Below are 121,896 nucleotides of genomic sequence, written 5' to 3' on the forward strand. Positions count from 1 at the left end.
ACCCATAAAAACAAAAGCAAAAAACACGGGAAACGCGCCTTAAAATGCAACGCGCAGAGTCTGAAACCAAGAAAAAACAACCCAAAAAAAAGGTTTTGCGAAGTCTCAATGATGCAAATTGCCCAACTGCCTCGTCACTTCTTAATGAACCTGTACAGCTGAAAAGGAAGGAAAGAAAGCCCAATAGCAGGGCTGCAGAAAATGTCCCCAAACAAATATGCTTTGCTTACCAAGGATACCTCTGAATTACTTGTGGTCTGACTTTGCACAATAGTTGTGTATAAGCTTTTCTTATTTAGAATGGTTTAGCAGATAGGGAAAAAATGACCATAAGGGCACCAGCTGCATGCATAGTCTACGCACAAAAAGTCACTGCTTTCTTACTTTTATTTGTTTTCTCTACTACTATTCTCGAGTATTTAAGTGCCTTAATAGCACTGCTAACATCCTACTGCAAAACACAATTGGGCAAGTTGTGGCATAACGAAAATGACAGTTTCACTCATAATGCGAAACAATGACCCATGCTACTACCCATATGTGGGGAGTAGCTCGTGAAAATGACAGTTTCACTCATAATGTGAAACAATGACCCATGCTACTACCCACATGCGGGGAGTAGCTGGTGAAATATGCGCAGGAAGCTTGCTTCATGCGGTGTTTGTTGAAGTGAACATTCGCCAATGCAAGTCAGTAATCTCCTTTAAATAAGTAAAATAAGTACGAGTCGTATTTATTTGTGGCAGTTGTGCCTCCCAGTATTGAAGTGGAAAGACTCGGCTTTTCTTCCTCCTCTTTCATGTCCGGACTTGTCCACTGGTCTCCACCAAACAACCCTTTAGCTTCTTACTTCTGAATTCGTTTTGATTTTCTCAAATCTATATTTGGGCTACCCATTGCTAGGTCTCGCGCTGTGCTTGCGGGAAACAAGGCACCAGCAGCCCGATCCAGTAAATTAGAAGCCAAGCACTAGAAGAAGATTAATGAAGCAGATGCACCCGATCACTGTCATTACATGTAAGAAGACAATTTAACATAGGACTACCTTCACAAGTGGGAAGGTGAAATTGAAGGCATGGACGCCAGCTCTATATACAGTACGCAAAAATTGAGCAGGTGTTAGCCAATCATGGCACCTGTTGGCTAGATCGCACTCTCCAGGATCAGTATTCCGCACGACTGTACCTTCAGCAGAGTGGCTGAAATGTAGAATTGTGGAATTCCAATCTTTTGATTGTATGTTTGAATACTCGCAGCACAATGGGAACTTTATTTGCAATATTCCAGCAAGAAATTTGGGGATTCCAGTGATAACACCAGTAGACATCAGAACAAGCAGGGGAGTTAGCCCATAGCAGCTGTTGCTGTAAAAAAGAAGACTAGCATAAGCACAAGAATTCAGGTGAGCACACTATGTGCCTTTGTTCTGGTAGAGGTTCACTACTTTGGTGCTACACAGGCACGTACCCAAGGGGGGGCCCGCCCCCCCCCAAGAAAATTAAGAGGCATACGCCCCCCCCCCCTATACGCCCAAGGCACCACTACTCACACACATTCCTAAAGCGTCGACAAATTAATCTACTCGTCGGTCAAGATTTTTCTGCCTTTTAAAGCGAAAATAGTGTATGACTAACTTCCGTAGTTTTTTTTCGGCGTCCGTTTACAGAAAAAAATCATCAAGTGGGCTGATCCTGGTGACATTGCAAAAAGGGTCTAAGATCAATGGCACATACCTCTGTGGTCTCGGGAACCTATAAAGCGTCCTTCGGAATCTTCGGGATGGTCCCACATATGAGGAGTGCTTAACGCCTGCTTTACCTCCACCGCGGGTCGGCCCGGCATTGCACTACCTTCGGGATGGACCCACGTGAGGGGAGCGCTTAACGCTTGCTTCACCCCCGCCGCGGGTGGGCCCGGTACTGGAATATTTTCGGGATCGGCCTACGTATAAGCATTTATTAATGCCTGCTTCCCCTCCATCGCGGGTCGGCCCGGCATTGCGCTACTTTCGGGATTAGCCCACGTATGGGGGCTGCTTAACACCTGCTTCACCTTCGCTGCGGGTGGGCCCGATATTGCACTATCTTCAGGCTAACCCGCAGCGGATGTGAAGCACTTTGCTTTTCGATTGAGAGCTTCGACTGTCGTCAGCTTTCGCTGCCATTCCATCTTCACGGAGTGGAATAGTTGTCAATTTTTTTCGCTCCTTTTTGATGGCGATAGTTATCGGCATCTCCTGGGGTGTGGAGGCCAGTTTTGTCATCGATTCGGTGCCCGCGTGATTAACTCAAGATGAATTGAGTTGTCGCCGTCTATTCACCTGAGATACATTAGTGGTGCACGTCGAGGCATCTGTCCTTTATGCCTCTCTCACTTTCGGTCACCATCTATTGCAGCAGGCAGGGCGTAGTTTATTCTTTTAATTATAATATTTTATGATAGTTATAATGCCCAACACAATTTTATGTCGCCATCTATTCAACGATCACGCGCATCCCTGTTGCTTCGTTAGTTCAACCTTCTTTGTTTAGACTGATACAGCGCCAGGAAAGGGATTCGGTTCATAGTCGGATTGTCTGTATGCTCGTGGAACGAGTTGTGGCCGGAGAAAACACCAGTTGCGTTTAACTTTTCCTTTTGCTTCATAAGTTTTTCGAGTGACAGCTCGCCACGACGCTGGCAGATCCTCGGAACCATATATCCGCGATACAGGTTAGATAAGGTGGAAAATAAAATATTGCGAAACAGCGTCGATTATCAGACCCTGCAATACCCCTTAAACCCATAAGCAATATGACTGTCACCCATTACCTCGTGTGTTTTTTCCTTATTGTACAGCACTTTTCGCGCTGAATTGGCAACTGGGAACAAGAGTCGCAAGGAGATGAGAAATTAAGCGATCTACTAAGCGAGAAAGCCAAGGCAACAACCTAACAGGGAGGAAAAGCGAAAGTTGTTCGTGAAAATATTTGTTGATCAACATATTTTTATTTAAAAAGGAAGTAGAGAAAATACCGCCGGAACTGGAGAATAATTCCGTGTGTCTTGAATGACGCTTCTACAGTTATCACTCGAGCCGCCTGACGCAGCCACTTCCCTGCTGTGCTAATTGGGGGGGGGGGGGGGGGGGCGTGTTCTAACCTTCCGCAGTGGGCGCAGTACGTCTAGAACCGCAGCGTCCTGCGTTCTACGCGGTTGTACGGAACTGGTGACCACGCATCGTTACGCAACTTCCCAAATAACAACACGAGTTGGTTTTGCTACTTGGTAGAGCAGTAAACGAGGGATGCAAAAGAACTGTGACTGTTGTGCAAATATACATTGCTCTAAAATTCTTCCAGAGCTAATTCAATAAACGTTACTAGAAATCTTTATTTTGCACTTTCGCTTGTTAACTTGTTCTTGGCAAGGTTCTTCCTGTGTATCTTTCAAACGCGAGTTCATTTGACGTGGTTCTTTGTTTGCCAAGTAAAGAATAGGTGTATCTCACATGCGTACCTGTGAAATACACGTCATTTGAATTCTCTTTTGCGGCTTTATTCGTCTTTATGGCAAATGGTGGGCATTATTCACATATTTATTAGTAAAAGTACCCTCCACCTCATTTGCATAGAAAAGTTACCTTAGGTTGCTTCTCCCCACCGAAAAAAAATCCTGCGTACGTGCCTGGTGCTGCAGTTAATTATCTCGATTAAATTCAAGGAGCAAGAATTTAGCCCAGAAAAAATATTACGCTTAACAGCTGTACCTAGTTGTGCCACTTTGCCTATGCAGCTTTACATAACCCTGTCCATGCACACTTACCTAAAGCACATGAGTGGCATCCTGAAAAAAAAAAGAGCTTTTGATATTGCTTTGGAGAAAATTCACCTGTTTCGGCCTAACAGTATATATACATACTGCTCATACCTGCATTCAGTATACTTTATCACCAACTGTAAGCCACCTTCTTAACTCATCAACGAATCACTCCTGCAATCAAGTGTGCTGGTCCGGGTTTTACCTGCATTTTCACCTGTGCAGTTGGTAAAAGTCTTTGGCTGTTTACTGTAACTTCATATTTCAAACATTTGGTTCCATAAGCGGCTTTGCCAACACTGGCAACCCTAATGCCTGGGTAGGCTTCACGAAAGACCACCAGTACCCCCTCGTTGCAGACTGTGCTCAACATCCTTCTTGGTTCGACTGACTAAGAACCCATATATCTTTCTTTCGAAGCGGCTGGTGTTGGCGATGCTTTGATGCAGAAAAAGGTTATTGTCGCACATGTCAACCTTAGGCCAGAAAACAATCTGGCACAGGTGGAAATAGCCTTGTCTTTCCCAGATGCTACTCCAGCCTCGCGAAGCACATTCCTTCAGTCGATTTGCACACGGTAAATGTGAGTGAGACTGATCAAATGTTGGCTATGGTGTCGGGTTTGTTGCCTGGTTTCATTAGTGGCATCATGACCAAGTGTTTCCGCTCTATGGGGAATTCCATTATTCCAGATTTCATTGATTACAAGCAGTAGTTCTCACTTCCTCGTTTCGGCGAGATTCCTCAACATCTGCAAAATGACTCCCATCTTTGCCACGTGCGCTTGAAGTGTTGACATGCTCGAGAGCAACAACAGGTTCTGCCATCATAAAGAGGTTCTCCATTTCTTCTTTTGTAAGTGGCAATTAAGGTGTGTACAACTCTGGTGACGGTCAGTCACTGTGAGGTGGTCGGGGAAAGCATCTGCAGCTTGTTCCTCAAATTTCTCAGATGTGCACTGAATGTCGAGCAGCGTGTTTTCAATAGTATAACAGTACTTCATACATCCTGTTATAGCCGAGAATGTGTCACAGCTTACTGAGACCTATACGTTCGAACGACGTGCAATGGTCCATCCACTAGTCTCCGGTAAGTTTCTTAGCATGACATCATGCCTGCTCACTCTTTTGCAGAACATTGATCAGGGTTTGTTGCGTGCAGCCACAATTTAAGTAGCAGTATGCAGCTTGGCTTGCTCACCCTAAAGTTGCCGCAGCTGCTTGTCAGGGCAGGATATGTGCCCCAGTAAGCTCTAGTTCGCATGTCGCTCTTTGCAGTGTAAAGCATTCGTGTTGCTAGCGATTCTTCTACGCATTCACATTCTGCAGACTCAAACGCATTACGGAAATGGCCCAAGCCTGAAACCCTGATTTTGTGAATATGGCACATTTTCACCCTACATCAAGTGTTATATCGGATAATGGTCGCTGCTTCTTGGGGAAGAGTCATACTGACACTTTGGATGAAGGCCCCAGTTGTCCATGCTAGGTATGTGTACTGCCCTTCTGGTTTTAATGGAGGGTGTGGCAGTTCGGACAGATGGTGTCTGCTTTGCCAAGGTGGCATCCTCTTGGCCGTACGTCTTTGCATCCCCAATGTGGGTGATGTACATTCAGCTCACCTAGACTGAGTATTCTTTGCTCAGGCAAGCAAATTTGAAGATGTCAAAGTCAAGTGGAAGTCGCCTCGGCTGCGGTGCCTGGTTTTGGGACAGAGGTAGACCAATGCTAAAACGGCTTGCTTTCACTGCCTTAGCCTGCAGCACACCACCACAACTTTCTGATCAGACATATGTTTATTCAAGCTGTTCTTTCCCTGCCCTCATTTGATAATAGGCAATTTTAGGAGCTGCTAATCTAGCTGACTTCAGAAGACTCCCGGTTTTTTAGCTACTTCCAGTAGCTTATTGCTTGGTTAATTTTTTTTTGTTCGGCATGACATGCTTAGTGCTTAAATAAATGAACTGTTTAAAGAATTCTTGGAGTAATATTAGGACAGGCAACTCTAACTGAGTGATCACTGCTTTTGTCGCAAAATGTTTCCGTGAGCTAGGCAGATGCTGTCACGACAGCGTAGTGTTTAGATTGTATGAGTATAGAAGAAACAAAATTGGAGTTGTGAAGTTCAGAGCCCTACTTTATACTGCTGACATTAGAGAGACTTAGATTAGTGGACGCAAGCAGCATGCGTAAACAAGAACTCTGTTTGACTAATTCTGGGACCCATGTGGTTTGCATAACCAAGCGGCACACGAGTCACTTGCATCCTCTTATCCAATACTATTATTTTCATTGTAAAGCAACCAATATCGCAGTAAGTCTGATCAATCTGCATCACTATGCTAGAAATTTTTAAGCACTTAAGGCTTGTCAGTTGAGTGTTTAAAGCACTTCACCACATCCTTGGCCACTAGACTTGTGCTTTCCAGTATTACTTGCTAGTCAACTCTTGAAGTGTTTACATTGTTTTTCTGTGCTGTAAGATTAGTTTGACAGTCATCATAAAATTGTTAAAGTGTATGTCTGGGCTGTTGTATTGGCCATGTCATTCTAAAACTGTTAGGTCTGACACTGTCAAAGCAGTTGGCAACTTTAATTAGCTTGACCTCACTCCATATATGTATTGCGGTGGGACCATTCAGCTTGTGAAAATAAAAATACCGGCAAATAGAGAGTTCGAGAGCACCTGAAATTATACTAAAGCGGGCGGAGCAGTATATTCAGGGTAACGGGGACATCAAAGCTGGAACTAGGGCTGCCATACATCCCGTCACCGCAATACACTGTTTGCTTCATCGCATTACACAAATGTGTTGCGGTGAAGTTATTGCAAACGCATATACACTTTCATCCGTCCCAACTTTGCACAGAACCCTGTATGCCAGTGCTAAATTTAAGAGCGCGAAAAACGGGCAGATACGCAGCTGAACATCACAGGGCACAGTATTAAGCTCCACCTCACCGTGTTTATCGCGCCCTTAGTACGAATTATATTAAACATCTACTCCGCATTTTAGTTCCTGGAATTATGGCAGACCATGTGATGTCATTAAAGCTCCGTTAAGTTCACAGCACTACGCGATAATTGTTGTAAAAGCCACAATAAAAGTAAATCCCATGAAGTCACGGATGTCGCGCTAGCGCTGAACACGATTAAAAATATGCGCTGCCCTATTTCGAGGACGCGTGAACAGTTGTGAGCAAACACCTCCCTAAGCATTATATTACGTAATGTAAGTCGTGGCGAAGAGCACACAATACCTCCGCCCATGACGCCCGTCAAGTAAAGGTGCATGTGCGATTTGATGACGCTGCTGCACAGCGCCGGTTCGCAAAGTGCATTGCCGAGGCGCTACGCCACTTGAATATTTCGATCGTCAGCACCACTGAATTCTTCAGAGGGAGAGAGAAAGCACTTTATTTGCACCCGTCAGAGAGTATGGGTGATCGTGGTGAGACGCAGCTCCCCCTTTCACCGTCTGCCTCCCCCTTAGACGTCGGCCGGAATTGGCTTCCGGCGGCGGCCTGGGCTTGACCGATGACTTGTTTTCGGACTTGTTCTTCCTGGCTACGAAGGGAGGATTCCCATGACTCTTTGTTCCCATGTAGACCGTTTAGCGCTGGGAAAGCCCAGAGCAGGTGATTTAGGTTCGCTATGCCTTCGGAGTTTTTGAATTTGGGACAGTGCACTTGAGGATGCCATTTATGTAGGATATACGGGTTTGGGAAGGTACCGGTCTGCAGTTTTCACCAGATTACTTCTTCCTTCTTTGTGAGAGATCTATAGGGGGGAGGAAGAGTTCTCCTGCCCATTCTAAGTGTTCTAGGATTTCTATGTATGTGGTTAAATCTCGCTTTTTGGACAGGGAGTAGTCTGCCTGCACTGGGGCCCCGTGTGAGTCCTCGGGCGACCTCGTTGGCAATCTCGTTCCCTAAGAGTCCACTATGGGCGGGCGCCCATATTATTCTAATTAGGTCGTTGGGTACGTTCTCCTTGCCTGCCTGCAGAATTTTGCCGGCCTCTTTGGACACCTTGCCGGTGTCATAGGCTTTGACTGCAGTTTTACAATCGGTGATAATTATTCTGGTTGATGGGTTTGTGATTGCCAGGGCGATCGCCGCCATCTCTGCCTCCTCTGGTGAAGAGTGTCTCACGCTAGAGCTCGAGATTACCTCGCCTTTGTCGCTCACTACTACTGCAGCGTAGTGCCCTTCTGGGTACTCTGCCGCATCGGTGTACACTACCCCTTGTTTTTGGAGGAGGGAGCTTTGGAGTCTATGGACTCTGCTTCTTCTGCGTTCCTCGTTGTGTATGAGGTGCATGTTTCTTGGGATGGTGGGTGGCATCCCCAAAGAAATTACCTGTTGGTAATTTCTTTGGGGATGCCGGTTATCCCCTCTCGCGATTCTGGGCTCTGGTAGCCCATTTTCCTAAGGATGGATCTGCCCGTTTTGCTGCCAGTTAGTCTGACATATTGTGCCGTGAGTTTCGCCTCGCACATTTCCTCTAGGGTGTTTGACACTTCTAGGTTTAGAACCGTCTCGGTTGATGTACACGGTGGTAAACCTAGGGCTGTTTTGACACCTTTCATGATGAGGATGTCTACCTTGTCTCTCTCTGCTTTAGTTGTCTTTAAGTACGGGATAGCGTAGGTGATTCCGCTAATGATGAAACAATGGACAAGCCTAAGTAGGTTCGCCTCCTTCAACCCCGTATTTTTGTTTGCTATCCCCCTGAGAAGCCTGCGAGTTTGGTTGGTCGTGGCTTCTAGTCTGTTTATTGTTTCGGTGTTTCTCCCATCTTCTTGTTCTCGCATACCCAGTATCCTGATCTTGTCCACCCTTGGGACCGGGGTATTGTTGACCAGGAGCTGGATATTGACCTGCTGATTGCTCATGATTAGCATCTCCGATTTTTCCGGCGAGCATTTTAGCCCTATGGGTCTCAGATAGCTTTCCATTTCCCAGATTGCCCTTTGTATGGTGTCTTCTATTTGGCCATCGCTCTCTCCTCTGTCGAGCCAAAGGGTGAGGTCACCGACGTAGAGAGTGTGGCAGAGGCCCTCTAGCTTTCCGATTCTTTCTGGCAGCCCGATCATTGCAATGTTAAAAAGGGTAAGGGATAGCACCGATCCCTGCGGTGTTCCCTTGTTGCCTAGCTTAATGTTTTCTCTTATTGTGCCCCCAATTTCTATGTTCACCATTCGGTCCGTGAGGAAGCTTTTGATATAGTTGTATAGCTTGCTTCCTACATTTAGGTGATTGAGGTGTGACAGGATCGCTTGGTGTTTGACATTGTCAAACGTTTTGCTGACGTCCAGTCCCACTATGACTCTCGAGTCACCAGTCTTCCTTTCCAATACTTGTTCCTTTAGCTGTAGCATGACGTCGTTTATGGATAGTTGTTGCCTGAATCCAACCATGCTGTCTGGGCAGAGTTCCTTACTTTCCAAGTATTCGTTGAGCCTGTTCTGTATAACGTGCTCCATGAGCTTGCCTACACAGGAGGTTAACAATATTGGCCTAAGGTTCTCTAGTTCGAATTCTTTGCCTGGTTTGGGGATGAGGACTAGATTTGCTTTCTTCCACTCCCCGGGTAACTCACCCCGTTCCCAACACTTTTGAATGAATGCCGTTTGTTGTTGGAGGGAGTTGTCATCGATGTTTCTAAGCATCTTGTTGTTGACCCCATCTGGGCCAGCCGCAGTTTTTCCTCTGAGCTTGTTTAAGGCAGCTTGGGCCGCTCTTATGGTGATTGCTTGGTCTAGATCCTCGTTGTTTTCGCCGCTATAGTCGGGGAAAGTTTCGTTGTTGGTTTCCCCTATGTACCTCTCTTTTATCTGGTTGATCGCATCCTCCTCCGACCCCTGGAAATTGTGTGTTAGTCTTTGCATTCTTCTCCTGGTCTCATCTTTGGTGTTGTCTGGGTCCAGGAGGTGTCTCAATAGTTTCCATGTGGTGACGGAGCTTAATTGCTCGTCTAATCTATCGCAGATGTCGTTCCAGTGTTGTCTGTTTAGTGTTTGGGCATGGCTCTCAATTTCCTTGTTGAGAGCTGTTATTCTCCTTCTCAGGTTACGGTTACCCCTTTTTTTGGGCGAGCTCCGTTTCTGCCACTTTTTTCTTTTGCCACAGTTGTCTCATGTGGCTATCAACCCAGTCTTGCTCCTCATCTAATTCTATTTCTTCCTCAGCCTCTTTGCACGCCTACATGATGCTATTGGTCCATTCAGCTATGTCGGTGATCCCGCGACCCCCTCGGTTGTCGCGGAAGGACTTCCAGCTCAGCCCAGCTCAGCTAACTAGCCACCCCAACGGGAACTAGAATGGACCAACTGGCAGAAAAGCAAAAGCAAATACTTCTGCGGTTGAATCATGGCCAGACTCAACACGTACTAGGCGAACACAATATGGCATTGTAACTGTGGGGGCTTCACAAAAAAAAGAAACGTTCTCTAAGCCTACCTTGCGAGACGCGATGGTCCCGACATCATCGCGCTGCAAGAGTGTGGAAAAAACGCTAAACTGAGCGCATACAAAACGTACTCAGGCCGGTCGCCAAACACTGAGAGCTAGCTACCTTGGTGAAGGGAAATATCACCGTCATGCAGCATGAGGTAGGATGCACGCAGATTGACTACGTGTTAACGGAGAGTATACCGCAGAGGAGGAAAGAACGCATCCTGCTAGTCCTGAACGTCTACAGCTCTCCCAAACTAAGGAAAGGCTGTGGCTTCAGGGAGCTCTTTGCCAATGCGCAAGCACTGGCACAAGGTCAGTAGCGTCTCGTAATAGTAGGGGATTTTAATGCGCCACACCAAACATGGGGATACAACCACTCCCAGATAAAGGGAGGGAATTATTGGACGCCACGATACAGTGCAATTTAATGCTCCTCAACGATCCACTCGCACCGACCAGGCAGGGGAACAGCGTGTCATACGACAGCACCCCCGACCTGGCCATGATCGGAGCGGACGTTGAGGCTAAATGGCACAACACGAGAGAGAATCTAGGCAGTGATCACAGAGTCATAAAGATTGGTGTCCAAAACGGGAAACGGGGTCAAAATCAAAAGTGAGAAGAAAACAGCCAAATCCATCGATTGAATTCTTCAGAAATACGGGTCTCAGACCACCAGAGTACACCGAGACCAAAAGTCGACATGCCGCACCACTACTACTGCACGACTTTTCGCCAACAAATACTGAACCCACTGTGGAGGCACCACACGGATCATGAGACCAGCGGTTGGCGTGAGCAGTCCGGAGATTCAACGCGCCACATGGCGCCACGGCATCACTTGATGCCACCATCGCACCTTCTCAAAAGTCCCTAAACGATCCTGTCCCTAGGCACCTAGGATCAGGTCACCTGAGGGATTTTTATACGACATTTAGACGCACGCTCGTAGGAGTGATTGGCCATGTATACGTGGATTTGTCTATTTTTTTGTACTTGTGGCTTCAGACGTTATCATGAAGCTATTGATAAGGTTTTGTCTTCCTAGCTTCCGAGCACTCTACAGACAGCAAGGTAGTTGGTATCTGCACGAGACGTTCGTTTGAGGTATCGCCAGTCGTTTGTGCGCAGGCGTGAGTAAGAGCGGGCACGAGAGAGAAAATCTGGGGGCTTTTGCTCCTTGGGAGAGTTCTTAGCGCGTGTTGTAGGCGTTTGTCCCTAGGCGTGCTGGCATTGGGGCGGGTTCTAGTTTGTATACGCTCGGACGCTGGCTGCCGGCGCGATAAAGTAGGTGAAGCAGCGGACACCGACGCTCGATTTGGCGATCGCTGGGCCTCTACTACGGCCCCTGCTGCTCCCCTGGAAAAATCAGTGATGTTGTTTTGAAGGTACAGCACCGTAAGAAGCAAGAAAGGTTTAATCCGGCATGACTGACTCAGCAACAGCGCCGCAGGTGCGAGAAAGTCTGTCCGACGTACCTTCAGAGGCATAGTTCTGACTGGTGTTGCAGAAGTCGCGGCCGGGGTGTGGTAGTGCTGAACATATAGCGTGACAAGTTGGCGGCTCGACGTAATTATATTTATTCAATCGTATTTTTATGCGAAGCATACTAGCCGCACAACCACGCTCTTCCTTGCTGCGCCGCGCGCGGCCGCGTAGCTACCATATGACGTCATAACAGCTGCAAAGGCGGAGGCTCAACTCGTGCGCTCGCTTGCGGCCGCGTAGCTACATAGCCGGGTCTCAGCTCGTGCGCTCGCCTGCATGAGTTGTTTCTTCGTCTAGCCGAACCAAATATAGCCAAGCAACAGCAGTTCACCAGGCTAAACAGTGGTTCAACAACTAAAATAAATTGGCTAGTATGCTTCGCATCCTGGGCTTAACCTTAGCTAAGCCACAGCCATTTTTTTACTAATTATAACAACGTGTTATTTCGCATTATTTGCTGCGCCTCCAGGACACCAAAGCAGCAACGGGGGCTAGAACCATGGGCACGGACGCCCCATTTGGTGATCGCTGTGTGTGAAGGGGCAAGGTTCTGACTCGTGTTGTATGGCCACTTTCTTTCGTCGCGACGATGGATTGGATTTTTTTACAAGCACTCCTCCAGGAGAGATATGTAACCGGCAGACGGCGGCCTCCGTAGAGCACTTGAGCTTATAGTAAAGCACACGACGCAGGATCTCCAGGGCACCCAATAAGTGACGGGGGGATCAACGCTGGAAGCAGGGCGGCCCGCGGGTTGGGGCACGCGCAGGCCTCGGCTAGCCCCAACCCACGGACCAGTCATAACAATAATAGCGCAATTATAAGGTTACAGTTTTAAAGTAAATGTTATTTGTATTTTGGTGTGATCAATGGAGAGAAGCATTTAGCTTTCTGTCAAGTTAAATATTTAATTTGAAGTTTTACGAATATCTCGACCAAATTTTACCCACATATATAGCTCCTGACATGCATCTCTCAAGTGGTGAGTGTTCGTTATGTAAAAAAAAAAAAAAGGTGAGTGTTGGGTATGTCAATGAATTAAGAGAATTGCCGTAGTGTATCCATGCATGAGTGCGCTTTTCGAATGGAGTTTCAAGTATATTAAGGTCAAGGCCCATCTAGGCTTTCCTTTTTTTTCCTTTCCTTAGGTTTTCATGTTGGTCCCATGACTAATTCTGAGACCAATTGGGTCCAATTGTACCTGTTGGCTTTTTCCAATGGGTGTCCCAAAACACAATTGGAAATATCCAATTGGTTTGAAATGGAAATTTCCAGCTGGTTTGAGCAATTTTTTTTTTTTTACTGGGCTGTTATCGAGCGGTGTGTCCATGTTTACCTGTGTGCGCGTGACACCGTGCTAGTTAGTTTAGTTCAAACACGTTGACGGGCAAGTTGGTTTAAATCCATGATAGAATGTGTAAGCGCGACTGAACTAGGACGCGTAGAAAGAAGCAGGCACGTCTGTTTCTTTCTACGTCCTAAATGAGTCACGCTTACATATCTATCATTGTTAATTTAGTTAGCAAGCGAATGTTTACTAGTCGATACGGCCGATTAAACTACTGTCGTTACTTCGTACAGCTATCTACTAATTTGCGATCGCAACGGGTGCTTCACCTTTCCGTCGAAACTGCAATTTTTTTTTTTTTTCTACTATGGGTCAGTGTCGCAGGTAGGCGGGAAGACGTTTAGATGCAGCTATACATATATAAATAGATACATAGCCCCAGGAAAGTGCGTGAACTACCCAAAGAATGCTAACGCATTAAAAATATATATTTTCCTGTTCCATAAAAACAGTTATCATCATGATCATTAAACTTGCAAGTAGAGCAATGAGTACGCGATGGTAAGCGATCCAAGTCGAGCCAAGTTTTGTATCTTTTCGCGTCGCGGCGCGGTTTGTGTTGCACGAAGTATTAATCACAAATTTTGAAAGTCTCTGAGCGACTTCTATTCCTAAGGTTTTGGCAAGGAACGTCCTTGCCTACAGAAGGTATGTGCCACATCCCATAAGACTGTTCATAAGCGAAGCCATTCCAATGGCGAAGCACAGTGTGTTTTAGAAGCTGTTGCGGATGTACTGTTTGCTGTCTGAAAATGCTCCACTTTTATAATCAGAAAGGGTGCTTACAAAGAAGGGTATAGAAAGAAAGTAGTCTGGTTATTGGTGCCCTTATTCCGTCATAAGCGAAGTCGTTGCAGTGGCGAAGCGCACTGTTTTACAATTGTCATTTGGATGGTGCGTGAACTGTGGTCGCGTTTTCGGACGCTGTTGCGGCTGCACTAATTGCTGTCTGAAACTACCGCACTTTGATCATCGGAAAGGGTGAATACGAAGGAGGAGGTAGAAAGAAAGTAGTGCGGTAATTGTTGCCCTTATTCTGTAGGCCGGAATGGGACCTGCGTGTAGCGCACTCGGCGTGCCGTTTGGTAGCAGCTTTCCAATGCGTTTTGCATTCTTTGGGAATTAACTGCGATTTCTTATGGCTGTCTAACCGTTTTCGTGGGGTGATCTTGAAGATAGCCCGCAGCTGTGATAACCGGACCGTGCTACCGATGGCACTGCACGTTGGCAAGGGGAGCGTCATCACGTGCTTCCCTCGAGACAGCTAACGTTTTTAGACGCTCTGTTCATGTAACCACAGTCCCCCCTTACCTACTGCCTCCCTGAAGGCTTGTAAGGTGAGCAAAAATAAATATGTTGTGATAGGTCGTGTTGAAGATCACTGTGACTACTAGGTTCAGGGAATATGCCCTACAGCAAGCAAACCGATATGGGTAATAAGCAGCAGTGCGTTGTTTTGGTTGCACCTGTGCGTTTTACTACTAGAGGAAATAGACACGGACGAGAGAAGATTGAACGGCAACTCAAACACATCAACCAGGGCTAAGATGATCCCTTGATCGCCATGTTCATGCTTAAATAACAATCCGACGTTCTGGTAATTCCAGTAATATTGTTTTGTCATTCCTGACATGCAGCTTTCCTTACTGAATGAAGTTCCTAACAAAGTAGTTTTGCATGTTTGGGGACGTCTACAATTCAGAAGACGGACTTCAGAGCCACATAGTATTCATCCTAGTACTCTTTACTTCGCAGCTACTATAACACATTGCTGTAAAGAGAAGTGTGGACGTTTGTACGTACGGCTTGTGACCTTGTGTGCAACTTTTCCTTAGCTTTCAAAGCATGTGATGTCAGTTCTTCACCAGCTTTCTAACCTTTTCATGCAGGCAAAATGTTGGGCGGCAACACGACCAGCACCTTCAACTTCGGCACCTCCGCCCCCGCTACATCAAGTATGTTGTCAGTTTATATTTTTTTAACACGCAGCGCACTTCTCAGAACAGCTGTTCATCTAATGAAAGCCCTGTGAGGCAGTGCAGTTTTCTGCCCAGTTTACCAAAACTGTTTACCAGGTAGCTCGAATGGTAAAGCAAAATTTGACATGAAAGCATACAGTTTAGTTAGTATTAATTGTGGACTGAGAGAGCACGCACTGTGTGTTGTCTATGTGTATTCTTTTTATTTTTTCCTCGGGCTTGTTGATCTTATTGAATTCTATCAATCACTACAAAACATCAAACCCGATCAAACAAGTGTATTGTCATGGTTTTGTAGTCTTACTCTTCATGTGGCTGTCACCCAAAGTGAAAAAATTTACATTCTGGGGTATTACGTGTCAAAACCATGATCTGATTATGAGGCACGCTGTAGAGGGGGACTCGAAATTAATTTCGACCACATGGGGTTCCTTAACGTGCACCCAATGCACTGTACACAAACGTTTTTGCATTTTATGGCACCCCCATAGAAATGTGGCTGCCATTACTGGGATTTGATCCCACAACCTCATATAGGATTTTTTCTCTGCAGAATGCGTCATTATCAAATTGTGGTTTTGGCACGTAAAACCCCACAATCTGAAAAACAAGTTTAAAAATTAACCTTTGGTGGTCATTTTCTCTTCTAGTGAACAAGCTCCTAGCATAAAAGTAATGAATATAGAGCTTCGAACGAATACTACTACATCAGTCTCTTTAGTGTCCCATTAAGAAAGCACACTAAAGTAGTTTGCTTTTTTTTTCCTACAAACCATGTATAATCCCACAACCACAACTTTAGTTACCACTTAATATCTGATTTCTGGCTGTAAGAAATATTCCTGCATGTTCATTGTCTTGTTCGTGTGAACAATAGCTTAAAAGAAACATCCTTGCTTCAAGTACTTGCCACTGAGAAGTTTACATGCTATTAAAATTGTCCGGGACCTTTGAACAAATTTGTTGGGTTCCAGGAACTGCCCAAGTGTACACTATAGTGTGCACGTAGTGCTTAAGGGTACCGACAACCACCTAGAATGTGTCAGGAGACGTTAGTGGAAATGAAAAGGACATAAACTTAAAATGGCCCAAAAAGCTGCGGAAAATATTAAGTGGCACGAACTGGTAGTTATACCTTGGCACTTGAGATGTAAATGAAGTAACTGTACGTAAGTTGGCTGTTATCAAGTGCCGCATACTTATTGTTTAAAATTGCAGTCTTTATATTATGTGTGCAGTTGCACTTTATTCTGTGCGTATTGCGAAGTAGAAAAAAAGAAAATTCACGCTAATGAGCAGCCCTGCCTTTGTGATAATGAATGGATCGGCCCTCATTACATGGCGGCACGCACGAGTGCTTTTGTATGCACACGAATTTGCTAGTGAGCACCCTGAGTTGTGTGGTCTTTCTGTGAGATACAAAATGCCATTGACTAATTGTACCGTAGATGGGTGCCAGCACTACAGTAGGCTTGTTCGATTCAGAAAAGGCGCAGGCAATGCATGTTGTGGTGCGCCAGGTGCGCCCAATCGCTGTAAGGTTCATGGGTGGGCTGCACCATGACGACACCTTGCCTTGCACCCCTTGCAGTCGAGGACATGGGTGCGGGGTGCACTGCTGTACTTAGGACACTAATGAGATCCCACTTGGAGCACACCATAAATATGGGGAGAAGGGGCAAAGGAACTTGGTTACTGGCATATCCTACTACTTAGCCTGGCTTGGCTAAAAAAAGCCTTGACTTGTACGCGGTCGAAGCAGTTGGATAGGAAAGCCCCGAAAGCACGTAACTATTATTCTAAAAGTAATTCAACACTTTAGAAAACACGAACTGCAGAAACATCAGCTTGATAAACAAAGTATTACTGCCTTATAGCTAGGGCCACATTTGTCATCTGCGTCGCACCGATGCCAGTGTGTAATCGCTATCATGCTCACCTGTCGCAGTTTCCAGCTGATGATGTCTACATTCTCACTGCAGATAGAAAACTTCTAATTAAAAAAATTTTACATGGGATTTTTCTTGTTACCGCTGTATAATTGGCACTCTGAGTGCTCAGCTTTCCATTGCACTTAAAAAAGCTGGTACCACAAAAATTGGTTGTCAGGCCCCTTAAGCACCTTTACAATAAAATTCGTACTTCGAAGGATTTTCTTGAGTTTGATGGGTGAGACTTGCTGTGGAAAGCTGCTGTGAACATCACGTGCTTTGTAAATGCTTGCAGCATTCTCCTTTGGGACAAACAAGTCGACCCCCACTTTCAACTTTGGTGGGCCACAGCCGTCGACAGGCTTGCCATCCGTCGCACCCACGGCTACTGCAGCGTCGACCACCACCACCGCCGCCACCACTGGTAAGACGGCTGCCGTGTTGGCTCGCATTTCAGCTATTCAGAGGAGTACACTGTAAATACGCTGACACATTTTGGTGCGTATATTGTCCCCAGACAAATAATTGTTACCTATTGTGCGTGCCTTTCTTTTCTTTGATGATGTGCGTCCACTCCCTGGTCACAAACGGCATGCGCATTATCAGCATGACGTAGCATTTTTAAACGGTAATTAGCAAGTGCAGAGAAGGGAAACTTAAGTAAGCATTTTGAGAGTGTAGTGGCACATATTTTTGAAGCTGTAGAAGCTCTACTGTGGGCTTCTTGCACATAAAATGATGATACCTGGCAAATGTGAAGGTTTGTAAATGAGGCATTTTAATTTGATACTAGACTTAGCCTCGAAATGCCTGGCGTCATCAGCATTATGGTGATGTCATGGCGCGGGGCAACATTTGCTGAATTTGCTTAGCATTAAGGCTAGCTATGATGATGGACCTCGTAAACATCCAAACAAGAGGGCTGCAGGTGTTTCTTCTGACCCTGCTCACGTGGGGGGGTTGCAGCGATTGAAGGGACAGGAGAAAGCCAGTGTTCCGTGATAGCATGATCCATCCACGGTCTGGGTACCAAGGCCTAAATTGATTAGCAAAAACAAGTAATAGTAGTAAATTATACAGGGTGTTTTAATGCTTGCTAAGAGTTTGGACTCTTCAAGAGTGCGAATTTGGGCTAGTTTGTTGACCATTTACGAAATTAAGAAGCAGCGCAAGCAGCCAAACTATGTGCTGTTTCTTTCCTGTACTCTTGTTGTCAGCACTGTTTGTTCAGTTTTGACTTTATATCCGCATGAAAAAGTGGGGAGCCAATCTGTTGTGTCGATACTCCTTTAACACATTCACTGCGGTGTGGGTCTCTGGTGAGTCACGACAGTTATTCTCACTGTGCGACTGTGCAGGGCTTTTCTGCAGTCCATAAGCGACATCTTTGCTAGAAGTCAATGGAGACAAAAAGCTCTTGTTGCTTCTGATCTGATGTGTTGTGGCGCCATCTCTGTGCACCTTGGGAAAGCTTCGAAGGCGCACAACCTCCCTATGAATCACTGCTGGGTCACAATGCACCAGAGGAATATGACAGGTGACCCACTGGCAGATCATGACACGCAGGAATCGAGACTTCAAAAAGTGCTGCCGCATTGAACGTGTTAAGGCACCAACTGAAACCAGCATTTGTCTTCTGTATTCTTTCACTTGCATCAATTCTTCACTGGTTGCAGTGTTAAGCACAAAGTCATTTCTGCCCTCGACAGCCATGTTCTTGACAGGGGCAGAATGCATTTACGTGCATGTATAGTGCCTTGGGTCTAGGTTAAAAGACCTCCAGCTGATTTCTATATGTCAATACGGACCCCCGTTGTTATGGCATTTGTTATAGCCAACTTCACAGCTTTGGGACAGCAATCCCATTCATTTAACTCGTGACATTGGGGTTCGACCTAAAGAGGTGCAACTATGAGCACGATTCTTGGCATGTGGTTTGGGTTGTCGCCTATTGAAAGCACGCAGTATCTGCCAACGACACTATGCCACACACACACTGTGAAACAGATAGGTGAGGATGCTTATCGCAGTATGGTTGGCGGTGATAGCTATGAATGCAACGTGCAGTGGCCTGAAATGAGATTTTCTGGTACTGGTGGCGGAAACAAAGTGGATGCCAGATTTTTTCATGTTATATGGGAGGGCTAGTGCTGCAGGGACGCTGTCGTGGTGGGCGCCTCCTGCTTTCAATCACGCCTGCTTCATGTAATTTCTTGTTCACATGGGATCTAGTGGCCAGAAAATGTATCATACGATCGCAGTTTGGCGATGTAAAGAATGCTGGGGCTGAACGATAGTGTCTTTTGGGAGTGTGGTGACCAATAAAAAAGAAGCGTAACTGTATAGGGCCATTTTTGTGTTCTTGATCGCGAATGTTGGCACCGGGAAATTGTACGAAGCAGGAGTGTATCAACGATGTTCTACTGTATTTAAGCAGATGCAGTTCTGAAGGCTATTTGGATTTTGTTTATTTCGAATTAATGTTTTTGCAGCTACAACTCAAGCCCCAACACAGACAACCGGCACTGCTGCACCATCTTCAACGTAAGTGCACTGTCTCGGGGTTCCATGACAATGTACACAACAGCCTAGGTAGTCTCTTCTCCTGGCTTTTCATTTGCTTTTTTTCTCATTTTTCTTCTTTTTTTATTTTCTTATATCTTTAATGATGCTTTGCAGCACTTGTCCTCAATGCAGCTTTTGATTATTATTATTATTATTATTATTATTATTATTATTATTATTATTATTATTATTCCTACACCCATCATCTTGCAAAGTGGCACAGCACTCATGGAACAATATGCACTATGCGTGTGCTCCCTTGAAGAAATAAAATGTTTATTGCGTGAAAAAGCAACCAGTGTGGCTCTAACGGCATCTTGTCAATAGCTTCTGTATAATTCAAGGAATGCCACAAGACCAACCTACCCATGAACGAAAGTTGCGAGATTTTGAAGTTAAATCTTGAGAGCATTTTTCGTGGTGTTCAGCTTCAGTCTCGCAACTTTTGTTCTCGGATAGCCAGAGCAGTGAGGTTGATCTTGCAGCATTCCTTGAATCATGCAGAAACCACTAATACTATGTTTAACGAAATCTGACCAACTGATACTTTGCAAATCTTTGCAGTAAATTGATTAAAGGAAGCTTGCATAAAGTTATAAAGAAGGAAGCTAAACCGAACTGGACCTCATATCAAAATATGCACATAACATTGCATATACATATTCACAAGCTTTCAGCACCGTACCTCGAAGAAAAAAGACATTTTAAAAAATATTCGATATAAGATCCCCTTAACACATTTGAGGTCTGTAAGAGTGTGGAGATGAGCTCTCATAAACACGTGTTCTCACTCCTACCCTGTGGCGTCCTTGTCATCAGCACAAACGCATTTGTCGATGTGCTGCTTTCAATTGTTGACGATTTCTCTTGTTGAGTGTAGCTTTTAACGTGTCTTCGATGCAACAATAGTTCAAAAGAACTCATCATTTTCGGCAGTCCGATGAGATTTGTTATGTTGAGATTTCACAGTAGCACTTGTACCATTTATCCTCTCTCTTGTTCCCTATTGTGCCAAATCTTTTACGGTGACCTTCTTAACAGACATGCCTGTGTTGGCTTTCACTTTCAGCAATGCACTGGTATACACACTGTCACAAAATAGATGACAGAAGATCATGAGGACCTAGAATGATAGGTGTCGCAAGCACCATCGTGTTTTCAATGAAAAGTTTCATAGTAGGCTTAGTAAGCCACCTTTTGGTTTATATACCACCTTGAAACCACTTCGATGAGCTAAGCCGGTGGAAGTAAACATTGTATGAGTTACCTGTAGGTGGGTGTGCGCTTGCGGCCACTGTTGGTTGTATTTTATTTCTGCGTTGTCTTGTGCCTGGTGTACTGTGAGCATAGGCCAGAGAAGCATTGTTATGTGAGCGAATGCCCATTTCTTCTGGAGGCATACGATGCCATCCCTCCAGCGACTTTCTTGGGTACTTGTGTGTGTTTACAAGGTTAGCCCTGGAAGTGTTAGCCGGTGCTGCACACAGCCAAGGTTTTAAGTATTCTCTTTCATCTTTTCTTTTTTTCTTTTCATCCACTTTCATGTCCCTTTGCCTGATTATTTCTACTATTCAATGAAACGTAACGAATAACTTCCCCTGTGCTTTTTCAGCTTCATTGCCTCTTGCTTCGTATAATTGTGAACATAAAAAAATTTAGCCCTTCAACTGCCCTTATTTGCCTCGTTCATTGCATAGCGAGAGCCTCGAATTAGGCAGCCTTGGTGGTGCCATGAGGTAGTGTACAAAGGTTTATTGGCCAGTTGCAGTGCTCCTAAGCTTGCCTACCATGTGACAGCTGCGGTTAAAAGGGCGTCCGCTGCCTTGGCGGTGAGTCGTGCTGGCTACCGCTGTCGGGGCTAACCACATACACGAGTGCCCCCACAATATGTGCGCAGAAAAATAGCGCAGCGATAGACTGATTGGTGATGCACCGCAAGCGTAATGTGGAGATGGAGAATGTGGGTTCAGTCCCCACCTGCCACATGATTTCTTTTCGGCCACTTCCATTACCCTTTACTTTATATTTATACATTTCATTGAAACATTACAGTCAAGTTGCCCTGCGTTTCCTCTGACTTTGTATGATCAGAACACCAGGCTGCTATATCCAGTTCTTCTGTGTTTGTGAATTTTTACCCTCTGCCACACCAAGACATTCTGCTGCTGTGGCTACATACCGGTTCAGACAGAATGGCAGGATGCTGATGCATCGAAATAAACTCGAGTGGTCAAAAATTGCGATCCTTGCACTATGGCCTCTCTTGTGGCACCATTGTCACCTTGGTATGTTAACTTAATAAATGAATGAATCAATCAATTAATTGGTTGTTCAAGCACCTGCTACACTCGTCGGACTGCGTTGGGGATGAGTATAGTCATGGCTCTGTTTTACAACATGAAAAGGGCGAAAAGGATTTGTTTGCAATATAAAGGAATATAGTCGCTCGGTTCGCAAAATCGCTTCGGAGTGGCTTGCTGAAAGGTGCTTATTTGATTTAAAAAAGAAAAAAAGGAAAGCTTGTTGGTTGCTATTTGTCTTCGGCTCATGTCAGAACTGCACAATACGAACTACACTACATAAAAGTAAAGTTTACAAAATGTATGCCAACCAATCAAAGCTTATTTTGTGCTTCAGCCAAGGAGCTTAGCAACCGTGATATTGCCTAGAGCAAGCATTAAAAGATATAACTGTAGTAATCCCAACGTGAAAAATTTTTGTGAAGCTGCGGAGCGCATGCACTCAATCACACCTGGGTCGCCTTCCAGAATGCACTACCGACTTCTGGAGGAGTCCGTCAACCAGTGGAAGGTGGAGCTGGAAGAGCTCGAGAGGAACTTCATTGACCAAGCCACGCAGGTGAGCTTTACACAAGAACTGGGAACCATTGCACACAGACTACAGCATAAAGTTGGAATTCACGGGGATTTGCATTTATCTCTTTAATATTTAAAGCTGTTTATTTTATGACAATTGCTACGTCAACATCGATGGTATCAGTTGTGCCTTTCCAGACATTGTTGGACCGCATGCCATGGTATAGCTGGCATGAAGAATACAGGGTTGAACGAACACTGCTTATACTACGGCACGTAAGCACCAAGTCAGCCAACAGCAATTGCTGTTGGACCACATGCATTGTGTGCGTATTGGTGACTAATATGGGGTGTCCTAACCTCACATGTAAAAAAACAGGACCATGGGCAACTAGGTACTGCAATGCACCTATGGATAACACGTGATATTGTATTTACTTTCACAATGATCGCACTCGCGTAATGATCACACCCCTGAATTTTGTCATCAAAATTCAAATTTTTTTTCTTTCCCGCATAATGATTGCACCTCGAACTTGCCGCAGCGATATGTCATGTGCCAGGTCTAGCTAATGATGATCGCACTTACCATCTGTCGAATGCTGTTGAATGCTACACGAACAACTCTTCAAGACATACCAAGCTACAACCAAACTTGCCTTGGCTTTATTATTTGTAGGCTTTATAATGGTTGCAGTAGACAACAACAACAAAAAAGGCGTCTTTCGATTCTTCTCGTCTGCACTTGTGGGCATGCAACAAATTGTGAGTGGCAACGATAGTAGCCACGTTTAAACTGATACGTTAGAAGTGTACCCTATGCATAAGCCAATGCTTGTAACACAGCTAAGATATTCGCCCGCCCATAGCGAAAGCGTGCCGTATTAGGATAGTAGTGAACACAAATGCCGCACTTTCCGCAGCGCACCCATCTCTGTTTCTGTCCCCTTAAAGTGGTCATGGCTACGTTATTGCTACAAACTTGCCGATAGTAACGATATTAGTCATTACTGATACAGAAGGAACCGTTTCAATGCGCGTAATATACCCACGAGAAGAAGAAAAAAATCACGTTTGGCGCGTTCGGCTTGCTCCGCCGGACACCATTTTTGTTTTGGTGTCCTGCACTTCTACAGCGGCAGCCACCTATTTGTTGACCTGTTGTCATCCCACAGCAAACGCAGGATGAAAAAAAAAAGTTTTCCTTTCGCTGGAAATTTAACCCGCGTAATGATTGCACCCCTGAATTTGCGTGAATTTTTTTTTACAAAAAGTGCGGTCATTATGTGAGTAAATACGGTACATATTACCCTTTCCAAGCTGGTGCATTGTCCATGAAAGGCACATAAGCCTAACCTGAATTCTTCTTCATTATTGTCAAAACCCAATTTTGTGTACAGTACAACACAGCTGACTTCACCATACACTTCTTCGTCTTTGTTAATCTCATCACAACCACTAAATCCTCTGCTGTCCTTGATTGTGCTTCTCTTCCCTTGGTGCCCATTCAGTTACTGCAATAGTCCAGCAGCTATCTACTCTATGCATTACGTTAACTACCCTAACTACACTATCCCCTACCCCCATTTGCTATCCTAATTTACACCGCTGTCTCTAGTATTCTGCTGTACTCAACATTCCGAGTTCTAAGTAATGGTGCGTGAATATCAAAAATTTTTAATACGAGTCGAATATCGAATAATAACATACACATGCATTTATTACCAAGCTGGGTTAATTTGTTATGTTGGAACATTGCAAATGCAATGCCCAAGTTGAAAAACTAAAACATTCAGCCGTTATACCACAACATTGTGTATTTGGCTCATGTTAACTTGGAAAATGTAGTATAATTCCCAATAGCTGTCTTCACCAGCCTGTGCCTTATTATACCGCATCACGTGTCTGTGAACTCGGAGGCATTTGACCCTGTGCCAATTAGTACCACCCATTGTACTTGCTTTCAAGGAATAAGCTCAGAATCGGGGATGGCACTGAAAAAGAAAAAATGCAGGCACGCGGTCCGCCATCCCGTGCCCCTTGCTACTGAGAGGCTGGCTTTTCTGCAAAGTTTGACGTTCAGTGGCTGAGTGTGCTGTACAAGCTGTGGGGATGCGCGACTCACGCGTGTCCCCAGATATCTTGCTTTCCCCCATCTCCTGCAATCCCGCTTCGCCGCGTGGCCTGCGTGACGCCCGCGGCGGTCGATGTGGTTGAAGCGCAGCGCGAGAGATGGCGCGAGTGTTGCGCTGCTACCGGCAGGGTTACTTGGGTGCGGGAGTGGAAGGCGCTCTCTCTTTGGGGTTTGGGAAGCAAGCGGGACGGACGTGCCGTGCTGCGCGTGCGCCGCGCAGCACGCGCAGCACGGCCCAGTGCAGACGGCCACGCGAGACCGTCTCGCGTGGCCGCCTTGGATACCGTTCGCGTGACAGTACGCGCGTACGACCAGGCGTTGGGATCCAGCATGGGGCGAACATATTCGCTCGCTATCAGGTCGCGGTAAGTCGGACGTCTAGATTTCTCGCGCGCCCATCGGCATGTTTTGTGGATAGCAACTCGGCTAGCAGGCATTGATCCATGAAAGGTGCAATAAATGCCCTTGTGATTGTTTGCACTACTGTGTTGTCGTTCCTTTGTCCCAAGAGCACGGAGGAGAACCCCACAAAGCGTAAAATTGCCCCAATACTATTCCTAGATTAGATAGAAACAAATATTAAGAACCGTGTTTGCTCCCGCACTGGCAGCAACATATTCTATTTAATTTGAATATTAGTATACAACCTAATATTCGAACATTTCCTAAATATATATTTTTAGAATTGGATACGATTATTAAAATATAATATCCGATAGTATTCAAACTTTTTGACTATTTGCACACCTCTAGTTCTAAGTTAAGTTTGAGACTTTCCTGTCTGCATCTGTTCCCATCGACTATCTGCCATCATTGATTGCAAATTTGTATTTTGCCACCTGAATGCTCTCAGACAGCTAGCCCCATTTTTGGGTTATTTGGAAAATATTTAGTTAGGTTCAGTTTTCTTTTCCCGCCGCACGCAGATTTTTAAAGCGCCTTCGAAGAAGGGGCATAGTGAGCACGCTGAGTGCTTGTAGTTTCCAAGATGGCGTCATTGTCGCATACCACTCATGCATGATGCATGGAAACGTCGCATTTCTACTGATTCTAATGCATCTGTACACGAAATTTTGGAATTTGGAAACAGCACTGACGCAAAAGACAAGTTTGGTTTGTCAGATTTCTAAACGGAGCCTCGCTTTCTTTGCTGACGTGCTTCAAAGCTCCCGTGCGCCGATGTAAAGATATCCTGCCTGCTCTGAAGATCACATTTCTTATCTGCAGGGCATTAACAACCTTCGGTTGCATTCATTTGCTGACGGCCACACGGCAAGTTGAGTATCACGCAGAAAGACAGCTGGGAGTCGACCTTGGCATCGCGCTAGGGCTAGTCGCTAGGATGAACATTTTACTTTATACCTCAAAACATTTTCACCCAGAAAGATTATATTTGCTGGAATATTGCACAGGTCCTTGCGTTAAAAATGTATATTCTAAAATTCTTTAAAAGATTTTATGTGTAAACAAAGTGATGTTCCTATATAACTTTTTCGTCTTTTTCCACAAAATGTTTAAGATATTTTTTTTCAAGTTCTTTTTAATACACATGTTGTTTGAGTATAGTAACGTAAGAAAAAGAATTTTTTACTATTCAATATGATACTGTAAGGTATCATAGTATGATCCTACTATGATAGTATGATACTATAAAGTATTAAGCATGCTCTGCGATAGGGAAAGTATTTTCTAGACTGCGTAAAAACTGCTGCTTTTCCCACAGGCAGGAAAGTGTTGACCACACAATGCGTGGTGTTCAAAACATGACAGTGATGACATTTTTCCAGCATCTACACTGTGTTAAGCACTGCCTTGAAGATTTTTTTTTCCGTTACTCAAGGGGAGGCGTCGCTGGGGGCTACGACATGAACGCCACCTATTCGCGTGGCCAGTATACTTCGTTAAATCGAAGTTCAACTGTGCGTTGTAGTGGCAGTGCAATGTTTGTTCAATATCCTCCTTGATGCATGCACCGGCACAGGTTAACGCCTGGGACCGTCTGCTGCTGTCAAGTGCTGAGCGAGTGGGCCAGCTGAGCTCGCTGGTGGAGCGTGCTCAGCTGGACCAGCAGCGGCTGGAGCACGAGCTGGACTATGTGGCTGCCCAGCAGGGGGAGCTCGAGCGGCTACTGGCGCCCCTCGAGTCTGCGCTGAAGCAGGCGCCTGCCCTCTCTGTACAGCAGCACGCCGACCTCGAACGTGAACACACGTAAGAGTTGCGACTGGTGTTGGCGAGTGTGCAAGAGAGACGCTGATGGTTCGTCTTGTAAAGCAAGAAGGCTGTTTGAAAGGGCGAAGTCTCTACACATGAAAGTAACACGTGACCCATACACATGGCCCCCATGGCTTTTTGACCCTTTGTTACCTTATGTTACTACTATGAACTTTTTCACCATTGTTCTGCACAGCATTCTGAATTAACTGTTATTTGTAATATGTCTGTATTTTGAATGCCATTGCTACTAACACTAATGCCCCTATGGCACTGTAGGTATATACAAACGAATTGCCTGAAGAGAAACATTGCACAGCTGTGCTGTTGCATGCATGAACTGCAGGGTAGTAGGGGGCTTTGGATTAGCATTTCTCTTGTAGCTGTCAAGATTACATTCAAGACGTGCTTGGTGACCAACGCTTCATCTGCCACAATGGTTTAGGCTTTAATAGAACAAAGTATGATATTGTGTGTATATGTTGTTCTTTAAATGCATGAGCATTTCTATGTCAACTCACTGAGGAAAACTGGCACTGACACATGACGCTCACAAGCCGAGTGTCTTGCCCATCGGGCTAAACACCCTTGCTTGTAGAAGGCAGATATATCTGAGCCATATGAGTGTGTTGTACTTCGTTGTCAGTCGTGCACAAGAGACAGATAAGTCAATGAGTTGATAAGGATGATCAGGAGGGATGAGTGGTTATATGGGTCCAATTGCGGTTGATAATGGTTAGAGCGATACTGGCTTATAACGGTTGGAGCCATTCTGATAATGTTAATAAGGATCGATAAGAGTTGGATCAAGTCCGATAAGGATCACATCACTTCTCAAAAGATAACGGCCGATAAGGGTCAGATCGAGTCCAATCAGCTTGATAACGATTGATAAGGGTTAAAAAGGGTTTATACTGGTCGAATCAAAAGCCAAAATAGACTATAATAAAGCATACATTTAATGAACCGTCTACTGCTTTGTCAATCGTGGTAAACAGCATACATTGTGTCTTATGTGTGGAGATGAGCAAGTGGCACAATGCTTATGCATAATTAGGCAACTCCACTGGAGTTTCTGCATTTTTCTTTTCTTTTTTCAAATTATTACATAAACATTCCTGGCTGAAACATGAGCAGTCATGCAGGAGTGTCATGCAGTCTTGTCATTGCGCTCCTGAACAGCAGTGCTGCCTCTCTTTCTTGCAAATGTGTCACAGGTACCACATGGCGGAGAACATCAACTCCCAGCTGAACTGCGTGTCCCGTGACATTAGGGACATCGTGGAGCAGTTGAACGCAGCCAATGCATTTGCTGCACAGGACAAGCCGGTCGGTACCCGTCTTGCATTCAGAATGTGACCAGATTAGTCTCATTGCGGCTTGAAGCTTCGGGGACTGTGCATTTTTGTTTGAATTATCATTTGGAATTGCCCAAGCTTGAATAATTATGTTTTAGGTCATGTTTATGCATTCTTATGCAAAATTATTTGCTCACAACAAAGTTTTATACTCCTCCAAATCCTGGAATGGGGCGCATACAAAAGCTGATGTACTAGTACATTAAGTTTTCAAAGGTTATTCTACTAGTCTCAACAGATCTGCTGTTTAGTGTCCCATTAACTTTTGTGCCTCTTCTCTTTTACAGCTGCAACAGATTTCAAAGGTTCTGAATTCTCACATGGATGCCCTTATGTGGGTCCAACACAACTCGGGTGAGCAGGATTACTCTGATTTGTGCTGCTCATGTAGCTATACATTAGAACTCCTCTAATACCTTTTCTATGGGACCGCAAAATAAAAACACAATGCCAGGAAAACTTATTGCGTAAACATGCTGTTAAAGTTGTGCAAACATGCTGTTAAAATCACGTCAACGTGCTGTTAAATATTAAAACAAGGACACTATGCATGGCTCAGCCTCCAAAGGATTTACAGTGCGAACTGTAAACCATTTGGTGGATAATGTGAACTTGACAGGGACTGCCTAGAAGTTCAAGGTATCAGATTCAGCAGGGAACGAGTGGCTTATCCAAAGGTGGCTGAAAAAGGTGTGTTGTATTCTCAAATCATCAGTTTTGGGAATACCGTATCTTTTGCAAGATTTAGCATGACTAGCAGCTAGGACGCGACGGCTTTCTTGGCACAGTGCCAAGCACGCCGTCTTAACGCAGTGCCAGGATAGCTGTCACCAGTCAATGTGTCCGGTGCTAGGTAACCAGTAGTAGTATCTTTGAAAGTTAACATTTAAGAATATGGCCCAAGTTTGCCAGCGCGTTGCTGCTCGCACATACGCTTGCCTGTGGCCTGGTCAGTTTGTATTTCTATCATTGTCATGTTGTTGCTGTCATTGTCATGCTGTCGAAAGCAGAGTCAATGCATGGACCGAATCTTCATCCTTTGGCAACATACACAAAGTCGACCAAGTTGCGGCTGATGAATAATTGCAGGTTTCTTCGAATGATCACCATCCAGCGCTTCCCTCACGTAATCACCGCCCTCATCGGTGCTGACATCTAGGGTGTAGTCGGCAACACTTGGAACTGCTTGAAGAAGTCGCCCAGGATTGTGTCGCTATTTAAAATCCAAATGAAAAACATTCAACGTGCGGAACTTGCTCAACAAAAAGCCGATGCTGCATTTCAACATGTAGCAGCTTGGCTTGGCTGTAGTTTAGGTGCATTTGGCAACTACTGGATCAACTAGGCTTTGCTTGTTTCGGTTTCAAGAGTTGCAACATGGCTGACAACGATGCCGGTGACGCATTAAACCCAAAATATTGCTTTTTTTCTTTTTTCTGGGGAACAGAGTGCTGCGAACAGCACTCTGTTCCTTTATCTGGCCTGCTTAGCTTGTTTCTTCCTATCTATGTTGCGCTGTACCAGGTTTAGAATATCAACGGAATTCCACTGTATGCCACATTTTCTAAACTGTGATGTTTCATTCATTGTGATGCGCGCTTACTTTTTGCATCGGCAGAAAGCAATAAAATGCAATTTAGTGGGAATTGTAATGCACACAGTTTGACTCCCACATGGAAATTACATTCTTTATAGAAGATGCATTCGAAGCGTGGCACAATTTTGCATGTCGGTCGCTTTCATTGGTGTTGGTCAGGCAAAGAGCTTCAGGACCTATGCATTGTCACATCGGTAACAGCTTCTAGTGAAGCCAGAAAGAAATATCCCAATGCTTGCATGTCAAATTCACCCTCAAAAGAGCCTCCTAAGCCACACATGTTTTACTTAATACTCAATAATTCAACATGGGGCTTGCCACAAACTTAGTTGCTATGACAAGCCCAGCATATTGGCGTGTAGGGGTGTGCGAATAAGTAGTAATTTTTGAGACCGAATCGAATACGAGTTGAATACTGCTAGAAGCAAATGAATTGAATGTCGAATAGTTTTCAAATAATGAACAGTCGTTATTACGATTAATATAAAACGATGTCACATTCTAGTATATTCTTAAAGTTGGCAAGTTTCTTTCATTATATACTAGTTATGTTATGAAGTGTTATTAAAAGCAGAAGTGGAGCATTAGGAGCAAACAAGTAGTTTCCTTGCATGTGCAGGACTCTACAGGTTGTACAGCAATCATACACACTCCCTGAAAAGTGCGGCTACCTAAACAACCTAGCCTGCTCTATTACAGAAATTCTCATGTTTTATGTCTACACTATGGCCGCTGGGGTGAAAATTTAGCAGACCGTTGCTTCAATTTTATGTTTAACTGGGTGCAGTTCACATTTTTAAATATTCAAAATATTATTCAAAAAACATTCGCATTTACGAATAGTGACTATTCGATTCATTATTCGAATGTTTCAGATATTTGCACACCCCTATAGGTGAGTCGTGAAATTTAGCTGTTGGTGTTACTGATGGTTACACATCAATTTGTATGTGCTGTAAACCTTGGCCGTTTTTTATACATGCTTGGAAACAACACCCTGTATGTTGCATGACATCCAAGGCACATAGCGGCACTCCTAAAGCTGTTTTGAACACCTAGGTATGACTTCACATGCTTGTTAGCAACACTTTTTTACTACGGAGTACATTTTTCCCTAGGATTAACTTTGTTTAGCCAGGAACCAACGTACAATTTAAGCAAATGCCCCAAGGTGTAGCTGTAGAATGTGAAACTCCCATGATACCGACCAACCTGTTTGCTTCACATACTAGTATACACTTGTCTGCAGCCCATGTTTAGTGAACTGCGGCCATGACATTACTGTCCTTGGCATCGGCACTGTGTCATTCAAGCTTCCTTCATGCCACAGGTGTTCTACAGCAGAAGCTGCAGGACCTGGAGCGCGCCTGTCAGCAGCAGAGAGCCGACCCGTTGCTGAAGCGCTAACACCCAAGCAGCCACAAGCCTCTTTATTTCGGTGTTAATAAATTGTTTTGGTCCTCGCTGCCAGTTGTCGTGTTTGCCTCTGCCACATCTGCTCATATGGACGATGTGAGGAATGGCGGTGTGGGGCTGCAACACTCATAGTTACCTCACATCTTTGAAAAGGGTGTTGGATCCTGCAATTTGCCACTTTAAGCATGTGCTGCAAGTCCAAAAAGTTTAGTATGCACAAATGCACAGATCAATAGGGACAGCCAAATTCAGAAGGAAGAAGATGGAACATTCACTCACTTTGCTTGGGCTACCTGAATTGCACCTGCTGAAATGAGCCCAGCTAAGCTGAATTCTTAGATATGAGAAACAATGCATGAATGTTTAGTTGGTTTTTCCATTCACCGAGAAAAAAGTATCCATCATGACAAACTGCGAATTTGGTTAAGGCAGCTGCACTGATGCCTGCTGCTCAGTTCGGCCAGAGGCCTGGCCAGGTAGCAGTTCGTGGTATTGTAGGGGGATCATTTACTACTGCAGCTGAAATTATTTTTCTTTTTAGAGCTCCTTTAATGACGTAAATCTTTAAAGTGGTGTTCGCCAGGTTCAAGTACAGCTTAGTGTCTCGCAGCCTACATTATCAGCTACCAAAAAAAAGAAACTTTGCCTGCGCTAATAAAACCGAGTTGCACATGCACACAGTGGATCAAGCCAGTGTGAAAGGTTCATTGAAGAATGGTACCTACGCCACGTACCCAGTCCCGCATTACCAGTGACCCATTCAGCATCCAAGAGGTTTGCTGAAGAGTGGCACACAGGTAGACAGTGCAGCATGTTGGTCTGAAAGTTGGTTTCAAACCCTGTTCCCTCAATACGGCAGCCTGATGCACTGCCGATGTGGCCACAGACAACCCAGTGATCCAGGTAGACTGGAAAATTGTTAGATGCATAGACAAACATACATACATAGTCGCTGCTGGAAAGTGCATGAAGTATACTTGGAATGCTAACGCATTAAAAATCTTCCACAGTGTTTTCCATGTTACCACTGTATGGCTGGACACTCTGACTGGTAAACTTTGTTGCACTAAAAAAGAACGGGTGCCGCAAAAATTATTTTTTAGTTGTGCAGTTAAAATTGTTTTTTGTCAGCTGCTGATGTAGGCTATGAGACACTAAGCTGGACTCAAACCTGGTGAATGCCACTTTCAAGATTTCCACCATTAAAGGTTGCAGGAAAACAGTCGAAGACATAGATACAGTAGAATCCCTTTAAGATGGAACTTGAATGGATCATTAATATTTGAGAACAATCATTAAAATTATGAGAAGAATAATTGGCAACATGGCCAAGTGCGTCAAACATCTTGCTTCAAAATGGTAAATGAAGTAGACTTAAAATGGGGGAAAAAATGACATAAAAAGCATTTATTTAGCTGAATGCAACAAAAAACTGTCTTCAAGTGGTACTCTTGCTTGGTTTCATTCAGTTTAATGGACATTTGGCACTTCTGTGCAAATCGGCGAGCCGCCACAAATAATGTCATCCCACCTAATGACCTTAAATATCCTTCTGTGCCTTCATGCTGCTGGAAAAAATTCACCAGGGAGTTAAGGCAGGCATCTGCCACCTCACAGGTCATCGGTGCAGGCTCCGAGCTAGCGAATGTACAAAGGAGCATGCTGAGCGCGCAGCAAAGCAACGCAACCTAGATGAAAGTTTGGATGACGTTGAGCGATGGGGCGAATGAGAAACAAGGTGAAGCATCTTGGAGGAGGAAGGTAGGCGGAGGTGCGCTGGGTTGACCTCCTCTGGAAGTTATAGGTTTTGTTTGCCATCCGGACCCACAGCATAGCCAGGCCTCCACATGTTGGGCAGCAGTGTGTGGAAGTCCCAGGTCTGAACCTCAGCTAGCTGCTTCAGGCCACACCTGTGCCTGGTCGTCTGCCTATTCCTGCTTGTGATGCCGCTGCTAATCGCCTGCAGAGGGAGTAACAATGGTTCTCACAGAGTGCGTGCAATTACTTGCAACACAGGCTTACAGTTGCAAGGCACTGTCCAAGTATGAGGCATTTGGTCACAAACAAATCTGACTGCCTCCCAGGTATCAACTAGTTTGTTGACAGCTGACTCAGATTTATGGTCTAGCTTGAACTGCCGTGTGACAAGTAGTTCATTGTGAAAGCTGCTGCTGCAGCTTATGATGTAATTGAGTTGCTAGTACAGATGTGCACAGTGTCACTGTACATTGTGAATATGTGGTACAAAAGTGAGTTGCCTAAACGCGGCAGAAGGCACATGCAATTTCTTCGCAATATCAGGTATCTGTAGCTGTGCACACAACCTCAGCAGAGCTGTGGATCTTGGCAGGGGCGAAGCCTGAAGGCATGAGCCTTTCATGACGTAGTATGGCCGACGAGAAAGTGCACTCAGGATTCCCATTAGGAAGCAACCATAAAGTATGGTATCCTTAAGTAGGTGTGTAATGCTTTACATGACACATAAGTTTCAATGGGACAAGCACGGGGTGTTTTGGGTGTTTGCTTTTCGGCAAAGCTAGTGAACAGTGTAGTACATGAACGTAAATATTGCACGGCGTTCAGATTGTGACCTGCGCGGCGCAAAACAAACATTCCATACTGCATATGATAAAAACAAACTATTGTGCGCATCGCATTGTTGTATAGTATTTGATCAACCGCTTTACGTTCACCATAGATTCCAACACTGTGTGTAGGACCTGCATGACTTCTTTGCCAGTTCGCTGGCTAATGAAAGATCTGTTTTAACTTGTGTAGCTGTGTTCTCCCTGCCCTATTACTGCCTGATAAATTCAATCGCATGGTCGTCCACAAACTGCACAGTGAGTTAAGGGTCGTGCCAAGCTCCGGATTAATTATGACCACCTGCAGTTTCTTAATGTGCACCTGAATCTAATACTGGTGTCACATTACGCGCTTTCGATTGCGATTTAATATCCAGGTCGCGACTGGCTCTTTTGCGCGAGCTGCGGGGGCGAGCCAGCTGCAGTTGATTTCGATCCGGATCGTGCTCGATCGCGATCGAAAGTGGCCGTGTGCTTTTTCTGAACCTCGCCCCCATCGAAATGCGGCTTCCACGGCCGAGAATTTCTTTGCAGCTATGTTTAGAGCTAGTTTCCGAACGCCGCGGGAAAATGGAGCAAGAAACCATCGGAGGACCTTTGAAAGTCAAGCGGTAGCTCCTCAGTAGGACGACTGCGTATGCTGCTGGGACACTGTGGTGGATTCATTCGCCGTTTACCTGTGGTTAGACCAACGCATCGGGTGTTGGCCAGCGTCCGTGCTACAAAGTGCGTTTTCTGTATTCTGCGTCGACGTGCCAACGCACCAGCAAGTCGCGTCGCTTTAGTCAGGCGAACGTTGTAATGTGGCGTGCGCAGAACGCCACTGCTGCGTCTGCTCTCGCGGCCTGAAGCAAGCTTACCACGACCGGGACAGACATAAAACCATCGCCGAGAAAGCAACTGGAGTGACCGTATATCGCAAGAATACGACCAAGCTGTGCGAAAGGCTCATCGTTTATTTTAACAATGCGGCGAAGCGTTGATGTGGACGTGACAGGACGCATATTTACAGATCGAGCTTGCAGTCAGCGGCTGAGCTCAGTCCTCGGCCTTCTCGGGAGGTGGTCCGCACGGTTGCAGCATCTTCTCCATGATGTTGAATCGCACGCGCGCCTTGGTCTCGTTCTCGACGACCGAGAAGTAGTTAAGCATGTCGAAGTGGCCCAGGTACGAGGCGTAGCTGTCTCGGTGTTGGTTCACGAGCCACTCGTAGCGGGCAGTGTCCGCGTGGCCCGTGCCGATGTACTTCGACTGCAGATGCTCCAGCTGGCTGTGGATGTTGTACCGGTCGCCCATTTTCTCTTGTCTCGGTCGGCCTCTGTGGAACTCGAGTCTGGTGCGAAGCTAGCAGGAGTCCACAACACAAACACGGGTGCACGAGAAACAGGCAACGTCAATGCTGTGCGAAGAGAAACGTCGACGACGAACACATAAGCCGCAGCGTACTTGGACCGCTAAATCTACGGGGCAGAACTCTATTAGAACTTTGTTACTGCACCAACTGCACCATAGAACACATATATAACTGCACTGCGCAACGCACGAAAAACGCCAGAACGCCGAAATCACTGAACACCTCCGAGCACCTCCGAGGTCCAAATGTGTTGATGGTGATGATGATAAAATGCCGTGACGCCACTAATGTTCAAACTAACAGAAAAAACGCAAAAAGAAAGTAATTTGTATTTATGCAGCACAAAAAAGATGTTTATTCAAACCAAACTTAACTATGATCCCTTTATTGAGCATTGCACGGTTACCAGCCACCTGCTATCATTCGAACAGCACGGCTTGGTGATCTCTAAGGCTATGTAAAAGTAACGCACATGTTCGATTTACCACAGTGATAAAGCTGTACGGTGCTTAATTAGGATAGAATGTCCTCGCATTTGTTTTCGACTGCGATCAAGCCAGAGCACAACTCAGAACTCCTTTGATCAACTTTCTGATCTTGCATGAGATGTTGTTTTCCTGCTTTCGTTTTCGTTCAGTGCCGCTGCCATCTTGGTTCACATATGGAAAGCAGCTGGGCGTTGCTTTCTGTGCTGTGTAACGGTTGCTGTGTAAGCTTTCCGTTTGTTTCCTAATAGTGGTATGCCTCTCGTCACCCACAAACGATGACTGGTTGTTGTGTGCCGCTGTGCGCCGGATCTAGCCGAAAAGGACATCGAATGTTTCGCTTCCCTCGTGACAAAGAGCGCCGGAAGATATGGGAGGTACAAATGAAACGCGCATTTTGGGAAGCGAAGGACACGAGCAAGATATGCGAGGTAAGCAACTCAGGGAAACCATCGGATATACCATTAAAGATACTTTCACTTTAGCGAGACATGCGTCAGGACAGCGTTCTTGGCACAGTGTCATGGACGCTAGCTGTCACGCAGTACGTTGGAATCGTACTGCAGTGCCAGGAGCGCGCTGTCGCGTGTAGACGACGACCAAGGAATATACATATTTATGGCAAATTCGGCAGATCGCACCGGGGCGCCCTGAAGCGTAATTTCATCCCGTCATCGATCGTCGCTCTAGCGCGCACGTACCGGTGCGATTAACCGAATTTGCCAGATAGACTTCCTAATTGACGACGACGCGTAGGCTATAGTGTCGCGATATATTACGAAAATGAAAAAAAAATCTCCGAAAGTGATCGCCCGAGAATACCGCCTCTGTGCGGATGCGTTCATGCCAACTTTTTTGTTAAAACAAACACATTGGCATGTGGTCCGACAATGGTTTCCCGCGCTCGCAGCAGCCGCGTTACCATGTGGCGCCGGAAGGCAAGAACGCTCGCGTATTGAGCGCCAAGATTGTGCGTTATGTCCGGTACGTGAATAACGTACACTTTGGTCATGAGCGTGTGTGTGAAATTTTACACTAGTACCTGCCGATCATCTCTGCACAAACAGTTAATAGACCTCAAACGAAAGCGCTCTTCTTAATATTTGTGCAGTACCACGTGCCCATTTAAATGAAGTACGTCTCAAGATTGACCTGCAATGTGGCCTGGGCACCTACCAAAAATCCCCGCATACACCCGGTTTGTGTCTGTTTAACTTCATGCAGTCTCCGCACCTCATTCCACTATATAATAGTATGACAGGTCAGGCGACTGCTCAATGGCACTTTTCAAAAGTTCCCGCAGTCGCCCGATGTGGCGCCACGGGTTTGGTTAGATTGGTTAGATTAGTGGATTAGGGTGCCTCGATGCCAGCGCCGCCGTTCAGGGTGGTGCTACGGTCGTGGTGCTATTATAGTGCTATCATAGGTGTTCTGTGGTGCTATCCTATGTGCTATCGTTTGACACGAGAGGTCATTTTGACCATCCCCACGCCGCCTCCATATATATGCCGCCTCTCTCTCGCTGCGACGCCATTTTGAATCACGGCGGGTGGTCAGAGTGGTCGCAGTTTATCGTGCTAACAGCTGAGCTTGCGTTGTTCGAGGCACTCGCTGGTGATTCAACTTGTTTGACAGTATTCGACTGCATGACTGACAAGCTTGTCAAGTCCACTGAGCCATCATGACGGGCTGTTGTGTGCTAATGTGCCCCGGGTCAACACGTAAAGGCCTGCGTTGTTTTCGCTTCCCCCGGGACCCTGAGCGAAGAAAAAAATGGGAAGCTCAACTAAAGCGGGATCGGTGGAAAGCAACTGACCACTCATATATCTGCGAGGTGAGTTGCAAAATAGTTAAGTCTTATCGATCCGTATTTTGCTATTAAAGCAAACTCGTGTACGCCGCTGACGCGCATACGTACGGCCGCGAGCGTGTTTTTCGTCTTGAACTTAGCTTTTCTACGCGAGTAGTGCCCTGATTATAGAGTCGGACGAGGGTGACTTTTATTCGCGGAATATTTAACACTAGCAAAAAATCGTAACGTCGCACACCTGTTTTATATTTTCACAGGAAGCACTGGCGTCTCTTTTGCAAAGTTCGCGTCGCTGTTGTTTAGACAGCAGAGTTACTTTTACGTTGAGCGAAAATAGACGAACCAAAAATTAAGTGATCGTTATTTGCTACTGGAGGCACACTGCTTCGTTGGAGAGTGCGGCTGTTGTGCTGGTGCCACTCGAAGCCTTGCGGTTTTTGAGATCGCAGTAGATAATTGCGGCTCTCATGTTAAAGTGCATAGAGGATTTTTTTTTTTTTATTGCTATATAATTGCATCGTGCTATTCGAAAGCGACGTAGCCGATGTTATGATCGCGGGCATATTTGCATTACGCTGTTCGTAAGCAGACCTTATCGCTGCATGTTCATTCCCGATCGTGGTTGCTATTATGTGACGGAGCTAAATGCCTAAGCAGGATGTACTCATGTAAACGTGCAGCTAACGCACATAATGGGTCAAATTTTGCCTGTGCTTTCTGGCTCGGCATCCGTCGTAGCCTGCGCGTTGTTTGGAAACGTGCGAGGTTCGCTAATAGAGCAACATTTTTTATGAACATATTCTGTTTAACACCTTAAATAATTGGTTATTTTTACAAGTATTTTTGTATCAGTACATAACTTCGTAAATAGCTGCTTTTTTACCACTGACTTGCTGGCTTATTTTGTAGTTCGCATCTTTCTTCATGCTTTGTTTTCATGTTTGTTGAAAAGGTAACAACACAGTGCATGTAGCAACTTTTTGCCCCTATGTCTTGTTCGCTTGTTTGGAGATTTGCATCTTTTTTTCATGCTTTGCTTTTATGCTTTCCTTTTAAGGTTAAACCCCATTGTACATACCCCACTTGTCTGTCCCTCTGTCTTGCTTACTTGTATTGTAGTTGGCGTTTTTTCATGGTCGACTGTCATCATGATCATCATCAGCCTAGTTACGCCCACTGCAGGACAAAGGCCTCTCCCATACTTCTCCAACTACCCCGGTCATGTACTCATTGTGGCCATGTTGTCCCTGCAAACGTCTTAATGTCATCCGCCCACCTAACTTTCTACCTCCCCCTGCTACGCTTCCCTTCCCTTGGAATCCAGTCCGTAACCCGTAATGACCATCGGCTATCTTCCCTCCTCATTACATGTCCGGCCCATGTCCATTTCTTGATTTCAACTAAGATGTCATTTACCCGCGTTTGTTCCCTCACCCAATCTGCTCTTTTCTTATCCCTTAACGTTACACCCATCATTCTTCTTTCCATAGCTCGTTGCGTCGTCCTCAATTTCAGCAGAACCCTTTTCGTAAGCCTCAAGGTTTCTGCCCCATGTGTGAGTACTGGTAACACACAACTGTTATACACTTTCCTTTTGAGGGATAGTGGCAACCTGCTCTTCATAATTTGAGAATGCCTGCGAAACGCACCTCAGCCCATTCTTATTCTTCTGGTTATTTCAGTCTCATGATCTGGATCCGTGGTCACTACCTGCCCTAAGTAGATGTATTCCCTTACCGCTTATGGACAGTCTTCAGCGACGCAAAATCGGCTCTTCAACTACTTAGAGTGGTGTTGAAAGAAAGCGCTTACAGAGTGTTGGCTCTTCAAACTGCCGAGCTCTACACTTTAGCACAAGAAAATGGCCACCACATCACATTTCAGTGGATTCCCAGTCACTGTGGTATACAGGGCAACGAACTGGCCGACGCCAAAGCGAAGAAAGCGCTCGCAGAACGAGTCACTGCTTTCAATTCCTTTTTCAAGAGCGGACGCCAACTGTCTCCTCTCCAGTGTCATCCGCAAATTGACAGCACAGCACTGGGACAATTTGGATAATCGCCACAGACGACTCCAGCGATTGGACCCTGCCATGACTTTTAGGCTACCACCGAACCTTCAACGAAGCTGTGCCAGTCTTCTGCACAGACTAAGGCTGGGGGTAGCGTTTACGCGCGGATACGTGCACCTCATGCGACGCACCGAGTCTCCACACTGTGAGGTGTGCAATGTGACTGACACTATAGGTCATGTGCTTTGTGACTGCCCTAAGTACGTGGAAGCGCGTGAAAGGTTGGACAACGACCTTACGTGTCTCGACAGCGCACCGTTGTCGGAGGACGTTATTTTAGGCCCTTGGCCAGATCCTCAGTCGAGTTTCAAGGCCATTCAGGCATTACTGAACTTTTTAAAAACAATGGGCTTGGATTGCAGACTTTGAGCATGCCAATTTGCTTGCGATATGTTCTACTCCTTCCTTCTATCGTCATCGTCACCCATCATGCACCTCTTCCCTCTTTCTTTCCCTCTTCCCCTTCCACCAATGCCGAGTAGCTGGCTAGAGGGATATACCTCAGGCCGACCTCTCAGCATTTCATATCATTAAACTTCTCTCTCTCTCTCTTACCGCTTCCAGTGCCTCGCTACCTATTGTAAACTGCTGTTCTCTTCCGAGACTGTTAAACACTACTTTAGTTTTCTGCAGATTAATTTTCAGGACCACCCTTCTGCTTTGCCTCTCCAGGTCAGTGAGCATGCATTGCAATTGGTCTCCTGAGTTACTAAGCAACGCAATATCATCAGCGAATCGCAAGTTGCTAAGGTATTCTCCATCAACTTTTATCCCCAATTCTTCCCACTCCATGTCTCTGAATACCTCCTGTAAACATGCTGTGAATAGCATTGGAGAGATCGTATCTCCCTGTCTGACGCCTTTCTTTATTGGGATTTTGTTGCTTTCTTTGTGCAGGGCTACGGTGGCTGTGGAGCCGCTATAGATATCTTCCAGTATTTTTACATATGGCTCATCTACACCCTGATTCTGTAATGCCTCCATGACTGCTGAGGTTTCGACTGAATCAAACGCTTTCTCGTAATCAATGAAAGCTATATATAAGGGTTGGTTATATTATGCACATTTCTCTATCACTTGATTGATAGTGTGAATATGGTGCATTGTTGAGTAGCCTTTACGGAATCCTGCCTGCTCCTTTGGTTGACAGAAATCTAAGGTGTTCCTGATTCTATTTGTGATTACCTTAGTAAATACTTTGTAGGCAACGGACAGTAAGCTGATCGGTCTATAATTTTTCAAGTCTTTGGCGTTCCCTTTCTTATGGATTAGGATTATGTTAGCGTTCTTCCGAGATTCTGGTACGTTCGAGGTCATGAGGCATTGCGTATACACGGTGGCCAGTTTCTCTAGAACAATCTGCCCACCATCCTTCAACAAATCTGCTGTTACCTGATCCTCCCCAGCTGCCCTCCCCCTTTACATAGCTTCCAAGGCTTTCTTTACTTCTTCTGGCGTTACCTGTGGGATTTCGAATTCCTCTAGGCTATTCTCTCTTCCACTATCGTCGTGGGTGCCACTGGTACTGTATAAATCTCTATAGAACTCCTCAGCCACTTGAACTATCTCATCCATATTAGTAACGATATTGCCGGCTTTGTCTCTTAACGCACACATCTGATTCGTGCCTATTCCTAGTTTCTTCTTCACTGCTTTTAGGCTTCCTCCGTTCCTGAGAGCCTGTTCAATTCTATCCATATTATAGTTCCTTATGTCCGCTGTCTTACGCTTGTTGATTAACTTAGAAAGTTCTGCTAGTTCTATTCTAGCTGTAGGGTTAGAGGCTTTCATACATTGGCGTTTCTTGATCAGATCTTTCGTCTCCTGCGATAGCTTACTGGTTTCCTGTCTAACGGCATTACCACCAACTTCTATTGCGCACTCCTTAATGATGCCCATAAGATTGTCGTTCATTGCTTCAACACTAAGGTCCTCTTCCTGAGTTAAAGCCGAATACCTGTTCTGTAGCTTGATCCGGAATTCCTCTTGACATTAAATAATTTGCACTGTTTTCTTTATTTTTTTTTTGTTGTTGCCTTTGCTGTCTATAAGGGGTGAGGTTGACAAGCTAGGTTACATATTTTTCTGCAGCACTAATGAAGCTCATCCTTTAGGGAGCAGTTATTTTCAACAGCCTAGCCCATCACCACCCAATTTTGCAGCCAAAATAGGAATTGCGTGCACAGGCATCGTCAAAACTGCAGCTTTCTACTAAACCTTTTGTGGTCGAGTCTTTTTCACAAAGCATAAATTTTCAGTCTGTTACTTTTATTTCGCATTTAAAACTGTTAGAAAAGAATTACTGCAGTTATTTAATGACCTCGATCAAGTACACCCTTTTTTGTGTAGGTGTACAAGCATGGTTTATAAATGAGTACAGATGGGCATGAATAAAATAAATATAATGAAAAATATAATGCACTTCACAAGCGGAGGAATCTTAGCAGAACAACTGGTGCGCACGTTCAGAGCGCCAGCGAATTCTGCATATGAGCGCACGCAAGAACGCTCGGTGGTTGTGTGCCTGTCAGAAAAAATGAAACGAGTGGAAAACTTGCAGTAGTGGTTTATCCTACAGCCAACGAGGTGCAATCAATGTTCGTGGGCCTCGTGAAAGAATTAAACGCAGGCGCAGTGGCAATGTTGGTATACGCGGCATCGTTTGTATGTGCCAGTGCCAGTCTGTAAACAGGTGCAATTTGCACCCCTGTGGGCAATAAAGAGGCAAGGAACTCGCAGTTACAATTTGAAAGATTAAAAAGCAGACAGGTTGTCATTGCGAGCGAAACCAACCGCCGCGCGCGAGCGGCTGATGACGCGCGGCTGTTATCAAAGCGCAGGAATTGAAAAACCAAAAACCACGAAGAAAAAAAAAACAATTTCTTCCACTCACACGGAGCAGTGGCACCTCCTGGGCAACGCATCTTCAGAATGATAGCCAACTGACGAGCCTGTTTAAAATGATAGCCAACTGACGGCACTCGACCACTCGGGGCCCTAAAATTAATTCGTACAACTACGTCTTCGACCCTCAGATGTAAAAATGGCTATTATGAGTAAAAAGATGCGCAGTGCAATATTGTTAAAAAGATTGTTCGAATCAAAGCACTCGAAGCGCGCCGAGAGCATGAACGGCGCGGCGCCGTTGCGAACGCTAGCGCAGCCGATCCAGTGTGCTTCAATATGGCGGCGCCATTGAGGTTGTCTCCACCCTGAACGGCGGCACTGGCATCGAGGCACCCTAGGTTAGATTAGCATTACTACAGTGTACTAGTAGCATTACAGTGTATGGCTCCCAAAAGAAGCCATATACAATAATTCAAGAATGGATTAGAGTTACTACTATATACATGATCTTCCAGGGTAGCATATGCATTAACTATAGATTGGATTATTGTTCAATTCTCAGTTACGAAAGGAGTCGAGAGATGCACCATAGAGTAGCACGAATTAAGCTACAAAGAAAACCCATGCAGGTTTTGTAAAAAAATGGTCACAGCCAAGGACGAAAAACAAAAGTGCATGTATTTACATTATTTATAGCTGGAGTTACTTAGAATACAGTTGTTTCCTATCAAACATGTACCTCCTCCCCACTATTGGAGATTGGCCAAGAAATGGGTGGATTATTCCAATCTTTTATTAAGAATAAATTTCAGAATATCTACCAGGACTTAGCACTGTAGAATGTAAAACTTTCGGTTAAATGAAAATCAGTAACAGGAAATCAAATTAATAATAATTAATTTAAAAGAAATTCTTGTACAGTCCATGTTGGACATTATTTCTTTCACACTTCCAACTTTCTTAGCCAGTGCCATCGCGTGCTGAAAAAAAATTTCGGTAGGTTTCTAAAAAAAAAAAAATAACCTTTTCAGTTGAAGAATTCTTCCTGGTTTGGGGATCTACCTTAGCCAACCAGGAGGCTAGCAGATCACAGACTGAGGGCAAATTAATTGACAACTTGAAGTGCAGCACACCCAATATGGCAAGCGAGTTTTGTGGAAACCTAGCAAACATAAATTTTTCCTCCTGAAACTTTCTCTTTGAGAAACTGATATGGTCTGTGCTTCAAGTTGTCGATCAGTTCACTATCAGCATAGATATGTGCTTTGTCTTTGGTTCTAACTTGGTTTTGAAGGCACTCTATTGCTTGGTAGCTTGTAGTTCTGTTTGCGTTGTTGCCAGTGTCATGTTGTTGATCTGTTTGTTAGTTTTGCAAAGCGTCACATTAGCATGGGGTTTTCTCTGTATGCAATGTTGCTGTTCTCTTCCTAGTAGCATGGCTACAACTATTGCAACTTCTGCTCCTCCATTTCGATTTGCTTTTGATGTGCCTTTGCAATTGGCGCTCCTCTGTTTCCATTTGCTCTTGACGTGAATTTGTTATTCTATTGCTTTACTGCACCTCATCCATGGAGCAAGACGGACAATTAGTCTCACATTTTCCCTGCCCTGCCAAGACCTCTAGACTGTCAGGCACACCAGGGGAGATTCCGTCACCAGGAATTACTGCCATTGATGTCTTCGTGTAAATATTGAAAACTGCATTCTGTTTGAAATGCATTGACAAGCCAGAAAGCAGCAGTGTTGACACAGCTGCAAAGGACGAGTGTGTCTGCTTTTGAAAAAATTGAATTTCTTACTTAAGCTTTGTTGTGTTGCTTTGTTTGCTTTGACTCTAACCACTTTGTAAACATTTGTTGTTGTTGTTGGCATGAAGAAAAAGCGGATGCTTAAACTCGTAGGCTTATTATTGCCATGCCTTAAATGTTGCAGTTGCATTTTGAGCCATCACAGTTTGAGCAGCGTCGAGCGGATGGCTGGAAAAAGCTGAAGCAGAATGCCATTCCTACGCTCTTTGCAAACAACACGCAGCCACCCAAGCAACAAACAGAACAGGTACAGTAACATGAAAAGGGGGGAAAAAATCAAGATGCTTCGCGTGTTCATTTCTCTTCACAACTTGTACATAGTTTCTTATCAAGCCTTCCTTACAAACTGCAGGACAAAACCATGCATAAAAAGTTTTGAAGATGGTTATCTCCAAAGTGGTGCTGATCTCAGGATTTCTAACAATAAGTGGACATGCTCTATGCATGCAATGACTAGCTTGAATTCTACAATTACAATATGTGTGCTAACATTGTTAATTAAAATTTGATGAGCAATATTTAGTTAAATTAGAGTGTTTATTAGCATTTATCACACAATTCTTAATGTATGTTACTACTGTGGATCTTAAGCAGCAAAAATTTGCATTTTGTTTCGAGTGCACTTTTTTTACTTATTGGTGATTCACTGTTGAAATGCCCTGTATAATGCTGAAAAAAAAATCTGTTAAAAAGTGTGATTCCTGCCCAGTACAATACAAGAATATCACACCCGAAAGCAGTCTGTTAATATGAAAAAGATTTTACTAATATTACTTGGTGTTAATTAATTATAAAAAGAGCTTGTTTTCACAATTGCACTGGTGTAATTTTGACACACAATAAATATTCAAGCACCATGTCACATAGATATACTACTTCTTCTGCTCGAGTTCTTTAAAGTAGTGCTTTAGAATTATAGGCTGCTGCCACTGGATTGCGGGTGCCTCAGCATGTCCTGAATATGACAAGGTTACATTATATATATATATATATATATATATATATATATTTTGTGGGGTTCTCTCACCCGTGCTCTTGGGACAAAGGAACGACAACACAGTAGTTCGAACAATCACAAGGGCGTTTATTGCACCCTTCATAGATCAATGCCAGCTAGCAGAGTTGCTATCCACAAAACATGCCGATAGGCGCGCGACAAATCTAGAAGTCCGACTCACCGCGACTGGATAGCGAGCGAATATGTTCGCCCCATGCTGGATCCCAACGCTTGGTCGTTCGCGCGTACGGCCACGCGAACGGTGGCACGTTCGAAGGCGGCCACGTGAGACGGTCTCGCAGAAGCATGGATCGGCGCACGCGCAGCACGGCACGTCCGCACTGCTTGCTGTCCCGCCGCCAAAGAGGAAGCGCCTTGTCTTTCGGCGCCCAAGTAACCCCGGCTGTCGGCGGCGTTAGCAGCGCAACACTCGCGCCATCTCTCGTTTAGAACGACAGAAAGCTGAGCTAGTTGGTAAGGATTCATTATGCAAAATAGAAGTGAGGCGTGCAGACAGGACACAAGAGTAGAGAAGTGGACAACACGAACGCCGCGAAGTGTTCGTGTTGTCCACTTCTCTACTCTTGTGTCCTGTCTGCACGCCTCACTTCTATTTTGCATAACCATCTCTCTTACTGCACCTCAACCACTCCGACCGCCGCGGGCGCCAGTCCACGCGAGCCATGCGGGAAAACAACATATCAGGGGATGTGCGAGAGTCGCGCATCACCACAGTATATATATATATATATATATATATATATATATATATATATGTGTGTGTGTGTGTGTGTGTGTGTGTGTACCGGCCACGGCGGCCACATTTCGATGGGGGTGAAATGCGAAAACACCCGTGTACTTAGATTTAGGTGCACGTTAAAGAACCCCAGGTGGTCTAAATTTCCGGAGTCCTCCACTACAGTGTGCCTCATAATCAGAAAGTGGTTTTGGCATGTAAAACATCATAATTTATATATATATATATATATATATATATATATATATATATATATATATATATATATATATTAAGCTACACAAAACACTACACCATACACTATGATGCACACAAATTCACTGGTATACAATGGGCATCGAACAAAGAAAGATAGTCATAAAAATTATGAATGCCATATTCAAAGTACATATTTGATACCTATTCAAAATGAGCAACCTATTATGTGATTGCAACAACATCAGGCAAACTATTACAAATTTTTGGGGGAAAGATAAGATAAGCAATAGATGTATGGAAAATATTGTGACTGCATGCCACTGTAACTACCCCCCATTTTTACTCTTTCTATATTTCCATCCCTATAGTATTGCCATACACCTGCACAGAGTAGTAAACCAGATTACTTCCCTGTCTAACATTCCTATTTATGATTTTTCTTTTCTCTCTCCCTCTTTTTTTCTTTCTTCACTGACATCAACTTTCAATTAAGATTGTTGTAATCCTTTCACAGCGGAGTCATACATTTACATGTTTGCTCAGAACTTTTGTACGCAAAACGTTGGCTGTGTAAGACTTTTAAGGGCGCAACATCGTCTTACACATCTTGTTTTCTAAAGCATGGATTGCACGCACTGCATCAAGGGATTTGCCAAATAAACGTCGTGACGGCCTCTGTGACATCTTGCCCAGGGTTCACGCTCAAAACGGCGAAAAAAGCGGCCAGAAGTCACCCGAGGGGAAGCAGCCATAAACAAGCATAGTGAGGTAGGTGTTACCATGGGATGCACATGCTGCGTGGAGACCATGCGTTTCGTGCACTATACTTTCTTTTTATTACTCTAGAATTCATTGTGAATGAGCTTGAAAGCTTCATTTTGTTACAGACTTATACTTTTAATAAAGAGAAGCGAAATGGAAGTGTAAGGAAAGATAACACGCTGTCAGTGTGCACCAAACCATCGCATGTGCGGTGCTGTACCCAAAGATTGAGACGTTTTTTAACTAGTGCACGACATGATGGTACGTTGTATCCCGTGTGCTCATTTAAGTCTTGTCTTTGCTCTTCTTGTTAGATGTCTCAATCCTGTAACATGCAGCAACTAGCCCAACTTTCTCCTCTTTTCTAACGGGCCTTTATCAATTGAGCTACCAATCAAACTAGGGTTCAATTTTGTCTCTGATTTCTTCTTCACTTTTCTGCAACACAACGCTTCTTGTCCAATGCACGCTTCGATCCCATTCGGTTCACTTCACTCCTTCCTGCACGCTCAGCTGCTGCTTTTAATGCCGACTTCTTCACTTCCTGCCTCTTTTTCCGCTTGCACATGCGCATTCTGGAGGATTGGCCAAGAATGTTCACGTGCCTAGTGTCACATGTGCCCTGTTGCACGTACCCAACGGCCCCAAACTGTCTATTCACCATCATCTTCATGCATATCCCCAGTGACTCAGGCTGGCATGACAGAAGTTAGATATGGACGGATGTTCTGAAAAGTGTGCAGTGTTTCCAGAGAATGCAGGTTGCATTAAAATCCAAATTTGTTGTGGAGCCTGTGTTTTGTGAGCTTGTTATGGCCAACTGTACGTGTATTCATGTTGTGGCCATGGTAGTAGTGTTAGCCGGCACTACCAACAGCTATGGCAGCAGATGTGGAGCGCATCCAGTAAACTGCACGCATCGTTTAGTGTGTGAGCTTACGAGTTGGCAACTGGTCAATAAAACATTGTACATGCAACTAATAGAATAAGGGCAAAATGTGACTCTAATCAACCAAGAGAACAGCCTGGCTTCAGGAAGGGACATTCTACGATGTATCACGTCCATGTCTTCAAACAGGTGACCGAGAAATCTGTGGGGTACGATCAACGTTTCTATATGGCAATCATAGATTATGAATAGGTGCTTGATTCAGTAGAGAAAACAGCAGTCGTGGAGGAATGGCATAATCAAAAAGGACAGGAGGCATGCATGAATATCTTTGGAAATATCTACAAAGATTCCACAGCTACCTTGGTTCTCCATAAGAAAAGTAGGAAATTAACAATCGAGAAAGGGGTCAGGGAAGAAGATGTGGTCTCTCCAGTGCTATTCACTGCATGCTTAGAAGTATATTCAAGCTTTTAAGCTGGGAAGGCTTAGTGAGCATCGACGACGAATATCTCGATAACCTTCGGTTTGCAGATAACATTGTCCTGTTCAGCAACACTGGGGAGGAATTGCAACAAATGGTCGATTGAGGTCCTTAACTGAGTGTGTAAGAGTATGTTTGAAGATTAATATGCGGAAGACAAGTAATATTCAATAGCCTGGCAAAAGAACAGGAATTCATGATCACCAGCTGGCTTGTAGAGTCTGTGCAGGAGTATATTTAAGTAAATTACTTACAGGGGACCCTGATCATGAGAAGGAAGTTTACAGAAGAATAAAAATGGGTTGGAGTGCATACAGCAGGGATTACCAAATACTGACTGGGAGCTACCGCTACTAACGGTACTAACATGATAACTAACAGTACTAATGATTCTACCGGTACTAACATATGGGGCAGAAACTTGGGGGTTAACTAAGAAGCTAGGGAGCAAGGACCACACAAGAAGTGTTTGAACGAAAAATATTAGGTGTAACGTTAAGAGACAGGAAGAGAGCGGTGTGGATCAGAGAGCAAACGGGGATAGCTGATATCCTAGTTGACATTAAGAGAACTAAATGGAGCTGGACAAGCCACGTAATGCATAGGTCAGATAACTGGTGGACCATTAGTTACAGAATGAGTGCCAAGAGAAGGGAAGCGCAATTGAGGAAGGCAGAAAGTGAGGTGGGACGATGAAATTCAGAAATTGGCAGGCTGGAATCCGCTAGCACAAGACAAGGGTAATCGGAGATCGCTGAAAGAGGCCTTTGTTCTGCAGTGGACCTTCAAAGGCTGCTGCTGGTGATGATGATGCTACCTCAAGGCTGCCAGAGTTGGGAACCTCACTCTACAGTGAACAAGAACCATGACACTCAATTTTTAATGACAACCACAGGAAGCCAACAGACAATCAGACATAGGAAAGTACAGTAAAAATTGGAACTGTTCGTTCTTTCTTTATTACCCATAAAATTAATTGTGGATGAGGGTTAAATGCAAAAAGAGCTTTACGATCAGCTTTCATAACTTTCAAGAAACTTGTTGCAATGTCACCTGCAAACAACAATGCAATAACAAAGATCCCCTTATCGGTTATCGCATTTCAATGTTCTAGTTTAGTGCCTTGTTCCAGATTGAAATCCTACATTAAACGCAGAAACATGAGCACCGTTACAAGTGATAAACTCCTACACAAAAGCATTAAATGGCTGCAGTTCTTGGAAAATGAAGTCCAGTGGCATGTATTTCACAATGTACCATTTATTTCTCCAATACTAAAGACATAATTCTCTATTTTCTTTATTTGAAGCTTTCTCTACTTAGAGCTACATTACTTGATCCATCACAGGCATTCTAATTATTCTTACATGATCGTAACTTGAACATCTTGTCTATGTATGAAAATCATTCTGTCATCTTGCATTCCTGCTTGCTGGCTGCTTTTGACTGGATATAGTTGGTTCAGTTCGTTGCATTGCAAGCATCTTGTAATGGACACATAAATTAGGACACATCACGCGCTTTCGGCTGTCTGTATTCCTGTCTGTTTTCCTGGGCAAGAGTGCACACGATGGCGTGCTTTGACCAAAGGGAGGTCGCTCCCCAGCCCCGATGTAATGTGATCTGTCTTCCGTGCGGTACAAACGGTCCTGGCGTGCATTTTGTAAGCATCCACCTAGTGGACTGTCCATTTTGACTGCTGCTGAAGTGCTGATTGCCTTGCCTGTGGTATGGCCGAGAACGAGGCAGCCGCCTACCTCCTACTCACACGTACAGCTCCAGTCAATTGATGGTGGTGGCTGAAGTGGACAGCCCACAAGGTCGAGATTTACAGTAGAGCCTCCCTCCCAGCTCTCTCACGACATGCCCGCTGTGGTGACGTAGTGGCTCTGGCGTTGCGCTGCTAAGTACAAGGGTGCTAATTGACATGTTCACAGAGGAGGACAGACAAGAGGCATTCATGTTGTCAGTCTTCCCCTGTGTGTGCAAGCTTGCGCCTCTCTTCAAGTAGCTATAGTTCACCAACTAGCATAAGAAATCCTGAGTTTACATACCCTCCTACATCCTAGCCTTTGTTCACTCATCAACCAATCATCAGTGCACTAAAAACCAGCTATACTAGCCCAATGGCATGTAATCCTGAAGTTATGCTGGCTCGTTAGTTTTTGTCAGGGGTCTATAGTCGTTCATGATTAACTTTGTACACATCTCCTTGCAGGCCGACCACAAGCCTGAGGCTCTAATGTCATTCTGTGAAGTTGTCCTAACATATGAGAGCTATAGCAGTGGCACAGGCAGTACCACTGTTACCATTCACCAGATAGCCGAGCAAGGCGAACCGTTGACGCCCCACTGACCCAGGACAGCCGCCCCAGATCTGTCTACCAGCTTGGCCACCAGTGCCTGCAACGTCGGTGCATATCCACGCGACGTTGTTGCTACCTTTGCTGAATAGACAACGGACATTGCAAGCCGACTGCCAAGAATCCTGTGGATGTGGGCTGAGGTTGTCTACATGCCATCGTGCTCGAAAGACACGAGACAAAGATTAGTGTTTGTGCTTGTGCTGTGTATATATGTGCAACAGTGACGTGACTGCAGTGAGGGCAACTTGCATGGCTAGTTTGTAAGGTGAGAACCACTCCACATTGCTCAAAAGCAGTGAGGTTGTTGCTGCCGTTTGTTTCGTACTTTTTTGCACAGTACTCAAGTAATTGCCCTCGCTGAATGGATGACAGACATTGCAAGCCAATGCGAAGAACCACACGAAAGTGACTCGTCTACAAGCCAGGCTACATTCTAAGAGGCTCACAAAAATATTGTAATGTTCATCACATTACAGATAGACAAAAGATTTTGCTTGCAGGAAAGGCACAGAGGTAGACCTGAGCTGCTGCACTCTACTCCGCTACTCTGTACTGGGTCAAAGGGAAGGGGGAGTGAAAGTACAATAGAACCTCGTTCATACGTTTTGGAAAAAAACGCTGGAAAAAACGTACTAACCGAGTGGACGTATGATCGGAAGTCAGTGAACAAATTGACAGACTCAACTGTAGACAGCATCTACGTAACATGAAACGTTGCGGGAATCATTGCAGCACAAGAGGCTGATGCGAGCTGAGCTGGTGGTGCTCAGGCGGCCCAAGACGCCTGCTGTCCTTTTTGTGGCTTCGGCCGGCTTACGTTTGTGTCAGCAGCTGCTTCGAGCGGGGTACTTTGGCAGTACGTTTTGATGTGTCCACATCAACGGGAGTCGTTGCTGCACGGGACAGGTGCCGATGCGCGTGAGCCCAAGCGACCCGAGACGCGCGTAGTTGTAGTGTTTTAAGAGTGCGACGGGAAATGCAAGTTAAATCGAGCTGGTAGACAACACCGACACAGGATGCTCCCTTTGTGCCACCTGCAGCAGAGAATGGCGGTGCATTTGTGTTATTACCTATTAAGTGTGGAGTACGCTTCCAGCGGCACTACAGCTCATGCACTGTGAAGCAAATATAGGTAGGTGAGGGTGCATATCGCAATGGGGTTGACAGCAATAGATTTCACACAGTAGATTCACATCGCTGTGAATGCTGTGTGCAATGACTTGGGACGAGATTTTCTGGTACCGGAATAACAAACTTGGTGTGCACCAGTGTTTTCACGTGCGACGAGCCGGCGAGCATTGCGGGGAAACTGCTGCGGCGGGCGGTTGCTGTTCTCGATTGCGCGGTCCTCACGCCTTTTCTTGTTTTTTACGGGATCTAGCAGCCAGAAAGCGTATCACACGATCGCAGTTTGGTGATCACCTGAACATTGGTGCTGAAAGATAGTGTTTTCGGGAAACATATGAACCAGTAAAAAATAAGCGTAACTGTATTGTGTCATTTTTTGTGTTCTTGATCGTGAATATTGGCGCCGGGAAAACATATTTAACAGGATCGTATCAGTGAGGTTCCACTGTATTGGGATGTACTGTACTATTGGGATGTATTGTACTGTATTTGGATGAATGATGAGGAAAAGAGGAGTGCCGCTCGTCCAGTCCCTTCACATGCAAGAACTCCAACAGTGCCTGCGTTGTATGCCTCAGTTATAGGATCAGGCCATGAACTGAGAACAGTGCTTTCCAGTAGCGGTTACTTACTGATGCTGGCAGGGAAACTGTCCAGTGGCCATCTCTCCAGTACATATGCTGGGCGTAATATGTTCCAATGTTTCAGGTGTTTCGCTGAGCTCGCAGTCAGGGCTACTCGACTGGCTTATGTGCATAGCGGTGGGTGAAAGGAACACCCAGACGAAACATGACTACTGTCTGCGGTTGTGTTGTGCTTGTGAGCAGCAGCAAAAGGGTGGCCACCGTCACCAAATGGACATTGCGAGTCACCTCCAGAGCGGTCAACTTTTGTAATTGTTTTAGTGAAGTGGAACAAATTCCACAAGGCTCAAGAAGAGTGAAATCGGTGTGTCTGTCCATTCTGTTTTTTTTTTTTTTTTTTGTGTGTGTCACACTGCGTTTGATCACCCTCATCAAAGGAATGACAGACATTGCAAATTGAGTACCGAGAATCACCTGACAGGGCAAGCTACGCTCGCAACACTTGAGCGTTAGACAAATCCTAATGCTCACCAAATTATTCAGAACTAGGCAAAGCAGGGGGGTAGAAGTTCATGCTCTAAGGTGCTTTTACCCCAGGGGCTTTAACAGAATGAACTGCCAAAGGCTACAGAGGTAAAGTTACAGAAACTCATTAGTTCAGCACTCATTGCACACATTTTCGCAAAATAAAACCATGTTGTTCTCACACTTGTCAGTGTTGTTGCTTTGTGCGAGGCGCATTCATTCTTCATATGGATTTACCTATCCACACAGTTTTGCCAAATGTGGTTATTCACAAAATGTAGCCTCGTCGCCTGTAGAGGCCACTGTCCACAACCGAAGCATCCTTTTAGTATATTTAATAGGGGCTGCCTCCTCCTGGTACTGTAAAGCCTAGTATACTATATAGGGTGGTTTAGCCTGTACATCAAAGTACTACTAATTACCAAACCATTGAAATAAAAAGCTTGCCACATTGGCTTTCTTTTAAATGTGTAGAAATGCAAAAGGTAGTGTGCAACAAACAACTAACGGCTATGTTTTGGAGAGCAGCTCTGAGGTGGCCGTTCCTGCAGTGAGCGTTGGCGTTGTCCCTTGTAACCGAGCGGAAGGTGAAAGCAAATACGGAGTGCAGTAGGAGATGAAAGAGAGCGCGACGAGGAAGGTGGAGGAGGAGCCTACAGTGAAAGCATGAGGCTGAATGTGGAGGAGCAGAGTATGGGGAAAGAGTGAGGAGGAAAGCAGAGTGCCGTGAGATATGGCACCATAGTATTTGTAGCCCGATTGCATGCGCAACGCTAATTGTGTAGTACTTTCCGGAAGCCATGCAGGCATCAGCAATTACACTGGAACCTTCGACGAGTCGTCTGTAAAAGCCAACGCACTTGACCCGCAGATCAGATTTTTGACGATCGCCGACTCTGCTCACCACCATCATTGTGCTCGAGTGGGGTCACGAGTAATAACTGTTAAGAGGCAATGTGGCGACACTCGGGGAGCTCCAGAGAGCATTGTGCACATGTCCAAACGTTGACTTTCCTCTCTGCCACACTCTTGCCGTGTATATACACACACTGAACCACCTCTCGACCTGGCGTACAAGGAAACAGCAGCAGCAGCGCAAATGTCAAAGGAAGAGGCAAAGAAAGCTTCCCTTTAATATACTGCAGTCTTTTCCAGGAGGTTGGTAGCACCATACAGGTTGTTTCTTCTTACCAGAAGGCGTTGCTTTAGAAAAGAAATTCTGTGTTAGGAGGGACACTTGATATAAGAGAAAGTTTGAAAAACGGGCATAGATACATACGTGCAAGCGTCCTATGTATTCACCCTAAACAAAAGATTAGCACCAATATTGAAACATAGAAGCTTTATTCCTGGCCTGGTCAAAACATCCCACTGGCTTCTTTCTTCTTTACAACCACAGCATGCCCACCAGTCATTGGGAGAGCACACACTATTTCACGGCCAGTGTAGACAGGTAGGCGTCGTAAGCAGCCTTCTTGTAGCGCAGCGCAGCCTCCTCAGGGTTGGCCGCAGCCACGATGCCCCGTCCCACAATGATGATGTCAGCACCTCGCTCGGTCACGGCAGATGCGGGGTCACAGTACTGCTGCCCGAGGCTGTCCCCACTGGCGTCCAGCCGCACACCTGCAAACAAGGCCAGCCGTCCCCTCAGAAAGCAGGAAATTATGCAGATTTGAGCATTGTGAGAACCTAAGTCAGTGCGATGCATTTACCGCACAACACTTGAGATAAAGCGTTTTGGAACTTAATAAGGGGCCATCAGAAGCAGAGTGATGCATAACCTCTAAGCACCCAACTTTTTGCGATTGGTATACTTCGTTATGTATATGAACCACGATTGTTATATGAACCTCTCCAACTCCGTGTGCAGTACAGTGCAGTCCACATGCTCATATACCACATATAACTATCAGTTATAACGAGCTGACTACAAACTTATCAATTAGGGCTATGAGGAAAAAAACTGTATATTAATATGTTATGACCACAAGTCGAATAGAACAATCAAAATTCTGCCTTCTGGGCAGCGTTTTCCATGCAGACTGAGCCTGACATTGGCGTTGCCAAGTTCCCCTTTAAGCAATCGATGTCGAGATGGGGTGAAAAATTTACCTACATGCATTTGTGTCTGCCGCCATTACTGCGCAGCGCCTGTGTGCTGATTGCAAAAGCCACGTAGAGCATCGCGCATTGGCACAGTGCGCAAGATGGCGCCAGCTGTTTTGCATCTGCCTCGCCAACAATCGTGCTCTATACATATCCAGAGAGAGAAAGAAAACAGTTATGACACAAAGCATTCTGGATGATTATCAAAGTCAGTGCAAAGTATTTGTCACCACGTGGCACAACACCCAAACGAACTCGCATCCTCCCAGGAAAACACTCGCTCGAGGACTGCCACATGTGTGAGCCGCGACACCCTGACGGCTTACAATGCAGACGCTATACGCTGCACCAAATTTGTCTTCGACAAAGTGCTTTTGAAAGTATGCGCCTGCGTCCCGCAAGTGGCGCAGTCAGCCCTGCGTGGTCGTGGTGGCCTGTTCAGCAGTAGTCTGCTAGGCGTGCCACTGTTCTTCGGCCGCATGTCACTTGCGTTTTTGCTCGCGCTTCATGGCAGCACGTATCTCGTCGGCCCATCGCTTCGGCTCCTGCCTCGCCCGCTTGAGTACACATCACATACTTCTGTAGTCTCTGCAGAGCCTTTGCACTCTTTTGCTCCTCTTCCACTTGATAACTTCAAAGGCTCATAGTTGTATCTGCAAGTAGGGGTCTACGCACAACATAGCACAGCTAGCACAACCGAGCGAGGTCTATTTGTAGCAGGCACACCCATACCAGTGAGTGGAGCAAGGTGGCAACAAGCCAGTAGCGATAAACGAGTGGGTGCATGGGAGAGCGTGCGCATCTTTGTGGAGCAAAGAGGGGCTGAGCCATGTCAGCCAGTGAGCGGACGATTGGGGGCGCACACCCATCATCGCCAAACTCTGTGACCTTTTTACAGCCTCGCATTTGACCTTGGCTTCGGCTAGGCAAAACATTTAAAAAAGAGCAATAAGCGGGACAGTGCCACCTGCCTTTTTTACAATCTCTCTCTCTCGCTCAGTGAGCGCTGAATTGAGCCACAGAAGCAACCCCGAAGTGGCAAACAGCCCAGTTCGTAGAAGATGGCGCCAACAACTCACAAAGGTGTGTCGCTTGAGACGAAGCTGGAAATTTTTCAAGACTCAAAGAAATAAGAACTCGTGCATCTGACGATACCAACGATTCCAAAAACCGGGAGTGCAGTGATCATGAAGGCGCGACCAGTAGCCATGCTGATCAACAGAAAAAGGGTTAGGGACCCTTTTCCAGCATAAACAACTCTGTCAGAAAGGTGGGCTTTGCGCACCAGGGCGAAATCCACCATGATGGTGAAATCACTATGGTGGAAGTTGCTGGCATTATTTATGGATATTACCCAGCTCTGGGAGTCCGTCACTACTGACAATGAAACAGGTGGCGCTTCGATAGAGAAGTTTCTGAGTACAGATAGTGCTGTCAAGGAAGTTATATACAACCTCCTTGGTGCTGCCTCGTTCTGCGAAGAGATCTCCGATGAGGCGATCATTGTTGCGACAGACAGCGGTGTTGTGATATAAAGGCAACAACAGCAGCAGCACTGATGAGATTGGCAATGGCCCATCTACGACCCCGAGCCTAATGTTCACGTAAAGTGCGCTGTCGTCGATCGGGTCGCCCGTTGATTTCATGCACACTAAAGGATTTGCCCCAGTGTTCGCGCAGCAACGAGACACAATGCACATTGTGGCTATAAACCTGAAACTGCCACAAAAGCAAGTTCAGATTTCTGACTATTTTGACACACTGTTTAGAGATTGTAAATATGTAAACATTTTATTTCTCACAGCCTACTTTCTTCCAACGACTATTCTTTAGCACAAGTGGCAAATTGGGGTTCAGAGCTACAAAGGTATGTTTGGCAGCTTTTTTCTTTTACAGCAGTCCAGATATAGCGATGATTGGTTATGACAATAGGATATGTCATTCTTTTTGACATTGTTATAAGTGGACTGCACTGTAGAACTCAAAACGCCATCTCAAGTACAACACAGCTCAATGATGAGGTAACACCCACATACACGTGCAGTTCTGCACCAGACGCACCATGTGCTGTGTACGTGAGAGAAAGAAGGAGAACAACTGACGTCCCCTCTCAAAACTGCCTACAACTACTTTTGCAGGTAGTTCTCTGAGGGAGACGTAGACGTCCATGTTCTCATGCAGTTACCAATGCTGCAGCACAGGTCAAAGGCTGCAGCAACTCACAATTGCAGCAGACAAGCAACATTAATCCGAGCCAATCAGGTGTGCCGGCTGGTTTGGCAGCGAAGCTTTGGACAAGAATGACAGAAAAGCGGACAAGAAAGAGTGCTCGTCTACCTTTCTGTCATCCCCGACGGAAATTGCGCTGGCAGAACAAGCTGCAACGTACCGGCTTGCCAAGTGATTGAGCTGGGTGCTTACCTGGTGTCATGTGGATATGTTCTGGGTTGTGGGAGACTCTCGACTGGCACACAAAGCCCAGCACAAAGTCTGGAAAGTCCTCGGCCATCTTTACAGTGGCTGCACAGATGAATTCAAGGCAACTTAAGCATTCAGAAAGAAAGCTCCTTGTAAAGCTAGTCATGCAACCAGCAAACCATGAAGCAGCACCAATAAACAATGCAAGAAATAGGTAAATATAGTAGAAAGTGTTATAATATCAAAGATTTACTATTACGTTCTATATGAGCCGCAACATGCAAGCCGTGGCCGGAGAGATGCTCTAAAGAAATCTGTGCAACGTATCCCCACAAAAGCATTCGCAAGCCTTTTTTCTAGTTATACAAAAAAGGAAAGTTATAAAAGAAAGGAGTGTTTCCAGCATTCTGTGGTCAATTAGTGCACCGTAAGATATTGCAGCCAGTGCTGCAGTTACCAGATTGATCTTTTGGTACAATGCAGCTATGCTAGTTTCTCATTTCCAATAAAGGGATGTTCTCGGCCTTGCACAGTTTGATACTTTCGTCTGCAAACTGTAAACAAAGGACATGGTGTCCTTTCTTTTCTTTTTTCCCATGCATATTGTTTGTCAGAACGATGATAAACAATACCAACCAATATAATTCTAGTCATGCAAACTTGGCACACTTAATAGCTCCCAAGCAGCTATGTGAAGCCTTTGACCACCCTGCCGAAACTTCCGCTCAGCAGGTAACAATTATCTTTTTTTTTTGTAACCATATGATTACCTGATAAATTCTTTTGACATCTTTTTGTTCTTGTTTTTTAAATTTCTATTTTCCCCACCTAACCTTCTTTTTGTCGGAGTGATGAAGTCCAAACCTTTTATTCACCTCGAAGTGGTAAACAGCTGGTTCTTGGCCAATCATCCATTTTAGGCATGAGCCATGGACCTTCAGTTCGTTAGCAGCACTGTTTGCCAGGCCCCCCAGGCAAACCTTAATTTCAGATGAACATTGGCATGTGGAATTTTGATGCTTTGTTCTGAATGTTTCTTGCAACTTGTGCGGCCCTGGACACCTTGAGTCTTATGGCATGCAACATTGTGCTGGTCTGTCACCTCTCTGCACTTTCAGTGAAGCTGCAGTTTTTAATTGATTAGAGCAGGTCAAGCGCCAAGTTTCACGAGCCTTTCAGGGGAAACTTTTTTGTAGTTACACTCAATGTGCAGGGAAAGCCCAGAGGCTTTCATTAGTTAGGTCTAGGTCGTAGGAGTACTTTTTATTGGGTTAGTTCTTGTTAGGCAAGTTGGTGACAGCTATTACGAGGTTGACAGAACAACGTCCGTCCTAAGTTACACCTCTTGCCTAACAGGTCAAGATTGCCCACTCACCCTCGGTGTAGCCTTTGGTTGTGAGTGTGCCAGAAGAGCTCATCTGTGCGATGAGCACGCAAGCCTGCTCTGGCCTGCTGGCCTGCAGAGAGTCACATTATAATGCTATAAACCGTGCACAGAAAGAGGCTTTCACAATTGGAAAAATGATCTCGTGCCCTGAAAAAAAAAAATTAAATTAGGGGGTTTTACATGCCGAAACCACAATCTGATTATGAGGCACACCGTAGTGGGGAACTCCGGAAATTTGGACCACCTGGGGTTCTTTAACGTGCAGCTATATCTATGTACACGGGCGTTTTTGCATATCGCCCCCTTCGAAATGCGGCCGCCGTGGCCAGGATTCTATCCCACTGCCTCGTGCTTAGCAGCCCAACATCATAGCCACTAAGAAACTGGCGGTTGATCCCATGCCCTGTGGGAACCTTTAGTCCAGTAGTAGTGGGGTGGAAAGGGTATCCTTTTACCTTGACCTTGTCCGCTTTCAGCCCAGTACTCCGAGACAACTACTAAAGGCTTAAAATGCTTCTTTACTAGAAAATAAGCAAAAGGATCACTGACATGTATTGTCTTTATCTGTACATTATCTTGGCAGACCAATGGAGAGCAGGCTAAAGGCATTACAAACACCTGACATTAACTTTCCATTTCATTAAAAATAAGGAAGAACGGAGAGTCGGCAACTAACACTTTACAAAACAAAGAGACTGCAATACCAGGTGCCTATAAACAGAAACATCTATACACAGCAGGAATAAAACAATACAAAGTAAAACAATTCCAGTAACACAACATCCATCACTTACTTACAAACACTTCTTTTTATAGCAAGCATCTGACATGTTCTGTGATTGCAGAGAAGTACTTTAGATGGGTAATCTGTTCAGCTGTGACAGCACCGACCGCCAACGCAAGATCAAACAGAGTTGCCATCTGGCGGGCACTGGTTGAACCACAAATAGTGTGGATTGTGCTGCATGTCATCTGCTCCGCCCTGCGTGTTTACATGTGCTCATATGGCGTGCATATGTTTAAGAACAATTTCTTCAGTGGTTGCAGCATGGCTGTGAAAGTTGGTCTGCATCTTTTTATGATGTACAGAACAATTTATGCTTGCGTCATCATTGTGCTGTAGTAAGATCAGTGACTGCTCATGTCAAGTGCATTGCACCATCCGCTTGCCACAATTATACGAATCCCATTATTGCTTTGTGCTTCATATAAGTCACAGAAAGCACTTTCCCTTCTTTTAAAAGAATCCAGTGGTTGCAACAATATGTGAATGCCGCATTTTGCGACTTGTTGCAATATGTCGATGTAGAATTCCCGGACAACCTACAACCGCGGGACGTCCGCCGGATCACACGAAGCCACACCACTCTCGCCTTGGTAGAGGCAGTGCATTGACGCTGGCATGGCTGAGCTTGGTCGTACGGATCACCAATTTGTGAGAGGTGGGGTGGAGAGCAGGGGCCATAGCCACGGTTTATTTAGGCCAGCCAGCCATGATGCCACAGGATCTCGGAAGCGGCCGACAGTTCGGCTGCTCAGGTCGAGCGCACTAGCGTGTTCTATTTCTCGTGCTACCCGCATGTGAGCTGTTTCTTTTTCACCGGCACTGGAGGTAATAGTCGCGCTGCTACAATTTATTTATTCTGTTTATCTGTTTGCACACTCTCATGGCCTGCACGCATTAGAGGAAGGAGTGGTTTAATATAATGTACCATTTAGCACCTTTTCAAAAGTGGCAAAACCGTGGGTAGCAGCAATAGAGACAGGAAGATAGCACCTGTAGCCGCTCATTTGTGGCAAAACAAAAAAAAAGAAGCATGGCAGATATCAGGGTGGAATGATGACGGTTTCACCTCGCCAAACTTCCTGCTATGCACCGCGACAAAGCAGCAGTTGAGCCATTGGCAATGAACCGTCACGCAGATAAGTGCGACCAGTCGCTGCGAACAGCTGCCACTACCGACCTGCTGCAGCGCGGTCAGAATCCCTGGTCCTGGGAGCGAGTGAGCGGTCACCATGTCCGACCAGAGCCGCGTGGAAAACGGACCGCCAGTGTACTGCACTTGCACCGTCTGCCCAATGTCTGCAAACTTCCTGCAAGCAAAGCCAAACGTCCAACACTCGGAAAACAAATATAAAATCAATATCAATGCGATCTCATTCCCAATTTAGTGTGGTGTGGAGAATGTTGACAACCGCAGGTGATTTTTAAACGTGCATAAAAGTGATGCTTAATGAAAGCGTGGCTGTAAGGAGGCCTACGCTGACCAAGGAAACAAGGTAAGAAAACTTTAGTTGATTCACAATTCATGGGAAAGTGTCAGGCAATTTTGCAATTCCTGTGTAGGGAGTTGAGTGTGATATAGTGCTTGTTTCACACATCGTGCCAGGCCTTCCCTTCAGATTATCCTGTTCATTCAGGAAACGAGGCTTCATAGATTCACTGTGCATCGTTAGCTTTTTTTTTTTGCCAGTCATTTACAAGCACACATGGAAGACTGAGTCAGCTATTACATCTTACGGTTTCAGCCAAGCCCTGTGGTGCCAAGTTTTGTATCCAAGGTAAAAAGGCCTCATTTTTCAAACTAAGTTGCTTTTTTGTGCTATGCATGGTTGAAAGTGCATAGCATTAAATCTCGGAAGGGTTGCGATACAACGTTCTGTGATACAGTCGCACTACTATTAATTTAAGCAGGTGAAATGGATGGCGCACTATGCAAGCATTCTGTAGCATCTATTTGTCAAGAGATAATTCCATGATTTTCGGATTCCCTGTGTGTGCAACCAACATTGCTGAGCACAGGTCCTTTGGGCCACCGTGTGCAATACCATGTATGCCGTGTGCCTTACGCACTGTGCACATGATTGCAATAAAGCCTGTGGACAGTGCATAGGACTGGGAAGTTGTGTTAGATTACGATCATGTGCTGCCAGCAAAATTCCCTGCCATATTTTTAGTTCTGTAGGAATCATTTGACAAGGTTACTCAGGAAGGTGAAGTGACAATGTGGAGTTACAGAATACAGAATTATACAGAATACCGAAGCATTGCTCCCTCGGCTTCCCACTTCAGATAAACTTTCCACAAGATTGCACAAAAGCGCACAGGATTGCAGGGTAAAATAGGATTCCTGGGTAAAGCAACGCCCTCTCAAGGTCTGCTAGCACTAGATCATTATGATAGCAATGAGCACAGGGCAACTAGGTGTGCAGCCAGTTGCCACAGCACAGCTGGCAGTGTCTGCTAAACAGGCAAACTGTGTTGAGACAAAGCCCCCTTGCAAGTGCATGCGTTGTGTCATTTTAAATATTGAATGTGCCACAACGTAGGAGTTTGTCATAAATAAGCAATGCTCTTGTTTTGCATTACATTTCCAAGGGGATCGTTCAATGGATTGATGTACACAATAAATTTAAATATTTTGGTTTGATGATGCAGATGGTTCTGACTGTATGCGCATGTATTATTTTCACATGTCAGCTCTGTCAGCAAATAAAGTTACCAGACTATGAGCAAAAGGGTGCAATTCAAATCAAAATGTGAACTGAACTGCAGGAACGAAATGAACTGCAGGAATGAAAAAAACTGTCAAATGGGATGTCAGAAATTCACGCCTTCTAGTAAAACTGCTGTCAGCAAGATTCCTTTGACATGTGGGAACACATGCAAGACTAACCAGGAGATGGCATTCATACACGCTTGAAGGATCATGCGACTCCCCTCATTCACATGCCAGTAAATAGTGGCATGCTTACATGTGGTGCTGATTGTGAAAAAATATATACATATATATTTCAGGCAAATTATCAATTCATTGAAGTGAGACGCTTAACACAGTAGACTTTCATTAATTTGACACCAGTTAATTCAATTTTTTGGTTAATCTGATCTTTACTGATCCTGGCCAGTCCACTTCTATTGGCCTAAACTTTCGTTATTTCAATCCTGAAATTGGTGTTCCCTGGCTAATTCGAACTCGACTGGTCGGCACGCGGAGACCTGACCCCAATGGTGACCCACATAGTGGCAGCATCTTCCTTGATGGCGCTTTGGGGAACATGTTAACGCATTGAACATGTCAATCTCCTGCCAAAAACTGCTATTTTCAGCCCACCCTAGAAAAATTTTCAAGCAAGAATGGTAGCTCACAATGGATGGTTGGAGTAATTACCCGATTCTAACATGCGCCAGTTTTTCCGAGGGAATTGGTCTAAAAGTGCTTGCACAGTGCCATTGGACACTAACCAAAACTGCATTCACGGCATTTACAACAACCTACCGTCCTAGCAGCCTGGCCAAGGTCCAGGTCATCGCAAGGTAACGACAGAACAAGTTCTCTCATAACACACATGCGATGGTGAAAGTCAGTGTTGTTAGTTAAGCAGCTACGAGAGATGGCACGAGTACAGCAATGCGATCACCACCTCACAATGTGAATTACTTGGGCACAAGAGGAACTTGCTTCTAGCTTTTTTGGCTCCAGAATGGCGGTGCAGACAGACCGCACCCTCTCTGGTGTGCTTGCATGGCGAACCTACGAAAGGCTTCCCATTTGGCTTCGGAATGTGACAGCAGCATGAGGAAACATGATTGCTTGTGCGTGCTCCCGTCCATGAGACCGCACACATAAACGACTTAGTCGTCGGTGTCAAGCAAGGGAAAACGTCCACCTGGTATCTTTGCGTGACAGGTAAAACTTCCTTTATATAGGCTATTTGGCATTCTTGTATAAGGGAACTAATAAATGCCCCTTTTGTACGTTTGCGCTACTGTGGACTGTGTCCTACGTTACCAGAAGCACTTGAGACCCCACAACATAAGCAACCAATTACAGCCGAACCTCAATATATCGAACAGCATGGTGATAGCGAAATAGTTCGATATAGCCAGAATTCGATATATAAAATAATGTAAAAGACCGATCAAAAACTTCTGCAAATGGCACAGCCTAGGCCAATCGCGCACGGCACAACTGAACACATGCTCCGAAAAACGATCTCCGTTCGCGCCCCAATTGTGGCGCAGAAAAATACTCACTTGAAGCTTCACACAAAGTATTTATGTATTTATTTGGCTGAAAGTGCTGCAGCAGTGTAGGCTGCCATTCGCGCCCCAATCGTGGCGCAGAAAAATGCTCACTTGAAGCTTCACACAAAGTATTGATGTATTTATTTGGCTGAAAGTGCTGCAGCAGTGTAGGCTGCTTCTTATTGGCAGCCGCGTGCTTATACATAAGAGTCCTCAACCTAGTCTAAACGATCCACAAGCGATAGGCCAGTACCTTCTATTGTGCTGCAATAGCGGCTAGAAGGGCCAAAGCAGCTACAGCCTCAGTTGAAATCGGGAGCGGGGCAACATCAGCGCTTGTGGGATCAACCTCGGCACTGTCTTTGTTTGGTCGGTACATCTGCTGAGATCTCCACGTCCATCAATCAAAGTATTTTGAAACACTGTCAATAACAAAGTATTAACTGACATCTGCCAAGGCATCTATGAATGAGCCCAGTGAGTGTGCGCTGTCGCACGTCTTTGTGGAAGCAAACCGCCAGTCCTCGCGAGGCGCAGTAGGCAGCAGGCGCAGAGCGTGGCACCGAGGAGGAGTCAGTGCGGCAAATGCAATGTGTTGTTGACGTTGTCGAACTAGCCAAGCTGCCGCGTGCATATGCTGCTACGTTCAAATGGCACCCTCGGCGTGATCGATGTGTGCAGCTATAGTGCGCAGCAGTCGGGAACGCCCATCGCACCGCTGCAATGTTCAAGAGCTCACCGCCAGTCAACAGAGCACACGTGGTCTGTGGTGATGGAGTTCGATACATCCATTTTACATTCAACCCCGTTCGAGATAAAAAGTTTAAAATGCATGCGATTTTCCAGGTGATATAGAAAGCATTCGATATACGCAATAATTCGATATATCCATGTTCGATATATCGAGATTTGACTGTAAGGTGCAGAAACGTAAAAGTGTTTGCTCCAGCTTTTGGTGTTGGTTGAATTAAAGGAAAGATCAAGTCAATGAGTTGAACATACTTTGCTAGCCATGTTGTGCCACTACTAGACACTACGGTAGTGCGCCCTTAATTGCACTGAAGCAGCAACACTGTTGTAGTTATGCCACATAATATTGGAGGGCGCCACAGGTGACCCTTGATGGTATATATTAACGCGACAGCGTTAAGGAGCTCGTGTTGCCAAAAAGCCGGTGTCGTCGGCATCGGTGCTGTTGGCCGTGAGCAAAAAATCTCGGAAGCTAATTCATAAATAAAAACAACCTGCAAGGCGGGCTGGGTGGGAATCGAACCAGGGTCTCCAGAGTGTGAGACGGAGACGTTACCACTCAGCCATGAGTTCGATGGTTCAAAGCGGGACAAAAGCGCCTCTAGTGAATGCGGTGTTGCCTTAGAAATGTGCCGTAGAAAGTTACACTGCAGTGTATATCGGTAATTATGAGCATGTAAATTACAGAAGTCGCAGTTAAATGCGTAGCAAAGTATGTTTCCACTACATTTCTTCTGCTCTTGGCGCACACGCAGAGCCATCTTGCGGCAAACACAGAAGACCCCCTCCTCACAATGTATGGCGCTGCCCCGACAGGTGGCGCACCACTTGCCCGCATCTCCCCTTCATCTCGTCAAGAGCATGCTGAGCGAATGAGTGGGCGGTGTGAATGGGGTGCGATAACGCTATCGCATTCCACTCTTGAAGGCGAAGCTTAAGCATCCTCCAATTTTCCCCCCCACTAATCGAATAAAAAGACTTTCGTTCGGCTGATGTCATTGTGCTTAAATGACTGAAGGCCGCTCCACATGTGCCAGCCAGAGGTACAACAAACACGCTTACCTGTCCTCCATGATCAGGAAGTCATGTTTGGTGGCAAGCGCCCGCAGACGCATCATGGCGTCCAGGTTGAAGTCCTCCAGCAAGTCCACATGGGTCTTGAAGATGCAGATGTGTGGGCCCAACTGTTCAGCTAGCTGCCATGTCAGAGGGGCGAAGGGACATGCAACAGCACCACATGTTCAAGACAACAGACACCAAGACTTGGTGCTTCCATGCCTGGCAGGCTGCCGCTAGACTGGTGTGACTTGTACTGTTCAAGCACAAGCTAAAGCTCTTGCCCTGGAAGCAAGTGGGGCAAGACAGCACGTGCTCAAGGACACAATGTCTCTCATCAGCTTAGGCCGCAAACACCGCCATCTTGGAGGCATCATTTACCGTAAGTACCGGAATATAGGTAGAACTTAAAAAAAATGCAACAAAAAATTGACCCCTATCTTATATACCGGTCATTTTCGCAGGTTTATACCATTTCTTAAAAAAAATTTTAGAATTAATGCTTGGGGGTTGACCTATAATCCAGTCCAACCTATATGCTGGTTTTTACAGTAGGCCTTGTGGAAAAGCCTATTTGCAGGGTTTCACAACTCCTATACTTTCAGGACAAGTGACATAACTTCCATTTCTGCTATACTATTTTGTGACTGCATTTCAAATTTCGCTTTCACCCTATATATATATATATATATATATATATATATATTAACATAACTTAGAACCTATGAACTTATCAGCAGAACCAACTTTGTTATTTTTTTGTCTCACTGCAAAAAAAAACTAAACATCTTAACTTTCTTATACCTTTCTTGCTCTAATAAACCTCAGAGAGTGATTGCTCTAAGTTGCATGCTAACTACTTGAGACATTAAAGGTCCACTGCAATGACCTTTGGAACCGAGTAAAAAGATCCGTTTCAAATAAAGGGTGTCTCAACGGGTGTTTACCGGGTGCTTCTACGAAGACTTTAAGTAATATTTAAAAATTGCCATTGTGAAATATAAGGACGGTTCCTTCGGAGACATGCCATCAGTGGTGGCGACCATGGGATGACTTTAATGTCTCCAAAGGAACTGTTCTTATATTTCACAAAGGCTATTTTTAAATATTACTCAGTCTCTGTAAAAACACCCAGTATAAAGCAGCTTCAACAAAATATTTTATGCCTTAATTATGAGTGGATGTGGCATAGAAAGTCTGCAAAAATGTTTTTGCCACCAAAATGTGAAAAAAAAAGTATTTCACTACTCCTCTTCAGAAATGACTAAAAGCCTAAAACACTGAGAACTAGCGTAGCACCTGCGCATGACCTCCGAGATCCGGCGGCACACTGAAGATCTCGGAGACCATGTTCTGTGACCTGTGTCACATTTGCTAACTACCAGGTGCTCGCATCATCTGCTTAGACACTACTTAAGTAAGGGTTGTTAATAAAAAAATTACCCAATTAGACAAGACAAGCTGCCTTGCAAAGATTGCTTTGATAACATGCACAACTCATTTATAACTAATTTAGCCAAATTAAAATTTTGTTGCAGGCAGCCTTTGTTTTAAATGTGGGAGAAATTCGTGCCTGCAGCAATTTGTCGGTGCTGGTGACGTCGACGGCAACCGCCAAGTTGGTCTGCTTCTGGTCCATCAGACCCAGAAGGCGTTTGGCAAGCAGGCAGCGGGCAACCTGGCTCCGGTGGGCATAGTTCTCCTGCTTGGACAAGACACAGGAGTCGCACTAAGTATGCCACGGCACTGTGAAAATTGAAACAGCTCGCCATCAAAGATTGCAACAAGACTGTGAAAAAACATGCAGATAGTACAATGCAATGCTGCAACATAAATGGCACGAAGCTTGATTGAATTAGCCAGGGAGCAACGGTAGCAAATGACAGGAGCACGGCCTTGTCGCTTGTAGCTGTTGGCTGCTCACGTCATCAGGACGAAGGCGATGTGTGATGCTTCTGAAGGGAAGAATGTTGATGACATGCAACGTATGTCAACGTATGCAAAGTGAAGTACAATACATGTCTAAATATACGTTTAATTACATTTAAGGTGTCATACTCTTCTTGTCACAAGGGCTAGGCCTTGTCACACGGGCTTGCACTAGGCCAGACGGCCAGCAGCAAGTCGTCTATTGGGGCCCATAGTCTATTGGGGCCCATACCCAGTGGCCAAAGTTGTCTATATATAACCACAAATACATTCGGCGAGGAAACGGCAATGAACGCCCAGCCCTGAAGAAGAGGCAAACAAAGTTTCACTTTAAAGGGGTCCTGAACCACCGCCCGGGCTTGGTGAAAAAACACAGTCCATGGATAGCATATGCTGCTGTGAACATCTCGGGCAAATTTTGCAGTCGTGCACGACCCGTAGAACTCGCCAGCGGAGTTCTCTCAAACATTCTCTTTTCAACAGAAGCCTTCTCCTCACTCATTTTGGGTACCATTATTTCATCATATAGCAGGCTTCCATAAGCGGCTGCTATTGGCCAATAGCCGACATCAATCATCTTCCTGCTGTTACTGTGTATATCTATTGACGCAGTTTAATAAACAGCGAAAATCTGCATTTTGAATTTAGATAGGAATTACATACTTCTGGAAGTACAACTATTGCACTATCACCAACTATCGTCTGCTGACGCTCACCAGCGCCCACCACTGTAGGAATGAAAGTTTGCCAACACTGCTTATCAGTGTCGTAGCCATCGGGTCTCACTCATTTTTACTAGTTTTAGACACTCAACTAGTCTTGGACTATCGGAAACTTAACGTCAGACCGGACATATGCTTGCTAGCACAGGCTTACTCCTGGCCTTGGCAGAGTTGGCTTCATATTGAACTATTGTGCAAAATGTGTAATTTGGATGTTGCTACTCTCTGGTGCAGACCAAAGCTGGTCCCCACCATATAGCATGGCCAGACTGGAGCACATGAACTTGATGATGCACTCCAGCCCTGTCGTGTACATACTTAGCCACTACGGTTGCACGTAGCCATGTCAAATGTTGGGTGTGTCTGCAGTGTAGCGTACATACCGTGCCCGCCGCGGGGTGCTGAGATGAGCGCTCTCACTGAACTCCTGCGGCTCGCCGAGGACAACGGCGTGATGCAATTGGTATCTGTGGATGACGTGACTCAAGGCCCGAGCGCCAACATCTGACAAACTGGTCATCCGCTTCCTGAGTTGCACACCCTCGAGGTGCGTCGCCATCAGGTTCGATGCTCGTTATGTTAGAAAGTCTTTCAACACGAATAAGGAGTGCAGCATCCATTGCTTAGCCAATTTGCGCACTGCCGCCATACCCACACGAGCGAAGATGAAAACGAAGTTTGTTCGACCCTCGAAAATTGTGTGATTGCCGTAGAGATAAGTCCTTAAGGAAATGTGCTACTCATGTCACTCGGTGCAAGAATAGCTGCACTTAGCTATCTAGTACACTGTAGCACAGCAAAGGGATGAGACACTGGGAGCTCAACCGTAAGCTGAGATAGCCTCTGAGCCTGGCTCCTCGTAGGCACCAAAATGTGAAGTAGTGGTGTTTATGTGAACATCCAAAATCACATTCGAACTGCACATCATGGTGACATTCAGTAAGCAGAATGCTGTGGGCACCACCTCACTCTGCCATAGCCTATACAGTGCAAGGCATTGAAGAAGGACAGGGAGTACCACAAAGGGGATCACAGGTGACCTTTGATTGCCAATAACTCCACTTCTGCTGAACGCACTGAAGTACTTTTTGCTACAGCATATTTCTGAAATGGTCTGTTTTAACGTCAAATGGATTTCTCGACTTCGAGAGAAGTGGTTAAGGACCCCTCTAAATGTTCCACACCATCCAAAGGCATTGTCTCATAGGTCCTGAAGTATGAATGATCAAGACAAGGACATATCAGCAGGAATGAGCTTGAAGTAGGGCTTCATATGTCCTGCTTTCTTACTTTTTTTTGTGTCCTTATCTGCCAACTCCAAATAACTACTGTTCACTGTGATTAACCAAGTTGCAAAAACTTCTACATTGATTAACATTCTTGCTCCTTTTGCTCAAATGCCACAGCAAAAGGGTGAAAGCTCCTCCACAGTGACAGTACAGCCCGTCGCCAAGGCAGCCCTTAGGTGCACCATAGCATCTTCTATTGCACCGCACGCAGGAAGTTGTACCAAAGTAGACAACGAAGCGCTCGCTCAAGCGTAGATAAAGAGATAAGAAAACTAGTTAGGTAGATAAAACAGAAAAATGAGGAGCCATGCATCCATCTGCCTCACGCGAGAAGTAGCCATTGCAGCACATAACATCTGCCTCGGTGGTAAAGAATAAATTTTGATTGTGCAGTGAAATTGGCTTGGAGAACTTTAAGAGACCATTGTCCAATGTGCTAACATTTCCTTCTCTGACATACAGAATGCATATTTGGTATTGTCACGGTAATGAAGATCGACTGTATCAAGAAGTGCATGCAGGCTCTCGCGAAGTTTCTGCTCTTACGATTAGGCTTGGTGGTGTAATACTTTTTGCAAATGGTTGTGGTTGCATGATCCATGCACTGCATTTTCTGTTTGCAATGTCCTAACGTGGTGAAGGCCACATGCATATCCTTTAAGAGACTCTGTAATGTTCCTAAGAAAACTGCTTACGATGCATAGATGGTATCCCTATGCAGTACCAATTCTCTGCAACAGAAGGAAGTCGCAAAACATCATTCTATGCTGCAAGGGTATATGAAGTACAGTTCATACTATCGTGACATCCCAACTGCTAATGCACTTTGTCAGGACACATATTGAAAAACAAACAATACAACATTTAGCTAGTGGCCACACAACGAGTGCCAACTACTGCGCCATGCACGCTAACCATTATGTCAGGTCGGTTACTGTATGCAGCTGCCATACTTTTCAAGTTTATAACTTGCACCAATGCGGCACCGCCCAGTGCACTGGTATGAAACAAATGCACAAGGGAAGGGAAATGCAGTCAAAAACAACAAAGAATCGCACGAAGCACTGTACGTATTCACTTGAATTGACAGCAGCTGTGGCCCAGTGGTAGAGCGCCCACTTCAGCTGCGGGATGTCATAGGTTCGATTCCCACTGCCGCTGCGCACCCTCTGGTTTGTCGAAAAAGGGGCCCAAGCATACCCACGTCCCGGCGATTGGCTTTCTTCAGGGAGGATGCACATGGGAAAGGAGGCTGATCCTTTAAAATCCTGTTGTAACCCCCGTGAGCACCAAAAAAAAAAAAAAAAGAAGGATACTTGGGCCACTTCCATGGCGGTCGTTTCAGATGTAGCATCCCAACGGACCTATCAGGTAGGGACACCCTCAGGTTCAGGACAAACAACCCCTTTCCAAGCGTTAAGGTCCCATAATGGTGGAGTGCCTAGCCGGGAGCATGCTTGTACCTATTTTACTGGTAGGTAACTGGCGAAAGCTCTAGTCTGCCTCTCACAGCTGTAGCGGACACTCTTCAACAAGGTCATCTGTGGCTGGACAAGGGGCACCCAGAGACTACGTACATAATCTTTACGGGGCCCCCTTTCGAGTTTCGAACCCCCACAAGTAGCTGAGCACCAGGCCTGGAGACATCTCTACCCATTAGAAAAATCGGCGGGTTTCCGGTGGCACTGGGATTTGAGCCCAGCACGTCCCACGTACAAAGCTGATGCTCTATCACTAGGCCATTGCTGCAGTAAGAAGGGGTCCTGCGGTCAGATGCTACCAACTTCCCAATAAGTGGGTGTCCTTCGAAGCATCTGGAGCTCCCCATAGTTGCTGAGCACCAACGGCAGCGCTTGTCTGCCTCCCACAGCAGTGCCAGATGCTGGACTATTTCACCAAAGCTGCAGTGGGACAAGGGGTGCCCAGAGACCTTCGTAAATATTAAGAGGGCCTCCTTTCGAGCTGAGAACCTACATAAACAACCAAATTCCAGATCGTGGTACATCTTTATCAAGAAAAGCTGGTGGGTTTTCGACAGCACCGAGATTCGAACCGAAGGACCTCCCGCACGTGAGGCGGACGCTTTACCATTTCACCACCAGTGCGGTTATAGATGCTTCAATGATTGCTTCGATGACTAGCTGATAAAGGAAGCTCATCGTTCCTCAAATGCGAGCTGACCAGGAAAAAAAGAGTAAGCACGACTATGTCAACATAACAACAATACTAGTCATAATTTGTATGAATGCACAACAGGGAAAGCTCTGAGCTAGTAGCTCACACATCATCATATTCGCTTGTCGTCATGGGCTCACTGTGGCCATTGTATTGGCACGCGGCATGCAAAGGTTCGTTTTGAATCCAAGCCTACTCATATTTTCACATTCAGTACTCTTAAATAAAGCTATAATGGACTGGATTTAAATTTACACAAGTGGCCAGATTGTGAAATTGTGGGCATAGGGTCAGGGCACGCGTAGCAAGACAGGCAAACAGGAAGTTTTGAAAAAGGCTTTTGTCTCGGAAGTTAGGATCTTGCTTGATGAGGAGCTGTCAAAGGTCAACGACATGCACATGGTCCCTAACCAACTTCCCTGGCTCCCAAAAAAACAAGGGAGATAGATACGATAAGTTTGTCTTCCTGTTCCTGGTAAGTTTGTCTTCCATTCTAAATGACCGTGTAACAAACTAAACCCAACAGTAAACTCTCACGTGACCAACCTTGCTGGGAGAAGGCAAAACAAGGGAAGGCACCAGGGGCGCCTTGACCGTCTGCACGAAGGCAGCCACCTTGTTGGCCATTTCCTCGCTCAGGCGCTTCTTGGCCACCAGCTTCTTCATGATGGCCGTGATGCGAAAGATGCTGCATCATCATTCACAATCACTGTCACCAAGTCCTCAACAAGGCAGTCACTATGAAATTAGATGGTGCCGTGCTCTAGGCACAAAAAAAAGGGGGGGAGGGGGATGGCAAGAAACAACACACAGAGCACATACTTAATGCTTTTTCTTGTCTATATGCTATTCATATGCTCTCTGAACAATGCTAAACAGTGCATCCAATGGAAAAGAAAGAAGCCTCCTTAGCGAAAAGACAGTACAACCTGGGCCAATAAAGACTAAACATTGGCTACATTGGCAAACATACACTACATTGACCAATGGGTCACTCTGGAGACATTGACTTTATATTGGACAACACAGAGTCATCATTGGCCCCGCTTTAGAGCTCTGAAAAACTGCCGATTTTCTTTTTCGATTTCCCCAGCTTAAGAGGTGCTGCTGAAATAGCGCACTGCATCACTGCTTTGTCCACTTTGGAAGAATAGCAGACTGATTGAGTTCGAATGTATCTATAGCGCAAGCACACAAGAAACAACACACAAAGAAAGGAAGACAAGACAAACCCTCTCTGACAACTAAATGTTTATAAGAAAAAGAAGTGAAATTTATAGTATGAACAATACAGATCATATTGTTCATAAATCTCCCACGATTTCCTAATAAACTTATAGTTGTCACATAGATCTTACCTTGCCTTCCTTCCTTTGCATGATTTGCTACAATGAACAGTATGTCTTCTCCCTCTTGAAGTTATTCACCACGGCAGTTTTCTTCAACTTCTTCCCTGTCTATAAAAACAACTTTTCCGCGTGGCTCAATGAAATGTCTCTGGCTATTCTTTTTACAACACATTTGGCAGTAACAATAGTTGAATCTGACAAGACACTGCTTCCAGTTCCTTTTTACTTTGTTTCACGTTTTCCGCGACCTTGGGCTATGTTATGAAGTTTCTCTAATTGTGTGCACAGCGATAGTGGTCATGCGAACCTTAATGTGTTCGTACAACCATTTCTGCACATACAAATAGCCCATAGTGCCATGCATCGGTTGTTGCAGTTTACAGGGGTTTAATCTACACGCGCGACTGGTCCCTTCTCTGATAATCACCAGGCCAGGAGAGTGGCACACACTCGCCAGAGCTTTCCCCGCAGCCCTAAAAGTCAGAGTTGTCGTCCCTAACCCGCGATTTGCAAGGAGTTGCAACCATGGCAGGTTCAGGCCAATAGACAGGCATGAGTCTTTCAGACTGGAGCCATTTATTTATCGCCCCACCTCTTGGCCGCAGTGCTCACGATGACCATGCACTGCAAGGGTTCCACTGGCAGTAGTCTCCACAGCTGAGACAAGTTGTGGCTGAATGCAAACCCTTCAGCCTAAAGGCCAAGTGGCATCGAGGGAATGGCGTGTAGGAGTCTCCGAAAGCCTGTGAAAAGTAGCAGTCTTCCACTTCCAAGAAACAGCAAAAAGAAAAAGGAAAGTAGGTGCCTTGGCTGCAGCAAGGCATGGAAGGCAGACGAAGCTTGCAATCCTCTCCATGCAATCTTCTTGATCATGCACGCTCAACCGCTGCATGGTAACCGAGTGCAGCTGCTCCTGAGATATCAACGTCCATGCGGATTCTCACATCCTGCCTCATTATCAACCATATGGCCGCAAAAGGGCCACCATCACATGGGGCCTTTCTGAGAGGGGCCGACTACTCCACCACCAAGACAATGAAGTCCACGTCAATCAGGGAGCAGCCTTTGTCTTCCATTGCATTGATCTGGTCCCGGCAGGTCATGCTGGGATGCTGCATGCTGATGATAGTTGTGGAGTGTCAAGAATTTCTATGACAATGATGATGCTTCGGGGCCTTCTGCGTGGTCCCCGCCTCTGCTGCCAGCAGCCATCAAGCAAATTCCAGGTCTGACCTGGTGAGCCATATCAGCTCTTCCACAGTTGTGCTGTGCTTCCGGTCAGGATTTGTGGTTATTTTATCCTCCTTATCTCCAGTGGCTCGCTGTCGGTGCAGCAGAGGCTGTAGGTGGCCTTTGTTGAGAGGAAACTTGCCACATACAGAGAACACGAAACCTGTACTAGGAGGCAGAGACATATCTATGGCCTGGTGAAAGGTGCTATTAATCATCTGCCCTTAAAATGGCACAAAGAGCCAATTATGTTTCTTCTTAGTGCAGGCCTGTCCCTACATTTTTCCACAGCGCCACTGAGAAGTAGGATGTGGATGGATCTGTGCAGACCTGGCACTTCTAGGTAGCCATCGAGAGCACTTCTTGCCTTTTGCTTGGTCTCACTGATGCTTACTGACTCGTGGACACGCGGTGGCAAGTTGCACCTGGGTGGCTTCTCAATGCCACCTTGCAGGCTGGACCATTCAACCTAGAACCTCCAGGAGTGGCAAGCAAAATACGGTGCTGGCTCGGCCACTCATTTCGGAATGGTCAGGCACACTGAACATACAGGAGCTCAATCTGCGTGTGCAATCAGTCCATATTCTGGATCGCACCAGGCCAACGGGACCGGCAGTTGCTCCAGTTTCCCGCCTGACCGGCAGCCATATCAGTCAGAGCTGTCAGCCTTAGCCCAAATATTGCAAGAAGTTGCAACCACCGTGGGATCAGGCCTAAGGGAGGGAACATGCACGAGTGTTTCTGAATGAAGGTATTTATTATCGCCTCCATCAACCAAGGCGGGCATCAAAAAACAGGCCGCAGTGTTCCACACAGCTGGGGTAAAGTGGCAAATGGGAATGCGCACTTTAGGAGACTGAAAAGAGTTCAGCTCACCTCATTTCACGCTCTCGGCCCTGAGGTAGTAAGTCTCTCACCATGGCCAGATGTTCTGCAGCTGAGGCTAGTTGCAAATTGTTGCAAACTCTTCAGCCAAAAGTTAGAGCAGCATTAGAGCAGTGTTAGAGCACAGTTATGCTACGTCAGCGAAGATTGGATGCTGTACAGTCTAGCATTGCTGGCGTGGAAATAGAACATGTCCTATCTCACGCATGTGCCACTGGAGCAGACTGCGTCGCCCGCTAGGTTGGCTAACCAGCAACATGCTGACCTATCTACAGTTTGGGTTCACTGAAGCGAGCACGCTGAGTTTGCGCCTTTGACAAACAACAAAGTGCTCGTTTGCCATGCACTTGTGTGCTTTTGCTGGATAACAACCAATCACCACGATGCTGCAGGAGACGTATGACGTGCTGAATTTTATAGAGCAAAATTTAGCGATCTTAGTGTCGCGGGCATGACTTACCCAGCTTCGCCGGCCGCTGCCCGGCACTCTGGAAACACCAGATCCGTGCCTTTAACCTAGCTACCTACCTCAGACCAAGTCGACCGAGGAGGCAACAACTGCTATCTGTAGTGCAGAATGAAATGCTGTTGAGGCTCGCTGCAAAGTGCGCATAAAGTCACGGCCAGACTCTGGCCATGGTGAAATTTCACCAGTTTCGCTGCGGCAGCATCACATTTCGGCATCGTTTGGCACCGCATCTACACCATGGCCGTCACGTTGCATTCTCCTTTGTGACAAATGCAGTTCCTGCTGGCAGTGTTTTTGGAGCCGTGTCAGAAAGGCTTTCATCAGTCAACTTCGACGCGGACGCGGACGCATGAAATGTCTCAAAGATGATGCACCATCGGAAATGATCGCTCAAGAATATTGCCCCTGAATACAATGTACATTTGCTTTTCGTGCGCCATTGCAACTTATAGTACTTATAGACATCCCGAGAAAGTGTTTGGCAAGCTAATCTTCCACCGTGCTCACGAAATGTAGCCTGTGCAGCTTCATCAAAGTGCAGTTTACATGCTTTGTGCGCATTGGCTGGTCTGCATCACACTTGCCTGCTGTGGTGTGGTGCATGGTGCTCTGAAAGCTGGGACAGGAAAGGTGTGTTCGGCCTTCCTCTCCTCAGTGTTGTTTACTGCACAGCCAAGGTTACAATGATAGTACATGCTATGTATTTATAGTCAACTTAGCCCAAGCGAAATTTTGTTGCAGTTGGCCTCTCACCATAAAGAAGTCAATGTAGCAGCTAGTCTCTCCCATGGTTTGGGCACGGTCGACGGCTACTAGACTGACTAGGCGGCACCAGTTTCAGTTTTGAGGAGGTGCTGGCAACGTGTCAAAACTTAGCTTTTAGTGCTTTAGTTGGTGGGTGAATAAGTTCATGCAGGGCTGAGTAAAATTATTGAACGACCTGCTGTTCAGGCGCCGGAAATTTTGGTTGTCCTTATTTTGGTTGTTTACGGGGGGAGTGGCGGCAGTGCCACGAAGCTGTCCAGGTCTGTACATGCTGTGCCTTAAAAAGCTATCAAAGTTTTGCTTGCTTGAAATTTTGCCACCGCATCTTAAAGATGGTTTTCTGAATAGAAGACAGGTGTCACAAAAATTACGCTTCAGATCCTGCTCTTTTCTAGAAAAGTCCTTAACATCTTGCGTCTTTGGTTAAAACACGTTGGTGGGCTAGTTGGTTTGAATCCATGATAGAGTGGGTAAGTGCAACTGAACTAGGACGTAGAAAGGAACAGGTACACAGAGACAGCACAGTCTCTGTATGTCTGTTTCTTTCTGCGTCCTCATTCAACCACGCTTACACACTCTATCATTGCTTCTTTGGTTCTGTTTACAGAAAGTTGCAAAAATTTTGGCTCCAATTAACAAAACGTTTTTCGCATTGCCAAAATACAGAACCAACTAATATAGATAAGGCTGTTGTTTTGTTTAAGTGGCAATTACAAGTAAGCAATTCCCATTTACGGAGATGTTACTGCGATTAATTGCTATACATATCAATAACTTTTTTGTCAGAAAACATTTTATTGTTTTGTTTGCACGAATGTTCTCTCCCTAATCAAAAATAAATGTGAAGGAGTTTTTCTAATTTCTTTCTTTATGTGGAAAAGTGTTCGGGCTTTCTGGTGTTAAGAAAGAGAACACCCAACCCAGACAAAGCAGCAACCTTACCTGTGTAGCTGAATGTTCCACTTGAGCAGGTTCTCTTTTCCACCTTGCTCCCGGTCCAAAAACACCACAGCATCGGTCACCACCAGGCCAGCTGTGGAAAGCGCCTGCAGACCATGCCATGCTCTTAAGTTAACCAGCTGTGAGTACTTCGGTAAACTATAGCTCCCCACTGAAACAAGAGGGCTTTCTGGCACAGGAAGCGTGCACCCAGAGCAGGACAACGAGACAAACGAAGCTTGTATTGCTTTTACAAAGGTTCACTACTTAGAAGAAGCAATATAACCAACTGATCCAGCACAAGCTCACTTGAAGGTGTCCTTAAGCTAAAAAGTGTAAGCTTGTAACTTAAGCTAAAAGAAAATTCAAGCAGAACCCATCTAAGATGTTTTTCCAAGTTAGGTGAGAGCATTCGCACAGCACTCACACACATACTTTATGCAACGTCTGTTACAACACTGTTCACTTTATCAAGTTTGTGCGCGAGACAGTTATCACGGGATTTTGCACCAATTTTGTATCACAATTTTGCACCACTTTGTCAGCTGTTAGCATAACACTAAGGGTGGTAACTAGCTTACCAAACTGCAGGCCTTAGTTCAGTTCCTTGCAAGTGACTAAATTTTTAAAATATCTTTTCTTATGCAATCATCATTTGGAGGCCACACAGATATTCAGCGAGGCCAAAGTGGGTGCGGGTAGGCAAAGAATGCTCTTGCATTAAAAGAAAATGTGGCACTCCATAATGACCTAGCCGTTTAGCATCGCCCATGTTCAAAAGTTTGCGCAAGTGAACAACCACGCATGTCAATTAAGCAAAACAGCTTCACAGCACAGCAAAACTGTGCGAAGGAGGAGACATAGAAAGTCACCTCAGAAACTTTTGTTTCAAATCCAAATTATGGGCTTGTGGCGTCGCACAGCAGCAGCCAGACATCCTTTTCCCTTTTTGATTCCGTAAAATCTTATCGCATTGTATGCGGTAAAGGAAGCGGTGCGAGGGTGCGCAACCAAGCCGTAGAGGCTGGACGATCACCAAATAAAGTCAGTTTTTGCTTGCTCTTCAGGGACGCACTACTCGCTTCTATCTGCTGATTTCCAGCCGCGCTCGCGTCCCGCACGACAGGCTTTTTCCGCCCAAAGCAATGCACAGGCTAAGAGCATGCCATGGTGGGGCGTTCCAGATTAACTTTGATTGGCTGCGGTTCTTTAACAGGCACTTAAACCTAGGTACACGAGCATATGTTGCATTCCACCCTTATTGAAATGTGGCTGCTGCGGCCAGGAGTTGAACCCGCAACCTCACGCTCGGCAGCAGAATGTCATAGCCACTCAGCAACCACAGTGGGTGCACCGTTTCTTCTTTTTTTTTAAGTAACCTAAATACTGCATGTCTGACACCTAAGGACACTAAATATGCATCAGGATTGTGTACAGTTAGGCATAAACATTTCAGACATGGATTCCACGACAATAGTGAATTGCTGCTCTGTCAATTTAATGGCTCACTATGTAGCTAGCAAAAACACCGCAAACTGAAAACTTTATTTCAAGGCTATGTGGCCCTGGCTTCGCATGCACTCGACCTTTTCACAAATCCTGCGTCCCGTAAACTTTTGTTGTTGACTACACTTGCAATGCTGGTTGAGGCGATTACCTCACTGCAAGACAGAATGCTAAATGCATCTGTAGGAGAGGTTCTCTGAGACTGCCAGTACAATCCCTGTTGAGTCGCATCCTTCACATTGTTCCTGTGAGCAAGCATTTTGAATTAGCAACGCAATGAGTGAGATGCTGGTCATGCATAATGATTCCATCCACACAAGCAATGACATTGTCTGTTTGCTTCCCGTAGTTGTCCTAGCTGGTCCCTGTCTCAGAAACAAATGCTGCCCTTGAGAAACCACACGTGTGTCACATGGAGTGCTCTTTTGTCAGACTCGAACAATGTTCACTGTGCATCTGTCAGCATCTGTTGTTCGAATAATAAACAGTGAGTGCACCTAGCTGATAGCATTTAAAGTTGGACCTCAACTTAACAAACCTGGATATAACTAATTATCGGATACAACAAAGTAAATCTAAATTGTTTCTTGCCAATATAAGCATGCAATGAATATCAGATATTGACACGTTCACTCACTGATCCTTTCCTCTGGGACTGCATTTCGCCCACTTACCACTGTTATCGCTCAGTGCAAGGCGCGCCTGCACGATCGGAACTTAGTGGAATGTAATCGATGGTTATATCTGTTGTCTGTTGTCACCAAAGCTGGCGTAATACAACTGTGCGCACGATATGAATCGCGTGGTACTTTCGGGAAGACACGTGGGCACCGGCAATTACTCTGGATACTTCGACGACTCATCTACAGAAGCCGACACGCTTGGCCAGCAGATCAGATTTTCGACGATCACCGACTGTGTTCGCTACTATCATTTTTCCTTGAGTGCAGCCTGTTTTTGAGGACACACGTTTGCCCAATAATGCGCTAGTTTCGTCATTTACAGTTTTGCTGCTGTGTTCTTCCCCCGTCACTACTATGTGACAACATAATAAAATTATTGTTGTGTCAGGCCTGACTTCGTTACAACAAAGTTTAACTGTCTGAATGGCAAACCCAGCCGCAATTTTGTGCACAGTGCTCTAGACGACCTGTGAAAAATTTATGAGAAAAATAAAAACAAGAACAAATAACGTCTGGCAAATCTGCCAAAGCATGATCCATCCTCGAGAACACAGCACAGGAAATGTTGTGACACATGTGCATGCGCTTTGCAGCAGTGAAATATTGCACCAGACAAATGTTGCCTTACAACAATGAGAGTATTGTTGACATCAGCTGAAACAACTCACGCAAACAGGGACGGCGACGCAAACACGCAGGACATGCGCTGACTGCCAACTGCGTCCTATTGAAAGAATGTCAGCTTTTTCTAATCTCTATCCAGCGTGTGTACCCACGTACTGGGCAATATCAGTTACACTCATTCTAGACATGCCATTTCCTCAAAAGACTGTAACTGATACTGTTTTGAGTACACAAGATTGAGCTGGACAGAGATTGCAAAAGCCCGGCTTTGCTTTAGTTAAAACGCAGTTGGCAATCGGCGCCTGTCCTGCGGTGGATGCATGCGCTGTTATCTTTGTTTTGTTGGGCTGTTCCAGTTTACATTTATGATAAAACATCTAGCCCTCAGCAAGGTGACACTAATATGAAGTGAACATTTCAGGAATGTACCCACACCTAATTGTGCATGATATAAAAGCAGACTATTCTATACAATACACAAAAATATGCCTTAAAAACCCGACATTATGCTGATGTACCAGTGCTGAGGATTTGGCAACACATTTAGAACAGGAAAGTTTCACCCTTCGTTTCCTCCACTGCACTCTCTTTCTATAGAGTTCAGCCTCATTATAACAAAGTCATATCTGACACAAAAATAGCTTTATCATATCTGATGCTCGTTATAAGCTTGTATTTGTTGCTTGCTGATATCAGTGAGATATTTTTAATTTACTTTGTTATATCCAATGTTTTATTATATTGAGCTTCACGTGTAAATAGCAGGCAATGCTACGAAGACTAGACCACAACCACTGGATAAAAAAAAAAAGGTGCGGCCTGCCGCATGCATCGAAAACGCTGTCATCCACCGCGGCGCTGCCAGTCGGGGACTGTTGTCTCGGATCGGCATAGAAAGTGCATGAGGAACGCACTTCGAACGCCGTTGCCCGTGGAAACCGACGCGTCCCGTTTCCGAGAGCTAGCACCGTTCGGCCCAGCCAAGCGGCCGAGAATGCAACTACGGCTGTCACATTCACTCCCATAGCAGCCCGCCTGACGTGGCAGGCCGCACCTTCTTTCTTTTAATCCAGCGGCCGTGGCTAGAAATACCTCTCACTGCTGACATTCGCTACTAAAAAATGGTGTGTCACATTACTCACTCACGTTATTGAACACTCACATTACATTGAGCTGTATGATTGCTGCACAATATGACTTAACTATGGCACTGACGGCAACAGAGATCTCTATCTCTTTACCTGCGAACAAGCAGAATAACATGCTCTCACTTGTAGCAGCAACAGCATGCCCCCTGCGCTCACAACAAAAAAAATAAGTTATTGCAAAATTCCTTAAATATAGGGAAGATGAGATAATTAAACTATTTCCACTTGATTGCTTTTGCCACAGAATCATGCACTTGAAATGACTCAATGTAGTAATTAATTAGACAAGTAATTACGCAAGCTATACCAACTTTTGTAACCAGAAGAGCCATGTGATTCATCCCAATGGGAGACTAGAAGCACACCATCCGAGCAGCTCATAACCGTTTCCAGAATCGCAGAAAGCTTATGCTGCAAATGTATACACCGTAATGAATAACGGCCAATTTCGCACATAAAAATGGAATCGAACACACGAATAGGGCAACTGTCATGGCCTTCGCAGATGCTCACGAGTGACATAACTGCTTGTGCCTCCCCATCAAGCGAGCACAAAGCGATTCAGATGACGGCTTGCAACAGGAGCTTGCAATACCATTTTCATTTGAGCGCATTGATCACAAGTGAAATAGGTTGGTGCTTCGTGGTGACAATCTCTTTGAAAGTCAGTCTAATCAGCTGCCTTAAATAAGAAAACATTACGTAGGTGTTTTCTTTGCAATCACAACGAAGCGATATGCTTCATCAGAGCACTTCGCACCGCATTGCGGAGCCCACTAAAAAATTTTACGTTTCCCTCTCAGACGTGGCGCTGGACATTTATGAAATGATGAGCTTGACATTATCGCATTACAAAGACAGAACGAAAATAATTGTTTTTGTTATGCTTTAATAAAATTGTGTGAAAAATTCTGAAGCGATCTTCTCTCCCTACACCTCACATAGAAAAATCAACTAATGCTCACTTGTAAAAAACGGAATATTAAACAAGGCGGACCATAAACCAAGTCTACCTAAATGTTGCATCTGCAGCTGTGGAACATACTACCAAGTCTAGTATTCAATCTGCAGATTGTTTGTTACACGTAATTTTCAGTTTTGGCCGTCGCCCATTCTTATTCAAAGTAGAGCGTGCACACGAAACAGGTGAACGAGGTTCTCAGCTCAGTTGTAAAAAAAAGAAAGAAAAGCAGTGGCACGCGGGATCACTAGACGATCGGCATCACAAAGAGATGAAAGGCCATCGCAGCTAAACAACAAAGAAGACATTATTGTTTGAATTAGGCAGTAACATGGGTCACCTTGGCAAAATTGCTTCATTTAGTACTGCTGACAGGCGCTCATTAGATGCAGAAGGAAAGCAAAAAATGAAAAATAAAAAAATTGGAGGTTTTACGTGCCAAAACCACGATTCGTAGTGGGGGACTCTGGAAATTTGGGCAGCCTTGGGTTCTTTACATGCACATAAATCGAAGTACATGGGTGTTTTCGCATTTTGCCCCCCGTTTTATGGCATGCGAGCATGCCATAAAAAAGGTCTATTCTGGAAATGGTTATGAGCTCCTACGATGGCATGCTTCATATCTTCCATTGGGATCAATCCCAGGGTTTGATGGTTAGAAAGGTTAATCAGTCTAACCTCCCTAATTACTACCTTGAGACATTTTTCAAGTGTATGGGTCTGTGGTAAAAGCAATCAAAAGGAAATCAGTTAATTATCTCATGTTCCCTGTTTTTAAGGAATTTTGAATGCATTTCGTGAAACACCCAGTAAAGTACATTACATTTTGGAAGCACAAAGATGCATGTGTGATAATAATAATAATAATATGTGACCTGACATAAGTTTACATCCACAAGTTGCAGTATTTGAAGTAGTTATTCCACAGAAAACGTCGTGGATAAAAAAAAATATACTTCGCTGCAAAACATGCCGAGTGAGACTTCTATGACTGCATTACGTGAGTAGCTTCCATAGCGGTGCCTCCCAAGTATGAAACGGGGCATAGTAATCAACCCTTCTTTGACAAATGAATAAGCATAGTTTCCGATAAATACCTTATTGGCATAAACTGGTTTAGTGTTACTCTTTCCTCTAGTTTAGACTGCTCGGGCTTGCCTGAAAATCTAACACCAACAAAAGCGGGTTTCGGGAGACGCTCGGCAACACAATGTTTGCCAGTATGCACAACACATTCCCATGTATTAGCAGACACACTAACACACCTGAGCAATCTCAATGATGCTGGATCCACTGCTGACGATATCCTCGATAATGATGCACTTCTGGCCAGGATGGAAGGTTCCCTCAATTGGGCGTTTCGTGCCGTATGCCTTGACTTCTTTGCGGACCATTACCATTGGTTGTTCCGTTGCCATCGACACACACTGCGTAAGCAAGTGGTCACCAAAGGCAAGATTACTTGTCTGCATCATCAACGGTGACCTAGGTTTGGGATGTACAAAATAAATGCAAACATTATTTGCACGCATCTGCACTGATTTGTATATTAGATGTCTGTTCAAGTATCTCAGTGAAGTCGTTTTTGTGATTCTCAGCATAAAAGTTTGTAAAGAATTTAGTCGATGGCATCTTCGAATTCCAAGGGCTTTGTTGCAACACCAAGTGCTGAAGTGACTCGCATCTGTAATTCTCTGCAATATCATTTGCACTGGTCAAAGAATCGAAGTTGATTACTGCAGGCTTTTCTCCAAATGTTTTTTCCACAACTAATGCTTGCACTTTCTTCGGAATGCTGTAGCTGCATTATGACATCCCAGCTTAGTTGGTGCATAACACTGTTAAATAGTTATGGCACAATTAGTACAGGAACCAGGAATCAAGAATTAGATGTCTTGCTTAAAATAGGCTATGGTCAAACATTACTAGTAATAATATTTGGGGTTTTACGTGCCAAAACCACTTTCTGATTATGAGGCACGCCGTAGTGGAGGACTCCGGAAATTTTGACCACCTGGGGTTCTTTAACGTGCGCCTAAATCTAAGCACACGGGTGTTTTCGCATTTCGCCCCCATCGAAATGCGGCCGCCGTGGCCGGGATTCGATCCCGCGACCTCGTGCTCAGCAGCCCAACACCATAGCCACTGAGCAACCACGGCGGGTAACATTACTAGTCAAGCATATATGGTGATTACAGTCATACGGTTTGACCTGATATTTATTTTATAACCTACGGTCACAACTATTCGTCCAACATATGGTGACTACAGTCATGCGGTTTGTCCCGAAATTTATATTCAATTCTCAAAATACTTTATATAAAAGGCATGAACAGCCAGAGACGCAGTGCCGCTACATGTTGGACAGATGGGAGCGTTAGAACATATGATCCTTGATTGGAACGAAATTATTGGAAACACGGCATTTTCACGTCCATGGCGCAAGGGTGCCAGAAAGCTGAACAAGCACCTCCGACTATGCTAAACCTTCGCGCTATGGAGAATCTCTCCAAAAGCGTTGGTCCACGCCAAAAATTTGTAATGTTATGACCTCCAACAGCTACCTGATTCTGCAAAAGCAAGAATAAAGCCCGTCAAAACATCAGGGAAGTCTAGCAAACGTCAAATTTCTCGAATTAAAAGCGCCACAGAACACCGTAGCACCGCACGCCTGCGTGACCTCACCGTAGCAATGGGAAGCGCCGTGTATGGAACCCCGCACAGAAGGTCGCCGTCGATGTTGTCTTCTTTGATCTTGGCGACGACAGCATCGGCGATGTCATGCTGAAACGTGAAATGGAGTTTTTTTTTTTTTTTTTCTTTTTCAAGTGGAAGTCGGCTGCACAGCAAGAATCCGACCATGCCTACTTGTAATATCCATGCTAGGTCGACAAGTTGAAGTATACATACAAGTAGTTTCGGGTAGCTCACGGATACTCGGAGGTCCACGTAGAACGGAGAGGTTATGCCACTCTTCAGCGTGAACGTGCCGAACTTGACAGCTCCGGCGTCAACCAACTCGCATGCTAGAGTTTCTCCCATGATCACAGGCAGAACACGTGAACGGGTTCGTCGATGTTGCTCGGCACGAACAGAGCGTCACAACTGGACATCAACAGTGTTACGTACACAGGCGACGACTAGATCAGTAGTGCGATGGGGCCCAGCGATGTGCTTAAGCAAATTGTCTTCAGGGGACCCGCTACAGATATCCCGCGCAGTTTGCGAAGCCGGCCGAGGCACGAGTCACGTGCGAAAAAACTTGGACGTGCAAACAGATGTGGACGTCGACGCGGTCGAGCGGATAGTTGGCATGACAACCGCGTCTATATTGTGATGATGATGCCGACAAGTCGCCTTGTCCCGCGAGCTACTTTTGGCTTGCGGTATTGAGCACATCGTACATCGTTGTGACCATTACGTTGTTGACGTTGGGATGATCGCCGATCTGACCACGGTTTAGAGCAGACGGCGGTAGGTTTGACTTTAGGTGTGGACTAGGAGGTTAATGCTGGTTAAGTGTAGCGTAGTATCATTTAATTCTGATAGCCGTTGCCCGGTTCGGGTCATCACCCTTCAGTCGGCGCACATTCCCAGGGGCCATCAACATCCTCGTATGCGGTAGCGACCGTTCGGGACTGAGGACATGCCGAATCTGGCCGCAATTGCGCTGCGGGGATGGGCGTCACGCTGGGGCTTGCCTGCGAGCAAGAGGTTGACCGCCCACCGACTTCGCGCCCAGCTGCCGTCTGCGATCGGAAGCAGCAGCGCAACGGGCCCATCCCCCGCAGTTGTGTCAGCTGCTTTCCATATGTCATCTACTGCATGTGTCAGGTATGAACTGAATCTATTGTTCGCTGATAAAAAACCTCATTCGCGACGCATTTGCATAATGTCAAGTGCTCGGAACTTTCCCTACCCGACAGCGACGTTCGACGGTCTCGCGACCTGCGCCCTGTGAATAATTCATCTAGGCGTTTGACTGCGGTCTATTCATCTCTGTAATCGTCGTTTTCCTCCTCTCCGGGCAGGCGTGTGCCTGCAAAAAGCAAGCGACAAACCTGACCCCACGTACTTGTGTCTAGAACACACACATGAAAGGATGTTCTTTCTGCTGAGTCCACTGTACGTTTGCACAGAGGAGCGCCGGTACACTCTCTCCCTAGACCAATTCTGTGGCTTTTCTGCCGGGGCACGCATAGTCTCCCCGCACCAGCCTTGCGAGCCGAAGTCGTGCAAACGAACGAAACACTCGCAAAGACACGTCTGCGAGGAAAACTTCCTTGTTCCTGAAAGCGCGCCCTGTACACAGAAAAAAAAAAAAAAAAGATAGGTCCCCCCGCGTACTGCTTCACCGTACGTGTTGCTGGCAAACGCAGGGCGGAGAGCATGACAAGCGAACGGCGACGTCTGCCTCGGGTCGCTTCGGCGAACGACCTGCTGGTGCGCGAGGCCCAGGACGATCTCATGAGCATTGTGCTGGGCATGGACTTCGGCGAGCCGGCCCTCGCCGAGGCGATGAAGGCCCTCGGCGGCGCGCTCGAGTACAACCTGCCGGGGGGCAAGCGCACCCGACTGCTGGCCGTCGTCCAGACCTACGAGCTCCTCGCAGAAGAGGCGGCGCCGCACTTGCACCTGGCCTGCCTGGTTGGCTGGTGCGTTGAACTGGTGAGGCCGCCTTGTGGTCGTGAAGGCTCTCTCTGGGAGCCAGTGCTTATGCTGTGTGCCAGGCATCGCTGCTACTCTCTTAAGGCATGCGAGTTTCAGCTGGCCAACTTGCGAGCACGTCTCGAAGAAATGGGTCCAAGTGTATTCAGGCAGAGTGCATGACAGTGAAACTGTCCCATGCTGGGATTCCCTGGTGGTTGCATTGCTGCCACATGTCCCATGCAGAGCAGTGACATGAAAAATGCATGCGGGCTCCAACTCTCAGGTGGCGCAAGGTTTACCTTCATTTGGGTGCAAGCGGATAGCCATCAATGATAGCAGCGCAGCAGATGGGGCTGTGGCATTATGACCTTCATGCTCATGCGCTCCCCCCACCATCCCCATTTTCACGCCATCATTTGTCACACTAATTGGTCTTTGGTAGCTTGACAGTGTTAAAAAACCACAAGTGCGTCCAGTAGGTTGGAACGAAACGAGATGAAACCAAATGCCAACTCTTCTCAATGTATATACATGCTCCTGTGTTAACAGTGGCAATGAGTAATGGTTCAATGCCAAGTATTGTGTCTGCACATGCTTGAGGTTGTAGAAGAGATGACACCTCTCATCTCACCTCTATTGTCATGACACCTAGTAATTACATGTCACATGTTTCAGTGTGCATGTTTAGATTTTATTCATGCTACATAATGCATCGAACTAAATAGCAGACTCATCAAAACTAGGGGCAATCAGTCACATTAATTGTCTGGGCTGTTTTTAGACCATCAGTTAAGTGTCTAGTATACAGTTCAGGTTGGCTTTACATTGTGGTCACCGTGTGGTCAGCTTCCTATGTGCTCTTTCGTTTGTCTCTATCACCGTGCCTCAAAAGTATATTGATTGCAGCCATCTGTGCAGTCCACATGCCTTCTTGTGCACTGGAAACAAAAAACAATCTATCAACTAGACAAATGAGGAAATTAGCATGGCACATGTTCCTGTTTGACACTTCCTCATTCATCCTGTTCTGCACGTTCACCTGCTGAGGGCATGAGCTAACTAACGAACAAGTTGTAGCTTCTTCTCGTCTCGTATACAGATGTGAAGCACCGAAATATACCACTTCGTTTTTTCACGTTTTCTCATGCCTTTGCATTATTTTCTAGTGTACTACTTTTCTCGCTTTTTAGTATTGGTCAGTTTTGAACTTTTGCACACAGTCTCTTGAAATTAATTATGTCAGATCATAATGAGTTTGCGCCCCCATGTTCTTCAAGGCTTGCAAAGTTTCATTCATCTATTCGTTTTGACAGTGTTTCAGGCATAGAGTTTCTCACTACATTACCTAGAGGGAAATCTGGCGCTGCTGCGCTGTGGTATGCATGGGAATGCTGGTATATTGTGACTTCGGATTGGCATCGTTCTCGGATAGACAGGACACCTTGAAGACGCGCTTGGCAAGTACCGTTCCGTCTGTCACAATGATTCATTTTCTACTAAAACAGCATGTGAAAAGCTGTTTTAGCTTTATTATTACTCGAAAACATGTTTTGTTTAACTATGAGAACTTGTTATTGCGTGTACGCTTATATGTTACGTAAAAAGTATCAGCAGGCCGCTAAAGTTGGAGGACAGACGACAAGGTTCCCGCTCGCTTTGAAACAGTTTTTCGTCTGTTCCTGCTTTTCTTCGCTTGGTCATGCATTGTGGGTGAGTAAAGATGTAATATGCGTGAATTGAAACATTTATGAAGATTTTACTTTGAGAACGCGTTATTTGCATAGCCATATCCACGTTTTAGACGAAGCCTCTTACAACACCAGCCAACACGAGCCTCACAGACACATATACCGTCATTCCCATGGCGGCACGGTGCCCCCTTAGGAAATTCCCATAGACGGTGGCGCCAGATTACCCTCTAGGTGTTATAGTGAGAAACTCGATGGTTTCAGGCATACATTATTCTTTGGAAATGTAAATATTTCTCATAGAGCACCTCAAAGGTAATCCAAACATTCAGTACTACCAATTCTAAAAACATTACACCACGTAAAATCAAATCTATGACTGCTTAATCTCACTTTACTGTAAAAAAAGCTGTGTGGAAATGTGTTACAAAGAGAAGTTGCATTTGTTTTTGTATGCTGTGCAAAATGAATAAAGAAAATGGTGCCCGATTTGGAAAGAGCAAACAAAATTTATATGACTGCTTCAAGCTTTGTTATTCTGTATTTGTTATGGGGAAAAAATTAAAGGTCCACCTCTGGCATAACTTGCATCACATATGCCTGGTTCTGTGCCAAACAGAATGCATTGACCTTGGCATAAGGAAGTAACGACAACGCTAAACGTGTGGGATGCCGATTTTCCTGTTCCCAGGGGCTGCATATCGCTTTTGTCGCTTTGTCTTCCTGAGAAGTTGCAAGACTACACATCTATGTATTTATTTATTTATTTATTTATTTATTTATTTATTTATTTATTTATTTATTTATTTATTCACTCATTCATATATACATACTGTAATGAAGCAGACATGCCCCTGTGTATGTGCCAACTGAAGAGGAAGACGAAGGACCATGCCGTGATTGCAAGTGAGCCTAGTGCTACGGACAGCCCTTGCAGTGCCTTGACATACCTAGCGTTCCACACCGTTGTGAACGACAATAAACCTCATCGCATTTGGTGGAGGCTGCTGAGATCCTTCGCCTCGTCCTGGAGCTCCGCACTCGAACCCTGCCAACTAGATCGCCCTGCACTATTCCTGATCCCGCCACCTCGTTGCCTGCACCATGGGCTGCCACTGTCATCTGCGCTGGCGTCCCTCGTAAACGTGACCCACCCATTTTCAGTGGGACCGCCAGACACGACGTGGGAGACTGGCTGTCATAGTACGAACGTGGAAGTGCCCATAACAAATGGGACGACCAATCTAAGCTGACCCACGTGCCTTTCTACCTTGCCGACGTAGCCAAACTTTGGTTCCTTAACCACGAATCCGACTTTATAAGCTGGTCAGCGTTTAAGACTCTTTTTGCCGAAGTGTTTGATCGCACAGCTGTGCGTAAGCTACACCCTAAACAGCATCCATGCCAGCACGCATAGCAGCCTGGAGAGGCATCCCCCAGCTACATTGAGGATGTTCTCGATTAATGCAAGCAGGTAAATCCCGGCATGCCAGAGGATGACAAGATCAAGCACATCCTCAAGGGCATCAAGGATAGCGCATTCCTGATGTTGCTGGCCAAAAGCCCGACTAGCATATCCATCCTCATTAACCTCTGCCAGAGCTTTGACGAGCTCTGCCACCAATGTTCCATCGCCCGCCAGAACATTCAGCATGCTGATTCAGCACGTCTCGTGCATTGCGGTTTCTACCGACCTGACCAGCTCAATCCTCTCACAGCATATCAAAGATTTTATTCGTGAAGAGGTGGGTGGCCAGGCAGCTCTCGCTACTGCCTCACAGCGACACACCTATGGCAGCTTTGCCTCCAACGCTGCAGCAAGCCATCCGGACTCGAACATCTGAAGCGCTTAATGCAGCTCCTACAATTGTACATATTGTACACAATACATATTGTACACACATACTGTCAGTCCCAATTGGGATCGTAACGGGAGTGCACAAATGAAATGGGAAAGACATAGTGGGACAGTATTGACTGAATGCATTGTAAGTATGCATTAAGAATGGTTAGTATTATGTATAATTTTATTAACAAGAAATGAAGAAAAAGATATTATACTACTGCAGGCAGGTATAAGCATTCTGAGCATTAACGAAAAGAGAATTGTGTCGCAGACCTTTTATTTTATGGTGATGTGCAAAATATTTCAAACGAAAGGATGTTAGCAATGAACGGGTCGCAATCATTCCATTTTCTTTTTGTGAAGGAAAAAAAAAAAGGAATATCTATAGCAGTCAGTAGTATAGAACAGTATTCGTAAGTGGTGTGCAAGTATTAGTTTCTCGTGAGACGTGTCTGTGATCTATAGGTACGTTTGGAAGTGTCAGTTTTCTGCAGGCCATGAATGAGTTTATACATGAACTTGAAAGGAAGCTTTAGCTCGGGACAGATCTCATTTCCTTATTCAAATACATGTAAAGCGCATAAATAATAATATTTGGGGTTTTACGTGCCAAAACCACTTTCTGATTATGAGGCACGCCGTAGTGGAGGACTCCGGAAATTTTGACCACCTGGGGTTCTTTAACGTGCACCTAAATCTAAGCACACGGGTGTTTTCGCATTTAGCCCCCATCGAAATGCGGCCACCGTGGCCGGGATTCGATCCCGCGACCTTGTGCTCAGCAGCCCAATAAAGCGCATAAATGCTTATGTGAGACAATCACTGGACCGATTTGAATGAAATTTGTTGCGTGTGAGGGATACCTTCTAGTGACTCTAGGAAGCAGAACTATCATTTAGAGTGTGGAATTTCCAACAAAAATATCTAAAATAGCTTAAAAATATATTAAGCAGAAGTTTACAAATTCTTAACTCAGCACGAAAATTGAATATCGCAGTTCTGTAAACTGCATCTCTTAGAACTTCTAAACTGGACGTTGAATGTGTGAATCTACAGCTTAGCTCAAATTACCACAATGTTTGCCACAGTGTTGCAGAAATCCTTGTAAAATATTATTGGTATATTTCAGAGTGATGTATAATGCGTCAATTTTGTCCACTTTGATGTAGCGTTAATAGCTCCTGTCTACTAAATTGTGATGCCTTGATTAATTAGTAACAGATTCGCAAACCCAATAGTTTCACTTTTTGTACCTAGTAACAGATTCGCAAACCCAATAGTTTCACTTTTTGAAATTTTGTGATTTTCAACAATTTCTATTAAAAGATCAACATCCTAAATAAAAGATTCGCTTCCTACAGTCATTAGGTTTTTAACATTTTCTTTTAGATGTGACAAACCTTGTCAAACTCCGTGAAGTGATTGCCGAGAAATTCCACTTGTCCGTTACTGTGCAGGCATTTAAATACGAGCTCGTAAGCTTAAGCTTCCTCATAAGGTGATTTGGCTTTGATTTTACACGCCAATTCTGTGCAGTGGTAGGAAGGCTGGGGCATGTTTCAACCAATCAGTAACAAGAACCAGTTGCATGTGCTAGAGATAAAAGGAGAGTTCGCCCACATGTGCAGCTCATCTTTGCGTGACGTGATGCTTCCATTCAATCAACTTCATGTGCAGAGTGATTAGAAGCGGACAATGGGGGAGTCGTCTCAGGATTGGTTGGTATTTCTGGTTGGCTGACACAGCTTATAGCTTTCACTGCCCTCCGCAAAATTGGCGAGATGGAGTTTTTCCCGGGTGCTTCTTCTGACTTGGTTAGTTGGTGTCCCTGACCAAGGCCACTGGTGTCACTGACCAAGGTGTCACTGACCACCAACAGCCTAATGCGATTAATTTGTCGTAGTGTGCACAAAGCTCAAAAGAAGGAGCGCAGAGCATGTGAAATGTAAATATAGAATACATGGGCATTATTAATGTGCAGTCGTATATAGTTTCTCGAAAATTCCGACTCCAGTGGATTATGATCTGGTTAATTGAAGCAGATATAGAAATATTGAATGAACTGCATTATTTTCGAGGCCTTTTGAAGTCTCTTAGTTCTAACAAGGATTTCAGTCAATTCAAACCCGGCTTCCCATGAGCTGAAGAATGTGGTGTTGTACAGCAGAGAGAACATCTGTCGGGCATGTAATATACTCTCAAACATCAGTCTAATGTACTTCACATGACCAAAGATGCGAGTTGAACGAAGTCAACTAAAGCCGATGCGCTTGACCTGCAGATCATATTTTCAACGATCGCCGACTCTGCTACATGTCTCTCAAATTATTTGCCTCAGTATACCACTGCATTAAATTTCGCATTAGGGAGTGTCATAATCAGTGGTGGATATTTTTTTTTCTAGAATCTTGGCTGGGTGAGGCCCTTACATGAATCAGGCCGATGACTGCCCACTAAAGGCTCGTACTGTTCCCACAACTGTAGCAGAGAGTAACAAAGAGAGGCACAAATGACATGTCATAAACATTTTTATTACTTTACTTTGCTGATCCAAACGCGGCTTCTTTCTCTAGAAACGAAATGCCACTGATCTGACTGGAAACAATGCAAACACAGCCGATACGATGCGCCACACAAAGAAATAATGGCGTGGCGGCAGCAATGGAAAAGCAGCTAGCGTCATCTAGTGGTATCAAAACGGGACATTTTGAATTTTTTTCAGAAATTTTGCACTCCAAAGTGGGGGTGTGCCCCTTATGGGAGTATATATGGTAGCTATTCCCACGCAGGATCCGCGCTTCTCATTGATCACCCGATACAAAGGATAACCAAGGTCATTATTGTCGCTTAAGAACACGTAATTCTGCCCGAGACTTCATTTTACTCAGGTGTGGATAACTTGAACTTCTGACAGCCTAACAAGGATTATGAGGAACCAATCTCATTTGCTCTCCAGGAATGTCTTAAGCATGCCTTGGGAGGTGTTAACTTGTGGCACTATGTTGTGCTATGTGTGGTGGGTGCCATTCCCTTCACCACCGTGCCTTACCCCATAGGCGGGAGGCAACTGGTACTTCGAGTGCCATTTTCTCAAGGACCAGTTCAGAACATCGCGCAGCATGTGCGACCAGCGGTGCAGTGCTTGAAACTACAGCATCACGAACACTAGCTGTCACGCGGGAAGAATACAAGAATGCTCCCCTTATCACCCTACCATTGTGCGGTTCTCGCATTGTGTCAGACTGATCTACTTCGGGATCAGCCCTTGAAAATGGTTAGACGCTCACAAGAAATCGCACTATCACATCATCAGACCTAGGAACTCTGTTCCTGAAAGTCAATGCCTTAGCAAACCGCACTACCATGACGTTGAACAAGTGTGAATGTTGAAACCATTGCTTCACGAGGAAGTGGCTCTGGTGCGTGCTATAGCGCATAAGACGAACAAGCACTGAGGTGTAAGTGTTTTGTCACAAAGGTCCTGCTTCTCTTCGCCAAGAAAGCATCATGTTAAAAGCAGCGCAAGTATACACAGGCACAGAAGACCAGACACAACATAAATAGCCAGTACTGTTTTATTGTAATGGAGTGGTGGAGCGATGCCAGGAATACGCATGATTATTCCTTTACACTCTTGGTTGCGACCTTCCTTTGTCATCATTGTAGTATAGTGGCAGTGATGCACCGCAAGCCAGCAGATGATTCAGGGACCCATTTATTCTAGATACGATATAGCAGCATATGCGAGAGTGAGGTATGTCATTGCTAACTGCACAGCTGGACTAAACTAAAACAAGACAGCCTTCCCTTCTGTGTTATGCCATGTCTCTTATGTTGTGTAGTACATTCGTTCGCTTTGTCTTCTGCATAATGCTTCATTACCTTACCAAGCCAATGACCTTGTTAATAAAGGAAAGGGGCTTTTCAGTTTTTGATAAGGCTTTGACCAGGTGTCAACGCAACAAGGGTGCGGTGTTGATTATTGTCGACGCATGTCTTATGCAGCTCCAGTGCTACTTCCTCATGTTGGACGACATCATGGATGGATCAACAATACGCCGCAGCCACCCATGCTGGTACACGCGCCCTGACGTGGGACTGCGGGCCATCAACGACGCCCTCTTCCTCGACAAAGCCCTTGGCTGGGTGCTACGGCAGCGTGTCCGTTCACTGCCCTGCTACCTTCCGTTGCTGGAGCTCTTCCATGAGGGTGACCTCCGCACCGTGCTCGGCCAGGAAATGGACATGGTGTCTGCCGCTGCGCACAGAAAGTGCGAGTTCACGATTGACCTCTACTGGGCCACGGTCACATTCAAGACAGCCTTCTACTCCTTCGCTCTGCCCATCCGTGCTGGAATGCTTCTGGTGAGGTGCCCGTCATCCGAGTGTTTGTTTATGTACGTTTGTCTGGCCGTGTTTCGACCTAGATCGCAGCAACCTGGAGCGTGCTGTAGACCAGACCCAGATAAGGCTTGCCTGAGCTGAACGTACAGCTCCTCACTAAAGCAGTTGAAGGCTGGGAGCATAAGCATGTCATTGCTTTTACTGTTGTAAATGAACATGGCGAGTCAACAAGGCACGCACCAGCTGCTGCCCACACAATGTGCCAACAATTGAAATTGCATCAGCCATGTGACCAGAACTCTGCCAGATACCGGTCATGCTTCCACATCAAATATGAACTCTCCTCCGAGCGCTTCGAGATGGAGCAAGCTGCTCTGATGGAACCAGCCAAATGTAAAGCATACCGCCAGAGTGCTCGAAAGCGACCATCCAAATGTGCCATTATTTTTGTCAGACACTGACAGGCAGTGGCAGACACATTTCACCGTTTTACTCATGTGATCTCTTTGCAAATGTGGAGACGTAGGACAGGCTGGATTAGCAAGCAAAGCAGCAGCTTGGTGTCTCCAGTAATTTTTGCTGCTGTGCTTCATGGTGTGCAAAATGTCATGCCAGCGTGACTCCACCTGTTGGGTAGTCTAATGTTGTTGAGGCTTGCTGTTCAGAACTGTGAGCACTGAAGAACCAGAGTGTCAGCATAGCTGTCTATTCTGTCTGTCTGTGCCAAACCCTTTTGTTTGCAAACATGCCACTTGTCTCTTCGTTTGCTGTACCCTTCCTATTCCCTTTCCGATGAAGCAGACGAGTGTCTCACCCCTTCCAGAGACAGTTGCCAACCTGTCTCTGACTGCTTTGTTCTAAAGCTAAAGCTTTACTGGTCATGAACTTGCGATTTCGCCGTGGCGGTGCTCCGAGGAGGCACATAACGTCATAACCAGTGCCTCGCCGCGGATATTTCTCTCTCTCTCGCTCTCTAGTCACTACTGCGCACTAGTAGCACCGAGCCACAGGGGTTCCGCTTGTTTTTAAACTATAGTGAACTTTGATATATCTAACACATGTCCAACACATTATCTGGTAGAAGAGTGGTGAGTGGTGGCACATGATAACACTCTCAGGGTTAGTTCTAGTAGTAAAACATAAATACCTCAGTAAGTGGAGGAGAAAACGGTGCTACGCTAGCTCATTTGGTAAGAGCATCAGACACGTAATGCGAAGATGCGGGTTTGTATCCCACCTGTGGCTAGTTGTTCTTTCATCCACTTTCATTTCCATTAACTTATCATTTCTTTAATTAATTAGTAAGTACAAGTAATTTCCCCTACGTTGTCCTTGGTGCCTTTGTTTGTTGGCTTCTTATATGGTAAATGACGTAATTTTAATATTTGATTGACTGTGGCTTCTACCGCTATAATGAAACCACAGTGCGAGATATAATACTGTATTGGTTACAGCAAAGTGAAATGTTTGTTCACTCACAGCTGAAACATATGTTCTAGTAGTGAAAGCACCACTTCGCATGAACAACTTGAAATGGTGCACTAGGGATGCATGTGTGCTTTGGCCAACGACTTGGCTTAGCTGGCCTGCAGTTGGCAAACCAACGTGTGCTGATCCTGTGTGATCACATTGATCGTATTTTTGCATATTGATGGCGGTGCAAAATATATTTATATTTTACTGCCACTCACATGTAACTTATCGGCACGTCAGGCCACCTGGAGGCAATCAAATTTCGACAAATGCTTTACTGGCCTGTCAAAGGCATAATGGTTGTGTTTCTCTCATACACCATATAACACCTTTTCATCAATATCAGCACATAAGCTTATAAATAATGTAAGATACTATAATGAAGGTATTGTCACGCTGCTTGCGACTTTGCTGTAACGAGGTTAGATTAGTAATGTAGCAACACTTTGGCCAGGAACATGGGTTGCGCTTTCTCGTAACCACTGGGCACCTTGCAGGCAGGCATCGAGGACAGCTCATTACATGAGCAGGCACAGGAAGCAGCGCTGGCCCTCGGCCGCATATTCCAGGTGCGCGATGACTACATAGACTGCTTCGGCTCGGTCGAGGACATTGGCAAAGTGGGCACTGACATAGTGGACCGCAAGTACTCCTGGCTTCTGGTTACTGCTCTTCAAGTGGCGTCGCCGCAGCAGGCCGAAACCATACGGGTATGCAAATAGGTTTGCTATTTTATTTCTAGTGAAAAACAGCGACTGTAGGCACCAAGATGTCGTGAGAAGGTACCATACATTAGAATGAATTTGAGATGATGTTTCACGTAACTTGAAGATACAACAGAACTAGAAAGCAACATTTTCTATAAAAGACACATTGACGCAAATAAATGATTTATCATTGTTTATCTTTTTTTCGGGGAATGCTTCTCACCCGCTGATGACTTAGTTATCGCTAAGTGCATGACATGCCTGCATTCATAGAAACTTTCCCTAATGTTGTTGATTCTTTGTGTTGTCCGTGTTGTTGCCGAAGCGTGTATAGTAGACTATGTGCGCGATGCGAGTAGTATTGTACTTTCTGAAGGCCACCTGAGCACCAGCAATTATGCTGGAATCTTCTATGAGTCGTGTACAGTCGACACTCGTTGACTGCGGACTGTAATAATCCAGCAAGAAAGGTTTGTTCCATCCGAAGTCTGTTCTATCCAAAATTAGGGTCACAGCGTGTTGTGAAGCTGCAGCGGTGGCGTAGAGGTAGAACACCCGCCTCGCGTGCAAGAGGTCCGTGGTTCGAATCCCAGTGCCGGCAATTTTCCACTGGATCAAAAAAAAAAAAATTCGCGTATTGATAAAATTGCATAAAAACCAGGCCTGGAGTGTGGCCTGATCCCGGTGACCAGAACCTGTAACGCACACCCTCACCAGAGCAGGATTGGCCACCCTGGTGCAGTACTTGGCCACAACCTCCTATATGAACACAACAATCAGACCCCGGCCCTCAGTCCCCAGCAGCTGCGAAGCAATTGACCACGGCGGCAGTCAGACCTGCGACGCAGCAGAGGGTGCTAAGAATCCCTGGCTCTGGAGAGGCCACCATTGGATTATGAACCTGGCAACGTTTAACGCTAGTACGTTATCTAGTGAGGCGAGTCTAGCAGTGCTATTGGAGGAATTAGAGGGCAGTAAATGGGATATAGGGCTCAGTGAAGTTAGGAGGCCAAAAGAAGCATATACAGTGCTAAAAACTGGGCACGTCCTGTGCTACCGGGGCTTAGCGGAGAGACGAGAACTAGAAGTCGGATTCCTGATTAATAAGAATATAGCTGGTAACATACAGGAATTCTATAGCATTAACGAGAGGGTGGCAGGTCTTTTTGTGAAACATAATAAGAGGTGCAAAATGAAGGTTGTACAAGTCTACGACCCTACATCCAGTCATGATGACCAGGAAGTCGAAAGCTTCTATGAAGACGTGGAATCGGCGATGCGTAGAGTGAAAACAAAATGCACTATACTAATGGGCGACTTTAATGCCAAGGTAGGCAAGAAGCAGGCTGGAGACAAGGCAGTGGGGGGAATATGGCATAGGCACTAGGAATAGCAGGGGAGAGTTATTAGTAGAGTTTGCGGAACGGAATAATATGCGGATAATGAATACCTTCTTCCGCAAGCGGGATAGCCGAAAGTGGACGTGGAGGAGCCCGAACGGCGAGACTAGAAATGAAATGGTCTTCATACTCTGCGCTAACCCTGGCATCATACAAGATGTGGACGTGCTCAGCAAGATGCGCTGCAGTGACCATGGGATGGTAAGAACTCTAATAACCCTAGACCTGAGGAAGGAATGGAAGAAACTGGTACATAAGAAGCCGATCAATGAGTTAGCGGTAAGAGGGAAAATAGAGGAATTCCAGATCAAGCTACAGAACAGGTATTCGGCTTTAACTCAGGAAGATGACCTTAGTGTTGAAGCAATGAATGACAATCTTGTGGGCATCATTAAGGAGTGTGCAATGGAAGTCAGTGGTAACTCCGTTAGGCAGGATACCAGTAAACTATCGCAGGAGACGAAAGATCTGATAAAGAAATGCCAACGTATGAAAGCCTCTAAGCCTACAGCTAGAATAGAACTGGCAGAACTTTCGAAGTTATTCAACAAGCGTAAGACAGCTGACATAAGGAAGTATAATATAGATAGAAATGAACATGCTCTCAGGAACGGAGGAAGCCTAAAAGCAGTGAAGAAGAAACTAGGAATTGGCAAGAATCAGATGTATGTGCTAAGAGACAAAGCCGGCAATATTATTACTAATATGGATGAGATAGTTCAAGTGGCTGAGGAGTTCTGTAGAGATTTATACAGTACCAGTGGCACCCACAATGAAAATGGAAGAGAAAATAGTCTAGAGGAATTCGAAATCCCACAGGTAACGCCGTAAGAAGTAAAGAAAGCCTTGGGAGATATGCAAAGGGGGAAGGCAGCTGGGGAGGATCAGATAACAGCAGATTTGTTGAAGGATGGTGGGCACATTGTTCTAGAGAAACTGGCCACCCTGTATACGCAATGCCTCATGACCTCGAGCCTACCGGAATCTTGGAAGAACGCTAACATAATCCTAATCCATAAGGAAAGGGATGCCAAAGACTTGAAAAATTATAGACCGATCAGCTTACTGTCAGTTGCCTACAAACTATTTACTAACGTAATCGCAAATAGAATCAGGAACACCTTAGACTTCTGTCAAGCAAAGGACCAGGCAAGATCCTGTGAAGGCTACTCAACAATAGACCATATTCACACTATCAATCAGGTGATAGAGAAATGTGCGGAATATAACCAACCCTTATATATAGTTTTCATTGATTACGAGAAAGCGTTTGATTCTGTCGAAACCTCAGCAGTCATGGAGGCATTACGGAATCTGGGTGTAGACGAGCCGTATGTAAAAATACTGAAAGATATCTATAGTGGCTCCAGAGCCGCCATAGTCCTCCATAAATAAAACAACGAAATCCCAATAAAGAAAGGCGTCAGGCAGGGAGATCTTTCCAATGCTATTCACAGCTTGTTTACAGGAGGTATTCAGAGACCTGGATTGGGAAGAATTGGGGATAAAAGTTAATGGAGAATACCTTAGTAACTTACGATTTGCTGATGATATTGCCTTGCTTAGTAACTCAGGGGACCAATTGCAATGCTTGCTCACTGACCTGGAGAGGCAAAGCAGAAGAGTGGGTCTAAAAATTAATCTGCAGAAAACTAAAGTAATGCTTAACAGTCTCGGAAGAGAACAGCAATTTACAATAGGCAGCGAGGCACTGGAAGTGGTAAGGGAATACATCTACTTAGGGCAGGTAGTGACGGTGGACCCGGATCATGAGACGGAAATAATCAGAAGAATAAGAATGGGCTGGGGTGCATTTGGCAGGCATTCTCAGATAATGAACAGCAGGGTGCCATTATCCCTGAAGAGAAAAGTGTATAATAGCTGTGTCTTACCAGTACTCACCTACGGGGCAGAAACCTGGAGGCTTACGAAAAGGGTTCTACTCAACTTGAGGACGACGCAACGAGCTATGGAAAGAAGAATGATGGGTGTAACGTTAAGGGATAAGAAAAGAGCAGATTGGGTGAGGGAACTGATTGGGTGAGAGAACAGATGAGGGAACAGTTAATGACATCTCAGTTGAAATCAAGTAAAAGAAATGGGCATGGGCAGGACATGTAATGAGGAGGGAAGATAACCGATGGTCATTAAGGGTTACGGACTGGATTCCAACGGAAGGGAAGCGTAACAGGGGGCGGCAGAAAGTTAGGTGGGCGGATGGGATTAAGAAGTTTGCAGGGACGACATGGCCACAATTAGTACATGACCAGGGTTGTTGGAGAAGTATGGGAGAGGCCTTTGCCCTGCAGTGGGCGTAACCAGGCTGATGATGATGATGATGTGTTGTGAAGTGGTGGAACTTCACATGTACCATCATCTAAACTGAAGGCGATCACAACAACCATGAAAACACCAAAATTACACTAAATATAATATATAAATGGGTTTACATTGTTATCATACAACCACGCAGCACGGCACATGCTGACCGCCGTTTTCCGGACACTGGTTGCCGAAATATGGCAGTTTCCCTGCACTAGCACATAGCATATATAAACATGCACACAATGACAAGATTAATGGTTGCCGCGACGGTGGAGAGCCAGCCGGTCAGCTCCTTGCCATGCCGCCGCCGCGGTGACACAAGCATTAGCTACAGTTCGTTTTTCACACAAAACATTGGTCGGTGGTCGGTAGAATGAACTGGTCCTAATTTTACCTTTCGCGACAAACGGTGACTACCGTCAAACCTGCAGCATGAACGAGAGCTGCGGTGGAGGCAAGTTCAACTCGTAGCCCGCATCCGGCTTCCGCTGCCCTGCATGCTGGATGACTAAGTCACATCACTTACTTTACAGTCTGAACGCCATGAAAAGCACTGTGTCTTCTTTTATTTTTTGCGTAGATTGATGCGATGAGGAATGAAGCATTCTCAAAATGATGGATTTTGCGATCATGGGTGGCTGTTTTTGAAGCTCTGTATGCTACAGCATTGCTTAGCAGATCAAGCCTAGCGGCACTTTTGGCACTTCGGCGACATTGATCTGCCTGCGTGGTCAAGCCGAAAGACTCCTTGTTAGCCGGCAGGACGTTTCGTTGGGCACGCTGTCGCACGGGACACGCCGTTGCAGGCGGATTTCTGCTAGTGCCTTTGTTCTATAAGAAAAAATGCATTTTCGCACGTTTCTCAAGTGACTGAAAATATTTGCCCAAATAGCCGCAGCAAAGTACGTTGCATTTGCACCACCCATACAAGATGTGTCCTAAGATTTGTCTGTTGTAGCCGATAGTCTGTTATAGCCAGGTCCATTGCATGGGTAATACAGGTAGACCAAACTGAGCGACAAGAATGGCCTGTTATGTACAAATGTATGTTGTATGCCGATCCGTTGCAACAGGCGTGGATTGTATAAATAGTTGACACGCTTGACCCACTGATCAGATTTTCGATGAAGATGCATGTGTTTGTCACTGTCGTTCTGCCCAGCTGTGACTTGTTTCGTGGGCACAAGTTTCCCCAATAAAAAGTTAGTTTTGCGACTTGCTGTTGTACCATGGTGTGATTCCTCACCGTTGCGATGTGACAATATGACAATATCCCTTTCAGGCAGAATCATGCACACCAAGATAGTGCATCAACAGCAAAACACTGATGAAAACAATCATATTTAAAATGGGTTGCAACATCTTTAAATACTTCTGATTACACCTTTGGTGCAGATTTGAATAATACGACGTGTAAAGTGTTTTAGTAAAACAAGTTGGAATGTAGACGACTGGTTGTTTGCTCACTGCCTCAGTATGTCGCCTGTTGTGGATTTACTTCTTCTGTGGTTTTTCACAGTCTGTTATCAGGCATATCTTTCAGGTGACTTGGATAGGTGCTTTCCAAGTACGCTAGACATGAAATAGTTGATGTCCTCATATCTGACATTCCTGTAGAGCGCTCTCACGTGGAGTCCACATTCAGTAAACTTAATAAATCTCGCCTAAGCATTGAAAATTCTTGATCCGTTCTGCAGCTGTACGCTTTTCATGATCCTGAATCCGTGAAATGCCGTGAAATGTTCAGTGTACAGGATTTGCCACCTCAGCAAGACGTGCAACGTACATGACAAATGGGAGCACTACAAAGCAAGAAGGAAGTGTTGTGCCTTTATTAAAATTACTAAAGACTTCAGACAAGGAGACACGAACCAATGCAAAACGCTAAGTGTAAGTCACAATCGCCAGCTTGCTAGATGATACATCATACATACAAAAGTGTTGACTAACGACTCAAAACAATAACAACCTGATATTGCCGATAAGAAAAAACAAAAATGAGAAGCAGCGTTATAGAAAATCGTTTTCTGCAAAAGTAATACCAGTGCTATGTTGTTGCAGGCGCACGTGGGACGTGGTACCCCTGGCGGTGCTGATGAGGCAGCAGTGAAGGCAGTCTACAGGGAGCTGAATCTCCCAGGCCACTATGCAGCCTACCGCGAAAAAGCCTTTCGCGACCTCGATGCCCAAATCAGCCAGCTGCCCCCCAAGCTGGCCGAAGTGTTGCGTCTCCAGAGGGATGCGTTATTGAAACTAGACTCGTAGGCACCCATCCCCATCCCCTTCATATCTCTAACGGACGTTATATACAAGCTCTAAATGTGAGTGTACATTAAAACCGCGTCTCTTTGCTTACTCATCTATTTTCCAACCAGCGTCGCACACATGTGTCACACATCATTTATCAATTTTAGTTGCTTCCAGAATAAAATGTCTCTGTACTGTACATGTGGACAACTGTTTATCTGGACGTGAAGGCATGGCTACAGAGCCAAAGCACATTCGTGGAACCCACAATGTCGTTAGTGCTTTCTAACGACGGATATAGAAATCGCTCTGTTTACCATAGCACGTATCATTTGAAAAGGCATAACATTTACCACTCAGTGCGGACATCTTGTGCTATTTTATATTGTGTTCTTCTGATTTTTGGCTAGCTGGTTAAACATGCTTGAATTTGCATGCAAAAACTATGAAACGACCAGACTGAAGTATGTGCACATGCACATGACACCAAGTCTAAAACTGCCAACTGTTTATGTTTCAGAAACTCGTACCATATATGTGGCCACACTGCGTGCGCAGTGACACGTTCCCGACCCTACCGACGCCATCAACTGTCGCCAAATAAACTAATTTATATTTTTGCGCAGATCTAAGTTTGGTCTTCATTCTGGTGCTCTCCTAGTGTTTGCTCACGAATTTAAGGTTTCTCCAAGGAAAATAATATGGCATTCATATCTTTTGGTGACTGTCACGGACTGATTCATCGACTTTAATAATACAAACTTAAGCAACTAATGGCTGTCGAAAACGAATGAAGCAGATGGTGTGCGTTGAAATTTATTTAATTGTGGCTGCATTCGTAAACGTAAACAAGCTATGTCAAGTCTAAGAAACTGACAGTGGTGCCATACTCGCCCGAACTACTCAGCGCAGTAACGCAGGTACACAATCTTGGCTGCACAGCTTCGTTTCTATTACCAGAAATGGCTGTCTGCAAGTATTATACATTTATCTTGTGACTAGAGAAGAGCTGCTGAGAAATTTAGAGCGAATGCATAAGACTCTTAGGGATCTTGATGTCGGCTCATCACGAGCGACCGCCACTTTTTGAGTAATGGCGAGCCAGTTTGTCATAGGCATTTTGACACTTCCTGAATGACTTGCATGCACAAAGTAAATGGCGGTAGACGTTCTCTCATCACTTTATTTATTGAATTAGATTTTCCAAGCTACTACTTGCAGTCGTATTTCTGTGTTCCAATCGTGTGGCTGAAGCATATCTCGTCATAACAATGAGTCATTACGGTACATATTTAAAAAAAAAAAGTCCTTTTAAGGCGTTAGAAAAGAGGTCACTTGGTTCACTCTGACAACATGATTTCATGAGGTGGTAGGACAGCAACTGTAAGCGAACGCTTGCAACTTCACAATAATTTTTTTTTCCTTAGCTGGCTTCACTTGCCTAGTAGATAAAGCTGGTGCAAAATATGCATGGCACGCCCGAATCGGCGTATAGTGCCACTACTCATTCTGTACGACATTCTCATGTACTATTGGAGTCGGTGACCAGCTGAGCTATTCCCATTTCCTTAAGAGGGAACCACACATGAAAGAAATGATACGACGCACTACTGAAAGAATATTGATGTGAAATTATCGACTTTTCATTATTTTTTGCTTCAAATAAATGTCCGAATCCTCAAAAAAACTTAAGAACAAATGCTGGCAAGCCTTGCAACGCCCTAAACAATTTCCCATAACACAACTTCTACGAACTAGTTCCGATTTCGTTTCCCAAATAGGTGTACGTTTATTAGGCATTCAGCTCTGACTTGCTCAGTTGTCAGCTATGCGGCCATCCATTGGGTGGATCAATGTAGTAGCCTGAACGGCCAAATGAGCTGCGAGTTCTAAAACATGGCGATGTTCTGCTCCCATGTCACGATACTTTCTTTGTCGTGACATCAAGGGGCACGAATATCCTGTGAAACGAAACCCAAACTGGTTTGGTGAAGTGGTGTTACAGTAAATTGCTCAGGGTGTTGCGATGCTTTTCAGTATTTGTTCTTGGGTTTTTGAGGATTTGGGCCTTCGTTTGATGCACAAAATAATGAAGATTTGGAAACGTTGTGTCATTACGCGGGAGTCTGCTTGAAATCGTTGAAATGTCTGTGCCACCGCACATATCACAGTGCCAAGAGAGAAAAGGTAATTTCACGGTGATTTACATTGCACGACATACAGTGAATGAATCTTGTGCGCAAGGCTTATTAAAGCTATTAAAATATGTACTTTTATACAGAAGCTTTGTTCTCTTCAAGCCTTAATGGAAGCTATGTCCCTACTGGTACAAATTTGAGTGGTCTTGCTCCTTTAGACTTGCATGCTGGAATTGCGACGTCTCTTAAAAATGCTCATAAGGAGCACGGGGTTTCCATTCACATATACTTTCGAATAGATTGGACTTCCGTTAACCTGACTCCAGTTAAATCGATCCCAACCGATGGTCCCGTGCTGGGCCCAAGCTTTCATTATTTCAATCCTAAAATTGGCCTTCGCCAGATAATTCAAACTCGACCAGTCAGCACGTATGCGCCCAACCCCTATGGCCACCCCAATAGCAACCCCTTCAGTGGTAGCATCTGTCTTGCCAGACCTTATGGGGCAGTGAATGTGTTAAACACGCGTAGAAAAATCTCCCATCGAAAACACTTATTTTCTGCCTGTTCTAGGTACATATTCAAGCAATAACCATTGCCGACAATGTCTGATTACGCCATTTACCAGATTCTAACACATGCCTTTTTTTTAAAACAAAATTGGGCCTGGCATTGCCTGCACGGTGCAATCAGAAACGAAACCAAAGCCGCCTTCATGACATTCGTATGCTTTACCGCATAACATGTATTGCGGCGAAGCTGACTTTTGGAAAACGTCCGCCGTTTGTGCAACACATATTAGACCCTTGCCCATTCTTGCCATAAAATTGGGTGCACCTTAGATTTCCACTGTATTTAGGTGCTTTAATGTCATCGCTACGTTAGCTTACTTTGGATGCGCAGAAAGTGGGCGCATGTTTGACTAGCGGGCATGTTCCAATCGGACAAATACTGCCAAATGAATTGGTGGTGTTTTGGACGTTTCCTTTTGCATCTTGTTTATTTGACCTGCCGGATAATTCAATAAATTTTGTCAGTCCCATTGTGGTCAAATTAACTGAAGTCAACTGTAACAGTTAAACCTTAACCTTAAAACGTCAAACATTTTTTTCGTTATACCAAAAATTTTCTGAAACTGAGGTTTCCACATTAGGAGTGAGCAATTCTTTCCATTGCAATAGCAATTATAAGGACACGCCAGGTGCATTTTTGCCATCAGTGTCGCCGTGATGTTCCTTATAAAGTCAAAGGGCGATAACAACGTTGCCACATACCATACGCTGCAAGTGCAAGTGAAAGCGTGTGAAGGGAGGCAGTTTTTTAATAGGTCAAGCGCCAATAGTGACGGCACACAAGAAGAAATACAGACAGGACAGTGCCTTGTCCTGTCTGTATTTCTTCTTGTGTGCCGTCACTATTGACGCTTCACTTATTGAAAGCTATGCACCAACTAGCCCCACAACGTGTTTTACTGCAAAGTTTATACTGCGTACTCTGCAGCCGAGTGCACCATATCTTGAAAGCGATCTGCATTGAGGGCAGAGTGTAGGCGCTTCGACGATTCATACTTTTGTGCGTGCTGCGCTCTCGCCACTCAGTTTGCGTTGAAGCGACAAACAGCACGAAGGTCACTTTGCTCTCTGCTGCTGCCGAGCTGCCTCACGCCAGCATTTTGACAGCGACTGTCCGCACTCATCAAGTGTGATGTGTTCACAGTTGCCTGTGCACACTCACACCATGCTTAATTTAGTTAGTCAATGAATGTTTACAAGTTTATACAGCCGACAGAACTACTATCCTTACTTTGCGTAGCTGTCTATAAACGCGTTAAGGGCCACAGAAATTCTGGTGTTGGCGCCAGGCGTCCAGTGAGTGACAATTACCGTATATCTTCTATATGGCACTAAAGTCCTTCTTTTACCACCAAAGTTGCTCATACTTTGACATTCTTTAAAAGGTTACTCATCGCAATTTTAGGAATTCCAGCCCAGAAACAAATGTCATGAAATGAAGCACCGACAGTGCATGCCCTTTGCGTTAAATTTTCCGCGACAGAAATACTATAAGTGCAAAACAATGACAGATCAGCCCACGCAAGGGGCTGCGTTTCCACCAGAAAGCTCACCTTCGTGCATAGCGTTCATGGCCAGCGCTTCCAGGTAAACATGACGGTTGCATAAGCTGCAGTTGCCGGTAAGTGTGAGCAGCAGTCGGGGATCTTTGACTGCTGTTGCGTTTCTCACTAAAAGGCAAAGCTTAAGTGTCTTCCAAATTTTTACTTTGCTATCTCAATTGATGCCTCGCCTTTCGGGCGAAACTGCAACTTTTGTTCACATAGTATTAGGCTTAACAGATAACATATCGTAAATGAGTTTCTCGGCTCTTAACCATAAAAACAGCAGACGTGTTATCCAAGAGGCTAACATGCCCAACATGCAGTAAGCCAACTATATTTTTGGAAGGCCAGTGGTTTCGATCCCACCTTCAAAATGGTATTTTGCTTTCTGCTTTTGATGCAGTGATGAAGACCCGGCAAATTCCAGAAAGGGAGTCTACAGAACTTATTTGCATGAAAGTGTGTAGCCAATGAGGCAGCATTTTTTGTCTTAATTCCTCGTGTAGCTTTGTAAAAACTCTACGCTTGGTCGACCACAATCAATTCGCTGTGCAATATAACAGATGAAAGAGCATCGACAAGGCATGAATTGGCTCTCAAACATACATCTTTATTTCCAAACAGTGAAAATTTCACAGTGTCTCCTGAAGGCTGGCGCTTCTATATGCCAATGTTCTAGCAATACATAAGGCACTAGTAACGAACAAATCAGACAATCTTCTCGGGACTTTTATGCAGCTCAGTGCACGCTAACATGAACATGAAGATGCTATCACATGGCACATGTACACTGCTTATCTTACTCTGCTGACCATTTTTCACCGGTTAACCACTGTTCGGATTAAGCCAAACTAGGTCAGCATTAAATGTAGCAAAGCAAGTTGAAACCTTCCAGTCAGCAAGGGGCTACATGATGCTGAGTACATGGCACATTAATACATGGAACACGTTTTTGTAGCATTTGGAATGTTGAATTGCCCAGTGCTAGTATGTGCATCCATTTTGGCCACCACAGTGACCATGCTGTTAACACGAATAGAATGCAGGTAATGTGGTAACTGACAACCATAAGGAACACATTCAGGCCGGTATTAACCCTGTAATGCTCCGTGTATCACACACAAACCATCACATTCCCAGCATGGAAATCAACAAAGAATTCAGGGGAATTCCTCTGGTAGGAAATAAATAAACCAAATGATTTGCGAAGTCTTAGTACATATGTACATCGAAATTCACTTTTCACAAGCGATAAATCTGAAGCTTACAGCTGGGAATAATGCTCTACATGACACATGAACAATGCACAGTCAACATTACAGGGTTAAAAGCGTTGTGCAGCACAAAATGGGTGAAAATGAATGAAAATGTTTGCTTCCTGCCTAAGAGTGGAATGACGGTGAGGCTAGCTGAAGCCAGAAAAGGAGGAAATTGGGATGATTTGGGGCAAGCCATGTCTCCGTTACATTGTTCCTTAATTTCATCACTTTCGCGCAGATAGCTGGTATGATCTGCTTGTCCTCCACCTTCATTCTTTCGTAACAATTCCATACTTCCTAACAAGCCACGTCAGTACACAATTCAGGAAGCTCCAATGCTTTGGCATCAACATGTCATTACTTGGACAGCGCAAATTTAGTTATTAACATTGTAAGCTTCCAATTCGCCAGTCTAAATATGAAAGAAACACAAACACACACACATTTCAAATGATCCCATCTAAAATACTGTCAATTAGCTAAGAAAGCTGGACTTTGCTGAAATAAACTAGACAAAAAATGCTGCAAGTTTTGGAAAACCAGGCTTAATTCATAAACTTGACTCTGGCTAATTTGATCCTGAATGAAGGTCCCAGCTGGTGCCCATAGATTTCTATGGGCCAGAACCTGTTACTGCAATCCCAAAAGTGGCCCTCACCGGATAACTCAAACTTGACTCGTTGACGTGAATCTGCCTGACCCAAATTGTGACCCCACTCCAGATGCCAACGCCTGCAGTATCTGTATAGGCAGTGCTCGAGTACAGTGAATGCGTTGAAGGACACATTCCCTCCCGCCAAAGACGTGTATTTTCAGGCCTGGCTTGGGTAAGTTTACAAGGGATAACAGCAGCTGACAATGAATTATTATCACATTTACACTATTCTAATATGCACCTTTTCCCCCCAGAGCACTGGGCTGAAAATTGCTTGCGTGGTGCAGTCTGATATGAAACCACGTTCACAACCACCTACCGTTAATGGCCAGCATAATCGCCATTGTCGTCACAACATGGCAACAAAATGAGTTCCCTTGTAGGATGTCGACAACGGTGTGCTGCCTTCAGTCTTTGATTACAAAAGCTCATTGGAAAGATCAGTCATGTTACATGCTAAGCTAATGGCAACAAAGCCATGTCATGTGCTTTCAGCATTCGAGAGAACTGCACGTGTCACAGGATGAGCCAGCAAAGCGGTTAGTCTAGGTTTGCTCCACTATCCCGTTTACAGAGCCACTTGATAAAGGCTCTGTATCAAGCATACAGCAGCCCATATGGAAAACATGTTGCGCTCTGTAGGCAGTGAGTGAGTGAGTGAAGTAACTTTATTTTGGTCCAGAGAAGACGCAGGGGAGATCCCGCGCCACCCGGCTAGTCCCACGTAGGGACCGCCAAGCCGAACTTGACGGCCCGATCGTGGGCACTCTGGACGGCCAGGGTTTGGTCGTTGAGTTCGGGGCTGCCCAAGAGCGCAGCCCACCTATCCTCGCTGAAGTACACTGGGTATAAAATTTTCTATTCTGTGAAGATTAGCTTCACTGGTTTAATCGTTTCCTGATTGTGGAGGCACGCTGCATCTTTCTCGTTGAAGGAGCTTATTCTAACATAATTTTTACAATAGTTTCCTACTTGAACTGCTAAAGACATGGTGAAAGTTAGATTCAGGGTAATAGGGTAAATGGTGCCGTCAAAGCAGCACTGTGTTTGGGTCTTCTTTCTGTTCCTTTTTCAATTCCACCCTATTGAAGGTGCCATCAAGGTTAACAGATGTCGGTAGTAGTTGATTCTGCAGCAACATTATTGCCTTGAAGTATCAGAACTTTCAATGCCGTCATTGCAAAGGCAAATCACGCATAACAAGTATGCTATGGTATCTTAAATATTTTGTGGCTTTGAATGACATATCTTGAAACAGTTTCACAGCGCCAAGGAAACGTTCTGCTCCTTAGTTCACTAAAACCTGAATTTTTTCTAAATGTGACTAGTGTAGTGCTTGATCAACAAAAAAGAATCCATGGGTCACCGTGCTGGTGTGATTACTAAAGCTAAAACTCCCTCCAGAATGGCTTTCTTTTACAGCTCATTTCCACGAAAGCTTCCATTGCAGAACACAGAGTCCAATGCAAGGCTCCAAACCTGTCGGCACAGCAGAAAATTGTGACACTGTAACGCGATGGTACACAGAACCTGATCATGAACGTCACTGCAGGGCTGATCATAAACATAAATAAAGGCATGAACAGGCTTGCTCAGTGAAGAGATTCTAGCCAAGCCCATATGCTAAAAATCTTAAATAAGTAAGAGCACTGAGGTATGAACAAGAACTTATTCTTAGTTCCCAACTCTTATTGCAGATGAAATGAGGAAAACCCATTGGCCCAAATGGCCGCAGTGTAAACGAAACTGGGTCGGCATGCCGAAGGCTCAGCCCATGGCGTGTCGTCGCGTGTGTTCTGCGGCCAGCCTGTTGAACATGTCCCTCTGGTACTTGAACTGGTCGGCCTGGAGGAGCGGGATTGAAACAAAAAGTGGTGCATAGGAGTCTTATTTCTTTGTGTGCAAGACGTTTTTTCAAAGTGCAGCAAATTAAATTTCTGTCTAAGTAGCACATTTGCAGGCTTGAAATTCGATAGCGGTATGCTACTGAACATTTTAGTTTTTTTTTTAATCAGGAAATTTAGAAATTAGTTTTATGCTAATTAATGAATGAGTTCCTTCCTGTCGCTTTGTCTATGCCTGCCTCTAGATTTCTTTTCCTTTTTTAAGTTTCCTGGCATTCTTCTAGTATAATAAAATAATTTAGGATAATTAGTGTTCCTCAGGCAACATGGCCTCTTATTTTCTGCCACTGTTCCTCAAAGGCACCTTGTATTCAACGTCGAAGACCTCCGAGTTGGAGTCTGAAAAGAAGTGTTCGAATTTCTGCATCACTCAAAATACAAACTAGCCTTACGCACCGGCCTGCCACGTCTGCAAACCAGAGACAAGGGCGACACCAACAGTGGATAAGCTTTGCCGCACGACCTGTCGTATAAAGACAAAAGTCTCAAAACCCATCACAAAATTTCAATTTAACCAAATTTTGAGCAGAAGGCGCCACCAGTTTACAAATGTTTCACATACTTGACTTGCCTCGGGCACGGCTAGGGACGCGCATCGACCGCCACATGATTACACTGGGGAGCGCCACCTAAAGGCGCCACAGGAACACTAGAGTCAAACAGTGAACCAATTTACTACACATAATATACGGCCAGGCTCTGGCTAAACCACAGCGTCGTTGGTGCTCATGTTCTGCAGTGGCCACATCTACAGCCAAAGCTACAGAATCAATGTGGGATTTAAGCTGGGCTAGTAGGTCTACGTTCAAGGTGGTGAACAGCGCGGACGACGGGAGAAGTGGCACCACACATCTATCCTGCTCGCATCTCTTCTCTCGTTTTCTGCAGTGTACACCATGTTGCTGTGGAATCAGCGCACATTTCAAGACCTCTGTGCTGGGTACGGTACTCACAAAGCCTCCTGTATTTTTTGAACGCCCTGCCCAGGGACAGTAAATTAAAGACCACTTAGAGGGTGCCACGTTCCCAATAGTCGGCCACAATTTACGGGACACTGTCAGCGTTGCATCAACTTTCTCTCACTGCATGTCGTGTAGAAACAAAGTAGTGAGTACGGAGTGGCAGCAGTGCTTGGCGAATGTGCTAGTCTATGCTAAAGCAACACGAGGTCCGGGAACGCGGCCCCAACGCAGTGGACCACAGGCTACCATGTACGATAAAACAAGTCGGCATGCATTGTAAAAAATGCACGAGGTTATGGTCCCATGTTTAAAGGACACTTATACGAAATCACAAACATGTGAAGCCAACAGATAACGAAGCCAAGGAAAGCATAGGGGAAGTTATTTGTAGTTGTAATTGAAATGCAGAAATGATAAATTAAAGGGAAACGAACACGAACATAAAAACAACTCGCCGCTTGCGAGTCAAACCTACAGCCTTCGCATTTTGTTATACACTACCAATTAATTGTGCTAGGGCAACGTCTGTTCCAATCTCCACAATCTTGGGTATTTATGTGTGTGTAACAATGGGAGTGTTATTAGCCAGTTAGCATCACATAATGCAAAGGTTGTGGGCTTGGCTTCTACTGGCGACAGGCTGCTGTTTAATCCACTTTCATTTCCCTGTATCATTTATACACTTCAATTAACAATACCATATCTACTCGCATAACGATCACATTTCTTTGTCCACAAAAATTGATGGAAATTCAGGGGTGCAATCATTAAGCAGGTTAAATTTCCCGCAAAAAGAAAAAAAATTTTTTTTCATCTTGCATTTGCTGCCGGATGACAACAGGTCAACAAACAGGCGGCTGCCGCTGTATGTAGTGCAGGACACACAAAAAAAGATGGCGGCCGACGGAGCAAGCCAAACGCGCCGAACGCGTTTTTTTTTTCTTCTCGTGAGTACATTACATGCATTGAAACAGTTTCTTCCATATCAGTAATGAATAATATCGTTAATATCGGCAAGTTTGCGGCAATAACGCAGCCATGTCCACTTTGAGGGGACAGAAACAGATGGGTGCGCTTAGCTGCCAGTGACATAGAAACACACGGCGGGCATGCTGCGGGAACTGCGGCATTTGTCTTTACTACTATCATAATACGGCACATTTCCGCAAGGGTGGGCAAATACCTTAGCTGTGTTACAAGCGTCGGGGTATGAATAGGGTACACTTCTAACGTATCAGTGGAAACGTGGCTGCTATCGTTGCTGCTCCCGATTCGTTGCGTGCCCACGAGTGCAGATGAGAATCGAAAGGCGCCATTTTTGTTGTTGTTGATGATCACAACCATTATAAAACCTACACAAAATAAAAGCAAGTTTTGTTGTAGGTTTTTTTTGTCATGGAAGTGCGGAAAGTGACGAAAGGAATGAAATGGGGCATCTGCTTAAGAATGTTTGGTGCATGCAGACCGCTTGGTTTGTCTTGGAGAGTCGTTCGTGTAGCATTGGACAGATGGTAAGCGCGATCATTATTAGCTAGACTTGGCACACGAGATATCGCTGCGGCAAGTTCGGAGTGCTATCATTAAAAAAAAAATTTTGAATTTTGACGACAAAATTTAGGGGTGCGATCTTTACGCAAGTGCGATCATTATGCAAGTAAATATGGTACATATAACTTACCCTATGCTTTCCTTGGCTTCATATCATCATCATCAGCCTGGTTACACCCACTGCAGGGCAAAGGCCTCTTCCATACTTCTCCAACTACCCCAGTCATGTACTAAGTGTGGTCATGTACTAAGTGTGGCCATGTTGTCCCTGCAAACATCTTAATGTCATCCGCCCACCTAACTTTCTGCCGCCCCCTGCTACGCTTCCCTTCCCTTGGAATCCAGTCCGTAACCCTCGATGACCATCGGTTATCTTGCCTCCTCATTACATGTCCAGCCCATGCCCCCCCCCCCCCATTTCTTTTTCTTGATTTCAACTAAGATGTCATTTACCCGCGTTTGTTCCCTCACCCAATCTGCTCTTTTCTTATCCCTTAACGTTACACCCATCATTCTTCTTTCCATAGCTCATTGCGTCGTCCTCAATTTCAGCAGAACCCTTTTCGTAAGCCTCCAGGTTTCTGCCCCATAGGTGAGTACTAGTAAGACACAGCTGTTATACACTTTTCTCTTGATAGATAGTGGCAACCTGCTGTTCATGATTTGAGAATGCCTGCCAAACACACCCCAGCCCATTCTTATTCTTCTGGTTATTTCAGTCTCATGATCCGGATCCGTGGTAACTACCTGCCCTAAGTAGATATATTCCCTTACCACTTCCAGTGCCTCGCTACCTATCGTAAACTGCTGTTCTCCTCCGAGACTGTTAAACATTACTTTAGTTTTCTGCAGATTAATGGCAGCGATTAAAAAAAAATTGGGCCCCTAAGCGCCCCCCCCCTCTTCTTTTTCAGTTTGGTGAAAAGATTGTATGCTAGTATTCGCATATGTCTTTAAACAGTCGAACCTGTTTATAACGAACTCGATAGTTACGTGAATAGTGGTCGTTATACAAGTAGTTCATTATATATGGACCCGCCGTTAAAAACACTAAAAAAATTACCCACAATGAAGCTGGCATCAGTAGTTACAAGTTGGCAGCACTTTGGCCCAAAAACCAGATTTTTAGTGTCATTTTTTGTTCCCGGTACATTCCCACACATAGCTTGCAAACTTCTGTTAGACATGTTTGTCTAAAGAACGAAATACGGAGGCATGTCGTTCTCTGAAAATGGCGCCCGGATCTGATCACCTGTCACTTCGAAACTGCAAGCGCTGTCGCCATATTTTATTCAAGAGCTTGTTATATATTTTACTACCCACAGGACATGACTCAATTCTGCACACAAGAGTGAAGCGTTCTAGTTGGCCAGAAGCGTAAACTTCAGAAACTACTGCGGCATGTCGCCATTCTGTGGCAGTCTCAGAGGCCATGGTCCCGGCATTACAAATGGATGTAATCTACACAAGGGTCGTAAAATTACATTATCTATGTTGCTTCGGGTGAAAAAATATGTGATGTCCGAAAGGTAAAACATCACTGCAAACCGTTACCAGCAATCGGCAACGCATAAACGAAACCAAAATGCAAACGTGACCAAAACATTGTTCCTAGCATCCTGGAAACACTAAGATGCACAAATAATATGTGATTTCGCGTAAACTTAGGTCCGCAAGCAGTAGTTGTAATATATGAGGCAGCTATTCGATGGACAGCATCGCAGATCTAATACGACTGTATTGTAAAAATGCATGGAGTGAGACTCCTATGACCATTCTACTTGCCTAACTTCTGTAGGGTTACTTGCTAGACATGAAATGAAGTATAGGGTCGATCTTATGATCAGTGTTGCAGTTGGTGTGAAGGTATCATTTAAGACAGGGAACATGAGACAACAGCCCTGGAGCATTGAAAGGAAGTGAAGTTACACAGTGTTGCCGTGATTTACAGTAAGGCGCCGCCAATAAAATATCTTTCACGAGACCATAGGAACAGAATGTAGCAGTAGCGAGGAAAAATTACTCAACAAACAAAACCTGGTTTTTATGATGGCATCATCATAGGGACTGCACCTAAGCAGCATCACAATGGGTAAATTGTAACGAGGGATAGATTAGTGAAGTTCCACTGCATATGACATTCCCTGTCATGGACTGTAGTCAACTCACAAGTTCTGGCACAAGAGGATCATCAGGATTTGGCTGTGCCAGCAGGGCGTGAAGTGACAGGAGGACGACCTTGAGGTTCAGCGATGGCCGCCAGCGACCCTGCACGTAACATGCCATGACAAAGAGTTAATTGCCAAGATTTTCCGAGCCTTGCCCAGCTATTTCAGGGCCTACTAAAGTAAGCATTAGCAAACACACACATGCAAACACGCACATACATACAAACACACACATACAAAAGCCACTGGAAGTGTCCGAATCTGAGCCAGCTGGTTCACAGTCAAAACAACCACCAGCCGAAGCAACGCACGAAAGAACATGAAGTTTCATGAACATCATGAACTGTACACTGGTTCATTACCACTGTCCTGTTCATGGAGTATAATGTGTTCATGTATGCCAGCAGAGTGGGCAGGGAGCATTCCATAGTCTTCTTGATTAAAAAACATCTGAAAACTATGCCCACAGTCTTTACTGAAACATTAATGTAGACAGCAGCACTTGCAATGTGAATCATGTCGCGTTTCTCTTGAGCACTGTTTCAGTAGACAGTTTGTGCAAACTGGCTACTTCCTCACGTCCCTTGACACTCTGCTTCCCCACATAACATGCATAGGACCACAGGAGTCGGCGTCGTAGTACACAGCTACCACAACAGATGGCGCTACTATACCGATGCTGGTGCCATCCAATGACATAGATAGCTGAGGCAAAAGAGAGAAAAGAAAGGAAAAATGCAAGAAGGTAAACCAGAACAGAGCAGAATGGTGGAAGCAGAAAGATCAATGAAATAGGCATGGAACTCAGATACACTCTTATAGCTGTTCACAGAACAAACACAATGAACAGCGGTAAATGCCAAAGTCATTAGCTCATGTCTGTAGCCCTTAAGAATTATGGCAGTGCATTGGTGCAGCTTAAACAGAGACTGTGAGGTATGCCTACTGTTCTGATCAGCCGCTTACCCCGCAAAACCAGTCGCTCACATAGAATGCCACAATGGTACGTAAGCTGACACCCTCGTCAGAGCCATCTCCAACTGCGATGATTCAGGGCAAACAGATGGACAGCGCCATAATGGGTTTGGGCAATTTGCAAGGAGACATTCCTTCACATGATTTGGGGTGACTAGGGAGCCAACAAGACACGCCCTTCTGGATACCACTGGGCCCAAACTGCCACGTCTGTGTTGGAGACAGGGTCATTGTGCTCCCCGCTTTCCCTGTTTGTGCACAGTGATGTGTGTATTTTCGAGGCCGAGCCAACATCAACCTCTCCTCAGAGGAAAGGAACTGCAAACCTACGGATTGGCGAGGAATGGTGTCATCCGTATCCCAACTCCGGACGACGGAAGTTTAAAGACGAGACGGACGCTTGGTGACAGATTCGGCAGCTTAAATTTGAATATCTTTTCTGCATCATTCTTGTACAAATGGAAATATAAGTGTTTTTAAACATCCTGGATGGCCCAGCTCCACATTCTTTACTCCACCATGGTGCCGAAGTTTGCACATCTTTTTGCACATCTTTGTACCCCCAATCACAACACTACTATTCTGGAGCACATTTTTTTTACCAGATGCGATAAATTCAGAGTTTCATTCATGCAGTAGTAATTGTGCTAATGTGACTATCACTTATATATGTGAGCTAGAGAGGCTAGGGTGAAATTTCAGGCCAACGCAAGACTGCCACTTTGTGGAACACGTTTCGCATGTAAGGAATAGCAAAACTGATGTGCCTTGGCAAAAAGTGCACAACGAGTGGCTAAAAATTAAAAGGGCAGTAAATACATTATATTCAGTCGTATCCACGATCAGATTCTCCTCAACTACAAACAAAGCATTGCTATGGCTCAAACAATGCTTGCACTGTATTCCAACGAATTGTTTGACTCTTCGTAGAAATTAAGCGGCCACATGAACAACCTCATGAAGGCACATACACACTAGAAAATGATGCTAAAACAGTGGCAGTCATGTTACACGCTGGCAGTCAAAACAAGAAGCCCAGGTAAAATAACCGACCGGCTGAAATTAGTGAGCCTATTTCCACCAGGTAGCAGCAGGCTACTGCTTGTTTTTAGATGTTCCAACCGCACTTCCTACAAGAAAAGGGATAACAATATAGTTAAACCAACAGCCTACTGTGTTGGCCCTTTCAAGTTCTCTTGTTTTTCCAGGTTTTCCCTGCCTACGTTTATGAAAATTTCCTGGCAGTCCATGATCCTAGAGGTTCAGGCACAAGGAAATATTACTGGGGTAAAACTTGCCAAGTTGTTACGCCGTCCCATAATTTTCCATCAGCTGTAAATCAGGCGAGATGTACTATATCACATTTGACCGATATCGGCAAGTTTCATAATATTTCAACCTCCCAGCCTGGCTCACACTAACAAAACCAGCAAAAGACACCATTATTTGCGGATCTAGGTTCAGTTGAAAAATCTTCATTCTGGCATACCACTACATTCACCACAACTGTCGTGATTACCACTTTAGTGCTCCAATTCGAAGCAACCAGTGTGAAATTTCTTTTTTTCCCCCTTAATTATCTGGAATTGACAAATTCCCTAAAAGTTCTATGAAAATTTTGATAGTAAACGCCCCTGAATAAGTTCTCTCTAAACTTACCACTTGTGAGTAGTTACAATAAAGTATTCACCTCTATGTGAGTACTTGAGCATGAGTTCTATCCTCCAGAGACTCCTTGTAGATTATATTTGCACAATACTTTCAGTTCTTTCCAAAGTTAACTCGCGAGTGATTACATAAAACATTCGTCCTGGCTATTAAGTCAGATGCATGAGTGGTTTAATTACATTCTTAGCATCAGGTTTTGGAGAAATCCAGGCCATTGTGTATTCGTATACGAAAAGTAACCATAGGGAGCATTCCGAATACTGCAAATTGGCATGAAAATCCAGGATGCAGCATCAACATGTTAACCTGTTATGCGATGTTACACTTTCACCTCTGTTTACAAGAATTGAAATTTGGGAAAGCTTGTACGATTGCATGATGCCAATTGTATGATTGCATGGAGGGTTCAAAAGTGACGACAACAAACGAGAAAACAACAGAATAAGCAATAACTTCAAACTAAGGTTTATTCCCAACAAAAAGCACTTCTTTAACCACCATCACAAAAGTGATAAATCAAGAACATTCATGGCACGCATGCCCTCAAAACACCAAAACACAATCTCTGTGTTGGGGCCAGGAAAAGCGGCGTTTACCAAAACAAACATCAGGGTTTTTCACATTTTGTCACATACCACTCAATAATCAGTACCGACTTGAAAAACGACTGTATGCATGAGCTGTCTTTGGGCCTCAAGAGGCTATGACAAAACATTAGCTGCCAGCCGAATCCCATTGCCTGCCTCACCTTCGGTGGCATCTGGAGCACATCCAGGCAGATGCGGCCCGTAGAGTCCACATTGGGGTGGTACACCGGTGTCTGGAACACTGCCACGGGTGCCTCAAATGGGTACCTGCACAGTGCAGCCACCAGACAAAGAAATCCTCACCTGCATGCAGAAATAACTGTGCCAACAGGTTGCACGTCTGGGAAAGTTGGTCGATCATTTGCCATAAAGCGCAATCATCAGCCAGGATTTGAAAAGGATGGTTACAGTCAACTCTGCCAGAGATAGACTGAAATACTGGAAGCATTGCACTGTTAGTGGTGCCTGATCATAAATTATCTCGCTACTGTATTACGAGATAAGAGCACCACCAACGTAATCAACCGAGCAACTTGTTATGTGACAGTTCCCAAATACAAAATAATACACAGGTTGAACTTTTCACTCGTAGATTGGCTACATCGTAAGAAAATTGAATTACGCCGCAGTTAACAGCGTGACAAAATGATTTTCTTTGCAAGGCTGCTGAACGAGATTATGAAGAAACAACAGGCATACGTATATTTATTTAAATTTTCTTTCGTACGATATTCGATCGGCACCTCACAACTATATCTACATATCTACCAGTGGACTTCGTAAGATTCTGTCGTTCAGCATGCGGGTGCACATTATGTACGAGAAAACGCATGCGCTCATGAAGTTTCAAATGAGATACGAGAGATGACAGCAACAGTGCGGCGGTGGGCAACGCACCTTTCGGGGATGCGAATGTTGAGCTTGAAGGTTCCGCCTTCGTATGGTGTTCCGCTAGCTCCGGTGATGGCTGCAACGATCGAAAGCAGCGACAGGCTCAGATAATGACATCAATCGTGTGCACTAACACGAACTCGTCCCTTGAAGTGAACGAGGGTAGCGATGGGGGCTTGTTGGTCGAGAACACTTTTGATGAAGCGCGAAACCTAACACGGCCACGAGGAGGCACATATATCGTTGTGTGTTGTCTTTTTTTTTTTTTTTTGTATGTGCCTCCTCATGTTTGTGTTAATTAGGTTTCGCGCTGCATCAAAAGCGTCTTCTGAAACGTGATAACTGCGAAACAGGAGTGGAAACGAAACAATACTTGCGCTCGTTACTCGAGCCGTTCACAACTGTACAGCCGTTCGCGCTCTGTAAACGAGATACTTACCAGCTTCAAAGTTGTCCAACATATCAGCGACCGGGTTGCACACGATGCCGGGAGGCAACTGCGAGTTTAGCATCTCCAGCTCTCTCTGAATACGCACGTTACGAAGCATCGTAGCTCTCGGGAAATTTGTGCCGCAAGGCTGGGTGCGTCGTTGTACTTTTATGGCGAGAGCTCCGTGCGACACTATGCTGGTAGAAAACTGACACACGCAAAAATCAGCATACAACTTCAAATGACTTATCGGCACGCAAGTCTGTTCGTAGTTCGTGGCTCGCGGTGTCGGCCGTCATTCCATAAAGGCGCGCGCCAGCTGGAAACGGATTGGCCAGCTGCGTTATGACGAAGGCCGTGAAATTGCTGTTCGCATTATTTTGACGTCTCTGACTATTTTACCCGCGCATTTTGAACGGAATTTTTGCACAGATGTGTCTGTTCTATCCGTATTCTTACACCGTGGTTGTATGACAGTATTTTGCGCGGAGACAAGTGCAGCCTCAAATCCTATGGAATGCCTGTTGCTCATTGGTGGAACCATTGTGGAAGTAAACGGCCCCTCACTACACGGTTTACCGTGTTTCGCTCAGCACTATTCCTGCATGAGGTAAGGAGAAATGCGACCGCCGTTCACACAGCACTTTTGGTAGAGTTTTGGTGTTACGCCATCCGGGCCATGGGTTCGTACAAACTTGTTATCGTACGTCACGACTTCCAAAAATGTGCCGCAGTATAATTCAATCGCCTTATTTGGCTGTTTCGCCTGTTTTATTGTCGGAGGCCGGACTTTCCGATGCAAAAGGCACGTTCTCTCGCGCAACCGAGTTGCAGGACGCGATCGTTGCTCATTCACACCGGCGACTCGCAGAGGTCGCGCGGCCAAGTACGTTGCAAATGGTCACTTTGTTCGAAAAGCGACTATTTTGGGTCGTCGCTCGACTTTTTTTTTTTTTTTTTCTCAATCGACGTTTGCAGTCTCAAACTTACTGAACCAGTCAGCGGCGAAGGAACAGCTAGCTAGGACGTCTGTTGACGGTTATTTTACACAGCGATGACTGTGCGCGCAGACGTGAACGGCATCAACCGCGAAACATGCTGGTGTGAACCACGTGTGAACCTCGATCGGTCGATCTACCTCTGTCAATCGCCGGTCTCGGCGAGGGCAGGGCGTCTGGAGGTTTAGTGTAGACAGTGTATAGACGCTGTGGTCAGTGGCGGCGCCGTGATAAAATAAAGAACCTGACTCTGTGTCGCTTCAAAATTCTTTCTCTCGATCCTCACTCCCTTTCCGGACCCCATAGGCGCTGAGCCGTGCTTCCGCAAGGACTGCGGAACTAGCATCGTTTCCACAACACAGTTTACTACACCACACACTAGGTCGGCGTGTAAATATTTCGGAACTCTTGAAACCGCTTTGCCACTGAGGACTTGTATGTCGTTATCTTCCGGGCAAAAGTTTCCAACAAGAAAGGCCATTGTATATTACATTCCTCCCCCCCCCCCATTATTATTATTATTTTGCTGTTGCATCACAGCTGCACTCTGGAGTAGCCAGCTGGGTGTGTTAATATTAGAAAATTTAGAATATGAATCGAATAATTCAGCCTTCGAATCAAGTAGTCGGTATTCGTAAATATGAATATTCTTCACATAGGTTTTTCTTTTTTTTTTTGCTGTTGCATCACAGTTGCACTCTGGAGTAGCCAGCTGGGTGTGTTAATATTAAAACATTTAGATATA

The 121,896-nt window shown here is 45.1% G+C and overlaps 6 protein-coding genes across 12 annotated transcripts; 3 read left to right on the forward strand and 3 right to left on the reverse strand.

The window, feature by feature from the left end:
• The first annotated feature begins 13,595 nt into the window (after positions 1 to 13,595).
• LOC142560795 (nuclear pore glycoprotein p62-like) lies at positions 13,596 to 31,152 on the forward strand. The gene is made up of 9 exons (XM_075673149.1): positions 13,596 to 13,743; positions 14,985 to 15,050; positions 17,301 to 17,429; positions 19,498 to 19,549; positions 22,339 to 22,429; positions 26,502 to 26,728; positions 27,949 to 28,060; positions 28,377 to 28,443; positions 31,017 to 31,152. The coding sequence occupies exons 2-9, from the start codon at positions 14,990 to 14,992 to the stop codon at positions 31,091 to 31,093; spliced, it is 816 nt and encodes a 271-aa protein (XP_075529264.1). The 5' UTR covers positions 13,596 to 13,743; positions 14,985 to 14,989; the 3' UTR covers positions 31,094 to 31,152.
• Positions 31,153 to 32,482: 1,330 nt separating this feature from the next.
• Positions 32,483 to 35,285, reverse strand: Sf3b5 (splicing factor 3b subunit 5). The gene is made up of 2 exons (XM_075673150.1): positions 34,698 to 35,285; positions 32,483 to 33,062 (listed from the first exon to the last, which is right to left on the reverse strand). The coding sequence occupies exon 1, from the start codon at positions 34,981 to 34,983 to the stop codon at positions 34,726 to 34,728; it is 258 nt and encodes an 85-aa protein (XP_075529265.1). The 5' UTR covers positions 34,984 to 35,285; the 3' UTR covers positions 32,483 to 33,062; positions 34,698 to 34,725.
• Positions 35,286 to 35,689: 404 nt separating this feature from the next.
• Positions 35,690 to 52,935, forward strand: LOC142560800 (THAP domain-containing protein 3-like). 3 transcript variants are annotated; one of them, XM_075673154.1, is made up of 4 exons: positions 35,690 to 35,957; positions 44,187 to 44,309; positions 46,708 to 46,782; positions 50,368 to 52,935. In XM_075673154.1, the coding sequence occupies exons 1-4, from the start codon at positions 35,805 to 35,807 to the stop codon at positions 50,503 to 50,505; spliced, it is 489 nt and encodes a 162-aa protein (XP_075529269.1). In that variant the 5' UTR covers positions 35,690 to 35,804; the 3' UTR covers positions 50,506 to 52,935. The 3 variants fall into 3 exon arrangements, with proteins under 3 accessions (XP_075529269.1, XP_075529270.1, XP_075529268.1); XM_075673153.1 differs by lacking the exon at positions 35,690 to 35,957 and adding an exon at positions 36,886 to 37,360; XM_075673155.1 differs by lacking the exons at positions 35,690 to 35,957; positions 46,708 to 46,782 and adding an exon at positions 36,882 to 37,360.
• Positions 52,936 to 54,081: 1,146 nt separating this feature from the next.
• r-l (rudimentary-like) lies at positions 54,082 to 85,419 on the reverse strand. Its single transcript, XM_075673151.1, has 11 exons — positions 85,083 to 85,419; positions 84,858 to 84,956; positions 83,438 to 83,599; positions 77,254 to 77,357; positions 72,160 to 72,301; positions 67,072 to 67,200; positions 65,505 to 65,638; positions 60,628 to 60,757; positions 58,652 to 58,733; positions 57,280 to 57,378; positions 54,082 to 54,375 (listed from the first exon to the last, which is right to left on the reverse strand). Exons 1-11 carry the CDS (start codon positions 85,212 to 85,214, stop codon positions 54,182 to 54,184), a joined length of 1,407 nt encoding a protein of 468 aa, XP_075529266.1. The 5' UTR covers positions 85,215 to 85,419; the 3' UTR covers positions 54,082 to 54,181.
• Positions 85,420 to 85,546: 127 nt separating this feature from the next.
• Fpps (Farnesyl pyrophosphate synthase) lies at positions 85,547 to 103,479 on the forward strand. Of its 4 annotated transcripts, XR_012823435.1 has the most exons (7): positions 85,547 to 85,646; positions 85,770 to 86,006; positions 86,552 to 86,840; positions 94,362 to 94,721; positions 96,671 to 96,883; positions 102,667 to 102,926; positions 103,373 to 103,479. XR_012823435.1 is itself a non-coding variant. In XM_075673152.1 (5 exons), exons 1-5 carry the CDS (start codon positions 85,819 to 85,821, stop codon positions 102,868 to 102,870), a joined length of 1,254 nt encoding a protein of 417 aa, XP_075529267.1. In that variant the 5' UTR covers positions 85,594 to 85,818; the 3' UTR covers positions 102,871 to 103,051. The 4 variants fall into 4 exon arrangements, 1 of the variants encoding a protein (XP_075529267.1); XR_012823436.1 differs by lacking the exon at positions 85,770 to 86,006 and having other exon boundaries at positions 85,565 to 85,646; XR_012823434.1 differs by having other exon boundaries at positions 85,594 to 86,006.
• A 4,216-nt stretch (positions 103,480 to 107,695) lies between these two features.
• On the reverse strand, positions 107,696 to 120,927 carry LOC142560804 (ubiquitin-conjugating enzyme E2 T-like). 2 transcript variants are annotated; one of them, XM_075673164.1, is made up of 5 exons: positions 120,163 to 120,500; positions 119,730 to 119,799; positions 118,994 to 119,099; positions 115,604 to 115,702; positions 107,696 to 110,865 (listed from the first exon to the last, which is right to left on the reverse strand). In XM_075673164.1, the coding sequence occupies exons 1-5, from the start codon at positions 120,269 to 120,271 to the stop codon at positions 110,788 to 110,790; spliced, it is 462 nt and encodes a 153-aa protein (XP_075529279.1). In that variant the 5' UTR covers positions 120,272 to 120,500; the 3' UTR covers positions 107,696 to 110,787. The 2 variants fall into 2 exon arrangements, with proteins under 2 accessions (XP_075529279.1, XP_075529280.1); XM_075673165.1 differs by lacking the exon at positions 107,696 to 110,865 and adding an exon at positions 111,298 to 111,387 and having other exon boundaries at positions 120,163 to 120,927.
• Positions 120,928 to 121,896: the final 969 nt, after the last annotated feature.

The sequence above is a fragment of the Dermacentor variabilis genome, chromosome 10, assembly GCF_050947875.1.
Source record: "Dermacentor variabilis isolate Ectoservices chromosome 10, ASM5094787v1, whole genome shotgun sequence".
NCBI classification, from domain to species: domain Eukaryota; kingdom Metazoa; phylum Arthropoda; class Arachnida; order Ixodida; family Ixodidae; genus Dermacentor; species Dermacentor variabilis.

Bases quoted from the DNA above. Each gene is read 5' to 3' on its own strand.
- LOC142560795 (XM_075673149.1), top strand. From the start codon at position 14,990: ATGTTGGGCGGCAACACGACCAGCACCTTCAACTTCGGCACCTCCGCC. The intron at 17,430-19,497 runs GTAAGACGGCTG...ATGTTTTTGCAG, and splicing joins CACCACCGCCGCCACCACTG to CTACAACTCAAGCCCCAACA. The intron at 28,061-28,376 runs GTCGGTACCCGT...TCTCTTTTACAG, and splicing joins TTGCTGCACAGGACAAGCCG to CTGCAACAGATTTCAAAGGT.
- Sf3b5 (XM_075673150.1), bottom strand. From the start codon at position 34,983: ATGGGCGACCGGTACAACATCCACAGCCAGCTGGAGCATCTGCAGTCG.
- LOC142560800 (XM_075673154.1), top strand. From the start codon at position 35,805: ATGACTGGTTGTTGTGTGCCGCTGTGCGCCGGATCTAGCCGAAAAGGA. The intron at 35,958-44,186 runs GTAAGCAACTCA...TAAATGTTGCAG, and splicing joins ACACGAGCAAGATATGCGAG to TTGCATTTTGAGCCATCACA. The intron at 44,310-46,707 runs GTACAGTAACAT...CATCTTGCCCAG, and splicing joins CCAAGCAACAAACAGAACAG to GGTTCACGCTCAAAACGGCG.
- r-l (XM_075673151.1), bottom strand. From the start codon at position 85,214: ATGGGAGAAACTCTAGCATGCGAGTTGGTTGACGCCGGAGCTGTCAAG. The intron at 83,600-84,857 runs GTGAGGTCACGC...TTGCTTACGCAG, and splicing joins CGGCGCTTCCCATTGCTACG to TGTGTGTCGATGGCAACGGA. The intron at 54,376-57,279 runs GTAAGCACCCAG...CCTTGTTTGCAG, and splicing joins ACATATCCACATGACACCAG to GTGTGCGGCTGGACGCCAGT.
- Fpps (XM_075673152.1), top strand. From the start codon at position 85,819: ATGCCGAATCTGGCCGCAATTGCGCTGCGGGGATGGGCGTCACGCTGG. The intron at 86,007-86,551 runs GTATGAACTGAA...TGGCAAACGCAG, and splicing joins TCATCTACTGCATGTGTCAG to GGCGGAGAGCATGACAAGCG. The intron at 86,841-94,361 runs GTGAGGCCGCCT...TGTCTTATGCAG, and splicing joins TTGGCTGGTGCGTTGAACTG to CTCCAGTGCTACTTCCTCAT.
- LOC142560804 (XM_075673164.1), bottom strand. From the start codon at position 120,271: ATGCTTCGTAACGTGCGTATTCAGAGAGAGCTGGAGATGCTAAACTCG. The intron at 115,703-118,993 runs GTGAGGCAGGCA...TGTTACGTGCAG, and splicing joins TGCTCCAGATGCCACCGAAG to GGTCGCTGGCGGCCATCGCT. The intron at 110,866-115,603 runs GTGAGTTGACTA...CCGCTCCTCCAG, and splicing joins ATCCTCTTGTGCCAGAACTT to GCCGACCAGTTCAAGTACCA.